The 144,179-nt window shown below is 44.1% G+C and overlaps 2 long non-coding RNA genes and 4 gene segments (V, D, J or C); 4 read left to right on the top strand and 2 right to left on the bottom strand.

Annotated features, from left to right (window-relative positions):
- Window positions 1-24,923: 24,923 nt before the first annotated feature.
- Window positions 24,924-34,865, bottom strand: LOC125345380. Its single transcript, XR_007209723.1, has 3 exons — window positions 34,722-34,865; window positions 28,276-28,278; window positions 24,924-24,934 (listed from the first exon to the last, which is right to left on the bottom strand). It is a non-coding gene; the product is annotated as an uncharacterized LOC125345380 (long non-coding RNA).
- Window positions 34,866-75,512: 40,647 nt separating this feature from the next.
- LOC125345385 lies at window positions 75,513-116,171 on the bottom strand. The gene is made up of 3 exons (XR_007209724.1): window positions 116,078-116,171; window positions 106,929-107,110; window positions 75,513-76,491 (listed from the first exon to the last, which is right to left on the bottom strand). It is a non-coding gene; the product is annotated as an uncharacterized LOC125345385 (long non-coding RNA).
- Window positions 116,172-116,276: 105 nt separating this feature from the next.
- Window positions 116,277-128,611, top strand: LOC125345379. The segment is given in 5 exon segments: window positions 116,277-116,316; window positions 117,537-117,635; window positions 117,740-118,125; window positions 128,428-128,444; window positions 128,569-128,611. Coding segments are annotated over 5 exon segments (585 nt in total).
- Window positions 128,612-132,055: 3,444 nt separating this feature from the next.
- Window positions 132,056-132,773, top strand: LOC125345378. The segment is given in 2 exon segments: window positions 132,056-132,146; window positions 132,250-132,773. Coding segments are annotated over 2 exon segments (570 nt in total).
- A 5,064-nt stretch (window positions 132,774-137,837) lies between these two features.
- LOC125345377 lies at window positions 137,838-139,172 on the top strand. The segment is given in 3 exon segments: window positions 137,838-137,883; window positions 137,987-138,285; window positions 139,062-139,172. Coding segments are annotated over 3 exon segments (456 nt in total).
- A 386-nt stretch (window positions 139,173-139,558) lies between these two features.
- Window positions 139,559-140,062, top strand: LOC125345376. The segment is given in 2 exon segments: window positions 139,559-139,616; window positions 139,713-140,062. Coding segments are annotated over 2 exon segments (396 nt in total).
- Window positions 140,063-144,179: the final 4,117 nt, after the last annotated feature.

Raw genomic sequence — 144,179 nt, 5'->3', positions numbered from 1 at the left:
CTTACTAGACAGTGTTCTGTATCCCTGGAGGTAGGTGGCCTTCTTCTCTCAAGCATGCTTAAGGAGTGTCCAAGTTTACACACACAGATACAAAGCACTGGATCCCCCACCCATAACCTAACATGTGTGGGCATAGCAGGGACATGAACACAGTAAAAGCACAACTGACCATTTACTGAAATCTCCATTGTCAGCCAAACATAGGTACAGCGAGAGCACACCATCAAACATGGTAAGTCAAGCACTCTGATCAAGCAACCCCACAACAGCTGAAGGCCATCGAATTGGCCTAACATTGTGAACCATACACGTTTGGAAGGGAGGATAGGATAAAATGACAGGAAAATAGGAGAAGAGACAATAAAGTTTCCAAATGAAAAGGGGCATAAAATCCCATACTATTTTATTCTATAGGTCTCTTGCTACTAAAACAGAACTAAAGAAATGCCTTTTCAAGAACTAAATTTTAGGTCATAAAATTAAACAAAGTAGGGCAGCTCATTCAGGTAATGTAGACGTGATGTGATGATGTGGCGTGATCTGAGTATGTGAGGTGATATGTTATGTGGTCAGGTGATGGGATGATGTGATCTTTCTGCAGCATAACCAAAAACTTAATTGTAATTCACACCTGAGTATCCTTAACAACACCAAACCTTAACCCTATCCTTAATATCAACAATCCTACACCAAAACACTCATATCAATCATGCCAACCCTGAAAAAAGTAGTCCTAGGAATGCCAACCATTACCTCTAACCCCAGACACTAACCCAAGTACTTAAACTAAAACCAAACCCACTCCATTGCTTAACAGTGTTCTACATCCTTGGATGTAGGTGGCCTTGTTTTGTCAAACATGCTTAATGGGTTTCCAAGTTTACACACAGATACATAGCACTCAATCCCCAAACCATACTCTAACATGTCTATGCAGAGCAGGTGCATGAACACAGTGAAAGCACAGCTGACCATTTATTCAAGTCTCCACTGTCACCCAAAGTTAGGCGCGGCAGGAGCACACCATCAGAAATAGTAAGTCAAAGATTCTGATCAACAACCCCCCCCAAATCCACAAATGCTGATGGCCATCGGATTGGCCTGACACACATTATGAACCACACGGACTTGGAATCATGAATGCAAACATATACCACAAGCATAAAACATCTGGAGAAAAGACAGAAGAGAAGGAGCAGAGGGAAGGAAGAGGATAAGGGGTGAGAGGCGGGGAGGAGAAAATACAGTTTCCAAATGAAAAGGGGAATGAAATCACATTCTATTTTATTCTATAGAATAAACATAGAATGTCCGGAGAAAGTAGAGGAGAGGAGGAGGAGACGGAAGCAGGGGCCGTAGAGGCGGGGGCGGGGAGGAGAGGAGAAGGAGAAGAGGGGAGAATACCTTTCAAATGAAAAGGGAAATGAAATCACATTTTCTTGTATTCTACAGCTAAGTCTCTAACTACTAAAACAGAACTTAAAAAGCGCCTTTTCAAGAACTTTTGAATCACAAATTGAGCAAGGTAGGGTGGCAAATTCAGGTAAGCTCCACAGTTGGTAGGCAGGAAGATTGAGAGTACAGAACCCACCTGGGTCTAATGTAGAAATACAATGTCTAGAGGAAAAAGAAAAGAAAGAGAAAAGAGAAAGCTGAGACAATAGGAGGAAGAGGAGGAATGAAGGAGGAAGAGGAGAATTGAGGAGGGAGAGGAGATGGGGAGAAGAAGGGAGGGGAATTGGAGAGCAGGGGAGGGGAGGAGGGAGCAGAGAGGACAGAGGCAGCTTTCAAGTGACAAGGGGAATGATGTGATGTATTGTGATTTATGTAATGATGTGACCTGTGGGATGGTGTGATATTATGTGACAAGATATGATGATGTGATGTGACGATGTGACGTGATATATTGAGACGTGATGAATTGTGACATGATTTGAGGATGTAATAGTATGATGTGAAGATGTGACTTTATATGAAGATGTGATGTGATGTCATATGATGTGAGCGAGTCCTGTTGCTTGTTGACGTGATGTGATGGTTTGATGTGTTGTGATGGGACGTGATACGATGATGTGTGGGGATGATGTGGAATGATATGATGTAATGTGAGGGTGTGACATGTGATATGAAAAACAATTATGAGAAATGATGTGTTGAAATGATGGAGGATATAAAATGATGTGATGAATTGACATGATATGAGGATATAATCTAATATTCTGCAGCATGAATAAAAATTGTAATTCACACCCTGAGTATCCTAAACATCACCCAACCTTAACCCTATCCTTAATATCGACAATCCTACACCTGAACCCTAATCTCAATCATACTAAACCTGGAAACAGTAGTCCTAAGAACACACCACACACCTAACAACAAAATTCCTTACACTAAAGCCCAATCCACTCCAATGCTTATTAGTGTTCTGCATCCTGGAGGGAGGTGGCCTTGTTTTGTCAAACATGCTTAAGGGGTGTCCAAGTTTACACACAGACACACAGCACTTGATCCCCCACCCATACCCTCAGATGTGTGTGCAGAGCAGGAGCATGAACACAGTGAAAACAAAGATGACTATTTATTCAAGTCTCCATTATCACCCAAACTTAGGCGCAGCGGGAACACACCATCAGATATTGTAGATCAAGGACTCTGATCAAACCACCTCACAACAGCTGAAGGCCATCGGAGTGGCTTTACACACACTCTAAACCATGAATGGTAACATATAACGCAAACATAAAATGTCTGCAGAAAACAAGACAGAGGAGGGGAGGGGAGGAAGTGGAGGAGGTGGGGGTGAAGGGGGCGGGGGCAGATGAGGGGGTAACGGCAGCAGAGAGGAGAGGAGAGAATAAAGTTTTCAAATGAAATGGGGAATGAAATCCCATTCTATTTCCATCTTCTAGTTAAGGCTTGGTACTAAAACAGGACTAAAAAAGCGCATTTTCACTACCTTTTAGAGAATAAAATTGAGCCAGGCAAGGTGGCAAATTCAGGTAAGCCCCAGAGTTGGTAGGCTGGGACAAGAACATTGAGGGGCCTAGTCTAATGTAGAAATACAATGTCTAGAGAAAAGAGAAAAGACAGAAAGGAGAAGGATGGGAAGGGAGGGGGAGAAGGAGGAGAAACGGAGGAGAGGGAGGAGAGGGGTAGAGGAAGGGAGGGGAATGGGAGAGCAGGGGAGGTAGGGAAGGAGCTCACAGGAAAGACGGAGTTTTCAAGTGAAAAGGGGAATGTGATGTGTTATGGTGTCACGTGATGTAAGGATGTGTTGTGAAGATGTGACTTGATATGACGTGATGTGATGTCATGATGATGTGATGGAGTCCTGTGACTTGGTGACAAGACTTGATGATGTGACCTGATCTGGTTATGTGAAGTGATGGTGTGATGTGATAATGTGGTGTGATTATGTGACATGTGTAATTATATGATGTTATAATGTGTTGTGAGGCGATGCGTGTGTGGTGATGTGATGATGTGATGTGAAAATTTAATCTAATTTTCTAAAGCATAGCCAAAAACTGTAATTCCACCGAGTATCCTTAATAACACCCAACCTAAACCCTATCCTTAACATCGACAACCCCATACCTGAACCCTAATCTCAATGATAACAACCCAGAAAACCCCAACCCACTCCATGACTTACTACACAGTGTTCTGTATCCCTGGAGGTAGGTGACCTTCTTCTCTCAAGCATGCTTAAGGAGTGTCCAAGTTTACACACACAGATACAAAGCACTTGATTCCCCCACCCATACCCTAACATGTGTGGGCATAGCAGGTACATGAACACAGTGAAAGCACAGCTAACCATTTACTGAAATCTCCATTGTCAGCCAAAGTTAGGTACAGCGGGAGCACACCATCAAACATGGTAAGTCAAGCACTCTAATCAAACAACCCCACAACAGCTGAAGGCCATTGAAGTGGCCTGACAAACAATGTGAAACATTCTGTTTGTAATCATGAATACTAACATATACCTCAAACATAAAATGTCTGGACAAAACAGAGTAGGAGACGAGAGGGGGAGGGGAGGATAGGAGAAAAGGACAGGAGAAGAGAAGGAAAAGGAGAGAGAATAAAGTTTTCAAATGAAAAGGGGCATGAAATCCCATACTATTTTATTCTATAGGTCTCTTGCAACTAAGAAAGAACTAAAGAACTGCCTTTTCAAGAACTAAATTTTAGATCATAAAATTGAACCAAGTAGGGTAGTACATTTAGGTAAGGTTGACGTGATGTGATGATGTGGCATGATCTGAGGATGTGATGTGATATGAAAATGTTATGTGGTCAGGTGACGGGATGATGTGATCTTTCTGAAGCATAACCAAAAACTTTATTGTAATTCAAACCTCAGTATCCTTAACACCAAACCTTAACCCTATCCTTAATATCAACAACCCTACACCTGATCCCTAATCTCAATCATACCAACCCTGAAAACAGTATGCCTAAGAACTCCAAAACGCTTAAGAGGTTTCCAAGTTTACACACCGATACATAGCACTCAATCCCCCACCCAACCTAAACCCTATCCTTAACATCGACAACCCCATACCTGAACCCTAATCTCAATGATAACAACCCAGAAAACCCCAACCCACTCCATGACTTACTAGACAGTGTTCTGTATCCCTGGAGGTAGGTGACCTTCTTCTCTCAAGCATGCTTAAGGAGTGTCCAAGTTTACACACACAGATACAAACCACTTGATTCCCCCACCCCAACATGTGTGGGCATAGCAGGTACATGAACACAGTGAAAGCACAGCTGACCATTTTTTCAAGTCTACATTGTCACCCAAAGTTAGGCACAGCAGGAGCACACCATCAGGGATGGTACGTCAAAGACTCTGACCAACAACACCCACAAGTCCACAACTGCTGATGGCCATTGGATTGGCCTGACACACATTATGAACCACACGGACTTGGAATCACGAATGCAAACATGTACCACAGCATAAAACATCTGAAGAAAAGAGAGAAGAGAACGAGCAGAGAGGAGGAAGGTGAAAAGGAGTAGAAGGTGGAGAGGAGAGAATACAGTTTCCAAATGAAACGGGGAATGAAATCACATTCTATTTTATTCTATAAGTTTCTTGCTACTGAAACATAACTAAAAAACTGGCTTTTCAAGAACTTTTAAATCAAAATTTGAGCCAGGTAGGGTGGCAAATTCAGGTAAGCTCCACAGTTGGTAGGCAGAGGCAGGAAGATTAATAATTCAGACCCCACCCCCGGTCTAATGTAGAAATGCATCGCATGGAGGAAAAAGAAAATAAAGAGAGAGGATAGAAAAGGATGGGAGAGGAGGAAGAGGAGGAATGGAGAAGGGGGGAGAGGGGAGGAGGGGGGAAGAGGAGAGAGAGGAGACGGGGAGAGGAAGGGAGCTGAATGGGAGAGCAGGGGAGGGGAGGAGGGAGCAGAGAGCACAGAGGCAGTTTGTTTTGTTTTGTTTTGTTTTGTGTTTTTTTTTTGCCAGTCCTGGGCCTTGGACTCAGGGCCTGAGCACCGTCCCTGGCCTCTTCCCCAGCCACACAGAGGCAGTTTTCAAGTGACAAGGGGAATGATGTGATGTATTATGATGATGGAGGATATGATGTGACCTGAAGTGATGGTGTGATGTGAGGTGACAAGATATGATAGTGTGGGCTGGGGATATAGCCTAGTGGCAAGAGTGCCTGCCTCGGATACACGAGGCCCTAGGTTCGATTCCCCAGCACCACATATACAGAAAACGGCCAGAAGCGGCGCTGTGGCTCAAGTGGCGGAGTGCTCGCCTTGAGCAAAAAGAAGCCAGGGACATTGCTCAGGCCCTGAGTCCAAGGCCCAGGACTGGCCAAAATATATATATATATATATATATATATATATATATATATATATATATATATATATGATAGTATATTATGAAGATGTGACGTATTATACTGTTATGTGATGTGTTGTGACATGATTTGAGGATGTGATGTGATAGTGTGATGTTGAGATGTGACATATGACGATGTTATGTGATGTCATATGATGTGAGGGAGTACTGTGGCTTGGGGATGTGATGTGATGATGTGACTTGATCTATTGAAATGAAGTGATGGTGTGACACGATGTGATCTGAGGTGAAATGATGTGATGAGAGGACATGATATCTGATGTAATGTGAGGATGTGACGTGCTGTGATATGAGAAGGTATGATGAGAAGTGATGTGTTGTTGTGATGAGTGGAAGTTGTGAAATGATGTGATGGTGTGACGTGACATATGTAATCTAATTTACAGCAACATGAATAAAAATTGTAATTCACGAGTATCCTTAACAACACGCAACCTTAACACTATCCTTAACATCAACAGCCCTACACCTGAACCCTAATCTCAATCATACCAATCCTGAAAAGAGTAACCCTAAGACCTGAAACCCCTACCTCTAACCCCAGACACCTAACAACCCAATTCCTTACAGAAAACCCCAACCCCAATACACTCCGTGACTTAACAGTGTTCTACATCCTTGTAGGTAGGTGGCCTTCTTTTGTCAAGCATGCTTAAGGTGTGTCAAAATTTACAAATAGAGATAAACAGCACTCGATCCCCCACCCATACCCTCTCGTTTGTAGGCATAGCAGGTGCGTGAACACAGTAAAAGCACAGCTGACAATTTACTCAGGTCTCCATTGTCACCCAAAGTTGTGTACAGCGGGAGCGCAACATCAAACATACTAGGTCAGGCACTCTGATCAAGCAACCCCATAACTGCTGAAGGCCATCGGAGTGGCCTGACACACATTCTAAAACATATGGGTTTGGAATCATTCAAACTAACAAGTACCTCAGACATATAATGTATGGAGAAAACAGAAGAGAGAAAACAGAAGAGAAGGAAAGGAGAGACGGAGGGGAGGGGAAAGGACAAAAGGAAAGGAGAAGAGAAGGAGAAGAAGAGAGAATACAGTTTTCAAATGAAAAGGGGAATTAAATCCAATTCTGTTTCATTATACAGGTAAGTATGTAGCTACTAAAACAGAACTAAAAAGTGCATTTTCAAGAGCTTTTAGATCATAACACTGAGCCAGGTAGGGTGGCACATTCAGATAAGGCTGCGGTGATGTGATGTGATAATGTGACATGATGTGATGACGTGGTGGGGTGATGTGATATATCTTTTGGCAGCATAACTAAAAACTTAATTGTAATTCACACCCTGAGTATCCTAAACAACACACAACTTAACGCTATCCTTAACATCAACAAACATACACCAAAACCCTAATCTCAATCATAACCCTGAAAACAGTAGCTCTAAGAACTCTTAACCCAAGACACCTAAAAAACAAATACCTTAAGAAGACAAAGTTTTCATATGAAAAGGGTAATGAAATCCCAATCGATTTTATTCTTCAGGTGTCTCTAGATACTAAAACAGAACAAAAAAAGTGCTATTTCAAGAACTTTTAGGTCATAAAATTGAGCCAGGTAGGGTTGCAATTTCAGTTAAGCCCCACAGTTAGTAGACTGAGGCAAGAAGATTGAGAGATCAAAACTGGCTGGGTTTAATGTAGAAATACAAATGCAATGACTGGAGAAAAAAGAAAGTAATGAGAAGACACAGAAAACGAGAATGGCAGGAAGCACAGAGGAGGGGGAAGGAGGAAGAGGAGGAGGAGAAGGGGAGGCAGAAGATAGGGGGAGGAGGAAAAGAAGAAATGGAGGAGGGGGCGGGGCGGAGGTGGAGAGAAGTAGAGGAGAAGGAGAGAAAGTTTTCAAATGAAAAGGGGAATGAGGGACTAGGGATATGGCCTAGTGGCAAGAGTGCTTGCCTTGTATACATGAGGCCCTGAGTTCGATTCCCCAGTACCACATATACAGAAAATGGCCAGAAGTGGTGCTGTGGCTCAAGTGGATGAGTGCTAGCCTAGAGCAAAAAGAAGCCAAGGACAGTGCTCAGGCCGAGTTCAAGACCCAGGACTGGCACAAAAAAAATGGGGTGGAGGGAATGAAATCCCATTCTATTTTATTGTTCAGGTAAGTCTGCAGCTAGTACAACAGAACTAAAAATGTGCCTTTTTGAGAACTTTTAGAGCATAAAATTTAGCCAGGTAGGGTGGCACATTAAGGTGAGGTTGGCGTGATGTGAAGGGATGATATAACATGCTGTGATGATGTGATATGGTGTGAGAATGTCATGATGTGGTGCTGTGATGTGATGATGTGATGTTTTTCTGCATCATAACTAAAAATTGTAATTCACACCCTGAGTATCCTTAACAACGCACAACCTTAACCCTATCCTTAATACTGACAACCCTACACCTGAACCCTAATCTCAATCATACCAGCTAAAGCCTGAAAACCCTCCATCTGACACCAGACACCTAACAACCCAATTCCTTAAACTAAACCCCAACCCCAACCCACTCTATGACTTACCAGACAGTGTTCTGCATCCCTGGAGGTAGGTGGCCTTCTATCGTCAAGCATGCTTAAGGGGTGTCCAAGTTTTCACACAGAGACACACAGCACGGGATCTCCCACCCATACCCTCACATGTGTATGCAGAGCAGGTGCATGAACACAGTGAAAGCACAGCTGACCATTTTTTCAAGTCTCCATTGTGACCCAATGTTAAGACCAGAAGGAGCACACCATCACGTATGGAAGGTCAAGGACTCTGATCAACAACCCACAAAACTGCTGAAGGCCATTGGATTGGCATGACACACATTCTAAAACACATGGGTTTGTAATCATGAATGCTAACGTACCGCAAACATAAAACGTCTGGAGAGTACAGAAGGAGCAGAGAAGAGGAAGAGGAGGAAGGGTCTGAGGCGGAGAGGAGAGAATACAGTTGGCAAATTAAAAGGGGAATGAAATCCCATTGTATAGGTAAGTCTCTTGCTACTGAAACAGAATTTAAAAAGTGCCTTTTCAAGAACTTTTAGATCATAAAAGGGTAGGGTGGCAAATTCAGGTAAGGTGGGTGTGAAATAATGCTGTGGTGTGATCTGAGGATGTGATGTGATTTGAGCACATGCCATGATGTGGTGATGTGATGGGATAATGTGATCAATTTTTCTGCAACAAAACTAAAAATTTAGTTATAATTCACACCCTGAGTCTTCTTAACACCCAACCTTAAACCGATCCTTAACATTGACAACCCTACACCTGAACACTAATCTGAATCATACCAATCCTGAAAACAGTAGCCCTAAGAACTCTAACCCTTACCTGTTACCCCAGACACCTAACAACCCAATTCCTTAAACTAAAGCCCACCCAACCCACTCTGTGACTTACCAGACAGTGCTCTGCATCCTTGGAGGTAAGTGGCCTTCTTTTGTCAAGCACGCTTAAGGAGTGTCCAAGTTTACACAGAGATACACAGCACTAGGTCCCCGCCCATACCCTGACATGTGTGTGTGCAACAGGAGCACGCCATCAGGCATGGCAAGGCAAGGACTCTGATCAAACATGCCTACGACTGATGAAGGCGGTAGAAGACATATTCTAAACCACATGGGTTTTTAATCATGAATGCTAACATGTGCCTCAAACATGGAATGTCGGGAGAAAACAGAGAAAAGGAGGAGTGGAGAGGAGGAGGAGGAGGAGGAGATGGAAGCAGGGGCGGTAGAGGCGGGGGCGGGGCAGAGGGGAGAAAGAGAAGAGGGGAGAATACTTTTCAAATGAAAAGGGAAATGAAATCATATTTTGTTGTATTCTACAGCTAAGTCTCTACTAAAACAGAACTAAAAAAGTGTCATTTTAAGAACTTTTAGATCACAAAATTGAGCCAGGTAGGGTGGCAAATTCAGATAAGCCACACAGTTGGTAGGCTGATGAGAGTTCAAAACCGGCCGAGTCTAAAGTAGAAATACAAATGTAATGTCTGGAGAAAAAAGAAAGAAAAGAGAAAAGACAGAAAAGAGGAAGATGGGGGGGGGGGGAAGGAGGAGCGGCGAGGGGAGTGGGGAGGAGAAAGAGGAGGAACAGGAGAGGAGGAGGCAGGGAGGGGGAGGGGGAGGAGGAGAAATGGAGGAGGGGCGGGGCAGAGGTGGAGGAGGGGAGGAGAAAAGGTGAGTAAAACAACTATAAAAGTGCCTTCTCAAGAACTTTCAGATCATAGAATTGCTTATGCTATTCATATGAGGAAATGCTGTATCATGTGCTCCAATCATTAATGGCACTAATCAGTTTGCAAACCCTCCGATCATAATTGGTATAACTATACAGAAAATTATAACAAATGCGTGGGCGGTGACAACTACATTGTAGATTTGATCATCCCCTAATGGAGCTTGGTTGACCAAGTTCAGCTCGGATGAGGATGCATAAACCCGCACCTACTCTTCTTGCTCATTCTCCGAATATAAAGTATAGGGTTCCAATTTCTTTATTTGTTGAAAATAATCAATGATTAATGAACATAATTAGATAGAATGGCTGAGTAAGGCATTAGACTGTATATCTAATTAAAAGGGTAGACCACTTTCTATCACAGTCCTGAGGTGAAATTTCGTATTGAATTACAAATTCAAAGGAGCGGCTTCAATCCTTCCGGGACTTCTCCTGCCTTTTTTCTTGCTGAGAGAAGTAGATTGAAGACACATGATTTAGGGTATTTAGCTGTTAACTAATATTTTGTAGGTTTGATAGCTATCAATCTAGTGAGGATTTAGCTTAAGCGATTGGTTTGCATCCAGAAGATGTACTATTCGTTCTGCAGTCCTTAAAGACGGAAATTAAACTTGAGTGTTTACTTGGGGTCTTTGTTTGGTTAACCTAAATTTCTAGAATACTGAGTACAATAATGGGGATAGGGGGAGTGAAAATGAGGATAGAAAAAGAAGAGTCGGGATGGGTCCTAAGCTTTTGTGATTTAGTCCTCATATGAATTTATTATTTGGAAGGGGAAATAATGTAAGGGCAGATGAATAGATTAGTCGAAGATAAAAGTAAAGGTTTAGTATGGCTGATATGGCTATAAATATACTTGCTATAATATTTTTGTTTGACACTATTTCTTGAATAATAAACCATTTAGGTAGAAATCCTGTTAGTGGGGATAGTCCTCCTAATGATATGTGTGACCAGCATAATTAAAGTAATTAATGGGGTAGAATTTCATGCTATGGTTAGAGATGTAGTGTTATTAGCTGATAGAAAGTCTAAGGAGATAAACATGTTAATTGTACGTATGATGTAAGTAAGTTAAGGGTTATTGCGGTAGGATTATAAGATAGTTATTGCTGCTATCCATCCTACATGAGCGATGCATGAATATGCTAGGCTTTTTCATATTTGAGTCTGATTAAGACCTCCTCAGCCCCCAATAAGAATTGCTGATATAGCTATAAATATTATGTTTGTATTTAGGTTGTTGGCAATTTGGTATATAATTGAGATTGGACCCAGTTTTTGTCATGTTAGTAGGATAATACCAGAGAGTAATTGAATGCCTTGAGTAACTTCTAATACTCAAAGGTGGAATGGGGCTAACCCAAGTTTTATGGCTAGGGCAATTGGTAGTATATATAGGTATAGGTTGTCTTTTAGGTCAACTATGTTTCATTGTCCAGATGAATCAAGGTTATTGAGGATATCATATATAAGGATTATTGATGCTGTTGCTTGTGTTAGGAAATATTTTGTGGCGGCTTCTGTTGAACGTGGGTTACTGTTGTAAATAATTATAGGAATAATTGCTAGTATGCTAATTTCTACTATTCATATGTATATTGAGTGTGAGGTTGTGAGAAATAATATGGATCCTATAAAGACAGTAAATGTAACTAGTGAATATACAACAATATTAATTAGTATGGGAGGGGTTAAAACCAACATTTTCGGAGTATGGGCCCGAGACCTTTAATTACCTGACCTTACTAGAATTTAGTGTAATAGGTAGCACGAAGAATTTTTAGTTATTAGGTTGAGTTTGAGTCCTATAATTCTAGAAATAAAAGGAATATAACCTTTATATTTTACTCTATCAAAATAACTCTTTAGTCAGACATATTTCTATATTAGCGGTGATATGCTCGTTGTACATATAGGTAGAGAAATGTGCCGCATACATAGAGCAGGGTTAGGGGAAGGAAGGTTTTCATAGAAAATGCAGAAGTTGGCCATATCGAAAACGATCCATAGAAACGAAGAAGTTAAAATACTTTTACAACTAGGTTTGAAGTTATCATTTCTGCATTGAGTGTTGAGTAGGTTGGACCAAAAAATAAAATAGCGGTTAATGAATTTATTAGGATAATATTTATATATTCTGCCATAAAGAATAAGGCATTCGGTCCTGTGGCATATTCAACGTTGAAACCTGAAACTACTTCAGATTCACCTTCGGTCAGGTCAAAGCGAGCTCGGTTTGTTTCAGCTACTGTGTAGATAAATCATATTATAGGTAGGGGTCATGATGGGAGAATTATTCAGATATATTCTTGAGACATTGATAGGGATAATATTGAGAATGGTCCAGCTAATAGTATTATTGATAGGAGGATGATTGCTAGGCTTACTTCATATGAAATGGTTTGAGCTATAGCTCGTAATGCTCCAAATATAGCGTATTTTGAATTGGATGCTCAGCCTGATCATAAAATTGAGTATACTGATATGCTTGATGCTGCTAAGATGAATAGGCTCTTTAATGAACAGTTTTATAGCATCTGAGAAGGGTTGAAAAACACCGTATGGACATACAATGTTAAGACCTTTACATAATTGTATATAGCCTAGGATCTTGCGTTCAAGTAGGGTTAAGAAGGTTATTGCTAATAAAATTGGAATAATAAATACAAGTAAATTTAAAATAAACAAGCTGTTAGGAAGAGGAGATGAACCTCTGATAATAAAGTTTTAAATCTTACGCAATATCCAAGCTCTGCCATCCTAACAGTTCCTTATCTTGGAACTTATTTTGGGCATTCTAATTTAATGAACAAATAAATCATTAATTAAGCATTAAGGACCTTTGGGAAAAGTTGGCCTTATTTCTCTGGTCCTTTCGTGCTAAGAAAAATAGTAAATAGATAGAAACTGACATGGATTTCTCTGGTCTGAACTCAGATCACGTAGGACTTTAATCGTTGAACAAACGAACCTCTAATAGCTGCTGCACCATTTGGATGTCCTGATCCAACATCGAGAGGGTAAACCTCATTATCAATATGGACTATTTCATGAGATTGCGCTGTTATCCCTAGGGTAACTTGGTCCATTGATGAGAAATTCTGGATCAAAGGTGACGTAGCTTAACTTTGACTTGTAAGTCCAGGTCTAGGTCTTTCAGAGGATTATTTTTTCTCCGAGGTCACCCCAACCAAAATTTTCTTTCTACCTTGTTACTGTTTACCTCTGCTACAGTGAGTTTAAGTTTTTAATAGAAAGTTAATTTAAGGTCCATAGGGGCTTTCTGTCTTAATTTAATTTCTGCTTCTTCACGGAAAGGTCAATTTCATGGGCTAAATGTAAGACACAGTTAAGCCCTCATTATGACGTTCATACTAGTCCATAATTAAGAAACAAGTGATTATGCTACCTTTGCATGGTTAGGATACCACGGCCATTTAACGTTAGTCACTGGGCAGGCGGTGCCTCTAATACTTGTGATGCTAGAGGTGATGTTTTCGGTACACAGGTGGGGCTTGTGTTTGCGGAGTTCTACTTTTATAATTTTTAAATCTTTCTTTGGTGACATACCTGTGTTGGATTAACATTGGTTTGTATGGGTTTAAGATTCATATGGGGTTTTTTAAATGCTAATTTTAATTATCAGTGACTTATTCGGGCGGATATACACTTATGTCAGGAGAAATTATTCTTATTACTTATACTAACATTAGTGCATCTAATATAATTGGCCCACTGTATTTGTAGGAATTGTTAGAGGTTTTAATAATATTTATATTGAACTCGTGTTGAGCTTGAACGCTTTCGTAATTGGTGGCTGCTTTTAGGCCAATTATATTTATTCACTAGAAAAGGTTGAATCCTAATTCTGAAGAGCTGTACCTCTTTAGATTAACATTAAAATTTACATTTAATTTATTAATATTTTAGGTAAATTTTAAGTTCAACTAAAATTCTTTGGCTGGGCAACCAGCTATCATCAGGCTCAGTAGTCTTTTCACCTCTACCTTTAAATTATCTCACTATTTTGCAACATAGACGAGTTGGCTCTGGTTAGCCATTTAAAGTTAGCGCGTTTGATTTTACGGTGCTTGGGGAAAACACTTTTTTGTCAAATTTATTCTAGTAGGTCCATTATGCAAAAGGTAGAAGGTTTTATCTTTGCTTTGTTATACTTTAATTATATCTTTCATCTTTCCTTTGCGGTACTGTTTCTATAGCTCTAGTAATAAAATTTCTATCTCCTATACTAGTTTAGGGGTGAATGATTTAATTTATACATTAAGAATAATTTAGTTTATGGAAGGCTAGGCTAGCAATAGTTCAAAGCATTCAAGTATTTTGAAGTATTCTGACCGTAAGTCACATGCTTTATTTAAGCTATACTTTTATTAATCCAGTACGCTTAGCTTGTTAAGACTTATCTCCTCTTAATTCTTGTAGTTAAAAGTTATGTACTTATCTGCATCGAATATTGAGGAGGGTGATGGGCGGTGTGTGTGTGTGCTTCATTGCTCTATTCAAGTAAACACTCTATTTTTTGTTTACTGCTAAATAATCCTTTATGTTGTCTATTCCAGACAAGGTTTCCTATGTTCTGGACCAGAAAATGTAGACCATTTCATCCCGAGTTACACCTCGACCTAACTTTTTTATATAATATAATTGGGCTTAATTGAGGGCCTTTTTAGGGTTTTCTGAAGATGTTGGTGTATAGACTGAATTAGCAAGAAATAATGAGGCTTATTTGGGGTTTATTGATTACAGAACAGGCTCCTCTTCATGGATATAAAGCACTACCAACTCCTTTGAGTTTTAAGCTGTGGCTAGTTCTCTGGTGAATATGCTTGTTTTAAACCTATTTATGTTTACAACTATATGTAGTGGGGTATATAATCCCAGTTTGTGTTATAGTTTTAGTGTTTTAATTACATAAAATTTCTTTCCACATTGTTTTTCATAAATGCTAGGATTTCTTACAGCTTAGCTGTACTTTAATTTTAATGGATATTTAATTCAACAATCGTTATGCCCAACTGTATTTATTTGGGTCATTCGTATGACCGCGGTGGCTGTCACGATGTTTACCAACCCTATGTCAGTATAACTTAAGTCAAACTTACGTTCATAGCTTAATTTTTATCCCTGCTGTAGCCCATGGGGATGTGGTTAAACATGGCATTATGAGCTTCAATTGTTATATTGAGAGCTTAAAACCTACTCCTTTTATTCCAACTGAATATTAGGGTAAAACTCACCAGCGTACGGAGATCTGCATGTATAATTTTACTGACAGAAAATAAAAAGGCCTTTGTGTTTATTGAATTAAACAATTACATTAACCCGGTGGCCTTAGGAGTTTTGAGTGTCCACTAAGTTTTTAGTAAGTTCAGATTAGGACTACATTGGTATTTGCATCTTAATGTTTAGGGAAATGGGTATTAACAAAGTGCTAATCTCCTAAGGGGGGAAGAATAAATATTATTTCTGTGTATGCATTAGAGTACTATTTTAGTATAAAATTTTTTCATGTCCTCGAGCATTAATTAATATGTCAATGGCTTGATAATTATGGGGTTGGAGAATGATAGCTAATAAATCCAGCTACAGATCAATTGACTGCATCCATGCCTTCATGGCTTAGCTGAGTCACAGCATGCAGAAAATAAAAAAATACCAGGGTTATAACAGTTAAGTTGGTCAAGGGCTGATTAGTCACTAATCCATCAAGGTGTCTTAAGGGGAACGTGTGGGTGATCTTAATTTTATGGCCCTGAGGTACAAACCAGATGTCAGGTATAGTTTCCCAATAGCTACACCCAAGTTTTATGGGCCCGGAGCAAGAAGGGTAGGCCCAGTAGGCGGGTTGATGGTTTCACGGAGGATGGTAGATTAAGAGACAAGTAGTAGGGGACATCCACGTGTTCAAGGACTAACGAAATTTAATGGACTAATGTGGGTATGGTATTACTGTTTACAAGCATTAACTTATTATACTGTACAATATTCATATTGTGGAGCATTTAATGTGGATATAACAGGATGTAAACGTACTTTATGGGGGGGTTATTACTTGCTTATAAGCATGTATGTATTAATTTAATGTGGCATAAGCATTTTACAGTTTATGAACGATTAATCATAATATGCACGGTAATTTTTTTTGGGGGGGAGAGTTTAAGATTAAGCATGATGAAAAAGTTTATTAAGTCTCCCAAGTACAGGGAATACTTTAATTAAGAATTCCAGCTTTGGGGGTTGGAAGTAGGATTGTATTCTTTCCCTGAATGCTGTAAGAAGATAAAATCTTCGTCTTAGGTTTACAACACCTATATAATCCTTATACTATTAAAGCAATCTTCATTTAAGTATTTTATTATCAATTAATCCGACAATTGAGAGAAAGAGAAGGATAATAGAAAAATAGACAATGGATGCGATTTGTCCAATAATGATAAAGGGTGGTTCTACTGGTTGTCCTCCAATTCAGCTTAGAATGAATAAATCTGAGACTAAAATTCAAAATAGGATTTGGCTAATAGGTCGGAATATTAATCCATATCAGTTAGATGTATGGAGGAGTGGGAATAGGGCAAGGACTAGGATTGATAGGATCAGGGCAATTACTCCTCCTAGATTATTTGGAATGGAGCATAGAATAGCATAGGCGAATAGTAAATATTCTGGTTTAATATGAGCTGTTGTATTCAGTGGGTTAGCTGGCATATAATTATCTGGGTCTCCTAAGGCATCTGTGAAGAATAAAACGATCATAAAGAAGAAGGCTAGCAATGCTACACCTCCTAATAGATCTTTGAATGAGTAGTAAGGATGGAATGGAATTTTATCAAAATGAGACAGGATGCCTACTGGATTATTAGATCCTGTTTCGTGAAGAAATAAAAGATCAACTATGGACATTGCTGCAATAATAAATGGTAGAATGAAATGGAATGCGAAGAAATGAGTTAAAGTAGCTTTATCAACTGAAAACCCCCCTCAAATTCACTCTTACTAGGTCTGAGCCAATATAAGGGATTGCAGATTATACACTGGTAATTACAGTGGCTCCTCAAAATGACATCTGTCCTCATGGAAGTACATATCCTATAAAGGCTGTAGCAATTACTAGAAATAGAAGACTAATTCCAATATGTCAGGTTTCTTTGTAGAGGTATGACCCGTAATAAATACCTAAAGACAAATGAAGAATAATGATGCTCCATTAGAGTGTATACATCGGATTAATCAATTATAGTTAACATCTTGGCAAATATGCGCAACTGAAGAAAATGCTGTGAGTGTATCAAATGTGTAGTGCATAGATAAGAATAGGCCAGTAGAAATTTGGATAATTAAGCATACTCCAAAAAGGGATCCAAAGTTTCATCGTCCTGAAATGTTAGAGGGAGTTGGAAGGTCAATGAAAGCATGGTTTCTATTTTTATGAGAGGATGAGACTTTGATATGATTGTCATTATAAAGAGTTTTTATAGTTCAATTAACGATTTTTCATGTCATTGGTCATGGTTTAAGTACATGTGAAAATCATGACAAATTTACTTTATTTAACTTTAATCTTAATAGTTTTAGGTTTTGTTGGGGCGGCTATTAAAGCTTCACCTATTTTCGCGGGTGTAGAATTGTTAGTGGAGCTGTTGGGTGTGGTCTTAATAATTCCAAATGATAGCTCTTATATTGGTATGATTGTATTTTTTATTTATTTACGAGGGATGTTAGTAGTATTTGGTTATACAAGTGCTATATCAACTGATGAATATCCTGAAACTTGAGGCTCAAATTTATGACTCTGATTTTTACTATTATTAGGAATCTTACTAGAAGTCATTTTAGTAATTACTGTTCTGCATTTTGAGGGATTAGAATGTGTAGGTGGATTATATAATTGAGATAATATTTTAGCATTTAGTGAAGACAATATATTACTAATTCGGGAAGATTCACTTGGGGTGGCGGGCTAAGTACAGTTATGGGAGTTGAATTACAGTACTTGTTGGTTGAACTCTATAGCTGTTTATCTTATTGAAATTACTCATGGCATTTAGCTAATAATAACTAGTAGAAGTAGGATGGATAAGATGAATGATGAATACATTTTTAATAGGCCTTTATGATATGACACGGAGCTAGAAGCAGATGTATTAATGGTAGCTAGGGTTTGAGGTATCATTTTTTCATTTCATGTATAGTCTATAGTTGATGTTGCTAATATTTGACTAAATGTGAGACCTATATTAGGAAGGAGTCTATGTGTGATGGTTGGAAAAATTCATAGCTGGTTAGAGTAGTTGAATGAATATGATTTTGGATTTAATTTTAAATAAGATGATATAATGTTCAGTTCCATGTCGGAAGCTGAGCTAGCAGCTAAATTCTTCCTGACCTCTGGCTGTGTTTTCAAGGACATGCAAGGACGTGGCTTAATGGAAAATCAGAAATGCTTTACTGTGTCTGACAGCAGTCCATTCTTATGTTAACCAACCTCATCCAGTCTTAGCTATCATCGGGTATTGCTAACTCCAAGCCTTTTGTGTTCTGGAATTTTAAGCCTATGCTGTTTCCTGGTTTTCTAACTCCATGTAAGCTGGAAGTTAAGAATAAACATGGCTGCAGTCTTGAGTTTCAATCTCAAGATGCAGACCTCCCGTACCCCATCTTTGCCTCTTGTCTTTTTTCTCTTGTCTTGTATTTTTCCTTTTCCTTAACCCTACCCACCCTCAGTCAGGATTCCCGTTCACTGCCGGCTGGCTCAGCAGGGTTCTATCGCAGTAATAAACCCTATGATAGTTACTGTTATAGTTTGGGTGTTGGTAGGATTAATAAGGTTGAAAAATAGGAAACCTGCGAAGATGCTTCCTATTAGAAGGCGTTTGATCGGATTAATTAGGCTTTATTTTAATTGACGGAATTAATTGGTAAAAATTGTGGATGTCCTTTTAAAACGAAGAAAATAATTTGTGAGCTGTAGATAGCTGTAAAAGATGTTGAAATTAGGGTGATGATTAGGGACCAAGAATTAGTATATGACAGATTTATTGCTTCATTGATTAGGCCTTGAGTAAAATCCTGTAAGGAAGGGTGTGCCAGTTAAAGCTAGGCTACCTACAATTAGAGCAGATGTTTAAATGGTAGACATGGGGTGATTCCTCCTATTTTTTGAATGTCTTGTTCATCGTTTAAGTTGTGGATGATTGAGCCAGAACATATAAGTAACATAGCTTTGAAGAATGCATGTGTACAGATGTGAAGAAATGATAAATAAGGCTGATTGATGCCGAAAGTTACTATTATCAAACGTAGTTGGCTTAAGGTAGACAATGCAATAATTTTTCTAATATCGTTTTGGGTCACGGCACAGATTGCTGTGAATAAGGTTGTAATGGCCCCAATACATAGAATTAGTAATATACTATTTGGGAGATTAGCTATAAAGGGATAAAAATGAATTAGCAGAAAGATTCCTGCTACAACTATAGTACTAGAGTATAGTAGACCAGATACAGGTGTAGGACCTTCTATGGCAGATGGAAGCCATGGCTGTAAGCCAAATTGAGCGGATTTACCAGTAGCTGCTAGAATTAAACCCAGTAAGGGTAAGGCAGTTTCATTACTTATTAAAAAAAAATTTGTTGAAGTTCTCATTAATTACAAGTATTATAAAATCATGCTATAGATAAAATAAAGCCAATGTGTCCAATGTGGTTATAGATAATAGCTTGTAACGCTGGAGTGTTAGCATCTGCTCAACAATACCATCATCCGGTTAATAGAAAGGATATAATTCCTACACCCTCCCATCAATAAAGAGTTGGAAGATATTATTAGCTGTGACTAGGATGATCATAGTGATGAGAAATATAAGGAGGTAGGTCATAAATCAGTTAGGTTTGGATCTGAACTTATGTATCATGTAGAAAATTCTATGATGGACCAAGTGAGGAATAGGGCTATAGATTAAAAAAAAATAACAGCATAAAAATCTAACTTAAAGCTTACGTATAATTCTGTGGAGTGAATAGTTATTCAGTGATAATTAGAGATGACGGTCTCTTTTTTTATATTGATGAATAGGAATAGTGGAATCAGACTAATAATGAAGGCTCATTTTATAGATTTAGTCATTTGATCAGGATACGTTACTGTTGGTTGACCCATTAAAACTTTTGTTAGGGGGCTGGGGATATAGCCTAGTGGCAAGAGTGCCTGCCTCGGATACACGAGGCCCTAGGTTCGATTCCCCAGCACCACATATACAGAAAACGGCCAGAAGCGGCGCTGTGGCTCAAGTGGCAGAGTGCTAGCCTTGAGTGGGAAGAAGCCAGGGACAGTGCTCAGGCCCTGAGTCCAAGGCCCAGGACCGGCCAAAAAAAAAAAAAAACTTTTGTTAGGGGTTTTAGAAGAATACCTAATATGAATATAAATGATAGGGTAAGCATAATAGGTTACTTTATCTTGGATTTGCACCAAATGTTTGGCTCCTTAGGCCACTGGATTACCATTATCCTTAAAAACTTAATTAAAAAGCCATACCTTTATGTATGGGTGGAGGAGTTAGGAGCTCCTCTTTACTTTTTCGGGTAATTAAAAGAACTATAATTCTTTGTTTCTAGATTCACAGACAATTGTTTTGTTTAAACTATAATGTAAACTACAGTTTAAACTATAATTATAGGGCCAAGAATAGGGCTTGGTGAAATTGTAAGAAGAATGATTGGCATTAAGTAAAGAAAAATTAAGGTATGTTCTCATGTTATCAATGGAGAAGAGGAGAGGAGAAGGCGGAGGAGGAAAAGGAGGAGGCAGGGACACAGAGGAGATAAGGAGAAGAGAAGAGGGAGAATAATGTTTTCAAATGAAAAGGGGAACGAAAACCCATTCTATTTTATTCTACAGGTAAGTCTGTTATTAAAAGAGAACTAAAGGAGTTCGGGGGGGGGGGCAGTCTTGGGGCTTGGACTCAGGGACAGAGCACTGTCTCTGGGTTCTTTTTGCTCAAGGCTAACCCTCTGCCACTTGAGCCACAGCACCACCTCTGACCCTTTCTATATATTTCGTGCTGAGGAATCGAACCCATGGCTTCATGTATAAGAGGCAATCACTCTTGCCACTAGGCCATATTCCCTGCCCCTAGAAGAGTCCTTTTTCAGGAAATTTTAGATCATAAAATTGAGCCAGGTAGGGTAGCAAATTCAGGTAAGCCCCACAGTTGGTAGGATGAGGAAGGAAGATTGAGAGTTCAAAATACGCTTGGTCTAATGTACAAATACAATATCTAGGGGACAGAGAAAAGACAGAAAATAGGAGGGGAAGAGGAGAGAGGATGGAGGGGGAGGAGGAAGGGGGGGGAGGATAATATTGAGACTGGTAGGGTGGTAAATGCAGTTAACTCCAACAGTTGGGAGGCTGAGGCAGGAATACTACAAGTTCAAGACCGGCCTGGTCTAATGCAGCAATACAATGTATACAGAAAGATAAAAGAGGAGGGAGGAGAGAAGGAGAAAAGAGAGGGAAGGGGGACAGGAGAGCCACTTAAATGAGCCACTGGGTGGCATAAATGCAGTTTTCTTCAGTATACTAATTCATAAAAGCTGCTCCTCTAGAAGAATCAAACATCAACTGTATTCTGCATGTTTACATTCCAACACTTACTCAAGTAAAGCAAATCCTAGAAATAGCGCACCACCAAAAATGTCCCTAAGAATCACCATCAACACCAGGGATTTGCACATATGAATCAGAAAAACAATAAACAGTCACTTATGCCACTGTTGAAAAATCAATGATATACAACTTATGAAGATTCAACAGTTATTTGCATCTCCTTCCATGTTCACATGTTTGGACAATGTGTCTCTCAGGTCATTCAGTAGTCTGTTCTTTTGTTGTTGTCCATCTAGGGCTGTCCTTGAGCCAGTGCCACTTCTGGTTTTCAGGCAGTAAATTGGAGATAAGGGTCTCAAGGACATTCCTGCCTGGGCTGGCTTTGAGCCATGATCCTCAGATCTCAGCCTGCTGAGTAGCGAGGATTACTGGTATAAGCCACTGGTACCTGGCTCTCTTCTTGATTTATTTATTGACACTGTAATTAGAAATTAATGGGTTCTTTGTCTGACGAGTTTTGCAGCTTACTTTCGAATCTTAGGAGGTTTGTACTGATTTCATTTAAAGGATTTCAATGTATCAGACTTTTCTTTTAATGGCTTGTGGATTTTCTGTCACCCATGATAACACCTACTAGTCTGCAGACTTCAGCCTGATCCAGCCCAAGCATCATGGCGGCCAAAGCATGAGTCTACAGTGCTCAGTGCATACCTGGGACACCCCACTCTCTACCATCACACAACCCTCATGTTGATCAAGTGAAGCCCATGCTTCTGTGGCTTCAAAGGCAACAATGTCTGATCCTCAGACGTGACTAAAGGGTCATCTCAAAACCCAAGACTGGGGCTGAGAATGTGGCTTTGTGGTAGAGTGCTTGCCTAGCATGCATGAAGCCTTGAGTTTGACTCATCAATACCACATAAACAGAAAAGCCCAAAAATGGTGTTGTGGTTAAAGTGGTAGAGTGCTAGCATGAAGCAAAAAAAAGCTCAGGGACAGCTCCCAGGCCAAGTTCAAGTGCCAGGAGTAAACAGCCAGTCCACATGGCATCCTTTATGGCTAAAATATGTGTTTTGCCCTGTCTCATTCTGCATCATGCTTCATAGCAGCAATTGAGGACCCAAGTATCTGTGTGGCTACTTAGGTAGAAATCCTGTCTGAACCTGTGCACTAATGAGCATAAGGGATAGCTCCCATGGTTTGAGAGGACATTTGCCTGGTAACACCATGGCACTACTTCAGCATAGCTTTCAAGTCCCCCCATCGCCCAGTACTAGCTTGGAGCATGGCCAGCCAGGGTCTGGGTGCTTCAGTCCCAGCCACACTGATTGCTGATCTCCTAAATTAAACCCAGTGGCCATCTTTTCATACCAGGTCCTTGTTACTTTCTCCCTGATGCCTCCTCCTATGATTGCTATTCAATGCTTAGAGGGTCTTAGAACTTTGACATAAAGTGATGCCAACTTCAGAATGTTTTTGAATGGGTGTCACTTCAAAGGAGGGGGTGTCATTCAAGCCACTTTTCTACACTGGGCCATACTTCCAGATACTACACTCAAAATTCCAAGTGTATGTACTCCATGCATGTTTTAATCTGATACTAGACACATTTTACCATCAAAGTACTTACAGTCAGAAGAAATCAACAGGCAACAAAGGATGGTCATGCTGAAACTACTCCACAGGGAAGCAGGATCCTATACAGGTGACAGGGGAAGAACAAAACACAAAGTCACACAAAAGCTCCTTACTAGAAAACTTGAATAAAAACAGTCTTAAGGAACTGACTGGGTTATATTAAAGAGGTGAGGTTCAGTGTTGAGTTGCTTGTGGGAGGACCTGAAACAATAAATTTTAAGTTCACCAAAAATAAATTTAAATGCCTTTGTAAACTGAACAAAATGTGTGTAAGACCTATGTAATAAAAATAAAATATTTTGCACACAGCCCCTCAGCCCCTAACCCACAGTCACAGACCAAGACATGACCAAAAGCAGAACTGAATGCATAGCAAAGACTCAGAGGCTTGGGCAGGGTAAGAGGGTCACCTAAATTGTTCTGATCAGCACCAACTTACCAAGCAGAAAAAGATAAGCTGCCCTTCCTCACACATGCCTTCACCTCCTTCTCCATGCCCAAGGATGGATATGAAAATAAAAATGAAAACTTGAACAGAGGCTAGGGGCCTGGGCAAGGAATGAGTTCTCCAGAGCCAGTTCGAATGAGGGCCATCCACACTGTTCTACCTTGGGCTATAGAGCCAGAACCTCTATTCATGATTCCAAGCTTCCAGGCTCTATACATTTTATTCTGACAGTGTGCATTTTCTCTTCAAAATGCCGACAAAGGCTGGAAATCATAAAAACCAAAGGTGGCATAAAACAACCAGGGCTAAGAGCTGAGGTCCTTGCCTAGCTTGTGGAAGACCCTGGAATACAATACTACTGGAACTCACAAAAAAGAAAGTGAAACACTTTTGCATGCCTAATAAAATGTGGCTCACTCCTGTCATGCTACTCAGGAGGCTGAGACAAGAGGATCCAGGTTCAAAGCCAGCTCAGGCAGGAAAGTTCATCAGAATGTTATCTCCAATGACCCACCAGAGCACCAGAAGTGGCACTGTGGCTCAGGTGGTACAGCACTAGGGTTTCTTGAATGCTAGGGGAACACCTACCACTAAGCTACATTCCCACCACCAAAAGTCTTTTTGTGCTGCTCCTGGGGCTTGAACTCAGGCATGAGCACTCTACCACTTGAGACACAGCTCTGCTTCTACAAGAGGTGTTTTTGTTGTTGCTGTTGATTGGTGATAAGGAGCCTCATGGACTTTCCTACCAGGGCTGGATTCGAACTACAATCAAGAGAATTCGGCCTTCTGAGTAGATAGGATTACAGGTATCTGGAAAAGCACATCCCCTCCACCCTAACCTCTGCGCCATATGCAAGACCTGGATTGGGGCCTATGTTCTCCCAACCAATATTTGTTGGAGTCCACTGAGCCCATCCTATGTTGGACTGGACACCTAGATCCACATCTACCATTCCAATCCTCAGCAATTAGGCCTCTCCTCTGTTGAGTGGGATCAGAGCCATGGCTGATGGAAGGAAAAACAGGAAAAGGCCATTTAGACCACACTTTCTGCTCCTGCCTTCTGCAACCTCCATCCAGCTCCTAATGAGACAGATCTCAGGCCAGGCCTGGGGACAGTGATGGCCCACTGAGACCAGCATGGGACACAACTCAGTATAAAGGTGCTTGCCTGGCTCCCAAAGCATGCTCCAAAAACTAGACAAAATTCCTTGGGATACCAGGTAAAATGTGCAATAAACAAGAGAGGCAGGCCGAACTTCTCCACACACTTTCACAAGTACCCCCACAACCATACCCTGAGCCTGCCTAGACTGAAAGCACCATCTAATGTCTTTGCAGTGACTGGGAGCTGGATCCAGAAGCCTGGTTTGGGCATGTTATAATGTAAATTATCAGAGAAACCGCATTTTGAAGGATCCAATCTTGGAGTCTTTATTACAATGCTAGCAGTCTATAGGCAGCCAATTGTTACAAAGGCCTGCTGCCCCCAATATATTTTTCACTGTTAGGAAACAGGCCAGAGAGGAAAGAAAAAACAAAAACTATACTAACAAACCAATTCCGCTCCAAGAGCTGATTTGGGACAGCATGAGGACCAGAGATAAGCCAGGAGACAGTATACCAGATGCAAACCCGGAGATGTGTGGTATGGTGCAATGGCACCAGTGCTTGTCTGGGCCTAAATAAGGTAAAGTCAGGGGACAGGGTAACAGGAAGCTCCTAATACCAAGCATTGGACTGACAGGTTCAGTAACCTACAAGGAAGTGCTCACACCTGTCTCCAGGAATTCAGACACAACCATCAACAGGGGATCCGAATTCCCTCCATCCATCATGAAGAAGAGATGCCAGACCCTACAATTCAACATGTGTGTGGCCAAGATGGCGCCAGACAGACCTAACCTCCTTACTTCAGGGATTAGGCACCCTGAAGCCACTGCAGGAAGGGCACAAATGAACAAACAAGAGAGGAAGGCCGCACTTCTCCACACACAATCACACCCCACACCCATGTTCTGGGCATGAAAGTGCAAGCTAAAAGCTTGACAATGACTGGAGCCAGCTTCAGAGGCCTGGTTTGGAGACTGGCCTCACCCAAGCCACTTTAGGAGAAGCAAACCGTATTTCTCCACACTGTCCCTCACCTGTATCCATGCCCTGGGCCTGCCTAGACTGAAACTGCCAACTAACAGTCAGCTCCAGAAGCCTGGTTTGGGGACTGGCATCACCAAAGCCACTTCAGGAAGGACACAAACACAGAGAGGCAGGCAGGCAGGCAGGCAATAAAAACCAACACCTATGCCATGGGCCTGCCAACACTAAAAGCACTGGCTAAAAGCTCTGCACTGACTGGGAGCAAGCTCCAGAAGACTGGTTTGAGGCCTAGACTCACCAAAGCAAACAGGGAGGCAGGTCTCGCTCCTCCACACACTTTCACAAACACCCCACAACCATGGCCTAGGCCTGCCAAGACTGAAAGTAGCCTTACCAAAGCCACTTGAGGAAGGGCCCAAAGGAGCAAACAGGAGAGGCAGGCCATGCTTCTTCACACACATTCACAAGCAACCCACACCCATGCCATGAGCTCCACCTGCCAGGAACTTGGCTTAGCTCTGCTTGTCTTCTGGAGTTGCCTCAAGGTCAACTTGGTGCACCTGGGTCCAACCTTCTCCACACACAAGCGGCATCTGCACACGCAGTCCTCGAGGCTTCCCCACACAGAAAAGCAGATGATGCCTGATAGGACAGGTATACGACGGTGAGCCTGAGCAGCTTTGTAGGCCTGAACCCAACTAGAGGACCCTCAGAGAAAGGAGCTCTTCCTAGCCTCCTGGCATGTCTGTTTGTTCCAGGCAGAAGGGACCTAAACCAGTCCAGCACCCAAGCCACACCTCTGGACCTCTCACTTCCTCGCCTTGCCCCTCCCCTCTCCTTCCCTGTTGCCCCATAAGCCCAGTGCTTTCACCTCTCATTTCATTGCCCTCACCCCTCCCCTCTCCTGCAGTGATGACCCTCAAGCCTCACCCCTGCACCTCAGGCCCCACTCCTCCACCCACTTTCACAGCCAGCCACAACCATTGCCTGGGCCTGCAAAGACTGAAAACCACAGCTAAAAGGATCGGCACTGAGGAAGCCAGCTCCGGAGGCCTGCTTTGAGGCCTAGCCTCACCAAAGCCACTTCAAGAAGGGCACAAACAATCAAACAGGAGGGAGAGGGCACACTCCTCCACACACTTTCACACCCACCCCACAACCGTGGCCTGGGCCTACCAAGACTAAAAGCACCAACTAAAAGCTCTGCACTATCTCGAAGACGGATCCAGAGGCCTGGTTTGAGGCCTAGCCTCACCGAAGCCATTCAGGAAGGGCACAAACGAGCAAACAGGAGAGGCAGGACACACTCCACTACACACTTTCACAAACACCCCACAACCACGGCCTGGGCCTGCCAAGACTAAAACCACCAGATACAGGATAGGCAGACACTGACTGGAAGCTGGCTCCGGAGGCCTAGCTTGATGCCTAGCCTCAAGGAAGCCACTTCATGAAAGACACAAGAAAACAAGAGGGGCAGGCCATGATTCTCCACACACTCTCACACCCACCCAACAACCATGGCCTGGGCCTGCCAAGACTAAAAGCAACAACAAAAAGCTCTGCACTGACTCGAAGCCGGCTCCAGAGGCCTGGTTGAGGCATAGCCTCACCAAAGACACATCAGGACGGGCACAAACGAGCAAACAGGACAGGCAGGCGCGCCTCTTCACACACTTTCACAGCCAACCCACACCCATGCCCTTGGCCCCACTGCCACTTTGCTCTGCTTGTCTTCCACAGTTGCCTCAAAGTCAGCTTGGTGCACCTGCGTCAGACCTTCTCTACACACAAGCCGCAACTGTGCAGGATCAGCATTCCTCCAGGTTTCCCCACACAATCAAGGGGATGGTGTCTGATGGGACAGGTGTACCGAAGCCAAGACGCACTACAAAACCACAGTGAACCTGACCAGCTTGTAGGCCCAAAGATGGGGGCTACTGTCAGGACTGCCAATCCCAGGCAGAACCAACCAAAACCAGTCCAGTGCCAAGGCCACACCCCTTGACTTCTCACTTCTTCCTGCTTTCTCTGCACCTCTTGTGCTGTAAGGCCCCATAAGGCCCACCCCTGCACCTCTAGCTTCCTTGCCCTTGCCCCTCCCCCTCTCCAGCTGTGATGCACCATAAGCTCCAGGCCTGCACCTCTAGCTTCCTGGCTCTTGCCCCGCCTCTCTTGTGCTCTGAATCCCCATAAGCCTCGCCCCTGCACCTCTAGCTTCCTGAGTCCCCACCCACGGACCTGCTGTCCTGCCTGCCTAGCAGAAGGCCTTTGCTCCAACCCAGGGCCTGATGCAGGACAGACCACAAGCTTTCAGGGTCTGTCCAACACCTAGAACTGTCAAACCCACTGGCACAAACAGGCTTAAGGGGACACCTGCTAGGGACAGCAGCTAGGGGCATCACATGGCCACTTCCATTCATCTCAGATTACTGTCACAATCAGACTTGGCAGATGAGTAGGCAAGGGGAGGGAGAACAGAGAGGAGGACAGACAAGACCAGAGATCAAAACAAAACAAGAATAAGCAGGCTGGGTTTTTGCTGATGTTTACTCATTACTCCGTTTTCCAGGTAGAAGGGGGAAATACCTTTTTTAACACATAGGTCTCTGTTAGACCTTTACAGCAATCTACTTGGTGAAGGATGAATTTAAATTAAAACATTCAATCTTCCCCTAACTTCATATCCAGTATTTCTTTCAAAAATTTAAAACAGGGAGACAGGCAAACAGCCATGGAAAACAATAGCCAGGAATACATAGGCAACAAGCGCTATCTTCACAAAAAGCTTCCATCCAAGATTAGTTTATTTGGAGCTTCATGCTCCCTCATAAACTACAAAAACTAATGAAAAACCTGTACTCTCCCTCTTCCTCCCTGCCTCCTTCCTTCCCTCACTCTGACCTCATCCCTGCTTGCCCAAATAATACTCTAGAAACAGAGTAAGGAGATCTTTAAAGATGAAATTAATTCGTGCTGGAAAACACAGAGACAAAATAACAAATACACACACACACACACACACACACACACACACACACACATACATACACACACACTTAGACAAAATGAAGCCAGAAGATGGGCTTTGCCTCAAGCAGGGCAATACAATCTTAAGTAGAAAAGCTAAAGAACAGCACCCAAGTCCTAAATTCAATCCCTATTAACAGCACACACACAGAGAGAATTAAGGGGGGAAAAACCGCTATTTCACACATTTACATTTCACACCTGTCATTTTCCAAGTAAACAGCAGAGGGCGCCCTAGCACTTGGGACAGCACCATAGAGCCCCACTCTGACTCCCTATGGACAATTTGCACAGGTTCCTCCTGATAATCTTTTGGGTGCCTTCTCATTGAAGCACCGAGGGAGTCACTGAGCATAGGGCAGAGTCCAACAATTGGGGAAATACCTACAGGTAGAACGAATGGGTCACAGCATAAAATATCTGTTTTTAATTCTACAATGGCTTCCCAAATTTTAGACTGAGAATGTGGAAAGGAACTAAATGTAAAAGTCATTCAAGAAGACTTGGCTACCACATGTGAGAGGCCAGGATACAATAGCCAACCATGAAATGTAGTTTAGAATGTAGAAATGGTAGATGAACTCAGAACTACTGTGTACTTTTCTTACTAATGCCTAAAATACACTATGGAGATTCAACAATCAGTTACATTTCTTTCCTTGTTCACATCTTTGGATTGTGATTCTCTCAAGTTTTTCAGTGGTTTATTATAAACTTATTGCATCTCCATACTTAGAAATTAATGGGTGCTTAGTCTCTGGAGAGTTTGGCAGCCTATATGTGTGCTTTGGAGATTTTGGCAGCTTGTCTTGGAAATGTTAGGAGGTTTGTACTGATTTCCTTTGAAGCAGTTCAATTACCGGACTCTTCTTTAATGAATAGTGGATTTTCTGTCACCCACCATAGCAACTACTAATCTCCACGCTTCAACTTTGTCCAGCCCAAACATCACAGTGGCCTTTCCTGATCAAGTCTGTTTAACCTCTGAAGCTTCAGTGATCAGTGTGTACCAGTAGAGGCTAGACACTCATGGATGCCCTTCTGCAGATGTGCTTCAGATGGACAGCATCTCCTTAGAGCCAGATACTGTGAGCCTGTACCTCCATGTCTCCTGGGATGGACATGGCGTGCCTATCTGTACAGATTCAGTCACCCTCCAACACCAGTGGCTTCCCACATGTCTTCATATACCCTAGCAAACCCAAAAGTGAGCAAGACCCCAAAATCAAGTAGCCTCATGCTCTGTTGGTTGGTTGCAGCCATCTGGTGTGCCTTGAAGATCATGAGTTCAAGGCCACACAGTGAAACCTTCCCCCCCAACCCCAACCAAAAAAAAAAAATTGTTCAACATCATCACCCATGAGGGAAATAAGATTCAAAAACACAAGACATCACTTCAGAAACAGAAAAAACATATAAAAATGATCAAGTATTAGAGATAAAAAATAAAGTGGACATTGATCATAGAAATTGGAAAATGTGGCTGGGAATATGGCATAGTGGAAAGAGGGCTTGCCTCCTACAGATGAAGCTCTGGGTTCGATTCCCCAGCACCACATATATGGAAAACGGCCAGAAGGGGCGCTGTGGCTCAGGTGGCAGAGTGCTAGCCTTAAGCGGGAAGAAGCCAGGGACAGTGCTCAGGCCCTGAGTCCAAGGCCCAGGACTGGCAAAAAAAAAAAAGAAATTGGAAAATGTGCGGCGGCTGCAAAAAACAGTTTGGCACATGTGAAACAAAAGCTAACACTTGAATCACCATAGTATCCAACAATTCTATTCGTACATAGACTGACACAAGTGAAAACATTCACACACAAATGTGTGAATGGATAAATGTTTAGCAGCATTATGCACAACAGCGATTCGATGGAAACAAGCCAAGTATCTAGGTCAAATAAACACACAACATGGGCATTGTACATCACTAAAGTGTTCAAGTCCTTCTGTATCATGTGAACTTTAATCTTTGAAAACATGGAGTTCCCAGAATATACTTAGGATGAATTCGCTTCCATTGTTACTCATATCTGACACAAATGAGATTCTTTCTCCCTCTACAAATTATGGAACCAATAACAAAACCAAGAGCTAATGCAGTGATGGAGTGTTTATACTTCAGCCACAAATAGGGAAAATCTGTGGGAGAAACAGAGCCCCCATTTCTCATCTAAAAATGGGGTCCTTCTAAGACTAAGGTCAAAAGAGACATTTTAACTGAGTAGGATCATTCATAACTTTTTTCAGGAAATTAGTAAACAGCCAGTCCACGTGGCACCATTTATGGCTAAAATGCATGTTGCCACATCTTGTTCTGCATCCTGCCTCATGGGAGCAAAGGAGGCCACAGGTGTCTGTGGAGCTGCCTAGGTGGGGATCTTGTCTGAAACAGAGCACTGGCTAACACATGATAACTCCTGAAGTTAAGAAGTCATTTGCCTGGTGACACCATGCTGCCACCTCAAACTAGCTTCCAAGTCCCTCCACAGCCCAGTGCTACCTGGAGCATGGCCAGCCAGAGTCTACCTTTTTGTGTCCCAGAGACATTGTTTACTCAGCTCCTAAAATAAACTCAGTTACCATCTTTTCATACACGGTCCATGTCACCTCCCTAATGCCTCCTCAGATGACTGGGATTACAGTACTCAGTGTCCCTGACCTACAGCAGTGACAACTTCAGAATGGTTTGACGGCTGTCATCTCTCAATAAATGGAATCAGTGTTCTGTCAGAACAAACCATGGGCAAGTGTCCTGCTCAAAAAAATAAAAACGTCACAACCCACTATGTTTGTTTAATTCCACGTGTAGAAAGGAGGAAGATGAAGTCCAGGTGAAGTAACCCCTGATCCTGTAATTGCATAGCCTCTTAGTGCTTCACACTGATTCCCACCCAGGGTAAGAACCAAGAACTACTCAGTGCATCTAACAGTCCTGTGAACATAAGCCCAGGCCAAACGGGATGGGTGGGATCTGTGCCTGGCCCTGAAGTGGCAGATTCTTTGTGAAGCATCTGGAGCCTCACAAGCCATAGCCTCCCAGAGGCTCGGCCCTGGAAGTGGATCCACACTGGTGTTTTACACTTGGTTACACATGAGGATGCCTACTCCTGTCTTCTGCCCATACCTCTCCCACTCTGGATGCTAAAGACCTATTCTGAGCATGCCTTGCTCCCACTGACCAGGATCGGGCCACCGAGGTTCACCAGGAAATTCTGTGGTCTCTGCAGATCACAAGAGCAATTCCTACCTCAGCTAGGAAAGACTTTGGCCTTAGGGAGCCTGTAGCTGCAACTACTTTCTCCCCAGTTCACAGGGAAACTTGAAGCCCCAAGGAGGTATCCCAATGTCTCAGTACCCAGAGACAGACTAGGCTCTGTCTAATCCTACTGCAAACCTTAGTGTCCCCAGCACTCACTGAATTACATCACTGTATCACCCAAGTCCAGTACTCAGGGTCAGCAGGGATCTGCCTAGGGAATGAGCGGTGGGGACCACCAGCAGTGGCATTGTAATGGGTGTGTCCCCAAAATTCATATGAGGAAGTTCTCCAGTACCTATAAATGTGACCATATACAGAAATGGGCTCTTGGCTAGTGTTTTAGGGTCCTCCCTAAACACACTTTTTGTGTTTTCTTGTGTACAGTGTCTTCTGTTCCATCACTTCCACTCTAAACCACTATTATTGTGCCCCTTAAAAGGTGGAAACTGGGGCTGGGAGTACAGCCTAGTGGCAAGAGTGATTGCCTCATATACATGAAGCCCTGAGTTTGATTCCTCAGCACCACATACATAGAAAACAGCAAGAAGTGACTCTGGGGATCAAGTGGCAGAGTGCTAGCCTTGAGCAAAAAGAAGCCAGGGAAAGTGCTTAGGCTCTGAGTTCAAGGCATAACGCTGGGGGAAAAAAAAGGTGGAAACTCAGTCACAGAAATGTACACAAGGGAGTTACTCTACAAACTATGCTATTCCCTCACTGGTTTAGAAACCTGGACAAGACCTGGAACACAACATGCCCTTGCACCTCCCAAGGGAATGTGGCCTATAATACACCTTGCTTCCACACTGCTGGACTTCAGAAATGTGAAAGATCTCCAGAATTCCCAGTGTGCATTGACTTGTCATTGCAACCCTAGGGAAATAACACATAAATGTCCTGTTCTTTCTACACTCTCTCCACACCATGGGTGCCTCCCTCAAGATAACCCAATATGGTTTTGTGGGAAGCAGTGCCCTTCACAGGCCATGGCTACTGCCAGGGGGTCATTTCAGTCTGTCTGCGATCCCTGGCCACAGCTCTCAATCTCAGGGGCAGTGGGAAAATTAAGACAAGAGGTATAACTGTCTGAATCTCGCGAGCCTCTACCCTAGTGATGCTGCGTCAGCAGGACCCAGCACTTGGTCATCTACACTTTGGAAGAAGAGCCAAGACATCCCTTGTAAACTCAGTTGGGAATGTGACTTAGGAAGATGCATGAAAAGGCTGTTGCACCTGGTCATGGCATCTCACCTGTGTCCACAGAGCCCTGGCTGGGCCTTTAAAAGGGGAACATAGAACAGGATGTGTATCCATCCCCTACTCAGAGAGGCATGGGGCAAAACCAGAAGGGGGAAAGGGAGGAAAGAGGCTGGGTGTCAGGATTTTAAGGGTAGGGACCCTTACCCACAGAACAGAGGATTGATGAAGGGCCCCTACTCCATCAACATAAGGGCTCTGTACAGGGTGCAAGTGACCTTCTCAGGAGGCCAAGGCCCACCAACACTCAACAACAGGGGCTTTAATTCACTTTCATCAATGTGGACATGAACCATCTGGCCAGGTCAGAGAGAACCTGCTACCTGCCCAAAATGGGAGACAGCAAAATGCACTTTGAGTCCTAAAGCAGTACGCACCTCTGACTGTGGGTACCTTCCTCACAAGTAGCACTTTGCTGGGTATCTGGGCTCTGCTGTATATAGGAAAGACCACAGGCCTGGAATGGGCCTGGGTTTCACCATGTTTCTGAGGAACACAGACAGATGGAACTCACCACCACACCCCTCTGAGTCTGGAGGAGCCAGCCTGGTGAAAGGATCCAGTCCTCCTGGGGCAGGCAGACAGAGAGCTTCCCTCCTCCCCTGCCCACCCCCATACCTTCCCTCTGCTGCCACCACATCATCCTCTGAGCTCAGGAGCCCCTGGGTGGGCAGACCCAGTGCATTCCTCCACATCCAGGCCAGAGGACTTCCAGGGATGCACTGGCTATAGGTAAGCAGTGTGATGGCCTCCCACGTTCCTGGCAAGGAGTTCCTGGCAGGCTGTAGAAAGGCTCTATCAGCCCCTGCCCAGGCCTGAAGCAGATGACAGGGTGCAGGTAAGGATTCAGACAGCATGCTAGGACCCACTCTGACAACAGCAGCCTGCTCTTCTCTAGGAAGCTCTTTCCATGTCCAAATCTACCACTTAAGTGTCACCAATACCCACAAGACTCTATATCCCTGAAAAGATATCAGCCTGTTCTCAGTCAAGGAACTGGAGTCCCTTCAAGTCCCTCTCTGCTCCCTAGCCCTAGCTCAGTAGTCTGTAGCTGGGTGCAAACGTTTACAGTTACCAAAGACATGGAAGACCTCGGATGAAGAACTGCCCTCGGCCTTCTAAGCAGCAACAGAAAGTGGATACCTATCCCAATATACACACAGGACAGGAAACAATCAGGACACTTCTGTGGAGGCACAAGGGGTCCTGCCACTGTAAGGGCTAATCTGAGAACCTGAGGGACTAAATATGTTTTAGTGTTAAAATTATAACAGCTTCTAAACCCTGGTGATGACTCCATGCTAGAGGGATGGACCCCCACCCATGAGACTAGTTTTTTGTAGTTTGATATTTAAAAATATAGAGAGCCATTGTTCCCCTCTATACCTAGGTAGCAACCATGGTAACAGACAGTTAAAAAAAGATGAGAGTCATAGACTATAGAAATAACTATAATAGTAGTAGAAATGCCATGGTAACTGTTGGGTTAGTTTACTTATGATTGAGTACTGGATTTTTTTAACCCACTCAAGCTTGATTAGTGGTAATGGGAAAACATGGCAGCAAATGTTAAAATAAAGTTGGTACTAGGTCAGCCTGAAAGCAGAATTCTGCTTCTGTAAATGGTTTGTTTAACCCATTTGTGACTTACTCTGCCCCACACATTAACCCCTGCATCAGTGCTATGTGACCCCCTGCTGTCATTTCCTGATATCAAGGCCAGTTTCTGTTAACAAAGCCAAAATAGATAACTGAAAGGGTAAATAGACAATAGAAATAGGAAACACTTGCTTGCTAAATGCCATCCAATCAAGTATCTGCCAGGTTGGAGATACCCTGCCCCTGTTGTAATCACAGTAAAAACCTTGCTTATCTGAGGGTCGGGGCTCTCAATCCAGACCTGCTGTGTCGGTGGCGGTTCAGAGTCCAGGCTTGGGCTTGCAATAAAGACTTGCGTTTGCATCGAAATAGGCTCCTTGGTGGTCTTTGGGAAACTGAAATCTGGGCATAACAGCACAAAGAAGGAAACTGGACTAAATCACTATACTGCTCCTGAGAGGTGTACCAGAGAGAACCAGACCACTCAAGGGTCACCCTAGCAGGTGCCGTATTACCGTAGGGAAGAGTACAGGGCCTTTAAACATAACACAGTCCAGGGGAAAACAAAACCGATCATCATCACAGCTTCATCCTCACTTATCCAGGTTCTTCCGAAGTATTTCTGAGAGTACAGATGGGGTCTGTTCAAAGTTAGGACCCTTGTCTTAAGCTTTAAATTGTATGCTTACACAAAAGTAGACCTTCCAGTGAGAGGAAATGGAATTTTCTACATAATAAGTGGGAGACAAGATGAAGACAAATACAGGGGGAAGACAAACCCTGGGACACCAGAAAGGAGGGCATGGGAAAGAGCAGAGCTAGTAAACCAGGACCCTGGGGAGGATCTTGAGGCCACTCAGACTCTAACCCCTACCCTATCTCCTAACCTATACCAAAACACATGTCCCAGCCATAACCATGACCCTACACTCACATATACCCTAACTGTAATATAGCTTCAACCCAACCCTAACCCTACCCCTACCCCATACCCTAACATGGATGCCCATCTTGCACACTAACTCTAGCCAGTACTCACACCCAATGTGCTCCAACCCAGACACCTTAAGCTACTCACCAACCTTATGCCTCACCCTAAGCCATTCACTAGCCAAAATCCATACAATTGTGTACCTAACACATTCATATTGAACACATTGCCTCTTACCCTAGCCCCTTCCTTAACATTCTTAATCCTTACCTGTTCCATAACTTGTTTTGTAAACCACTCCATAACACATCTCCTAACTCAAACTCATTCCACAAAGTTAATTCTCACCCACTCCCTAACCCTCAACCCTTCCTCAACTCTGATCCTAAAATCTTCCCTAACAGGCTCCCCAACCTCATCCTTTGTCTACCACATTCCCTATCCCCTTCTCTAACACACTCCCTAAGACTGACCCATTTCCTCAACCATCATTTACTGTCTTTCTGTAATAGTGAGCCTAACCCTAACTTAGTTCCTAACACTAACCTGCTGTGTAAGGTTAATGGAAAACCCAACACCTGCCTAATCTATTTCCAAACCATAACTAAATCATTATGCTAACGCCCACTCTGAGTAGACCTACTACCACAAGTCCTTATTGACATCAACAACCGAACCCTAACCCCAGTCATACTGTTAGATATGTGTAAATTATCTGAGAAGCCACATACTGAAGGACGGAATCTTGAAGTGTTTATCAGAGCATTAACAGTCTGCAGGCAGCCAGCTGTTACACAGGCCTGCAGCCCACACAGACCCTCAACACTGTCAGGAAACAGGCCAGAGAGGGAAGAAAGAACAAAAACCATACCAGCAAACCAATTCTCTCTCTCTCCCAGCTTTGAGGACTGGGTTAGGGTTGCTGTGTTGGGCACAGTTATTGTGTGGGTTTAATGAAAAGTTTAAAGTAAGGAATAGGATTCCTGGGGGTCTTAGGGTATGTATTAGGGTTTGGTTACCATAATCAAATGTTAATTCTACCGTTAACACCGAGCCCTACGCCTGAAGCGTCACCTAAATATCGCCTATCTTGACAAAGGTCATTTTCAACAGCATGTGGTTCTAGGCAGTGTGTTGATTCACACCAAAAGCAGACGTCCAGTTCACCCCTTTCCTCGCATTTTCCATCTTCCGAGCTCACAGAGGGCCGGGAGTCCTTCGGGCGCCTCCGCTCCTCCCTGGCGCGGCGCGTGGTTCAGCGGTGCTGCCTTCGGGTCTGCACCGGGACCCCAACCAGGCCAGGGCCAGGGCCGCCTGCTGTGCGGGCTGAAGGGAGAAGAGCTGTGGCCAGCGCTGGAGCCGCAGGAGCGCATCCCCGAACAGGTGTTTTGGGTGGATATGGCCAGCACCCCGAGCCTGCGCCCCGGAACTGGGAGGACCCGGACTCTGTGCAGCGCACACTGTCCGACAGGTCTATGCAAGCGGCTTGGGGCCGCGCAGCTGCTGGGAGCTGGGAGCAGGAAGCAGGGGCTGGAAGCACGGGGAGGGGAGGGCAGATCTCCCCGGGTCCAGGTGGCGATGGGGGCGGCGGAAAACCCTTCCAGACCCGGGTTCCTACGCCCCACCATGCGGCGCCCACAGTGCAAATGCGGGTCATCGGGGTGGCCTGACACACATTCTAAACTATACAGACTTGGAATCATGAATACTAACATGTACCTCAAACATAAAATGTCTGGAGAAAACAGAGGAGAGGAGAGGCAGAGGGGACGGGAGAGGAGAGGCCAAAAGGATAGGACAGGAGAAGAAGAGAATAAACTTTTCAAATGAAAAGGGGAACGAAATCCCATCCTATTTTATTCTTCAGGTAAGTCTGTAGCTACTAAAACAGAACTAAAAAAAATGCCTTTTCAAGAACTTTTAGATCATAAAATTGAGCCAGGTAGGGTGGCACATTCAGGTAAGGTTGGTGAGATCTGGTGATGGGATGGGATAACGTGATGTTTTTCTGCAGCATGACTAAAAACTGAATTGTAATTCAGACCCTGAGTATCCTTAACACCGAACCTTAACTCTATTCTTAACATCGACAACCCTATACCTGAACCCTAATCTCAATCATAACCCTGAAAACAGTAGCCCTAAGACCTGAAACCCCTAACCCAGACACCTAACAACCCGATTCCTTAAACTACAGCCCAACTCCAACCCACTCCGTGACTTATCAGACAGTGATCTGCATCCTTGGAGGTAGGTGGCCTTCTTTTGTCAAACATGCTTAAGGGGTGTCCAAGGTTACACAGAGATACACAGCACTCGGTCCCCGCACATACCCTTACATGTGCGTGCAACGGGAACACACCATCAGGCATGGCAGGGCAAGTACTCTGATCAAACAACGCCCACAGACACATTCTAAACCACACAGGTTTTGAATCATGAATGCTAGCATGTGCCTCAATCATAGAATGTCTGGAGAAAACAGAGGAGAGGAGGAGGGGGCGGAAGTGGTAGAGGCAGGGCGGGGCAGTAGAGGGGGGGAGGTGGGTGGAGGGGGGTGGACCGGTGATGAGAAGAAGAGGGGAGAATAAAGTTTTCAAGTGAAAAGGGGAATGAAATCACATTCATTTTATTCTACAGCTAAATCTCTTGTTACTAAAACAGAACTAAAAGAGTGCCTTTTGTGTGTTTTTTGGCCAGTCCTGGGGCTTGAACTTGGGGCCTGAGCACTGTCCCTGGGTTTTGGTTTTGGTTTTGCTCAGGGCTAGCACTCTACAACTTGAGCCACAGCACCCCATCTGGACTTTTCTATATATAAGGTGCTGAGGAATCGAACCCAGGGCTTCATGTATACAGGCAAGCACTCTTGCACTAGGCCATATTCCCATCTCCTAAAAGAGTGACTTTTCAGGAACTTTTAGATCATAAGATTGAGCCTGGTACACAATACCACTGGAACTCACAAAAAAAGAAAGTGAAATACTTTTGCATGCCTAATAAAATGTGGCTCACTCCTGTCATCCTAGCTACTCAGGAGGCTGAGACCAGAGGATCCAGGTTCAAAGCCAGCTCAGGCAGGAAAGTGAATAAGACTGTTATCTCCAATGACCCACTAGAAAACAGAAGTGGTCCTGTGGCTCAGGTGGCAGAGCACTAGTCTTCAGCTGAAGACCTTGAGGACAGAACCCAGGCACAGAGTTCACAACCCACATTCGGCAAAGAAAAAATTTTTAAATAAATAAAAGTTTAAAAATAAATGTGTGGGCTGGGGATATAGCCTAGTGGCAAGAGTGCCTGCCTCGGATACACGAGGCCCTAGGTTCGATTCCCCAGCACCACATATACAGAAAACGGCCAGAAGCGGCGCTGTGGCTCAAGTGGCGGAGTGCTAGCCTTGAGCGGGAAGAAGCCAGGGACAGTGCTCAGGCCCGGAGTCCAAGGCCCAGGACTGGCCAAAAAAAAAAAAAAAAGTGTAGGGCTGGGAATATGGCCTAATGGCAAGAGTGCTTGCCTTGTATACATGAAGCCCTGGGTTCAATTCCCCAGCACCACATATATAGAAAATGGCCAGAAGTGGTGCTATGGCTCAAGTGGCAGAGTGCTAGCCTTGAGCAAAAGGAAGCCAGGGATAGTGCTCAGGCCCTGAGTCCAAGGCCCAGGGCAAGCCAAAAAAAATAATAATAATAAATAAAATAAAATAAATAAGTGTGTAGGCGCCAGCGACCACCCAGGCAGATAGCGGTACAGAGTCCCAAATCTGTACTATTTTTGTATGTAGGTAACATTTCTGGTCACCCATCACAGAAGCAGTTTTCAGAAAACATGTCGCTGACCAAAATGATTCAGATAATTGGGCCATTGACAGCAGTGTTGTTTCCGACTAGAACGTGGGTCGTGCCCCAGATCCAAGAGCTATGAGCTGCCTAAGAAATCATGACATTAGCACAGCCCATAAGGCAAGACAGGTCACCAAAGACGACTTTGCTACATTGGACTACATGCTGTATATGGATGAAAGCAATCTGAGAGATTTGAAAAGAATAAGTAATCAAGTTAAAAACTGCAAAGCTAAAATTGAACTACTTGGGAGCTATGATCCACAAAAACAACTCATGATTGAAGATCCCTATTATGGAAACGACTCCGACTTCGAGCTGGTCTATCAGCAGTCCCTCCGGTGTTGTAAGGCCTTCCTAGAGAAGGCCCACTAAGTTAGCACTGCCCACAGCCAAGCCAACAACTCACCCACTAGTCCTGTGCCTAAGTGTAGGAGCTTTCCTTAGCCCCAGACCCTGTTGTTTCTTCAGCTGACTTACTCTTAAACATAATTGTAGGTGACAAATTAGTTTTATTTAACCAAGAAGTGAAATGACTTCTCATTTTCTCCTGATTACAAAACAGTGGAACAAGGAAATAGGGAAGAACAAAATACAACCCTGTGAAGTAATAATGATCTGAGCTCAAGAAGACCTGGACAGTGTGGTCTACTTGGCATGTTGCATGACTAGCACTGCCCAGTACACCTGCTTACCTTGTACCTTGCTGACCTGGGCTCTTATAGAGTCACAATAGCTCTACTGATAGCAGCTCCTCTGCTCTCAGAAATGTTTTAACTCAGTTTACTCATAGAGTACACTTGTATGTTTAAGATAGAAGCAAGGAATGGTGGTGCCTGTGAATCCAGCACTAGGGAGGCTGAGGTAGGAGGATCGTTAAGTTCAAGGCCAGCCTGGGATATAACATGCCTCAAATCACAAAAAAAAAAAAAAAAAAAAACACAAAATAAGAGGAAGACTGGTGGAATAAATCTTTAGTATTCTTACTACTTGTTGCTTTGTATTTAGTTTATTTCAAGGGGGTCAGCTTATTTGTTCCAATTTGAGCCACTTTGCCTTTAAGAATTGAATTCTATATTGGAAGTACACTTGTATGCAAGTAACCTTCAGTCAGTGGAGAGAATGTTTTCCATACACATGCAACTCTAGTGTCCAATCAAAATTGACCAGCCATGAAGTTTTAAAAATTGCAGAGTGCCATTAGGTTGGTGTGCAGTAATGATATGTTGTAACTATTCTTTCATCAGCATTTAGTAACTTCCAGGCAAACAGGTAACTTTGGTGTACCATCAATTTGCCCACCTCAAATTATAAGGACATTTCAGAAAATATTATTTTCAAAATAAACAACTATGGAGTTATATAAGATAAAAAATAAATAAACGTATATAAGACATGATAAAAAATGAAAATATTTTTTTTTGCCAATCCTGGAGCTTGAAGTCAGGGTCTAGGCACTGTCCCTAAGCTTCATTTGCTCAAGGGTAGTACTCTACCACTTGAGCCACAGCACCACTTACTGCTTTTTCTGTGTATATGGTACTGAGGAATCAAACGCAGGGTTTCATGAATGATAGGGAGACATCCTACCATTAACCCACATTCCCACCACCAAAAATCTTTCTGTGCTGGTCAGGGGCTTGAACTCAGGCATGAGCACAGGCTGGTGACAGCACGGGTGGCACCTGCAGGGAGGCGTGTGCATCAGCAGCGCCCTGACCCCTACCACGCCAACCTCGCCCCAACCCAATCCAAACGCCATGACCCAATCCAACCCTAACCCCTAACCCAGGCCCCAGGATGGACATGAAAGGAAAAGAGGCCAGGGGCATGGGCAAGGCATGAGTTCTCCAGAGCAGGTTATAATCGGGGCCATCCACAGTGTTCTACCTTGGGCTATAGAGCCAGAACCTCTATTCATGATTCCAAGCTTCCAGGCTCTACACATTTTATCCAGACACTCTGTGCATTTTCTCTTTAAAATGCCTCAAAAGGCTGGAAATCATGAAACCAAAGGAAGCATAAAAACAACCAGGGCTAAGAGCTGAGGTACTTGGCTAGCTTGTGGAAGGCTCTGGAACACAATACCACTGGAACTCACAAAAAATTGAAATACTTTTGTATGCCTAATAAAAATGTGGCTCACTCCTGTCATCCTAGCTACTCAGGAGGCTGAGAGAAGAGGATCCAGGTTCAAAGCCAGCTCAGACAAGAAAGTTCATAACACTTATCTCCAATGACCCACTAGAAAACCAGAAGTGGCGCTGTGGCTCAATTGGTAGAGCACTAGCGTTCTGCTGAGGAGCTCAAGGACAGCAGCAGGCCCAGAGTTCAAGCCCAACAGCCAGCAAAAAAAATTTTTAAATAAACAAAAAATAAATGTGTGTAAGACCTATAAATATGATGATAAAATGAAAATCTTTTCTTGTTGTTGTTGTAGCTGTTTTTGCCAGTCATGGAGCTTGAACTCAGGGTCTGAGTTCCTGAGCTTCTTTTGCTGAAGGCTAATAATACTCTTACCACTAGAGCCACAGCCCTACTTCCTACTTTTTCTGTGTATGTGGTACTGAAGAATGCAAACACGGAGATGTGAGGCATGGTGTAATGGTACCAGTGCTTGTCTGGGCCTAAATAAGGTGAAGTCAGGGGACAGGGTAATAGGAAGCTGCTATTCACAAGCACTGGACTGACAGGTTCAGTAACCTACAAGGGAGTGCTCACACCTGTCTCCAGGAATTCAGACACAACCATCAACAGGGGGTCAGAATTCCCTCCCTCCACCATGAAGAAGAGATGCCAGACCCTACAATTCAACATGTGTGTGGCCAAGATGGCGCCAGCCAGACCTGACCTCCTTACTTCAGGGCTTAGCCACCCTGAAGCCACTGCAGGAAGGGCACAAATGAACAAACAAGAGAGGAAGGCCGCACTTCTCCACACACAACCACAAACACCCCACACCCATGTTTCTGGGCCTGCATAGACTGAAAGTGCCAGCTAAAAGCTTGACAATGGCTGGGAGCCGGCTCCAGAGGCCTGGTTTGGGGACTGGCCTCACCCAAGCCACTTCAGGAGAAGCAGGCCTTATTTCTCCACACTGTCCCTCACCTATATCCATGCCCTGGGCCTGCATAGACTGAAATTGACAGCTAAAAGCCACCTCCAGAAGCCTGGTTTGGGGACTGGCTTCACCAAAGCCACTTCAGGAAGGACACAAACACAGAGGGTCAGGCATGCAATAAAAACCAACACCCATGCCATGGGACTGCCAAGACTGATAGCACTGGCTAAAAGCTCGGCACTGACTGGGAGCCAGCTCCGGAAGACTGGTTTGAGGCAAAGACTCACCGAAGCCAACAGGGTGGCAGGCCGCGCTCCTCCACACACTTTCACAAACACCCTACAACCATGTCTGGGCCTGCCAAGACTGAAAGCCAGCTAAATGCTCGGCACTGACTGGAAGCCGGCTCTGGAGGCCCGGTTTGAGGCTTCAGGCTCACCGAGGCCACTTCAGGGAGGGCCCAAATGAGCAAACACGAGAGGCAGGCCACGCTTCTCCACACTTTCACAGACACCCCACATCTGTGGCCTGGGCCTGCCAAGACTGAAAGCCCCAGCTAAAGGCTGGGCACTAATTGGAAGCTGGATCCAGAGACCTAGTTTGAGGATTAGCCTTACCAGAGCCACAAACAAGCAAACATGAGCGACAGGCCACGCTTCTCCACACACTTTCACAAACACCCCACCATCATGCCCAGGGCCACACCTGGCAGGAAGCTTGGCTAGCTCTGCTTGTCTTCCAGAGTTGCCTCAAGATGAGCCCAGTGAACCTGTGTCTGGCCTTCTTGTACACATGGTCAGCATTCCTCCAGGCTTCCCCACACAGAACAGTTGCTGGTGCCAAATGGGATGGGTGTACAGAAGCCCAGCACAACCACCGGCCACAGTAAGCAAGACCAGCTTTGTACACCCAAAGCCAACGATGGAACTCACAGTGAAAGGAGCTTCTGGCAGGCCTGTTGGTTCCCCCCAGAAGTGACCTAAACCAGTTCGGTGCTCAGGTCACACCCCTTGACTTGTAACTTCCTCTTCCTTGCCCCTTCCCTTTTTTTCTGTGATGCCCCATAAGAACCTCTACCTTCATGGCTCTTTTCCCTGCCTCTCATGCTGGGATGCCCCCATAAGCTTAGCTCCTTGACCTCCTCCACTTTACCCCTCCCCTCTCATACTGTGATGCCCAAATAAGCCCTGCAACTCTACCTTCCTAAATAAGGTAAAGTCAGGGGACAGGGTAATAGGAAGCTGCTATTCCCAAGCCCTGGACTGACAGGTTCAGTCACCTAAAAGGAAAGTGCTCACACCTGTCTCCAGAAACGCAGGCACAACCATCACCTGGGGGTCAGACTTCCCACCCTCCACCATTAAGACTAGATGCCAAGCCCTAAATTTCAACATGTCTGTGACCAAGATGGCGCCGGACAGACTGGACCTCCTTCCTGCGGGGCTTGGGCACCCTGAAGCCACCACAGGAAGGGCGCAAGCAAGCAGGGAGGCGGGCCACGCTCCCCCACACACTGTCACACTTAGCCCACGCCCATGCCCACACCCCGGGCCACAACTGACAGGAGGTTCCACTTCGTTGGCTGCGCTCAGATCATCTCCCGGAGTCGCCTCAAGGGCGGCAGGCGCAGTGCTCCCAGGCTGCTCTCCACGGGCCTCCGCTCCGCAGACCTCGGCTCTTCTCCCGCCCACATGTGGCTCGGCCGCCCATCCTCCATTCTCCACAGGCCCGGGGCTCGGGCCACCTCTGTCCGCAGGCCGCGGCTCACCTCCTGTCCTCTGTCCTCAGGCACAGGACTCGCTCTCCTCCCGCCCGCGGGCCTGCAGGTCGCTCCTGTGGCAGCTCAGCTGCAGGAGGCTCTCCTGGCTGTGGCTTTCCCGAGCCTCTGCTCCCTTTCCCGGAAGTCCCGCCCTCCCAGGGTGGAGGCGGAGGTTCCGGTCCCCTCCACGTGAGGCGGGGCCTCCTCCCATGCTCTGCAGGCCCGCCCCCCTAACCCCCCCCCCCCCCCACGCGTCGAAGGCATATGGCGGGGCTGTGATGCCATGAGGGGCGGGGCCGAGGCAATGGCATGGGGAGGGGTCGTGATGCCACCAGGGGCGGGGCTGTGCAGCCACTGTGGGGCAAGGCTGAGACACTGTCAGGGCAGGGATCTCCCTTTGGGGTTAGGACTTTGGACCCTTGACCAGTGCAAATGCACTTGTCCACGCCATCACCATCGCCATTGCCCTCAGGGCCGCAAGCTTGGGGCCAGCGCTCACCCCGCGGGGCCTCGCCCTCGGGCCGGGCCTGGCACTCAAACTAGGCCTTCACTGTCCCTGCCCCGCCGCTGAGCCACAGCTCTTATCTGGTCTACAGTGCGCCTGCATGCACAGGAAGGTAAGGATGGGACCCGGGGCTCCTGCGTGCATGCGAGGCCGCACTCCACCCCGAGCCAGTGCTCGCTGCTGCTGGCTCGAGTTCAGTGTTCCAGCGTATGTGTGAAGGAAGGGGCTGGTGACGTCATGGGTGGCACGTGCAGGGAGGAGGCATGTGAATCAGTCACATGCCAGCAGTGCCCTGACACAACCCCACCACCCTCCCTGCCACCCAATCCGACCCCAGACCCAGGCCCCAGGATGGACATGAAAGTATAAATGAAAACTTGACAGACTTGAACAGAGGCCAGGGGCCTGGGCAAGGCATGAGTTCACCAGAGCAGGTTCTAATGGGAGCCATCCACTATGTCCTACCTTGAGCTATAGAGCCAGAACCTCTATTCATGATTCCAAGCTTCCAGGCTTTACACATTTTATTCTGACACTCTGTGCACTCTGTGCATTTTCTCTTCAAAATGCCTACAAAGGCTGGAAATCATGGAAACTAAAGGTGGCATAAAAACAACCAGGGCTAAGAGCTGAGGTACTTGCCTAGCTTGTGGAAGGCCCTGGAACACAAAACCACTGGAACTCACAAAAAAGAAAGTGAAATACTTTTGCATGCCTAATAAAATGTGGCTCACTCCTGTCATCCCTAGCTACTCAGGAGGCTGAGACAAGAGGGTCCAGGTTCAAAGCCAGCTAAGGCAGAAAAGTTAATAAGACTTATCTCCAATGACCCACCAAAAAACCACAAGTGGCGCTGTGGCTCAGGTGGTAGAGCACTAGTCTTCAGCTGAAGACCTTGAGGACAGAACCCAGGCACAGAGTTCACGCCCCACATTCAGCAAAGAAAAAAATTTAAATAAATAAAAGTTTAAAAATAAATGTGTGTAAGACCTATATGATAAAAATGAAAATCTTTTTTTGCCAATCCTGGAGCTTGAACTCAGGGTCTAGGCACTGTCCCTGAGCTTCTTTTGCTCAAGGGTAGTATTCTACCACTTGAGCCACAGCACCACTTACTGCTTTTTCTGTGTATGTGGTGCTGAGGAATCAAACGCAGGGTTTCATGAATGCTAGGGGATCACCTTACCCCTAACCCACATTTCCACCCCAAAAACTTTTTGTGCTGGTCCTGGGGCTTGAACTCAGGCATGAGCACTCCACCAATTGAGGCACAGCTCTGCTTCTACTAGAGGTGTTGTTGTTGTTGATTGATGATAAAGAGCCTCATGAACTTTCCTACCAGGCTGGATTCGAACTGCAATCAACAGATTTTGGCCTCCTGAGTACATAGGATTACAGGCATCTGGAAAAAACATTTTCCACACATCCCCTCCACCCTAAACTCTGTGCCCTACCTATGCAAGACCGACACTGGGGTCTATGTTCTCCTAACCAAGATTTCTTGGGGTACCCTGAGGCCATCCTACATTGGACTGGACACCTGGATCCAACACCTACATTACAACGCTCAACACTTAGGCCTCTCGGCTGTTGAGTAGGATCAGAGCCATGCCTGATGGAAGGAAAAACAGGAAAAGGCCATTTAGACCACACTTTCTGCTCCTGCCTTCTGCTACCTCCATCCAGCTCCTAATGAGACAGATCTCAGGCCAGGCCTGGGGGCAGTGATGGTCCACTGAGACCACCATGGGACACGACTCAGAATAAAGGTGCTTGCCTGGCTGGCAAGGAATGCTCCAAAAACTGGAAAAAATACCCTGGTATGCCAAGTAAAATGTGCAATAAACAAGAGAGGCAGGCTGAACTTCACCACACACTTCCACAAATACCCCCACAACCATGCCCTGTGTCTGCCTAGACTGAAAGCACCATCTCAAGTATCTTCAGTGACTGGGAGCTGGATCCAGAAGCCTGGTTTGGGACTGTTGTAATGTAAATTATCAGAGAAACAACATTTTGAAGGATCCAATCTTGGAGTCTTTATTAGAATGCTAGCAGTCTATAGGCAGCCAATTGTTACAATGGCCTGCTGCTGCCGAAAATATATTTATCACTGTTAGGAAACAGGCCAGAGAGGAAAGAAAAATCAAAAACTATACTAACAAACCAATTCATCTCCAAGAGCTGATTTGGGACACCATGTTGACCAGAGATAAGCCAAGAGACAGGACACAGGATGCAAACACGGAGATGTGTGGCATGGTGTAATGGCACCAGTGCTTGTCTGGGCCTAAATATGGTAAAGTCAGGGGACAGGGTAATAGAAAGCTGCTATTCACAAGCACTGGACTGACAGGTTCAGTAACCTACAAGGGAGTGCTCACACCTGTCTCCAGGAATTCAGACACAACCATCACCTGGGGGGCAGAATTCCCTCCCTCCCTCCACCATGAAGACAAGATGCCAGACCCTACAATTCAACATGTGGCCAAGATGGCACCGGAGAGACCTGACCTCCTTACTTCAGGGCTTAGCCACCCTGAAGCCACTACAGGAAGGGCACAAATGAACAAACAAGAGAGGAAGACTGCACTTCTTCACACACAATCACAAACACCCCACACCCATGTTTCTGGGCCTGCATAGACTGAAAGTGCCAGCTAAAAGCTTGACAATGACTGGGAGCTGGCTCTGGAGGCCTGGTTTGGGGACCTGCTTCGCCAAAGCCACTTTAGGAGAAGCAGGCCTTATTTCTCCACACTATCCCTCACCTGTATCCATGCCCTGGGCCTGCCTAGACTGAAAGTGCCAACTAAAAGCCAGCTCCAGAGCCTGGATTGGGGACTGGCATCACCAAAGCCACTTCAGGAAGGACACAAGCCAACACAGAGCGGCAGGCAGACAGGCAATAAAAACCCACACCCATGCCATGGGCCTGCCAAGACTGAAAGCACCGGCTACAAGCTCTGCACTGACTGGGAGCCAGCTCCGGAAGACTGGGTTGAGGCCTAGCTTCACCGAAGCCACTTCAGGAAGGACACAAACGAGCAAACAGAAGAGGCAGGCCACACTCCTCCACACACTTTCACAAACACTCCACAACCATGGCCTGGGCCTGCCAAAACTGAAAGCCCGCTAAATGCTCAGCACTGACTGGAAGCCGGCTCTGGAGGACTTTTTTGAGGCATTAGCCTCACCAAAGCCACTTCACGAAGTATCCAAAGGAGCAAACAGGAGAGGCAGGCCACGCTACTCCACACACATTCACAAGCACCCCACAACCATGCCCTGGGCCACACCTGCCAGGAGGCTCGGCTTAGCTCTGCATGTCTTCTGGAGTTGCCTCAAGGTGAGCTCTGTGCACCTGGGTCCAGCCTTCTCCACAAACAAGCTGCATCTGCGCATGGTTAGCGTTCCTCCAGGCTGCCCCACACAGACAAGCAGCTGCTGCCAGATGGGATGAGTATACGGAAGCCCAGGCCCACCACCAAACCACAGTGAGCCTGACCAGCTTTGTAGGCCCGAATACAACTAGAGGACCCTCAGAGAAAGGAGCTGCTTCTAGCCTTGTGGCAAATCTGCTTGTTCCTGGCAGAACCAACCTAAACCAGTCCAGCACCCAAGCCACACCCCTTGACCTCTCACTTCCTCCCCTTGCCCCTCTGCTCTTGTTCTGTGATGCCCCATAAGCCCTGCTCCTTCACCTCTCACTTCCTGTCTCTTGACCCACCTCTTTCATGTTGATGCCACATAAGCAGCTCTCACTTCCACCCCCTTTCCCGCCCCTCCTTCCCCGGGCTGTGATACCCCATGAGCCTGGCTGTTGGAGAATTAAAGTCCCCGACCAGTGGAAAAACTTAGCCCCAGCAATGTTACTCCGATGCCTCATTAGCACACTAATAGGCCTTTGGGAACACATTCCCAGTAAGGAAGCCACCTTTTGTTGTAAGAATCTCCTTCCCCCATGCATAGCAAGTCTCCCTGAGGAGACTTGCTTGACCAGCTGCCTTTAGTGTTAGGTTCTCACTGTAGATAGGGAAGTCTCCTCACAAGTCTCTTCACAAGTCTTTGGAGAAGTCAAGATCAAAGTTGTCTAGCCTTGAGGAGATAGTAGCTAGAAGATAATTATAGTTCTACCTCGATTGGATATAGTTCCTTGTTTTGATATCAACAATCTTTGTAGTCACTACCTCCTGTAATAGGAAAAGCATTTGTATCAAGTTCCTGCCCTCACAGTAGTATCTTCCTCCACTTTTGTATTTGAGACAAATGTCATGCTGTATTGATCTTTTACCCTGTAGTTGTAAAATTGATTTCTAACCCTATATAAACCCTGGCCCTCTTGGAATAAAGTATGCATTGTTTCACTCGCCTTGCATCCCCCGTGTCCTGACTACGGCTGCAGTTACCCAGGCCCAAAACCTGGCCCCTTTACCTATAGCTTCAAGACTCTTGCCCCGCCTCTCTCATGCTGTGATGCTGCAAAGCCCCACCACCGCATCTGAGGCACCACTCCTCCACGCACTTTCACAGCCACCCAAAAAGTGTGGCCCGGGCCTGCAGAGACTGAAAGCACCGGATAAAAGCTCAGCACTAACTGGAAGCCAGCTCTGGAGGCTCAGGAAGGGCCCAAACGAGCAAACACGAGAGGCGGGCCTCGTTCCTACACACACTTTCACAAGCACCCCAACCATGCCCTGGGCCCCACCTGGCAGGAAGCTCGGCTTAGCTCTGCTTGTCTTCCAGAGTTGCCTCATGGTCAGCTCGGTGCACCTGGGTCCGGCCTTCTCCACAAACAGGCCGCATCTGTGCATGGTCAGCGTTCCTCCAGGCTTCCCCACACATAAAAGCAGCTACTGCCTGATGGGACTGGTGTACGGAAGCCCAGACCCACCACCAAACCACGCTGAGCCTGACCAGCTTTGTAGGCCAAAACCCAAAGATGGGACCTCACAGAAAGGAGCTAAGTGACTAGCTTGTCCCAGGCAGAACTGACATAGTGCCAGGGGCACGCTGCTTGACTGCTCGCTTCCTCCTGGTTTCCCCACCCCTATCATGCTGTGATGCCCAATATGTCCCGCCCCTGTACCTATCACATCCTAGTCCTTGGGCTGGGGATATGACCTAGTGGCAAGAGTGCCTGCCTCATATACATGAGGCCCTGGGTTCGATTCCCCAGCACCACATATACAGAAAATGGCCAGAAGTGGCGCTGTGGCTCAAGTGGCAGAATGCTGGCCTTGAGCAAAAAGAAGTCAGGGACAGTGCTCAGGCCCAGAGTCCAAGCCCAGGACTGGCAAAAAAAAAAAAAAAAAATCCTGGTCCTTGCCCTTCCCCTCTCCGGCATTGAAGCCCAATAAGCCATGCCCCTTCACCTCTACTTTCCTTGCTTTTTCCCCACCTGTCTCCTGATGTGCCCCATAAGCTCAACACCATAAGCCACCCCACAACCATGGCCTGGGACTGCCAAGACTGAAAGCACCAGCTAACAGCTCTTCACTGACTGGAGGCCTGCTTTAGAGGTGTGGTTTGAGGCCTAGCCACACCACCTAAGCCACTTCAGGAAAATCACAAACAAGCAAACAGGAGGGGCAGGCCGCAATTCTCCACACACTTTCACAGCCACCCCAACAACCGTGGCCTGGGCCTGCCAAGACTAAAAGCACCAGCTAAAAGCTCTGTACTGACTCGAAGCGGGCTCCAGAGGCCTAGCCTCACCAAAGCCACATCAGGAAGGGCACAAACAAGCAAACGGGAGAGGCAAGCCGTGCTTCTCCACACACTTTCACAGCCACCCTACACCCAAGCCCTGGGCCACACCTGCCAAGAAGCTCGGCTTAGCTCTGCTTGTCTTCCGGAGTTGCTTCAAAGTCAGCTTGGGGCACCTGGGTCCAGCCTTCTCCACACACAAGCCACATTTGCACACGGGCAGCGTTCCTCCAGACTTCCACACACAGAAAAGCGGATGGTGCCAGATGGAACGGGTGTATGGGAGCCCAGACCCACAACCAAACCACGCTGAGCCTGACCAGCTTTGTAGGCCCAAATCCACAGATGGGGGCTACTGGCAGGACTGCTAATCCCAGGCAGAACTGATCTAAACCAGTCCAGTGACAGGGCCCCACCCCTTGACTTCTCACTTCCTCCCGCTTTCCCCACCCCTATCCTGCTGTGATGACCCATAAGCCCTGCCCCTGCACTTCTCATTTCCTCCCCCTTGCCCCTCCCCTCTCATGCTGTGATGCCCCATAACCCCCACCCCTGTACCACTAGCTTCCTGCCTCTTGCCCCACCACTGTAGTGCCGTGATGCCCCATAAGCCACGCCCATGCACCTCTCACTTCCTTCCCCTTGCCACTCCCCTCTCCTGCTGTGATGCCCAATAGCCGCGCCACTGCACCTCTCACTTCCTGGCCCTTGCCCCAGCCCCCTCCTGCAGTAAAGCCCAAACAGTACCCCTTCACCTCCACTTTCCTTGCTTTTGCCCCACCTGTCTCCTGTTGTGACGCCCCATAAGCTCAACACCATAAGCCACCCCACAACCATGGCCTGGGCCTGCCAAGACTGAAAGCACCAGCTAACAGCTCTACACTGACTGGAAGCCCGCTTTGGAGGCGTGGTTTGAGGCCTAGCCACACCACCTAAGCCACTTCAGGAAGGACACAAACAAGCAAACAGGAGGGGCAGGCGGCGATTCTCCACATGCTCTCACACCCACCCAACAACTGTGGCCTGGGCCTGACAAGACTAAAAGCACCAGATAAAAGCTCAGCACTGACTCGAAGACAGCTCCAGAGGCCTAGTTGGAGGCCTAGCCTCACCAAAGCCACATCAGAAGGCCGTGCTTCTCCACACACTTTCACAGCCACCCCACACCCATGCCCTGGGCCCCACCTGCCAGGAAACACTGCTTAGCTCTGCTTGTCTTCTGGAGTTGCCTCAAAGTCAGCTTGGTGCACCTGGGTCAGGCCTTCACACACAAGCCGCATCTGGGCAGGGTCAGCATTCCTCCAGGCTTCCCCACACAGACAAGTGGATGGTGTCTGATGGGAAGTGTGTACAGAGGCCCAGATCCACCACCAAATCACAGTGAGCCTGACCAGCTTGTAGGCCCAAACCCAAAGATGGGGGATACTGGCAGGACAGCCAGTCCCAGGCAGAACTGACCTATACCAGTCCAGTGCCAAGGCCATACCCCTTGACTTCTCACTTTTTCCTGCTTTCTCTGCACCTCTTGTGCTGTAAGGCCCCATAAGGCCCACCCCTGCACCTCTAGCTTCCTTGCCCTTGCCCCTCCCCCTCTCCAGCTATGATGCACCATAAGCTCCAGGCCTGCACCTCTAGCTTCCTGGCTCTTGCCCCGCCTCTCTTGTGCTCTGAATCCCCATAAGCCTCGCCCCTGCACCTCTAGCTTCCTGAGTCCCCACCCACGGACCTGCTGCCCTGCCTGCCTAGCAGAAGGTCTTTGCTCCAACCCAGGGCCTGGTGCAGGACACTCCACAAGCCTTCAGGGTCTCTCCTGCACCTATAACTATCGAACCCACTGGCACAAGCAGGCTTAAGGGGACACCTGCTAGGGACAGCAGCTAGGGGCATCACATGGCCACTTCCATTTATCCAAGATTACTGTCACAATCAGACTTGGCAGATAAGGGGGCCAGGGGAGGGAGAACAGAGAGGACAGACAAGACCAGAGATCAAAACAAAACAAGAATAAGCAGGCTGGGTTTTTATTGATGTTTACTCATTACTCCGTTTTCCAGGTAGAAGGGGGAAATACCTTTTTTATCACATGGGTCTCTGTTAGACCTTTACAACAATCTACTTGGTGAAGGATGAATTTAAATTAAAACATTCATCTTCTCCTGACTTCATCAACCAATATTTCTTTCAAAAATTTAAAACAGAGAGACAGGTAAACAGCCATGGAAAACAACGGCCAGGAATTCATAGGCAACAAGTGCCATCTTCACAAAAAGCTTCCATCCAAGATTAGTTTATTTGTAGCTTCATGATCCCTCATAAACTACAAAAATGAATGAAAAACCTGGATTCTCCCTCTCCCTCCCCGCCTTCTTCCTTCCCTCACTCTGACCTCATCCCTGCTTGCCCAAATAATACTCTAGAAACAGAGTAAAGAGATCTTTAAAGATGAAATTCATGCTGGAAAACACAGAGACAAAATAACAAATACACAAACACACACACACACACTTAGACAAAATGAAGCCAGAAGACGGGCTGTGGCTCAAGCAGTGCAGCACAATCTTAAGTAGATAAGCTAAAGAACAACACCCAAGACCTAAATTCAATCCCTATTAACAGCACCCACACACAGAAATAAAAAAAAAAAGTTTCACACGTTCACATGTCACACCTGTCATTTCCCAAGTAAACAGCAGAGGGCGTCCTAGCACTTGGGACAGTACCATAGAGCCCCACTGACTGTATGGACAATTTCCAAAGGTTACTACTGATATCTTCTCTTGGGTGCCTTCTCATTACCACAAGCAGTGCAGCACAATCTTAAGTGAAAAAGCTAAAGAACAGCACCCAAGTCATAATTCAATCCCTATCAACAGCACCCACACAGAGAATTAAGAGAAAAAAAAAAAAAACACTCTTCCACACATGTCACACCTGTCATTTCCCAAGTAAACAGCAGAGGGCGCCCTAGCACTTGGAACAGCCCCAGAGAGCCCCACTCTGACTCTGTATGAACAATTTGCACAGGTGCCAACTGATATTCTCTTGGGTGCCTTCTCATTGGAGCACTGAGGGAGTCACTGAGCACAGGGCAGAGTCCAACTATTGGGAAAATACCGAAAGGCAGAACGAATGGATCACAGCATGATATGTTTTAATTCTACAATGGCTTCCCAAATTTTGCACTGAGAATGTGGAAATTAACAAAATATAAAAGTAATTCAAGAAGACTTGGCTAGCACGTGAGTGGCCAGGATTCAATAGCCAACCCAAAAATGTGGTTTAGAATGTAGAAATGGTAGATGAACTCAGAACTACTGTACAGTTTCCATAGTAATGCCTAAAATACACTATGGAGATTCAACAATCAGTTACATTTGTTTCCTTGTTCACATCTTTGGATTGTGTCTCTCAGGTCATTCAGTGGTCAACATTCTTAGGAATTAACGGGTGCTTTGTCTCTGGAGTTTGGCAGCCTATCTTGGGTGCTTTGGAGATTTTGGCAGCTTGTCTTGGAAATCTTAGGAGGTTTGTACTGATTTCCTCTAAAGCAGTTCAACTAATGGGACTTTTCTTTGATGGCTAGTGGATTTTCTGTCACCCACCATAGCACCTACTCATCTCCAGGCTTCAGCTTTGTCCAACCCAAACATCACAGCGACCTTTCCTGACATCTGTTTAGCCTCTGAAGCTTCAGTGCTCAGTAGATACCGGTAGAGGCTAGACGCTCATGGATGCCCTTGTGCAGGTGTGCTCCAGATGGACAGCATCTCCTTAGAGCCAGATACTGTGAGCCTGCACCTCCATGTCTCCTGGGATGGACAGGGTGAACCTCTGCACAGAGTCAGTTGCCCTCCAACATCAGTGGCTTCACACATGCCTTCATATACCCTAGCAACCCCACAGGTGAGCAGGACCACACAATCAAGTTGCCCCATGCTCTGTTGGTTGGTTGCAGCCATCTGGTGTGCCTTGAAGATCATGAGTTAAAGGCCACACAGTGAAACCCTTCCCCAAAAAAACCAAAAGAAAGAACTTGTTCAACATCCATTACCCTCATTACCCATGAGGGAAATAAAATCAAAACCACAAGACAACACTTCAGAAACAGAAAAAACATGTAAAAATGATCAAATATTGGTGACAAAAAATAAAGAAGTGGATATTGTTCATAGAAATGCGAAATTGTGCAGCAGCTGCGGAAAACAGTTTGAAACATGTGAAACAAAAGCTAACACTTGAATTTCCATAGGATCCAACAATTCTATTCCTTCAAATACTGACACAAGTGAAAACATTCACACTGAAATGTGTGAATAGATAAATGTGTAGCAGCATTATGCACAACAGCAATTCGATGGAAACAAGCCAAGTATCTAGAACAAATAGACACACAACATGGGCAGTGTGCATCACTAAAGTGTTCAAGTCCTTCTGTATCAAGTGAACTTTACTTCAATCTTTAAAAAGATTGCATTCCCAAAATACTCTTAGGATGAATTCGCTTCCCATTGTTACTCATACCTGACACAAATGAGATTCTTTCTCCTTCTACAAATTATGGAACCAATAACAAAAGCAAGAGATGGAGAATTTATACTTCAGCCAGAAAATAGGAAAAATCTGTGATAGAAACAGAGCCCCCATTTCTCATCTAAGAAATGGGTCCTTTTAAGACTAAGGTCAAAAGAGACATTTTAACTGAGTAGGATCATTCATAACTTTTTTCAGGAAATGAGTAAACAGCCAGTCCACATGGCATCCTTTATGGCTAAAATGTGTGTTGCCACATCTCCTGCATCCTGCTTCATGGGAGCAAAGGAGGCCACAGTTGTCTGTGTGGCTGCCTAGGTGGGGATCTTGTCAGAAACAGAGCACTGGCTAACACATGATAACTCCTGGAAGTTAAGAAGTCATTTGCCTGAAGACACCATGGCTCCTCCTCAGCATAGCTTCCAAGTCCCTCCACAGCCCAGTGCTACCTGCAGCATGGCCAGCCAGAGTCTGCATTTTTGTGTCCCAGACACCTTGTTTACTCAGCTCCTAACATAAACCCAGTGACCATCTTTTCATGCCAGGTCCTTGTCATCTTCTCCCTGATACCTCCTCAGATGACTGTGATTACAGTGCTCAGTGTCCCTGACCTACAGTGATGCCAACTTCAGAATGGTTTCTGATGGTTGTCATCTCTCAATAAATGGAAATCAGTGTTCTCTCAGCACCAACCATGGGCAAGTGTCCTGCTCAAAATAATGAAAGCCTCACCAACAACCCACTATGTCTGTTTAATCCCACGTGTAGAAAGGAAGATGAAGTCCAGATGAAGTGACCCCTGATCCTGTAATTGCATAGCCTCTTAGTGCTTAACACTCAGATTGCCACCCAGGGTAAGAACCCTAAGAACCACTCAGGGCATCTAACAGTCCACTGAACATAAGCCCAGGCCACATGGGTGGGTGGGGGCACTCCAGCTGTGGGGGAGCACGTGTGTCTGGCCCTGAAGTGGCACAGATTCTATGTGAACCATAAGGAGCCTCACTAGCCAGAGGTTCCCAGAGGCTGGGCCCTGGAAGTGGATCCACACTGGTGTCTTACACTTGGTTACACATGAGGCTGCCTGCTCCTCTCTTCTGACCATACCTCTCCCACTCCGGATGCTAAAGACCTATTCTGGGCATGCCTTGCTCCCACTGACCAGGATCTAGCCACCAAGGTTCACCAGGAAACTCTGTCTTCTCTGCAGATCACAAGAGCAATTCCTACCTCAGCTAGGAAAGGCTTGAGCCTTAGGGAGCCTGTAGCTGCAACTACTTTCTGCTTAGGTCACAGGGAAACTTGAAGCCCCAAGGAGGTATCCCAATGTCTCAGTACCCAGAGACAGACTAGGCTCTGTCTCATCCTGCTCCAAACCTTAGTGCCCCTTAAAAGGTGGAAACTCGGGCTGGGAGTATGGCGTAGTAGCAAGAGTGTTTGCCTCATATACATGAAACCCTGAGTTCGAATCCTCAGCACCACATATACAGAATACGGCCAGAAGTGACACTGTGGATCAACTGGCAGAGTGCTAGCCTTGAGCAAAAAGAAGCCAGGGACAGTGCTCTGGCTCTGAGTTCAAGGCATAAGACTAGAAAAAAAAAAAGGTGGAAACCCAGTCACAGAAATGCGCTATTCCCTCACAGGTTTAGAAACCAGGACAAGACCTGGAACACACCATGCCCTTGCACCTATCAAGGGAATGTGGCCTATAATACACCTTGCTTTCACTGTTGGACCTTGTTCTACCTGTTGGACTTCAGAGCTGTGAAAGAAGATCTCCATAGCTCCCAGTGTGCAGTGCCTTGCCATAGCAACCCTAGGGAAATAACACATAAATGTTTGGTCTACACTCTCTCCAGACCATGGGTGCCTCCCTCAAGGTCACCCAATACGGTTTTATAGGAAGCAGGGCCCTTCACAGGCCATGGCTACTGTCAGGGGGTCATTTCAGTCTGTCCGCCATCCCTGGCCTCAGCTCTCAATCTTAGGGGCAGTTGAAAATTAAGACAAGTAAGAGGTATAACTTTCTGAATCTGGTGGGCCTCTACCCTGATGATGCTGCGTCAGCAGGACCCAGAGCTTGGTCATCTACACTTTGGAAAGAGAAAAGAAATGCCTTGTAAACTCAGTTTGAAATGTGACTCAGGAATATGCATGAAAAGGCTGTTCCACCTGGTCATGGCATCTCACCTGTTTCCACCGAGCACAGGCTGGGCCTTTACACCCTTCTCAGAGAGGCCTGAGGCAAAACCAGAAGGGGGAAAGGGAGGAAAGAGGCTGGGTATCAGGATGTTATGGGTAGGGACCTTTCCCCACAGAACTGAGGATTGATGAAGGGCTTCTGTACAGTGTGCAAGTGACATTCTCAGGAGGCAAAGGCCCACCAACACTCAGCAACAGGGGCATTAATTCACTTTCATCAATGTGGACATGAAGCAGCTGGAGAGGTCTGAGAGAACCTGCTGCCTGCCCAGAATGGGAGAGACCAAAATGTGGTTTGAGTCCTCAAGCAGTCTGCACCTCTGACTGTGGGCAGCTTCCTTACAAGTAGCCCTTTGCTGGGTATCTGGGCTCTGTTGGATATAGGAAAGACCACAGGCCTGGAATGGGCCTGGGTTTCTCCATGTGGAACAAAGACAGATGGAACTCACCACAGCAGCCTAAAGTGCAGTAGTCACTGCTGCCTTCCCTCTGACTCTGGAGGAGCCAGCCTGGTGGCAGAAAGGATCCAGTCATCCTGGGGCAGGCAGAGAGCTTCCCACCTCCCTGCCCCCCCATACCTGCTCTCTGCTGCCAACACATAATCCTCGGAGCTAAGGAACCCCGGGTGGGCAAGCCCAGTGCCTTCCTCTTCATCCAGGCTCGAGGAAGGCCAGGGGTGCACTGGCTATAGGTAAGCAGTGTGATGGCCTCCCATGTTCCTGGCCAGGAGTTCCTGGCAGGCTGTAGAGAGGCTCTATCAGCCCCTGCCCAGGCCTGAAGCAGATGACAGGGTGCAGGTAAGGATTCAGGCAGCATGCTGGGACCCACTCTGACAACAGCAGCCTGCTCTTCTCTAGGAAGCTCTTTCCATGTCCAAATCCACTGCTGAAGTGTCACCAATACACACAAGACTCTATATCCCTCAGAAGATATCAGCCTGTTCTCAGTCAAGGAACTGGAGTCCCTTCAAGTCCCTCTCTGCTCCCTAGCCCTAGCTCAGTAGTCTGTAGCTGGGTGCAAACGTTTACAGGTACCAAAGACATGGAAGACCTCGGATGAAGAACTGCCCTCGGCCTTCTAAGCAGCAACAGAAAGTGGACACCTATCCCAGTATACACACGGGACAGGAAATAGTCAGGATACTTCTATGGAGGCACATGAGGTCCTGCCACTGTAAGGGCTAATCTGAGAACCTGAATGACTAAATATAAGTTTTAGTGTTAAAATTATAACAGCTTCTAAACTCTAGTGATGACTCCATGCTAGAGGGCTGGACCCCCACCCATGAGACTAGTTTTTTGTAGTTGACATTTAAAAATATAGGGAGCTTTTGTTCCACTCTGTACCTAGGTAGCAACCATGGTAAAAGACAGTAAAAAATGATCATAGTCATAGACTATAGAAATAACCATAATAGTAGTAGAAATGCCATGGTAACTGTTGGGTTAGTTTACTTATGATTGAGTACTGGATTGTTTTAGCCCACTCAAGCTTGCTTAGTGGTAATGGGAAAACACAATAGCAATTGTTAAAATAAAGTTGGTACTAGGACAGCCTGACCACAGAATTCTGTTTCTGTAAACGACTTGCATAACCCATTTGTGACTTGCTCTACCCCATGCATTAACCCTGCTATGTGACCACCTGATGTCAGTTCCTGATATCAAGGCCAGTTCGCATTATCAAAGCCAAAATAGGTAACTGAAAGGGTAGATAGCCAATAGAAATAGGACAAGACTTGCTTGCTAAATGCCATCCAATAAAGTATCTGCCAAGTTGGAAATACCCTGCCCCTGTAGTAATCACAATAAAAACTCTGCTTATCTGGTGGGGGGGGGGGGGGGTTGAGTGGGGTCTCAATGCAGATCTGCTGTGTGGGTGGCGGTTTAGAGTCCAGGCTCCAACTTGCTTTGAGTTGCATTTGCATCGGAATCGGCTCCTTGGTGGTCTTTGGGGACCCAAAATCTGGGCATAACACCACAAAAAAAGGAAACTGGTACCTTGGAGTACCAGCAACTCCACCAAATGTTCTCCATAGACTGAACCCTCCATCACTGTACTGTTCGTGAGAGGTGACCCATACAGAACCAGACCACCAAGGGTCTGGGTCACCCTGGCAGGTTCCATATTAGCATAGGGAAGAGTACAGGGCCTTTAAACAGGATGACACAGTCCAGGGGAAACCACAACCTATCCTCACAGCTTCATCCTCACCTATCTAGGTTCTTCAGAGGTATTTCTGAGAGTACAGATGGGCTTTGTTCAAAGCTAGGACCCTAGTCTTAAGCTTTAACTTGTATGCTTACACAAAAGTAGGACTTCCAGTGAGAGGAAATGGACTTTTTTGCATAATAAGTAGGAGACACAATATGAAGGCAAATACAAAGGGAAGATAAACCCTGGGACACCAGAAAGGAGGGCATGGGAAAGAGCAGAGCTAGTAAACCAAGACCCTGGGGAGGATCTTGAGGCCACTCACAGAATCTAACCCCTACCCTGTCTCCTAACCCATACCAAAACACATGTCCTAACCATAACCATAACCCTACACTCACATACCCTAACTGTAATACAACTTCAACCCTACCCCATACCCTAACATGGATGCCCATCTTGCACACTAACTCTAGCCAGTACTCACACCCTAATGTGCTCCAACCAAAACACACACCTTAAGCTACTCACCAACCATATGCCTCACCCTAAGCCATTCACTAGCCAAAATCCATACAATTGTGTACCTAACATATTGAACACATTGCTTCTTACCCTAGCCCCTTCATTAACATTCTTAATCCTTACCTGTTCCATAACTTGTTTTGTAAACCACTCCATAACACATCTCCTAACTCAAACTCATTACACAAAATTAATTCTCACCCACTCCCTAACCCTCAACTATGATCCTAAAATCTTCCCGAACAGGCTCCCCAACCTCATCCTTTGTCTACCACATTCCCTATCCCCTTCTCTAACACACTCCCTAAGACTGACCCATTTCCTCAACCATCATTTACTGTCTTTCTGTAATAGTGAGCCTAACCCTAACTTAGTTCCTAACACTAACCTGCTGTGTAAGGTTAATGGAAAACCCAACACCTGCCTAATCTATTTCCAAACCATAACTAAATCATTATGCTAACGCCCACTCTGAGTAGACCTACTACCACAAGTCCTTATTGACATCAACAACCGAACCCTAACCCCAGTCATACTGTTAGATATGTGTAAATTATCTGAGAAGCCACATACTGAAGGACGGAATCTTGAAGTGTTTATCAGAGCATTAACAGTCTGCAGGCAGCCAGCTGTTACACAGGCCTGCAGCCCACACAGACCCTCAACACTGTCAGGAAACAGGCCAGAGAGGGAGGAAAGAACAAAAACCATACCAGCAAACCAATTCTCTCTCTCTCCCAGCTTTGAGGACTGGGTTAGGGTTGCTGTGTTGGGCACAGTTATTGTGTGGGTTTAATGAAAAGTTTAAAGTAAGGAATAGGATTCCTGGGGGTCTTAGGGTATGTATTAGGGTTTGGTTACCATAATCAAATGTTAATCCTACCGTTAACACCGAGCCCTACGCCTGAAGCGTAACCCAAATATCGCCTATCTTGACAAAGGTCATTTTCAGCAGCATGTGGTTCTAGGCAGCCTGTTGACTCACCAAAAGCAGACGTCCAGTTCACCCCTTTCCTCGCATTTTCCATCTTCCGAGCACACAGAGGGCCGGGAGTCCTTCGGGCGCCTCCGCTCCTCCCTGGCGCGGCGCGTGGTTCAGCGGTGCTGCCTTCGCGTCGGCGCCGGGACCCCAACCAGGCCAGGGCCGCCGGCTGTGCGGGAAGAAGGGAGAAGTGCCACAGCCGGAGCTCGAGACGGAGAAGCGCGGCTCCGGGCTGCGCCGGCCCTGGACTCGGCTCCGGGAGAGCTGGGCGGATGGAAGAGGCGCGCGCGGCACCTGCGGGGCCCAGGGCGGGGAGGGGCGGCGCCCAGAGGCCTCCAGTCCCGGGGCGAAGCGCCCTCGCCCGGAGCCGCCAGTCCCCGAGCAGGGTCGGCACCGTCCGCTCCCGCTGCCCGACTCTCAGGCGGGCGTTTCGGGAGGTCAGGGCCAGCACCCCCGAGCCTGCGCCCCGGAACCGGGAGGACCCGGACTCGGTGCGGCGCGCGCCGTCCCACAGGTCCGTGCCGGCGGCCGGGAGCGGGGGCTGGAAGCTCGGCGAGGGGAGGGCAGATCTCCCCGGGTTCGGGTGGGGATGGGGGCGGGGGCCGCCCTCTCCAGACCCGGGTCCCCGCGCCCCGCCCGGCGGCGCCCGCAGTGCGAAAGAAGCCAGGCCGGCGAGGCTGCCGGTGAACACCCGTGGACTCCGCGGGAGAAGCCGGGGCGACTCCGTGTGGACTTCCCACCTGGAGTTGAGAGCCTGGGTTAAACTAAGTTCACTCCACCTCCCCCAGACACTATCCACCGAAAGTTCAAGACCCCTCTAAGGAGGATGAGAACCTCCGCCTTCCGTCATGGCGCATTCCTTACCTGATGGCTACGGGGTGTGTGGAGCAGGGAGCCGGGAAAGGAGGACGCCATGCGGTCTCGGGCCAGAGAAGAGAGCTCGTTCAGCTGACCGGCGCCCACGCTCACGGCGCAGGCGGCGGAACTGAGAGCGAGCCGCCCCCGGGCGAGGCCTTCTGTAGGGCCCGGATGGGGAGGTGGGGCCCGGATGTGACCTGGGGGCGGGGAGGCAACCGCCCCCTGGTGTGCGGGTCACCTAGGTAACCGGGCGGAGACAGCCAGGAGGGGCTTCTATCAGCATGTAGCCCTGCCCTCCCGGGAAAGACCTTACAGCTGTGAACTGTGCATTGATTACCCCATAGTACCTTCATCCTACCTTTTATGCAAAACAGGTGAAAACAAATATTAATTCTCGGGTGAAGAAGATGGGTTTGTAACACAAAAAGAAATAAGAATCCCCATGGAGCGAAGTCTCTTTCCATGTTCAGTGCCAGCCGAGAAAGCGCGGGGCAGGCATTGCCCTTCCAACTCTAGGAAGGCTTGGCCTTCAGAAGACATTTCTAGTTTAGAAACATATCCACAGCTCTCTCCATGCTGCTCAGTACATTTGTGGTGGGAAATCTTAGGGCGAGGTGTGCGTGTTAATTCTCGAACTGTTAATGGTTTCAAATGATCTTTTCAAGTCTTTCCACAAAACCATCTGAGCTGTAGAAATCCTTTCTCATTGGTAATGTGTATAAGAAGGAAAGACAATTAGGTTACTTCTGTTTAAGAGCTGTCAGCTGAACCTTGCAGTTTTCTACAGTTGTTTTTGTTTTGTTTTACAGTTGTTTACCCAACTCCATACCCTTCAAGACAGCTGCTACTACATAAAATAACATATCACCAGGCACACAACTACATTCCCAAGGTCAATCCCCTTGCACTGAGAGATTCTGTTTCAGGAAAATTACAAGAAGCAGTACTAGAAATTCATTCACAGAACAACTGTGGTAAAGCTGGGAATGATCTTTCCTTTAAATTATCAAGACCCTGCTGCAATAATTTATTCGTATTTTTAATGTTTGAAATGTCTAATGTCAAAAATATTCAAACTTGATAAGCAGTACAAGGTTTCAGAACCAAAACACAAACCTACCAGAATAAACCAGTGCAAAAGAATGCTTACACTGAGAGGACACTTAGTATTACAATGAAAAGCTACAAATAACTGCTCCCTTATGCTATATGTACCAATGGAAACTGTATTTTTATTATTATAAAAGTGATGTGTAGGGCTGGGAATATGGCCTAGTGGCAAGAGTGCTTGCCTCATATACATGAAGCCCTGGGCTGTTTCCTCACCACCACATATATAGGAAACGGCCAGAAGTGGCGCTGTGGATCAAGTGGCAGAGAGCTAGCCTTGAGCAAAAAAGCCAGGGACAGTGCTCAGGCCTTGAGTCCAAGGCCCACAACAGGCAATAAATAAATAAATAAATAGAATTTTTTAAAAGTTGCAGGTTTTGTGTGTGCGAGTGTGTGTGTGATACCAGTTCTGGGACTTGATCCCAGGCCCTGATCAACTGTCCTTGACCTTTTGTACTCAAGGCTAGTATCCTATCACCTGAATCACAGCTCTATATCCAGCTTTTTGGTAGTTTATTTGGTAGTTAAAGGCTCACAAAATTTCCTGTTCTGGATGACTTTGAACCAAGATACTCAAATCTCAGCTTCCTAGTGTTGTGCCAAGTCACAAGACCACCACCAAGAAGACCACCGAGACTCAGACATTCCGAAATGCAAAAGCAAGGCAAGGCTTTATTTAAGCGAGCTGCAACTCGGGCCTCGTCCTACCCACCAACACAGCAGAGGTTAGGAGGGAGCCCCGAGCTGTGATTACACAGGGCTTATAAAGGCAAAGAACAAGGTTACAACAATCAGGTGTGCAAGCAAGATTAGGACACAGGTAGAAATCTGATTGGCTCAGGGTTTAATTCTAAAATGGGGTTCACGTGTCTGGCACTTCATTTCCCCCTTTTTCTTTTTGGTACCTTGGGAGCCAATCATGGCTCCATTCTGTCCATTTCAATGGCTTGCATGTCTAGGGGATGACGTAGAGGTAAGGCATGGGCCAGTAGGGCCCAATGTAGTAACCAAAGGGCTTGTCACAATTTCTTACAAGTACAGTCTCTGTACCTCTGTTTTGCATGCCTCTACTTTATCCTGCCCTCAGCTTCCCAAAAACAACTCTGATCCCTCGGTTTTAAAGGGGGGCTGGTGGGTGAAGATCATCCATCTTCTGTAACTTCTTCAGGCTGACTCAGGGGCGTTGACCTTACCTAGCCAGGAACCTATAACCTTAGTCTACTTTACCAAGGGACTGCAGGATTACTGCAAACTGAAAATTAACTTTCAGCTATACAGACTTACCATTAGCTGTATAGTGTTTAGTATCCAAATGTAAGCAACAAAATAATACATAAACTTCTCAACTGTGCTCTAAGGGTCGGGTGGCTATACCCGTATTCCTGAGCAAGCCCAAAACTACCTAAAATAAGGGGGTCACCTCACTTTGGAGTGAGCTGCCAAAATAACATTAACACTAGCCAGGGTAGTAAGGAAAGAAGGAAAAAAGAAAATTATAACAATATTCAGTCTAACTTTCTTTTCTTGAGGCGAAGGCGAAGCGGCTGAGTTGGGTGCTTGGAGACCTCCTATGTTCCATCACGGTAGTTGTCATCCAGGGCAAAGGGGTCAGCTGGCGTGGTGTGGAAGCAATGAACCCAAGTGGCGATGCCGTCTAGGGTCCCTTCCACCGTGGTTCTAAGGATTTCAGTCCCCTGGTCTGAATAAATGGGGGGTAGGGACAGAAGCAGAATCATATAATGCCTTAAGTTGGGGTCACATTCTTGTACACGAGCTGCAAATAATCGAGTTTACACAAAAATTCAGCATTATCCAAATCAGCAAGCAATTCAGTCTGAAGGCTAGGGATAATGGGCGGGGGGTTCCCGTACATTATTTCAAAAGGAGTAAAGCCAAGCTGATAGGGAGAATTTCTTACTCTAAGCAGAGCAAAAGGAAGGAGTGACACCCAGTCTGCGCCAGTCTCTAAGGCCTATTTAGTTAAGGTCTCTTTTAGAGTCCGATTCATTCTCTCTACCTGTCCTGAACTCTGGGGTCTATAAGCACAATGCAATTTCCAATCCGTCCCCAGTGCAGCGGCTATTCCCTGACTTACTTTTGAGACGAAAGCCCGTCCGTTGTCTGACCCAATGGTGGATGGGAAGCCATACCTGGGTAGGATTTCTTCCAGGATCTTCTTAGCCACTACATTCGCAGTCTCATGCTTTGTTGGATAGGCTTCAACCCATCCTGAAAAGGTGTGTAAAAAACTAGCAAATATTTGTAATTTCTGTGAAATCTACTTCCCAATACACGCCTGGCCTATTCCGACAGAGGCGAGCTCCTTTAGTAATCTGTTGATTGGGGGCATTGGCAAGCTGACAGGTCTTGCAATTTTTAACAATATACCTTTGCAGGCCTTTAACAGATCTCAATAAGGATACAATCTCAGGTCTACAAGCTTTCTTTACTAAACAGATGTATCAGATTAAAATTCTCACTGCCAGTCAGAGCTTTGAGTAAATGCGGGGGGTGAGATTTTAATCTATCCTCTCATTTGACAAACTTACCCTTACTAACCACTATCACAGATGACTGGCAAGTTCCTGCCCAGTAGACAGACATGGGCATTGGAAAGGCATGCTTATGAACTATTCTTCTAGGACTTCCCGGCTTTGATTAACTTTTGAAAGGCCAAACAGTAGTGACTCTAGGATCTGACACCATCTCTGCCATCCAAGCAGTGGCTTACTGCCTCTGGATGCTCCATCACTTTTGTCCCAGGAGGAGTGACTTTCCACTGGACTTGGACTCAGGGCCTGAGTGCTGTCCCTCAGCTCTCCAGCTCAAGACTAGCACCATACCACTTTTGAGCTCCACACCACTCCGTTCCCAGCAGTCTGCTGGCTGATTAGAAACAAGTCTCTCACAGGGACCTTTCTTTGCCCGGGCTGGCTTCGAACAGCAGATTCAGATCAATGAGTCTTATAAGGGGCCACTTTACTCCAATTATAAGCAACAAGGTGGTCCACACAGAAGTAGTTTTTAAGCATGCTCTCTTACCTGGAACTTATTAAGGGTCAGTATTAGATCTTGACAAACTTATAGAAATCACCTGTGCTTCTCTGTGAGTCTGCTGGAAACTGTTACAAAAAACCTACAAAGAAGCTGGAATGGCAATTAAACATTTTGGTAGCCATAATTCTCCTTTTCTCACTTTGCAATAATTATTTAGGACAATTTTACTTCCAAATTTCTTATCTAGAAATGTATTCTTGATTTCCAAAGCCTTTTTAACACTAACACAACACTTTAGCTTTTATCTGCATCGGAAAAACTGAAGCTCACAGGCAATCTGAAACCAGGTGCCGCCCTTTGCTTACGGGCTGCTTGTTTCAAAAGAGCCTCTTTTTTTTTTTTTTCTTCAGTCCCAGTTACTGCATGGCATGAAGACCTTTGAATTTTTCCTTAAACTTAGTTTTGCATCATACTGCAGTCTTGAACATGTCCTGGGCCTTGGATTCAGGGCCTGAGCACTGTCCCTGGATTCTTTTTGCTCAAGGGTAGCACTCTGCCACTTGAGACACAATGCCCCTTCTGGCCATTTTCTATATATGTGGTGCTGGGGAACTGAACCCAGAGCTTCATGTATACATGGCAAGCACTCTTGCCACTAGGCAATATTCCCAGCCCAGTGTCCACCTTTTTTTTTTTTTTTTTTGGCCAGTCCTGGGCCTTGGACTCAGGGCCTGAGCACTGTCCCTGGCTTCTTACCGCTCAAGGCTAGCACTCTGCCACTTGAGCCACAGTGCCGCTTCTGGCCGTTTTCTGTATATGTGGTGCTGGGGAATCGAACCTAGGACCTCGTGTATCCGAGGCAGGCACTCTTGCCACTAGGCTATATCCCCAGCCCCAAAGATTTTATGATTTTTTTTTTTTTTTTTTGGCCAGTCCTGGGGCTTGGACTCAGGGCCTGAGCACTTCTTTTTGCGCAAGGCTAGCACTCTGCCACTTGAGCCACAGTGCCACTTCTGGCCATTTTCTGTATATGTGGTGCTGGGGAATCGAACCCAGGGCCTCATGTATATGAGGCAGGCACTCTTGCCACTAGGCCATATCCCCAGCCCCCAGTGTCCACCTTTTAAGGGGCACAATAATAGTTCTTTAGAGAGTGGGAGTGAGGGAACAGAAGACACTGTAAACAAGAAAGAACAAAAAAAGTAGCTTTAGGATGACCCTAACAACACCTGCCAAGAGCCCATTTCTGCATATGGTCATATTCATAGGTACTCAGTGGTGAGAACTTCCACATATGAATTTAGGGGACACACCTATTACAATGCCACGGCTGGTGGTCCCTACTTCTCTTTCCCTAGGCAGATCCCTGCTGACCCTGACTACTGGACTTTGGATCATACAGTGATAATTCAGTGATTACTGGGGACACTAAAGTTTGGAGCAGGATCAGACAGAGCCTAGTCTGTTTCTGGGCAGAGACATTGGGATACCTTCTTGGGGCTTCAAGTTTCCCTGTGACCTTGGCAGAAAGTAGTTGCAGCTACAGGCTTCCTAAGGCCAAAGCCTTTCCTAGCTGGGGTAGGCATTGCTCTTTTGATCTGCAGAGACAACAGAGTTTTCTGGTGAACCTCAGTGGCCAGATCCTCGTCAGTGGGAGCAGGACATGCCCAGGTCTTTAGCATTGAGTGGGAGAGGTATGGGCAGAAGAGACAAGCAGGCATCTTCATGTGTAACCAAGTGTAAAACACCAGTGTGGATCCACTTCCTGGGCCCAGGCTCTGGGAGCCTCTGGCTAGTGAGGCTCCTGATTCTTCACATAGAATATGTGCCACTTCAGGGCCAGACACATGTGCCCTCTCACAGCTGGAGTGCCCCCACCCACCCCATGTGGGCTGGGCATATGTTCACTGGACTGTTAGATGCCCTGAGTAGTTCTTGGGGTTCTGACCCTGGGTGGGAATCTGAGTGTGAAGCACTAAGAGGCTATGCAACTACAGGATCAGGGGTCACTTCACCTGTACTTAATCTTCCCTTCTACAGGTGGGATTAAACACATGCCCCGGCCCACAGGGTTTTGTCAACAGGAGCCCGAGGGGGAATTGACCTGAATGAGAGACAAACCTGACACAAGGAGGGAGACCAAGACAGGGTTCTGATCAAGGTCTCAAATTTTATTTTTGCATGGCAGCTTATATAGTAATCAGCAAAGGGTAACTCATGTAGACAGGGTCATTAGGTTGCTAGGTTACAGAACCATGGGATGCTCTTTCTCAGGACAGGGACTGGGTAAGTTCACAAGGTTGTTAATTAAAGCTAGACAAGATGTTAGGCTTAACAGGCAAGGTTGTAAAAGCATCAAGTGTTCTTATCAGTTAAGTTTTATAGTTTCTTTATGTTACAACATGACAGCCAGACCCAGATGTCCTTATCAGTTAAGTTTTATGGTTTTGATATGTTATAATATGACAGCCAGCACCAGAGTCCTTATCAGTTAAGTTTTATAATTTCTTTATGTTATATCATGACAGCTTCTTTGTTCCCGGCAAACATACATAGCAGGTTGTTGTGAGGTTTTTATTTTTTTGAGCAGGACACTTGCCCATGGTTGGTGGTGAGAGAACACTGATTTCCATTTATTGAGAGATGACAACCATCAGAAACCATTCTGAAGTTGGCATCACTGTAGGTCAGGGACACTGAGCATGAAGAGCGTAGAGAATAAAATTGTGACCATTATGCCCCTAACAGCTATTTTGCTTCTGCACCTTTGCTTGCTAACCCATGGGGAAGTGGATAGCTACTCTGTAACCACACACCCCCACCCCAACACACACACCCCTTCTGTGAACTCTGTACTACCTGACTGGGCATTATCTGGCGCCCGGAGCCCACTCAAGGTTGGACATAAGTAAGTGTCAGCTCTCAGACCCCAGCCTGGACCTGGACAAAGGAGATAGGAACCGCCTGGCTCCAGGAATGTGGCTACGTGACCACTCCTGGAGGCCCACCCCCAGGGTTAAGGCCATCTGACCCATGTTTTGGCGGGAAGACCCAGGCCAATCCTGAGACAACCTGTAGAGACAAACTGTAAACTAGGGCAAATGTCAACCAATCATGTACTTGTAACCAGGGGTCTTCCTCATCTTCCCTGTACTTGTCTATAAAAGCTGTGCTGGAATTGTGCTCCGGGCCTCTCAGCGTCACTGACAATGAGTGCGCATGGGGGACCGGGTTCGAACTCGTAATAAACAACCCTTGCGGTTTGGCTTTGACTCTGGACTCTGATGGCTGTCTTTGGGGGCCTTAAAATCTGGGCATTACAAGCACTATAATCACAGTTATCTGAGGAGGCATCAGGGAGAATGTGGCAAGGACCTGGTATGAAAAGGTGGTCACTGGGTTTGGGTTAGGAGCTGAGTAAACAAGGTGTCTGGGACACAAAAATGCAGACTCTGGCTGGCCATGCTCCAGGTATCACTGGGCTATGGAGGGACTTGGAAGCTATGCTGAGGAGGCATCATGTTGTGACCAGGAAAATGACTTCTTAACCTCCAGGAGTTATCATGTGTTAGCCAGTGCTCTGTTTCAGACAAGATCCCTACCTAGGCAGCCACACCAATACCTGTGGCCTCCACACATTTTAGCCATAAAGGATGCCATGTGGACTGGCTGTTTACTCATTTCCTGAAAAAAGTTACGAATTATCCTACTCAGTTAAAATATCTCTTTTGACCTTAGTCTTAAAAGGACCCCATCTCTTAGATGAGAAACGGGGCTGTTTCTCCCACAGATTTTCCTTATTTTCTGGCTGAAGTATAAACTCTCCTGTTGGAGAATTAATGTCTCTAACCAGTGGAAAACAGCCTCGGCACAGTTACTCTGATGCCTCATTAGCGCACTAATAGGCCCTTGGGAACACGTTCCCAGTAAAGAGTTCCTTTGTGTTTTTGGGCTTAAGGAAGCCACCTTTTGTTATGAGAATCTCCCTTCCCCCCTGCTTAGAGTCTCTTTGAGGCTGCCTTTAGTGTTAGATTCTCACTGTAGATAGGGAAGTCTCCTCACAAGTCAATGGGGAAGTCAAAGTTATTTAGCCTTGAGTAGATAGTAGGTAGGAGATAATTATAGTTCTGCCTCGACTGGTTATATTCCCTTGTTTTGATATCAACAATCTTTGTAGTAACTACCTCCTTTAATAGAAAAAGCTTTTGTATTAAGTTCCTTCCCTCACAGTAGCAACTTCCTCCACTTTTGTATTTGAGACGGATATCATGCTGTATTAATTTTTACCCTTGTAGTTGTGAAATTGATTTTTTTTTTTTTGGCCAGTCCTGGGCCTTGGACTCAGGGCCTGAGCACTGTCCATGGCTTCTTCCAGCTCAAGGCTAGCACTCTGCCACCTGAGCCACAGCGCATAAATAAATAAATACATACATATATACATACATAAATACATAAATAAATAAATGATAAAGGTGGAAACTGGGGCTGGGAGTATTACCTAGTGGCAACAGTGCTTGCCTCATATACATGAAGCCCTGAGTTTGATTCCTCACCATCACATATATAGAAAACAACCAGAAATGGCACTGTGGCTCAAGTGGCAGAGTGCTAGCCTTGAGCCAAAAGAAGCCAGGGACAGTGCTCAGGCTCTGAGTTCAAGGCCGGACTGGAAACTCAGTCACAGAAGTGCACACAGGGGAGTTACTCTAGAAACTACACTATTCCCTCACAGGTTTAGAAACCAGGACAAGACCTGGAACACACCATGCCCTTGCACTTCACAAGGGAGTGTGGCCTATAATACATCTTGCTTCCACAATGCTGGACTTCAGAGCAGAGCTGTGAAAGATCTCCAGAGTTCCCATTGTGTAGTGTCTTGTCATAGCAACCCTAGGGAAGTAACACAGAAATGTCTTGTTCTTAATACACTCTCTCCAGACCATGGGTGCCTCCCTCAAGATCACCCAATATGGTTTTGTGGGAAGCAGGGCCCTTCACAGGCCATGGCTACTGCCAGGGGGTCGTTTCAGTCTGTCTGCCATCCCTGGACACAGCTCTCAATCTCAGGGCCAGTGGGAAAATTAAGACAAGTAAGAGGTATAACTTGCTGAATCTGGTGATCCTCTACTCTGATGATGCTGTGTCAGCAGGACCCAGAGCTTGGTCATCTAGACTTTGGAAGAGCCAAGACATTCCTTGTAAACTCAGTTGGGAATGTTGACTCAGGAAGATGCATGAAGAGGCTGTTCCACCTGGTCATGGCATCTCACCTTGTCCACCCAGCCTGGGCTGGACCTTTAAAGGGGGGAACATAGAACAGGATGTGTATCTACACTCTCCTCAGAGAGGCCTGGAGCAAAATCAGAAGGGGGAAAGGGAGGAAAAGAGGCTGGGTATCAGGATGTTAGGGGTAAGGACTCTTCCCCATGGAACTGAGGATTGATGAGGGGCTCCTACTCCATCAACATAATAAGGGCTTCTGTACAGTGTACAAGTGACCTTTCTCAGGAGGCCCAGGCCCACCAACACTCAGCAACAGGAGCATTAATCCACCTTCCTCAATGTGGACATGAAGCAGCTGGCCAGGTCAGAGTTCTGGAACCTTCAGGAGAGCCTGCTGCCTGCCCAGAATGGGAGAGAGCAAAATGCCTTTTGAGTCCTCAAGCAGTCTACACCTCTGTGGCCAGCTTCCTCACAAGTAGCCCTTTGCTGGGTGTCTGGGCTCTGCTGAATATAGGAAAGAGCACAGGCCTGGAATGAGCCTGGGGTTCTCCATGTGGAACACAGACAGATGAAACTCACCACCGCACCCTAAAATGCAGTAGTCACTGCTGCCTCCCTCTGACTCTGGAGGAGCCAGCCTGGTGGGAGAAAGGATCCAGTCCTACTGGGGCACGCAGACAGAGAGCTTCCCACCTCCCCCGCACCAACCCATACCTGCCCTCTGCTATCAACACATTATCCTCTGAGCTCAGGAACCCCTGGGTGGGCAGGCACAGTGCCTTCCTCCGCATCCAGGCCCAAGGACTGCCAGGGGTGCACTGGCTATAGGTAAGCAGTGTGATGGCCTCCCAGGTTCTTGGCCAGGTGTCCCTGGTAGGCTGTAGAGAGGCTCTATTAGCCCCTTCCCAGGCCTGAAGCAGATGACAGGGTGCAGGTAAGGGTTCAGACAGCATGCTGGGACCCCCTCTGACAACAGCAGCCTGCTCTTGGGAGATAAGAATATCAGGGGATATTCTTCACCAAGCTGGCTTCCCAAGAAGACCCTCAGATCTCAGCCTATTGAGGAACCAAGATTACAGGCATGAGCCACCAGCACTAGACTTACACTGTAAGTGCAGTATAAGGTACTACATACAAGAGTAATTGCATTTGAATTTTAGCAGCCCTGTACAGTGAACAGAGAGATTATTATTTCTGGTTACAGCTGATGAAACTAGCTCACTCTTTAATTAGACATTAGTCACTCTGATCCTCTTTCTGGGGAATTCATTGCTCTTAAGGATTAACAAGCACAGTGGCTATGATTGTTAAATTATTTGATTTGACACTGATTCCAGTTTTTCTTTCTCTATTTTTCTTTTTTTTTTGTAACTGCACTTGAACTGTTACCAGTTCTGGGACTTGATCCCAGGCCCTGATCAACTGTCCTTGACCTTTTGTGCTCAAGGCTAGTATTCTATCACCTGAATCAAAGCTCTACATCCAGCTTTTTGATAGTTTCTTAGAGATAAACTCACAGACTTTCCTGTTCTGGCTGACTTTGAACCAGGATACTCAGATCTCAGATTCCTAGGAAGCTAAGATTACAAGCATGAGGCACTGGCACCTGGCTTAAAATTGTAGTTTTAAAATGATATTTTGCTGTTTTACAAAGTCATTTATTCACAATTTTTAAAAAATTGTAGTTGTCATACTACATAGTTCATAAAGTACTAGTTCTGTGTTTATAATTAAAGCAATATTAACTAGAGTTTAATGAAACTGCATTTTATGAAGTTTTTGCCATGTGGGTTAAAGGTTTAAATGAACGCAACCTCCTGTGGCACAGTTTATTGCTCATCCCTGGCTTCTGTTGCTATTAAAGATCTCTTGAATCTGCTACAGATGGTTAATATTTATGTCTTATCTCTGGTATATTTTATGTCTGAATTCTATTGTTTCCCTGAGAGTATATTATAATCTGTGGAAATGAGGACCTATGTCTCTTTTGAGCTAAGTGAAACATATGGACTTCAGAAGATGGTGGCTCATTTGTGTAGTAAAAAATAGAAAAGACGACTATATGCCAGTCTAAACATTTTAGTCTTATTGTAATTACCACTTAAGAAATGGATTATTTTATGAAGGCTCTAAGGGGCTCTGCTGCCCCAAGAACTGTCAAAGCCACTGGCACAAGCAGACTTGGAGCTTCGGCGGACACTTTTTAGGGATGGTGGCTAGGGGCATCACATGGCCACTTCCATGCATCCCAGATTACTGTCACCCTCAGGCTTGGCAGATGAGGGGCCAAGGGGAGGGAGAACAGGGAGGAGGACAGAACAGAACAGAGAGCAAAACAAAAGAATAAACTGGCTGGGTTTTTGTTGATGTTTAATGATTATTCCATTTTGCAGGTAGAAGGGGGAAATACCTTTGTTATCACATGGGTCTCTGTTAGACCTTTACAGTAATCTACTTGGTGAAGGATGAATTTAAATTAAAACATTCAATCTTCTCCTGACTTCATCAACCAATATTTCTTTCAAAAATTTAAAACAAGGAGGCAAGCAGTCATGGAAAACAACATCCAGGAATTCATAGACAACAAGCACTCTCTTCACAAACAGCTTCCATCCAAGATTAGTTTATTTGGACCTTCATGCTCCCTCATAAACTACAAAAATGAATGAAAAACCTGGACTTTCCCTCTTCCTCTCCCTCCGTGCCTCCTTCCTTCCCTCACTCTGACCTCATCCCTGCTTGCTCAAATAATACTCTAGAAACACAGTAAGGAGATCTTTAAAGATGAAATTAGTGCTGGAAAACAAAGAGACAAAATACAAAACACACACACACACACACACACACACACAGACAGACAAAATGAAGCAAGAAGACAGGCTGTGCCTCAAGCAGTGCAGCACAATCTTAAGTGGAAAAGCTATGGAACAGCACCAAAGTCCTAAATCCAATCCCTACTAACAGCACACACCCACAAAATTAAGGGGAAATAAAGTGTTCTACACATGTTTTACATGTCACACCTGTCATTTCCCAAGTACACAGCAGAGGGTGCCCTAGCACTTGGGACAGCTCCATAGAGCCCCACTCTGACTCTGTATGGACAATTTCCACAGTTTCCTACTGATATTCTCTTGGGTACCTTCTCATTAGCTCAAGCAGTGCAGCACAACCTTAAGTGGAACAGATAAAGAACAACAGCCAAGTCCTAAATTCAATCCCTATCAACAGCACCCACGTACGGAATTAAGAAAAAAACCACTGTTCCACACATGTTCACATGTCACACCTGTCATTTCTCAGGTGAACAGCAGAGGGCGCCCTAGCATTTGGGACAGCGCCATAGAGCCCCACTCTGACTCTGTATGGACAATTTCCACAGGTTCCTACTGATATTCTCTTGGGTGCCTTCTCATTGAAGCACTGAGGGAGTCACTGAGCACAGAGCAGAGTCCAACTATTGGGGAAATACCTAAAGGTAGAAAAAAATGGGTCACAGCATAAGATATCTATTTTAATTCTACAATGGCTTCCCAAGTTTTGGACTGAGAATTTGGAAATGAACTAAATGTAAAAGTCATTCAAGAAGACTTGGCTAGCACGTGTGAGTGGCCAGGATTCAATAGCCAACCCTGAAATGTAGTTTAGAATGGAGAAATTGTAGATGAACTCAGAAATACTGTGCAGTTTCCTTACTAACACCTAGAATAGGGCTGGGGATATGGCCTAGTGGCAAGAGTGCTTGCCTCGTATACATGAGGCCCTGGGTTCAAATCCCCAGCACCACATATACAGAAAATGGCCAGAAGTGGCACTGTGGCTCAAGTGGCAGAGTACTAGCCTTGAGCAAAAAGAAGCCAGGGACAGTGCTCAGGCCCAGAGTCCAAGCCCCAGGACTGGCCAAAAACAAAACAAAACAAAAAAATACCTAGAATAAACTATGGAGCTTCAACAATTCGTTACATTTCTTTCCTTGTTCACATCTTTGGACTGTGTCTCTCAGATCATTCAGTGGTATGGTGATATCATGGGTCAATGATTTCCCCAGTGTGGCAGGCAAGCATCAGACAAGACATCTTTTTCATCCCCATGATTCAAAATGTGGCAGTGAAAAACACTGCACCAAAAGTGGGAGGGGCGGCATTAAGGAACATTTGATGATCAGAAAATTCTGGGAGACCTACCCACTCTTCATGAGGCAGATTGCCACCAAACTTGGACATAGACAAGCCTTGACTCAGGTTCAACAATTAGAAACCCTAGCTTGCCCCATAAGAGAAACATCATTGCTGGATGGAATTAAAAAAAAAATTAGCCTTCTGGAATGGTCAGATTATAGAGTTATCAGTTTACACTGACTTCTTATGGTGTGATGCCTCCAAGCTGTGATGCCTGACAGGACCTAGGTATCAGGGATCAATGATTCCAAAGGTTGTGGAATATTTTCACTGATGTGCACATATCTCAATATTTATCCTAGTATTATTATATGCCAGTGATTTCTCAGTGAGATGGTTTAAAATACACAGATTTATGAAGTAGCCCAAACAGAAAGACACCCAGACAAACAGGTTATGGGAACCAACCTAGACTTGTGGGAATGATGACATAAAGCTAAACACAATGTTTGCATTGTAAGGTAGTAATTTCAAGACACATCAGATTTCTCTGTGGTGATAACAGGAGAGCTGTTATCAGCTCCCCACTGTTGAGGTTTTCAAATCTTCCCAGAGTCACTGCTTGTGAACATAGTGAAACACTCCATGCTCCTATGTTTGCTGATTTATTTGTCACTCCCCCAGCACACTCATCTGCTATGGTCACTACCTGAGACTTCCACTCCAGAGCTTAATATATAGCAGGAGGACAGGCAAATATCAGCTCCCTCTGCTAATAAATACTCTATTTGGTGTTCAGAACTGAAATCTGGGGAAGAATTATGGAGTTTGTGTTGAGAGAGGCTTTCTTTGCTACAGTTTGCAAGTGTAATTTATGAAAACTAAGAGATTCAGAATGCGGGACTGGGTGTGAGTGAGGAGACAATAATATATGTGACCATTGCTGACCAAGATTCTCTGTATTTGCAAGTGTTCAGTGTGAGGTGCAGCTGGGGGAGTCTGGGGGAGGCTTGATGCAGCCTGGGGGGTCCCTGAGACTCTCCTGTGCAGCCTCTGGATTCACCTTCAGTAATTACTACATGAGCTGGACCCCACAGCCTCTGGGGAAGAAGCCAGAGTGGCTCTCAGATATGAGTGGTGGTAGCAGTAACAAAAACTATGCCGACTCTGTGAAAGGACGATTCACCATCTCCAGAGACAACTCAAGGAGCACACTGTATCTGCAGATGGACAACCTGAGAACAGCGGACACAGCTGTGGACTACTGTGCAGACTCAGTAAGGGGAACTCAGTGTGAGCCCAGACAGAAACCTCCCAGATGGCTGCTCAACACCAGCAAGAGCCCTCACAGCAGCAGGGGACAATCAGTGCCACCAGGGGGTGCTCAGGACACACTGATTTTTCAGGGTCTGCAGGTGCAGAGGGAGGTTAAGCCCTGGCTTCCTGTCAGCATCTGGGGCTTCCTCTCTGTGTAACATTTTCCCATGGGAGCTTCTCATGTCCTGTGTTTGTCCTTGCTGTGGATGTCTCTTTATTAGAAATGTGTTTTTTTTTTTAACACTATGATTTTCATACCCTAATGTTAAGGAAGTTAGGCAAGACTCAGAAATAACAGAATCACATATTTACTCTGGAATTTGGGGAAATAAAAAGGTGAAATGAGAACAGAAGAAAGACTACTAGATAGGGGGAAAGGAACAACAAAGGAGAGCTGGGTGATGGTGTTTCATACCTGTAATCTTAGCTACTGAGATTTAAAGATCGTGGTTCAAAGCTAGAACTTGGACAGGAAAGTTCATGAGACTCTTATCTCCAATTAATCACAGAAAAATCTGGAAGTGGAGCTGTGGCACAAATGGTAGAGTGCTATCATTGAGCAAAAGGAGTTCAGGGACAGCATCCAAGCCGAGTTCAAGCCTCAGGAATGGCAAAATAATTATTTAGAAATAATAATAAGGTGAACACAGGATCCGGGGACTCAACATGACCACAGCTTATTTCACAAATATACATATTGAATTCCATTTTTCTGTATTGTAGTATGCACTTCTAAAATTATTTAAGAGGGAGACATATTCTTACCTGTACAAATGCTCCAGTTTCAGTTATGGTACAGAAGAGAATCTTCTGTTTTCAACAAAATAAGATCCTGAAGATGCTCAAAGGATCCTTGCAAGTCTTCCTGAAATTTCAGGTCTCACTGAAATTTCATATTGGAGCCAAGAGAGATATTAACTCAGTCTCTGTGAACCATAAACATGAATGAAATTTTAAAGCTTGCCCTTCTGTTCATGCATAATTGCACACATGAAATTACATCAGATTCATTTGTCTTTTAAGAAAAACATCCCCAAAATTTATTGATTTAACCTTATGGTTCCTTCTCACATCTATTTTTCTTCCTCTTCCTTAGAATGGAGAATGTAGTGTCCATACTTAAAACAGGGTAATAGTCTTCCTTGAACCTCAGTCATATGAAACCTGAAGAAACCACTCACAACACAGCACTGGGAACTCCCACTATTCTCTCTAGTTCCACATATTTGAAATGTGAACATAAGCTGATAAGGGGTGAGATGCTTTTGCAAAGAGGGATGTGGAGGCAGAACTGGTATTATTCTAATTTAACTGTCACAGAGTCATTCTATCATCTGTCACTTGGGAGCACTGCTACTGGACACCCAGGTCTTCTGTGGCCTCTAGGTGGAGACAGTGGGAAGAGGGAACTCAGAATGTCCAAAGAACATAGGATTACTCATCAGATAGGCCTGGAGGTGCTGTGCAGGAGAAGTTGCTGCAGCCACCACTGAATTCCATCTTTTTCAGATCTGCTCCAAAGAATGAAAACAAAACCTTGGCCTCTAGAGTAATCTTGCTGACTTACAGAGAAGAGGTAGACACAGGGTCTAATACCATGCACTAAATACCTTTCCTGCATACCATGGTTAGTCTTGAGTCCAGTGATATATTCTGCCAAATTTGCACATGAAACATAATGGTACATAACTTTATATTTTGTTTCTGTCAATCAAACAAGATAATATCATCAATACCTTTTAAGAACATTTTGGGGGCTGGGAATGTGGCTTAGTGGTAGAGTGCTTGCCTAGCATGCATGAAGCCCTGGGTTCAATTTCTCAGCACCACATACATGGAAAAGCCAGAAGTAGCACTGTGGCTCAAGTGGTAGCGTGCCAGCCTTGAGTAAAAAGAAGCCAGGGACAGTGCTCAGACCCTGAGTTCAAGGCTCCTGACTGACCCAAAAAATCACATTTTAATACTCAATGTCAAGTGAGAAGAAGACACTGAGTATGGACTAGGTTACACAATATGTGTTTTTAAATTCCTCATGTAAGAGTACATGCACATTGAATTAATTAGTTTGATCTATTGATGAGTTTGATCCAGTGTGCCCACTGGAGAAAGTAAATGTTTGGGTTTCATCCCTTAAGTGCCATGCTTCCTGTTCTTGAGGGGCCTCAAAACCACCAGAGCAGTCAGTCAAGAGCCTGGTGATGGTCTCAATAGGTCTTGGGTGACATGGTCTTTTCACACTCCCTACAAGTAGATCTCAGCACGTAGTTGGGGACACAGACCATGTGCATATTTGGGTAAAAATGCCACACCATAGGAAGGGCACTGTGATTCCAAAGCATTTTTTAGGTCTTGAAAAGTTGCCTATGAATATTAGATAGGGTATAGAATTGAAATTTTTGATGGAGGTAGGGTGAATGTTTGGATGGAATTTGTAATAAATCATAATGATAAATCAGTGTGAGCTAAGAGCAAATCTCTTGGCTGAATTTAGACTGACCCTTCTTACTTATAAGATGAAAGATACATTTAGGGTACAATTATGGTAGGGTCCCAACTTTTTAAATATACATAATCCTGTACTATTTCCCACTGAATATGTGAATTCATTGTATGTGAATTAAATTTAATGCACTGTTATGAAAGTATGTCATATCGTTACTAATAAATTTTAAGCACATAAGTAAATAGAAACACCACATGTCAGAGGCAATGAAGGGTCAATATATGAGTGTCTTCTAGTCAGATCCCAAAGACAGGCATCCCCACCCTGTCCACAGAGGACCTGGGCATGTGAAGCAGCCTCTACCTTGTCGTTACTGAATCAGGGATCCTGAAGAATTCCTGAATCCTGAAGGCCCCTATCAAAGGATGAGCAGTGAGCAACACTCCCACTGTCTTCTCTACATAGATACTGTGGGTCAGTAGAAATGAACATAAGCAGTCAAGAAAATGTGCCATGTTCCAAATGGGATGTAGATTAAGACTAAACTTGTTGTTCTTATTACAGTCATATCCATCACATGTATCTTTGAGGAAACTTTTTTTTTTTTTTTGGCCAGTCCTGGGCCTTGGACTCAGGGCCTGAGCACTGTCCCTGGCTTCTCTTTGCTCAAGGCTAGCACTCTGCCACTTGAGCCACAGCGCCTCTTCTGGCCGTTTTCTAGATATGTGGTGCTGGAGAATCGAACCCAGGGCTTCATGTATACGAGGCGAGCTCTCTTGCCACTAGGCCATATCCCCAGCCCAAAGGAAGGAGGAAACTTTTGATTGTTTGTTTGTTTTTGTTTTTGTTTTTTTGGCAGTCCTGGGGCTTGGACTCAGGGCCTGAGCACTGTCCCTGGCTTCTTTTTGCTCAAGGCTAGCACTCTGCCACTTGAGCCACAGTGCCACTTCTGGACATTTTCTGTATATGTGGTGCTGGGGAATTGAACCCAGGGCTTCATGTATATGGGGCAAACACTCTTGTCACTAGGCCATATCCACACCTTGAGGAAACTTTTGATATCACCAGCTGTGGGGCTCCGGCTATACCTTTAAGGGGCAGTCCCGAGAAACCTGCCTCTTCTCCCGCCCTGGGGCTGTGTGGCTGTTATCCACTCCTACCTTTTCCCTGGGTCCGGAACCAGAAAGGCGGCTCTGACCAGCCCCACCTTCTGCCTCCACCACGTGTGTGTGTCAAAATGGCGCCGGGCCAGGCCCAGGGGCGGTCCTGTGGGATGTGATGACCACCATAGAGGAAGTCCTGTGACGTCACTGTGATGGACAGCTCATAATCAGCTTATCGCCGCCTAGTTAGCCACTCGAAATCCCTCCCCTTCCTGCCGCCATTACTGCTATAAATGTGGCTGTTTTTCCCTGAGGGAACCGGAATTCCAATAAGTCTTCCCCCGAGAAGCCTGCATGTCCTGCGTACTTATTCTTAAGTGTGAGGGGTGGGGGAGGGATGTCTCGCGACCACACACACCCAAGGCTTGCACATGAGACTGCACTCCAGCTATTCCACCTGTGGGACGGGGCAGAACACGTGCGAGGGTGAAAGGGCCCCACATCTGGCGCCGTAATGTGGGGCAAAAAGCCCATGGGGAACGTAGACTGAGCTACCGATAAGCCCTTGGTTCGTGGACGGTTTTCCGGGTGTGTGGTGCCCCCATCGACAGGGAGATGGGGCAGAGCCAAAGTAGATTCATGCTCCAAAATACCAGATTGGACTTTTGGGACACTCAGGCCAAGGGCTGAGGGATTTCAGAACATGCTGCTGGCCTTTTTAAACTGGCTGCTAGGGAGAGGAACAGATTTTCCGCTGCCCGGGAGGGATGAGCTCGTGTGTGGGTCCCGGATGCGCGGCTTCATGGCGGGGCAGGCAATGCAGGTCCCACTGCCGGCGCGGCTGAGAGGTGCTGCGGAGGGGTGGCGGCCGCAGCAGTGCCTGGGGCTGGCACGGCGCACAGGGTGGCAGCGGTGAGCGGGAACCCGACCTGACGCCTGGCCTGGCGGTGGCGGCAAAGGCAGTGATGGTGGCGGTGGTGGCGCTTGGCCCAGCTGTGGCCCAGCGGCACGCGCCGTTTTTCTGGGATAGCCTGCCCCTGCTCCATCCCCTCGCTTCTGAGGCCTACTAATTTGCTGGCCTACCTAACACACTGCTGGCTAATCTGCTTTGAAAGAGAAAAAAAAGGGGGGTTTAGGTTTTTGTTATTGGTGTTCAATAAAATTTGGGAATTTGCTTAAATTAAGAGCTTTTGTTGAACAATGGAAAGAGAGATGTCTTGCTGTGAGCCTGAATCTGTGAAAATTTTTGCTTCCTAGGAAAGGTTTTGGTGTTTGTTTGTTTTTTTTTAACTGACCACATGGTTCTAAAATTATGGGCAAAATAATACCATTTTGCCACTGGAATTACAGACAACTTACATGGCCAATTCAGAGATTTTTCTAAGCGCGCCCAAAGCTTGTGCACAGCCATTTGTCTGCATATATGTGTCTGTCTGCCTTAACTGTTTGTGGGTAAAATATGTAAAATCTAGCATCATGGTTTAAAAGTTACTTGCCTCTTCAACCACTACATTAACTCACTTAAGTTCTGTGTTAAACTTTCCCTTGCAGCCTGTAGGTGGGGTTACAGCAAGGAAAAACCCCAGGTTTTTAACCCAAACGGATTGTTTGGGGGACAAGCAAATGTGTCTAAGAAAAACTCCAAAAGGTTCTAATATACAGCATATGATATAAGTACAATAATGTAAAACCAGTGTGTTACTCCTTATGTTAAAATCAAGTGTACAGCTGTTCATGACAATTCTTTGGTATAGACTAAGATTTTGCTTTTCCATTTTTCTCTCCTGTGCTCTCATAAACTCTTTAAGATCGAGGGATCAGAGTCATTTTATACAAATGTGACTATTAGCCCAGAATTTCCTGACCCAAGATTAACATTTTTTTTTTTATCTTTTTTTTTTTTTTTTTGGCCGGTCCTGGGCCTTGGACTCAGGGCCTGAGCACTGTCCCTGGCTTCTAACCGCTCAAGGCTAGCACTCTGCCACTTGAGCCACAGTGCCGCTTCTGGCCGTTTTCTGCATATGTGGTGCTGGGGAATCGAACCTAGGGCCTCGTGTATCCAAGGCACGCACTCTTGCCACTAGGCTATATCCCCAGCCCCAAGATTAACATTTTGATTCATAGGATACAGGTCAACATATGTGCTAGCTGCGTGGATTGTGGCAGGAAGCCTCCACAGTCTGTTCCCAAACTGCTTGGGTTTCTCAGTCAAAGACCAATAGGACAGGAAAAAAATCAAGGACGGGCCTGTGTGCCTATCCTAAGAAATGAGGGGTGATCCAGCAAAGGTGCAGCTTAGCCAGCCCATGTGGTGGCACAGGCCCTGGAGGGAATTCATGTGGTGGGACAGCCATAAGGGGGGTGTCCATTCATGGTGAAAGAGGACGAGCTGGCACCAAGACAGTTCATCAAGCTCTGAGGAGTAGGATGGAGATAGGCTGTTAGGTAAGACAGGCCAATGGAGGCCTTTCTTTTGTCTCTTGTTTTCAGGCAAACTTTGAAAACCTGGTGGTAAAAATAAATGATCTGACTGGAATCTCTAAAACTGCCCCTTGAGAGATACTGAGAATTGGAAGTTTTTTTCAAATGGTTAAAATGTTTATTTATCTGATGTAATTTGATTCTGGTGCTATTTTTACAATTTGGATGTGTTGAAAAAGCAAAGATGCTGAGACTGGATTTCTTGTGTTTGTAATTCTGGTGAACACTGTTGAAAGTACTTTTGATACAATTGTTTTGGATATCAGTTTAATGATTCAGGTACTAATTCTACATGTATACTGTGTTGTAATAAGTAAGACTCCTAACTACCTTAAGTTACATATAATCAGGCAAGTATTGTAAAGTATATATATTAAACTAATGGGGATAAAAGTAAACTCTCATTAACTCTCTGTACGTAGGAAGAAATGGCAAAATGGGGCTAACATTTCTCACTAATTTATTGGGAAGCTGAATGGATAAGTATTTCTAATTTTGTAATTGTGATTCTTGCATTAAGGAAAAATTGTCATTTGAGTTCAAAGGTCGTGCAGTAGCTGGGACAGGAAAAAACAGGCAGCCAGGAGGCTAGATGCCCCCTGGGTTCTAGAGTTTTTTCGGATGCAAATAAGGCTGAGGCAAAGATGTAAAAGCCTCTACCTTTAAAGGTTTAAAATACATTTCTAGATAAAGGATTTGAGCAGCCAGAGTACTCAGAGCAACCAACCAGGAAATACTGGAGGATTTCAAATGTCTTTAAACAGTCTGTGTAGAATCTTGCAGGAGATGTGACAGCCTGTCCAGAGGACTCTCAGAGATGCTACTACACCTTCGCCCAGATGCAACCCATCTCTCCTGCCTGCCCCCACCACACATGGCTAATGAAGCCTGCTGATCCAGGATGGAAGACACAGCCACTGCTGAAGCTGAGACTTTTACACTGTTTTAACACTTTGCCCTTGATTGTCATTTGTGTTCTCTTCCACTTTCCAGTAAGGTTAAATTATTTAAATCAATGGCACATAGATCTAATTCAGTCTGCTGTTCTCTAAGTGTTATGACAAGCAGTTGTTGGTCAATTCTGAACAAGTTAGAGGTGGGCTCTGTTCCTATTGTTCTCCTTGTTGCTTTAATTGGATATAAAAAGGGCTTTTATGGCTAGAACTCCTCGGATCACAGTTCGAAGCCAGCACGGGCAGAAAATCTCTCTAATTAACAGGCAAAGAGCCAGGCTGGAAGCTTGGCTCAAGAGAACCAGAGAAATGCTGAAAGCGGCACCGTGGCTCAAGTTGTAGAGCACTAGCCTCAAGCAGAAGTACTCAGGGACAGTGCCCAGGCCCTGAGTTTAGACCCTGTGAATGCCGATGGGAGCATGCCATCCCAGTAACAAGCCCTTGGACTCCTGGGACTCAGCCAGTCCAGGAAACAGAGATATGGAGAGGAGTAAGAGGAGAATGATGTCACATCCTAAATGGAGTCACCTTGTCTCGCCCTTTCGAAACTAATCAGAGCCTGGAGATTAGGAGGAACAGTTGTACCCACCTAATGCCCATACCTATCCATCTTCCTCTTCCTGCTAGTTGTATATATGTATGTATATATTTATTTTAGCCTCTGACTGGCTACTCCAAACCGGCCCACCAGCACTAAACACTTCCTTCAGCTATCCCTCCTTCCTTGTAATTGACCACAATTGGATTTATGTTCCAAATGGAACTTTTTTGGCTTATGCCCAGGGTATGCTCTATGTCATTCATGTTAACTAGCCTTGTGAACTTGTCAGCCTTTTGCCTGACCTTTTCAAAAGTCTCTTTTAACAGGATGACATCCCTCACTGAGGTCACCACCTGGGAACTTGCAGTTCAAGGCCATCATCTTTCTACACTGACGTGCCCCATGCAGATCTGGACCCTGGAGGCCCCAGCCCTAGGGACTTCCTGATGTGCCCAAGCTACAGGAGCTGGCCAGAGGAGACTATGACACCCTCTGGCCCTAATAACCATTCTCGTAGTAATGATGAGGACTCTTACCAACCAAACTGGATGGTAACAGGCCATATGACAAATCAGGGGCCCCTGACTACTTCGGCCCCTTTCAGCAGAAAGTAGATCCAGAAGAGATGACCTCCGCCTATATTCCCATCCTGGTGCCCTCCTCTGTCATTAATTAAAACAAAAGGGGGGGGGAACAGCCCCCATGAGCAGTTAAGGACAGCTATGCTTACATTAAATATCTTAAATTTACACACAAAAAAGAAATTTTAAATCTCCCCAAATAAGTGCAGGAAGGAGCCTTGTATGCGCCTTCCCTGATTGGGGAACTAAGCCCAGAGCACTCGCTCTGGAGAAATGTCTTCTCCTTGTTCTCTCTAGGAAAACAGAGACTGTGGTGGATTTCTTCCTGCTCTTCCATGGAAATACAGGAAGCCTGCCTGTGTACATCAGCGGTGGACCAGCGCCGGCCCTGCTTGCTTCCTGGACTGTGCCTTGGCGTCTTTCCGGCACAATGTTTTGCTGTGGCAATATTGCCTGCAGCCTTGCAAAAAACGGGAATGGAGTATTATTACCTTGTCGTTTCCCTTTTGTCTCTCCCCTACTGCTAAACTTAGGGATTCCAGTTGGAGGGAAATAGGAGCTGAGGGTTTAGTACATTGCCTCAATGTTTATGATGAAATGTTTTACTAACCACATGTGTTAAGTTACCAGCACCTTGGCTGCTGTGGACCACCAGAGTCGCCAAAGCTTGAGCCTGCTTCTAACTCACCGCCAGAAGAGGGGAATGCTGTGGGCATTATCTTGAGTGGCACAGAAATGGACTAAGATCTCCAATTATCCGCAGACTGAGCCAAATGGGTGGCCCCTCCACCTGCTCCCCCTTGTGGGAGAGGCCCCACATATGCCTTACATCCATATTTGCTTCATGTCTACATATGCCTTATGTTTACAGTGCCCACTGCTATTTGAAAAAAAAAACCAAAAAACAGAAGGGGGAGATGTGGGGCTCCCGCTATACCTTTAAGGGGCAGTCCCGAGAAACCTGCCTCTTCTCCCGCCGTGGGGCTGCGTGGCTGTTAGCCACTCCTACCTTTTCCCCGGGTCCGGAACCAGAAAGACGGTTCTGACCAGCCCCGCCTTCCACCTCTGCCACATGTGTGTGTCAAAATGGCGCTGGGCCAGGCCCAGGGGGCGGTCCTGTGGGATGTGATGACCAACCATAGAGGAAGTCCTGTGATGTCACTGTGATGGACAGCTCAGCCTATCGCCGTGCCTAGTTAGCCACTCCAAATCCCTCCCCTTCCTGCCGCCATTACTGCTATAAATGTGGCTGTTTTTCCTTGAGGGAACCGGAATTCCAAGAAGTCTTCCCCGAGAAGCCCGCGTGTCCTGCATCCTTATTCTTAAGTGTGAGGGGGGGAGGGGTGTCTCGCGACCACACACACCCAAGGCTTGCACATGAGACCGCACTCCATCTATTCCACCTGCGGGATGGGGTGGAACACGTGCGAGAGTGAAAGGGTCCCACAACCAGCTATTCTATCATGGCATGTTTTGTTCACACCAGAGCAAGCAGTCCTGATGTGGTGAGCAAGGCCTGAAGTTATATCCACTATGAGCTGCAATTATTTCAGATCTGTTCTAAGTGCTTTATGTCTACCCAATTTATCTAGGTCTATCTCCCAGACCTAAAGTGAAGTTCTGACCACCAACTTTAATATTACTTACAAAATGCCTTCATTACAATACATTATTAGTATCACAAGCAATCACTGGAGCCTGTAGCTCCAGAAGTTACTACTTAAGGTGAATCATTATACATTGTTGATTGTATAGTGTGTTTATATACAACCTGATTCATTTAATCAACAACAGTGATGAAGAAGGCCTTCAGGGTGGATTAGTGTTACTTAACGTATGTTTTAGAAAACTCTCATATAAGAAAAATTACTTAGGGACTGCGATTTGGGGGAAATGATCCTAACATAGTGCTCTTGTGGCTACAAGGACAAAGTGTTTAAGACTTTTCTTAAAGGCCATATTCCAGTTCTGTGCCAGTACCACCTCTGGACTCAGTCAAGAGCTGTGACTTGCCAGGTGATGTGTCTTCTGCACATCTGGATGAAAGCTAGGGCTTTGGGATACCACTCTCCTCTACTGAGAGGAAACAGTGAGAGCAAGCAGGAGCAGTGTAGAATCAGACTGAGGGAGTAACATCTTGAGCCTGAGTGGTTGCTGAGCATGAGGCAAGGGACAAGGTAAGGTGAAATGTTTAGAGAAAATAGTTCTTGCTCAGGCAGAAGAGCATTTATCCTTTTAAACAATACCAACTTCCTCCTAGACCCCATGTTATTTTACTACAAGCTCAAAATTCTACTTGAGTTCTAGAACAGAGATACTTGACAAGGCAGAGAAAGTCCAGGAAAATATGATCTTGGTCCCTCCCCATGCATATATAAGAAGAGGATTCTTCACATGCAAATTATCATTCAACATCTAGGTTAAATTCCTATTCTGGATTGTGAGAGTACAGAGCTCACTTAACAGAGAACTCAGGTCCCTGGGGAAAGCAGAGTTTGATCTAGAAGATGAGACTTTTGGGTCTTCTCCTGTGCTTGGTGACAGTTCCTGAAGGTGAGTGTCTCAAATCCTATATTGGTCAATGGGACCTTTATGACTGCAGAGGACTGATGGAAACTCATTTTCTTTATCCCAGGTGTCCTGTCCCAGGTGCAACTTCAGGAGTCCGGGCCTGGCCTGGTGAAGCCCTCACAGACCCTTTCCCTTTCCTGCACTGTCACTGGATTCTCCATCACAGACAGTGGTTACTGCTGGCACTGGATCCGCCAGCTTCCAGAGAAGGGGCTGGAGTAGATGGGATACATTTGTTATGATGGTAACACTGGCTACAGCTCATCCCTCAAGAGCCGCATCTCCATCTCCAGAGACACGTCCAAGAACCAGTACTCCCTGCAGTTGAAGTCTGTGACCATGGAAGATTCAGCCATGTATTACTGTGCAAGAGACACAATGGGGAGTTTCAGTGAGAGGCCCAGGCACAAACCTTTCTGCAGGGTCACTCAGGAGCCACCAGGGGGCACAGGACACAATGAATAAGTTGCCAGTTTCAGCAGCAGGGACCAAGGAGGCTTAACAGTTCTCAGAAGCTGTCATTTCTTGCCCAGACAGCACATTCTCTGACATCTTCATAGATGCTAACTCAACTATTGAGTCAGATCACTCACATGTTCAAAGGTGCCATTCCCTTACTTAAATCTAACTCTATAATGTTTGATTGAAGCCTTTTTCACTCAGGTTCATTGTATATTGTTTCTAGTTAACAAGTGTTTGTAAACATTTGTCAGCATGAGATGGATTTCATGCCTTTCCTCCCCAGTATGCTGTCACCCTTAGTACTTTCAGAACCCTTCTCTTATATTGACCTGGGAAATGTTGTACATGTTGACACCTGTACATACTTGTCACCAGATCTTTCCTCCTGAGTAACTTTGACCAATCTAGATAATTCTCTTTATCCCGGATAAGAAGGGGACTGTACTATTAGTATTTAATTCTTAGAAAACATAAATGCTGTTCAAAATTAGATGAACCTTGATGTTGAGAAAATCTGACATAAAGCCATTGAAACTGGTCATAATCCACAGTAATGAGTATATTTGGAATTTATTTGATATAGATATGCTATTCTCCATAATGTAGTTTATATACAGACTTGCACAAATACAACACGAAATCTTCAAAAGACAGAGTAGCTCAATTTATGTGCGCATGTATCTTGGTATGCGCACAGGGGCCCCTGAGGTTGTAACAGGGGAGTATGGTCAGACTTAGGAAAGACCCAGGATGATGGGGCTCTGAAGGTACTAGAAGTATTTTCTGCTGTGGCTGACCGCAGGGTCATGAAGGTAATATGTAACTACAACTGTCCCAACTGAACATCTGCCTTGAGAGGATTCAGAAAATTAGAAGTCCTAAAAAACATAGCAGTTGGGAAGATGTGGGCTAGATGACTTTCTTGTACATGGAGTCAGGGTTACTAATGATTGCAAATGTGCACACGCTGGACCCTCTGCTCATCCTCTTGTTCAGTGCAAACCATGTCCTGAACAGTAAGGATGAAACCTGGTCAAGACTGTTGGCCAGCTTTCCTTTATTTCTACTTTTGCAATTCTTCTATGCATAAAATTAAGTTTTTGAACTTTTCCAAAACTATGTAGAAAATTGACTGCTTTAACATGACTTTGTGCATCAAATTCAGAAGATGTGAAACTATAATAGTTGATTTTTATAGTAATTTCTTCCACCTTTGTTTATCTCAGTAATAGTTCTCAGTTTTAAGGGAAGAACACTAATTAATTCTGTACTGTTATGTATGTATTTCATATATTGAAAGTGCTGCCTGTGGTGGCATCTTATTTTACTTTTACAATCTCCTTTATTTCCTATTACATGTAAATACAATTTCTCCTCTCATGTCTTTCTGATGAAAACATCTTATTAATAGTTTACTTTATAGAACTGATTTCTCATGATCACAAGGCATCACATCTATATAAGGATGGAGTCTCCATAGTGCTTCAGTTTAATTTCCTTTGTCTTGTTGGAAGTTCTACCCAACTTTGTGGTGGCAGACAAGTGCACCTCATTCCTGATAAGAGATAGACATTTGAACCACTTGCCCTTAAATGTGATGCCATTAATTCAGACTGTCTTTATTTGGTTACTTGAGCCTGTTGCTTATGCTTATACTACTTTTCATTCATTTATGTAAATTATATTAAATAAGGTTTTTGAATATGTTTTAGGTTAGCTGAATAAACAATACAGTGTCACACTTGGTTATCCCTTTATATAATTAGGTTTCAGACCGCCAGTGTTTAGTAGAACATTGTCAGTCCTACCAGATACAAAAGTCTAAAATTTCATCTTTCAACTTTTAGTTGACATAGTATTTAATAGAAAGAATGTATGAGGTTAAACATGTATATGATATGCTGTGATAGATATCTAGGCAAGTAGTATATAGTATATAGTATAACTATCTTTTCAAGCATTTATCATTGTTTTGAGTAGGAAACCTAAAAACTTGTCTGCCTCTATTATCTTAAAATACAAATATGTACTGAGCACCCTAGTTACCCTACTGTGCTACACAATATTGACACTAGCTCCTTATAACTGGGTGTTTATTTCTTGGGCATTTCTGCCCTCACTCCGTCCACCTTTCTCCATATTTCCTAGTCTCTACTGACCACTGTATACTTTCTCAATCTCTGAGATCAAATTTTAAACTTCTGCAAATAAGCAAATTTAAGGGTGTTGGTCTTTCTATGCTTAGCTTATTTCACCTGTTTTCTTTGTGTTTGTGGAGTTTGTATGTGAGGTTCAGCTAGTAGAGCAGGAGAGGTGAAGCATTGTGGGATTTCCTGAGATTGTTCTATAAAGCCAAACTGAAATGTTAGCTGGATATGCTACTGCCAGGGCAGGGGCAGGAGTGTGAGACTGGAATGAATTAGTCAAATGGAAAGGAACTCAAATAAATTACTTTTTGTGTGTGCGCCAGTCTCAAAGTTTGAACTCGTGGCCTGGGAGCTGTCCCTGAGCAGCAGCTTCTTCTTCTTCTTCTTCTTCTTCTTCTTCTTCTTCTTCTTCTTCTTCTTCTTCTTCTTCTTCTTCTTCTTCTTCTTCTCTCCTCCTCCTCCTCCTCCTCCTCCTCCTCCTCCTCCTCCTCCTCCTCCTCTTCTTCTTCTTCTCCTCCTCCTCCTCCTCCTCCTCCTCCTCCTCCTCCTCCTTCCTCCTCCTCCTCCTCCTCCTCCTCCTCCTCCTCCTCCCCTCCTCCTCCTCCTCCTCCTCCTCCTCCTCCTCCTCCTCCTCCTCCTCCTCCTCCTCCTCCTCCTCCTCCTCCTCCTCCTCCTCCTCCTCCTTCTATGTGAGATGGTGGGAAGGCCATGAGTCTTGGTTTATTCAGAGTACTTTTTTCTCAGACTGCCTGAACAATGTGTATGTGTTTTTGTTTGTGTCCACAAGTCACCAGAAGTTTTTCTATATGACCTTTGGCCATGTTGTGCAAGTCTCATTGTCACAATTAATAAAGGAATTGTCCTAATGGCGTCTGATTTCAAGAGAACATTCTTGTTGCCAAGCTTCCTATACAACAGAATAGAATCAACTGGGAATGTGTGTGTGTTGTGTGTGTGTGTGTGTGTGTGTGTGTGTGTGTGAATGTATATTCTTATATATGGGTTATATGTAATATATGTAAGAATATATACAACATTCTTATATATGGATTATAAACCACCCACACAAACACAAATTCACACACACACACACTCACACATATCTGTCTATAGTCACACACTCAAACCCCCCCCCCCCCCCCAAATACTACTCTGGTCTTCAAAGATGGTTTCCTACTCCTTCTTCAGGTCTTAATAAGTACATTCACACTGTGGACCAGAACAGACTTGGTTTGTATGACTCCCGGGATTTCTAATTCTTCTTTGTAGGACTGCTGAGGACCCAAAGATTATAGTCATTATCAGTGCACACTGTGTCCTAAGTGTTGACACTGTGATCTGGTCAAAGTTCTGCATCAGCTTTCAGATTATTTCAATCCCACAAGAGTCCTATACTTGCCTTTTTTACATAAAACTAAATCAAGTTTATGTTTCTAAAATTATGTGAAACATGATTACTATTAGCAATACTTTTGCATCAAATTCAGAGTTGTACATTTTCAGTAGCTGAATTTTAGGGGGTGTGGTACAGGGCTTTGAACTCAGGGTCTTACATGACTAGCAGGTACTCTACCACTAGAGTTATTCCTTAAGTTGTGATGCTGTGTTTTCAAATAAACTTCTACCCCATCCATGGTTCAGTGATGCTTGTAAAACTCAAAATAAGTGAAAGTCCATCCCGCATAGTTAATATAGCTGAAATTTATTTATTTTATTATTATTATTTTTTTTTTTTTTGGCCAGTCCTAGGCTGTGAACTCAGGGCCTGAGCACTGTCCCTGGCTTCTTTTTTGCTCAAGGATAGCACTCTGCCACTTGAGTCACAGTGCCACTTCTGGCCATTTTCTGTATATGTGGTGCTGAGGAATCAAACCCTGGGCCTCATGTATACGAGGCAAGCACTCTTGCCACTAGGCCACATTCCCAGCCCCTATAGCTGAAATTTATATGAATAGTATCTCTTGCTTTTACATTTATTTTATTTTCTTATTAAATATAAACAGATATTTGTACTCTGCTATGTCTACTTCTAAGGGTTCACATAGCTACTTAATAATTATAGATGAGCAAATTAATATTTTTAGTGAGAAATAATAACATATCTAGGTAATGAGTGTTTTCTGACAAAACTCATGTTGATTTCTTTTGACTCAGTAAAAATCATTTCAGAAATTTTGATGGCATATATGTTCATCTCATTCAGAGAATAGAGGAATATTAGATTTTTATCTGAAAATGTGACATCCCTCCTTTCCAGACAGTGTTTCATTTGCTTATTTAAGCCTGGCTTTATGGTTGTAATATTTCTTTTGTTTCTCATTTCATTCGCATTTATAGAATTTCAAATATGTTTTACTTTACCTAAATAAGAGTCCTGTGTTGTATCGTGTTATATTTTAAATGGAAAAGGATTTAGCTTGACGATGTTTCTTAAAATATTGGAATAATTCATTGAAAGGAAATACATGCATTATTTATGTTTTCATTGTGGAAATTGAACTCAAGATGTCATGAAGGCACATGAGCGCCTGCAGACCCCATCCATCCTGGGTCTTTGCCAAAGTTTCATGCTCTTCTATGACCATGCTGAGGTCTCCTCTCAGGTTCACATACTATGTAATACCTGCCTAAAGAGTGGGCATTACGGTCTGTTAACACCTGCATGTAGGCTATGTTGGTTGTGTGTGTGCGCACATGCACGCACCCATGTATCCCTGGTTATGACATTTGTGCCATGACTGAGTTACACTTCCAGACCCATTTTCAAATTGACACATAATGTTGAAAGATACAATCCAAGAAAGTAGCATCACTATCTAATTGAACATCACTTTTGTAATAGAAATCTATGCATCATTTGCTCCACTCATTTTGAAATGAGACTCTATTTGCCCTACTGAATGACTGAATTGTGGGAGTGGTTCTTCCTCAGTGTATTTTTGTTCACACATCGCCCTCTTTCTATAATATTTCTGTACTTTCCCCAGTCTATAGTGATCATTTTCCAACTTCTTCCAATTTTCAATAATATCTGCAGTGACTGCAGGATAGTTGTTATTTAACAATGTATCAGCAATGTGGACAATTTGACAAGAGAAGATTCCCACCTACCTGGGCAGAGAAGGACAAAGTACAAATAAGTAAGCCTCAAGGGCATGGGCAAGGGCAGCAGACTCTATCCATGAGAAATGACATTAACACTCAGAATGATGCTCATGGCTTTCTGCTGAAAGAGTAGGATGCTATCAGCTCAGGAGACATCTTCCTTAGATGCTTTGTAAAAGAAGGGAAGTGCTGTTGTAACATAGGGTCACATCACAGGCAGAAGGAGAAGACACCAGGATAGAGGCCAGTGACCCTAGTGGAAGCTGATAAATAAAATCATGTTTAAACAGAGAGACACATCGTGCTTCCATGAAATTATTGAGTTAAAAGTGCTTGCTTCAGTCCGTTATCCATTTACCAATTGTTCATTTACCAATTTGCCTTGCTTGCAATTAGTGTGTACTTTTTTTTACATGTTTGGACACAGCCCCTTACCTATCTGGCTTTCAAATAAGTTGTCGCTTCAATTTTCAATTATTTCTTTTTTATTTTTTTTTGTGTTTTTTTTTTTTTTGGCCAGTCCTGGGCCTTGGACTCAGGGCCTGAGCACTGTCCCTGGCTTCCTTTTGCTCAAGGCTAGCACTCTGCCACTTGAGCCACAGTGCCACTTCTGGCCGTTTTCTGTATATGTGGTGCTGGGGAATCGAACCCAGGGCTTCATGTATACGAGGCAAGCTCTCTTGCCACTAGGCCATATCCCCAGCCCCAATTTTCAATTATTTCTTTAGCTATGAAGAAGCTTGTTGATGTGATGAAAGCTCATTTATCTATTTTGATTTTTGTAGATTGTTTTTAAGAATCATCAAAAAAATTGTTTTCAGTGGTGAAGGCTGAGGTGTTTCGGAGACCGAGAGAGCAGACAAACATCTCTAGTTATCCCTGTTCTTGTCACACTAGTAGAGTAAATAAGGAGTTGGGAAGAAGTTTTATTACAAAGAAAACCACACACCCATGAGGAAGTGTGCATTTATCAAACTATAAATTTGTTGGTGAAGTTTAATACTAAATCCGGGGAACGTGGTATGAGATCACAGATGTTGTTTTCTTTTTGACTAGCCAAACTTTAAAAAGAACATTTTAATTCTCCATTGTGTCAAGTTGCAGGCTAGACAAGATAATTTCAGACAAAATATCTGAAGATAAATTTAAAGTTGAGTAAGTTCTATAAAATCAAGTTCTGAATTTTCAGCACAGAGGTCTTACTTTTCCTTGTATTGTCCTAGAATTGTATAATATATATATATATATATATATATATATATATATTTTTTTTTTTTGCCTGAGCCCTGTCCCTGGCTTCTTTTGCTCAAGGTTAGCACTCTACCACTTGAGCCACAGCGCCACATCTGCCTTTTTCTTGATATGTGGTGCTGAGGAATCAAACCCAGTGCTTCACATATACAAGGCAAGCACTCTACTGCAAGGCCATATTTCCAGCCCCTAAAATTGTATATTTTTATACAATGTTTTGCTAATGAGGAAAACTCATGCTTTAGGATATCTCCAGTACTTTTCTGTCAACAAATTGTTATTCTGTGTTCAGCACATAATCCTTGGGGACACAAGAAATGTAGTCCTCTGTCTTCTCAGGATCCCTGACACAAGGACCATGAAGTTCATCTGTGGGTTATCCCAGTAGGATACACACACATGTGTAGATACTGATACACCTGCATCTGTCTGCACAGTAAACAAAAATGATCTATCTGTTGTTCTTCTAATGTGCAAACCCCCACCTTCTCTTATCCCAGAGAGGTCATTCAGGAATAGGCTACAGGCACCTAGCTATCAGCATGCTGGAGACAAGGGGAAGTCCATGTTTCTTGCTCTCTCCTCTCAGTCTCTAGACTGAAGCCATAGAAATAAGGAACCATGGATGGCCATCCAGGAAGAAGACCATGAGTGCAGAATGAAGGGTCTCTCAGTCTTCCTGTTTCCAATCACAGTTGTAGACGTATGTCTTTTGTGTCCTGGAACGTTCAGGTGCCTTTCTTGGGGAGGAGATACAGAAGTGCCGTGAGAGCTGAGAACTGAGTCTACCTATCAGTGTCAGGAACTGGGTAAGGAGAATAAAAATGTTTCCCACCTCCACCCACTGCTTTTCAACCACTCCTGACTGAAAAGCCATTATGGGCCCTGGGTAATGTCTGCTGTGCCACTGTTGGCAGGTTTTGTCCCACACTCTTGCCGCTGACCCTGCCTGTGAGTGCTCAAGTCAGGGCTGCTCACTGGTGAAAGTTCTCATGCCTTCATCTGATCTAGCTTCATTTTCTTCTTATACTTTTCCACAAGGGTCCTGTCCCAAGTCACCCTGAAAGAGTGTGGCCCTGGGTTTTTTACCTTCCCAGACCCTCAAGCTTACTTGTTCCTTCTTTGGACTCTCACAGTCCACTACTAGCATAAGTGTGAACTGGATTTATCAGCCCCCAGGAAAAGCTGTCATGCATTCTGGTGGAATGATAATAAGTAGTACAGTCTAGTCCAGACGAGCTCTCCAAGGACAGCTCCGACAGCCAGGTGTTCCTCACACTGGACAGTGTGGACCCTGGGAACCCTGCAGACACAGCCACTGGTTACTGTGCTAGGAGACCATAGAGGCACAGTGCAGGTGCCTCCCATACAAGATCTCAGGCTGGCTTCAGCTTTGCTCGCTGCTCTGTGGAGCAGGAAGTGTGGAGCATGTGTTCTTTCCTGTCAGCCTCTGGGCTTTCCTTTTCCCCCAGGACCTCTTCCTGTCTTCCTGTCACTTTTCTTAATTCTACATCACAGGTCCCTTGTGAGTTGTTTGCAGCACTGTTCACAGTATCCAGGTTCTGAAATCAACCTAAGTGCCCCACAATAGATTAAGTAACAGAAAAGTGATAGATGTGCTCCGACCAATGACAAGGTAAATTATGAGATAATGGACTCAGAGTTGGTCATTCCAATGGTCTGCCCATACACTGGACCATTATCAAATTATGTTCCAGTGACATTTATAGTCATTATATGTACATAAAATATAAAATTAGGGTCTTTTCCAACACATTGAGAAAAACTTGTCTACCTCCTAAGGTGATTCCCACATTGTGAGGATCTCAGGACACTGAAAAGTTTAATTTCAAGGTGGTATTTTCTAACATTCCCAGAGAGCTCTGGATGTCAGCAGTGCCGTGTTTGAGTAAAGGCAAAGCCTTGCACCATTGCTTTTAGTCGTGCCCACAGGCATGAGCTTCAGACACTTGGGTTGATGCTTGTTGTGCCACTAGTGGAAAAACACAAAGTCACACAGCTTTGTACCATCTGAAACAACTGGAGCTTTCATCATGAAATGAATTTAGAACATTAGGAATATATTTATATAACAAGTGAAACCTGCAAGTCTCATGGATTGCCAAAGTAATATGGTTTAGGGGCTGGGGATATGGCCTAGTGGCAAGAGTGCTTGGCTCGTATACATGAGGCCCTGGGTTCAATTCCCCAGCACCACATATATACAGAAAACAGCCAGAAGTGGAGCTGTGGCTCAAGTGGCAGAGTGCTAGCCTTGAGCAAAAAGAAGCCAGGGACAGTGCTCAGGCCCTGAGTTCAAGCCCCAGGACTGGCCAAAAAAAAAAAAAAGTAACATGGTTTAAAGTTCCCTGGAGGGCTGGGGATATGGCCTAGTGGCAAGAGCACTTGCCTCATATACTTGAAGCCCTGGGTTCGATTCCCAAGCACCACATATACAGAAAATGGCCAGAAGTGGCGCTGTGGCTCAAGTGGCAGAGTGCTATCCTTGAGCAAAAAGAAGCCAGGGACAGTGCTCAGGCCCTGAGTCCAAAGCCCAGGACTGGCAATAAATAAATAAATAAATAAATAAATAAATAAAGTTCCCTGGATATTTGATAAATTGCAAGGCTTCCCTGCACAGATCTGAGGCAAAATCCATATCACCGTTTCCTACATTCCAATGTTGATGTCCAATTTCTTCAAAATGGTTCCTTTTCCTGAGCCCCCTCCCACAGAGAGCCAGAACTGCTCTGATCTCCCAGTGCTATAACCTAATCATCTAACACTCTTGCCAGATCCACCCATGCAAATCAACCTCAGCTTCAAGATAAGTATGGGAGGTTTGCAAACTATCTTTCTGTCCTGTCTTTGTAGTCTCTGGAGACTCTGCCTATTTCCACAAACACATAGGTTCTCTCTTTCTCCTGTTCTGCCTGCTGTGTGTTCTCAGTGGTGAGTCACTCATGAGGTTTAAAATGGGACACCGTGGATGAGAGGGCTTGTCAGGGGTGACTTACGTTCATTTTGTGACTTACGGTTATTTTCATCCCCCAGGGGTGCAGACCGAGGAGCACATTGTTCAATGGGGTGAAGGAGTCTTGGTGTCTTCACAGACACTCCATCTTACTTGTGCCACTTATACATTCTCCATATCTAGCTATTCTGTGTCCAGGGTATGACTTCAACCAGGGAAGGGCCTTGAATGGATTGGTGTGATTTTGGCTAAGGGGAGCACCAACTACAGCTCCAACTTGCAATCCAGAGTCATCATATCCAGGGACACAGGCAGGAAACAAGTCTACTTACAGCTAAGCAGTCTGACAGATGAGGACAGTGGCATGTATTACTGTGCCCAAGCACTGTGGTCTTAACCTCATGTGAACCCAGACACAAACCTCCTTAAAGAAAGCTGCTCAGCAGCTTGCTTCCAGCAGGGTTTGCTCAAGAACCCCTTCACTGGTTGAGAGCTGGTTTCCAGCTGGTGAATTTAATCTCCACACCTGAAAAGTGCTTCCTGGAATTCAGTGAGGAATAAAAGAGTCTAACTGTAGAAATACAGATGTTCTTTCTCCTTTTAGTGTAAGGTATCATGAAAATGATCCTGAACTTTCCAAGACCTATCGAGGCATTAATTATAACCCTGATTATCATGTCAAGACCCAAATAATTTAGTACTATGAACTACATTTCATAGAAGAATAAACTAGGCATAAATATGAGTATCATAACTGCTCCAAATGGTCATCATTTAAAAATTTTTTTATTAACATATATTGGTTGCACAGGAGGGTTTTCTAATGTCATTTGCACACACACATACAATACACCCTGGTAAAACTTATCCCTTCCATCTCTCATCCACCTCCACAGTTCTTAAACAAGTTGAACAGGATCCATGTTCTATTTTTATATGTACACATAAAGTGCTTTGTCCATATTCACCCTCTTCCATCCTCTCAGCTCACTCTTTTCCTGCAGTAGTACACAACCACACACTGGACTTGGTCAATTCCTGTAATTCACTTGTAAGTGTATGTTATAGTTCAGAGGATTTTCCCCTGTGTTATTTCACATATAGATGTACTAAACATTAATGAGTTTAGCTACATTTATTGTTCCTTCATTCTCTGCCACCTCATTATTTTATAACCGTTGTAAAGGTTCATGGACTCACTTTTGCTTAAGCCCTATCTGAAATAAGTGAACAAACTCATAAATAATCACTTAAAATAAATATGTAATTAAATGGGAGACAGGGTCTCATGCAGGTATGTCTGATAGCAAGAGAAACTCACCAAACCTTTGCTGTCTCCTCATCCTCAGACAGAGGCCATTGCCCCCAACAGAAAGAATGTTCTTTAAATTATTCTCAAGTAATTTTCTGTGGCATCTTGGGCACGTGAAATCATTTTTAATGTTTTATTGTTATTATAAAGTTGCTGTACAGAGGGGTTACAGTTACATAAGTCAGGTGATGAGTACATTTCTTTTTGGACAGTATCACTCCTTCTCTCACTCCCAGTTTTTCCTTCCTGTCCCCACCTACAAATTGCATAGTTTATTTTCAACAGTGTCTAGTGAGTAGCATGTATAATGTTTGATGTAAACTTCGTGGCAAAGTATTATTGTTTTAAAATAATTTCTGTATCATCTGTGCAATAACTAGATTGAGAAGATTGGGATTTGAGGTCTACATGGGCAAAACATTAGAAAGACATCATCTCAAAAAACTAAAAATGACAATATACTCCCACAATCCCATCTGTCTGAGAGTGAGAGAAATGAGGACCTTAGTTCAAATTTGGTCTCTGGTAAAAATGTGAGACTATATCTGAAAATTAACAAAGAAAAAGGCTGTAGACTTGGCCCAAGTGGTTTACAGGTTAACTAATAAGGAAAGACTCTACGCCAAATTTTAGTATTGACATAACACATACTATACATACATACATATAGACATACAAACACATGTATACACATACAGACATATAATCTATGTATATTTCAATTTTTGTAAACTTTTCTTGTGTTATCTTCTGTGAATATGCTTAGGTACAGTGTGCATTCCCAATATAAAGCTCTAGTATCAAAAATAAGCTTATTCGTGCTTGAGGGAAAATGGCTGTTGTGTGCCTCTTAGGCCAATGTATTATACAGTTCACCGAGTGTCCTGAAGCAAGGACAAATTTGACGTGTCAAAAACATCAATACCTAAGTCCAACACTGCTCTGGGTTTGGCTGATGGAGCAGTTGAGTACTCTGCGAAGGCCTGTAGGTCCAAATAGTAGAGGTTAATTTTTTTCAGATGGGAGCTCTGAGCATATCGCAGAGTCTTTCTCTACTCCTGCTTCCATATGTATGTTTGTGAAATGAAGAGGGAAATGAAATTAATTATTTCTATGTGTATAAACTTTGAGATAACATAATGAGTGTTAAGGAATTTATCAGAGCAGAATCAGGAATTTATCAGAGTTCCAAGCTTGTGACCAGTAAAAGCCAAGAGGCTTTAAGTCTTTCCTCTTCTTGTAAGTTGTACACAAGATGCACAGGAGCAATCCAGGAGAAATTTTCTTTTTCTGCGAATCTATTTCTTTTTCTTTTTGAGTTGGTCCTTGGATTTGAACTCAGAGCCTTGCTGCTGTCCCTGGATTATTTTGCTCAAAGCTAGCACTCTACCATTTGAGTCATATCTCCATTTCCAGGTTTTTGGTGATTAATTGGGGATAAGAGACTCATGGGTTTTCCTGCCAGGGCTACCTTCAAACCACAATACTAGGATCCCAGCCTCCTGAGTAGATAGAATTATAAGTGTGAGCCACCAGCACCCAGATATTTTTAAATGAAACTTTACATTGTTTTACATAATGATTTCACTAATGTACATTCTCACTAATAATGTATAACATTTTTTTTTCAGCACATCCTTACCAGTCCTATTCTCTTTCCATTTTTCATAATAGCCATTCTAACAGGTGTGAGGTGATATCTCACTCTACTACATTTGCCTTTCTCTGATATTTAGTGATGAGAAGAATTCTCATTCACCCTTTGAGCATTTGTATGTCCTCTTTGAACATATATCTATTGCATTCTGTTGCTTATTTTTCATTGAATTATTTCCAGATGGAGTTGTTTGACTTTCTTATATATTCTTTTTATATAAAATTATCTTGTTTTTAATAAAAATATACATAGTGTAAGCAAACATATTAACCAAAGTATGGTATTTTTAGAGGAGAATTCAAATGCTGTAAAATCTCAGAAAAACAAATGGTACAGAGAAGCGGTTCTTGAAAGGTTTGGGGAGGTAAATGAGAGGGGATTAGACAAGTGAGGAGAGGAATGAGGGAGAACACAGTTAGGATACCCAATGTGTATCTAATGAAACTAGAAAATTTGAGGGGAGGGTTGGGCTGGGAGAGATCGGGAGAATGATAAAAAGGGTGAAATCGATCACAGTGAATTATACTTATAAACTGACTTGTTGAATGGTAACTTTCAAAGACAAAAAAATAATTAAAAAAGTTAAGAATCCAGAAGGAGCTGGGTACAGGTGGCTCATGTCTGTAATCCTAGCTACTCAGGATGCTGAGATCTGAAGATCACAGTTTGAAGCCAGCCCAGGCAGAAAAGTCTCTGAGAGACTCTTATCTCCAATAAACTACTAAAAAAAAAAAGCCAGAAGTGGTGCTGTAGCTCTAGTAATAGAGCACTAGTCTTGAGCACAAAGGCTCAAGGAGAGCACCCAGGCCCCAAGTTCAAGCCCTATTACTGACCAAAAAAAAAAAAAAAAAATCAAGAAGAAGGACAAAAATGTATAGAAGGGAAAACAAGGTCATGTGGATGAGCAGGTTTTTTTGTTTTGTTTTGTTTTGTTTTTTGCCAGTCCTGGGGCTTGGACTCAGGGCCTGAGCACTGTCCCTGGCTTCTTTTTGCTCAAGGATAGCACTCTGCCACTTGAGCCACAGCGCCACTTCTGGCCATTTTCTTTATATGTGGTGCTGGGGAATCGAACCCAGGGCCTCATGTATATGAGGCAGGCACTCTTGCCGCTAGGCCATATCCCCAGCCCCAATGAGCAGGTTTTGAACTGACTTGTTTATACAACATTGTCAAGCACTCAATGTAGTATTCCTTTATCACTGATCACAGGCTAGCAAGTATCTCACCATGAATTGCAATCCCTAGCTGGAGGTCTTTTGTTCTATGCAGTTCTAACTCTTGACTAGGAGAGGGGAAGCCCTCTTAGTGTTGACATTCTCAATCCCGCATGCACTAAGGTCTAGGGATCACACTTTGTAGAAGTCAGAAGCTGAAGTTTCAGATATTCAGGTTTGAGGTTTACCACTCTGGGATTTCACCACCAGTCACTCTAAAACTTTCCTGCTAATGTAAACTTCAACTTCCAGCAGCAGCAGCGAAGTGTTTTCCCCTCTGGCCTGGATGGAAATGGCTGCTAGAGTTCAAACACGTTTGAGATGGCAAAAAGGTTAGTGATTAGAATAATCCCTTCTGGAGGGAGAATGCACCTTCATCAAGGTGCTGTAGAGTGGCAGAAGGAGTTGGGCTGCAATGAGTGTACTCTGACCAGCTACCAAATAAGGGATGGCTGGTTGACAGTTGAGGTGGCTAGGAACCGGGAAGAAATGTAATAACTATCTTCTGTTAAGCCAAATTGTGCTGTCTTCAACATTTTAGTTCATTTAAGGGAAAAATAAACAACAAAATGGGTGTTTCCACAAAAGACTCTTATTGATGGTAGCAATGCTTTAATAGTACTTCCTAGTGCTCTAACATTGGTAAATTCCTGCCTCCTTTCCTTGAGGAGTAGATATGTTTGACTTGTCTTTCAGGGGGAAGAGGTTAGTTTCGATAATTCAATGTTTCCTAAACTTCATGAAATCAAATCAGCACAGACAAAAATAATGATTAATAATTCAATGCATTATATTTATTCAAAGGAAGCAGATTATTATATTTCCCCCTCTTATTTTATCATTATAAATAGTCATCTTAGTAAGGAACACAGGATGCACACCTATAATCTTAGCTATTCGAGAAACCGAGGCTGGAGTACTGTAAAACTGAAGACAACCTAGGCAACAACAGAGTAAAATCTTTCTCATAAAAGCATTCCAAATGGGTATTTCCATATTCCCTCCATTTATCTTTTCAGAATGTGCACTTACAAAGCCCACACCTGAGTCAAAGGTCACTTTACTGGTACTACATAAGGAAAGAGATCCCAACTGCCTTCACAGCAACCTGCAGTCCATCTCAACTCTAGCTGCTGTCACCCTGTATGCGCCACTCTTGGCTGGACTCCACCTGGTCCTCCTCGGGCTGCAGGTCAGTGACGTGTCTGCTCCCAGGGAGGCGGAATTTGGATGTCAATGATCACAATAAGGTGAAACCAGTTTTATCTGGAGAAGGTGGTTGACAGAAAAGATTGCCTCTTCCCCTTTGTTCAATGCTTACAGCATTCTGTGGTAATACATGGGACCCTCTCCAACCATTGTGCTTTCTGGTGTGTGTGTGTGTATTAGGTCACAGGAAGGACAAAGGAATGCTGGCCTCAGTCCCTACCCATTTAAAGTTGTGTGGCCTCTACATATACAAATTAATACTCAAGCCCTGGGCTAAATTCCCATCTGGCTCACAGTTTTCTCCTGACACAGGGCTGAGTTCTCTGGAGAAGGCAAGTTGTAGTCTAGAAGATGAGGCTGTTGGATTTTTCCTATGTCTTGTGACAGCTTGACAAGATAAGTGTCACTAATGTCACACATGGGTCCATGGAGAGGGTAGGACTGCAGGTAACTGGTTTTCCTTGTCCCCTTGTACTAGTGTCCCAGTACTAATCCATTCAAAGTCCTTTCCTTGGATGCATCTTGAAAATGAGTACATTGATGTTGGTGCCTGTGTATACTTTATAAAGTTATAGTTTACTAAGGTGTAAAAACATGAGAATTACATGTATATAATTTATATATCTGATTTATAAATATCTTTCTGTACTATGTATATAAAACATTACATAATATGTAAATTATATACTATATACAAACATTATTATATGTAAATAAACACATACACTTACAAATCTGATTAAGGTACATTGTAAACAAATATGGATATGACAAAATGAAAACCAACTGTACCAAATTAAACTTTACTACATGAGCTGATGCAAATTAAATTTTGGAAATTTTTTTTTTTAGTTTTTATTATAAAACTGATGTACAGAGAGGTTACAATTTCATACGTTAGGCATTGGATACATTTCTTGTACTGTTTGTTACCTTGTCCCTCATACACCCCTCCCCCATCCCCCTTACCCTTTCCCTCCCTGAGGTGTTCAGTTCACTTACACCAAACAGTTTTGCAAGTGTTGCTTTTGTGGTTGTTTCTCTTTTTTTACCCTGTGTCTCTCAATTTTGGTATTCCCTTTCAATTTCCTAGTTCTAATACCAGTATACACGGTTTCCAATATACTCAGATAAGATTACAGAGATAGTGTAGATACAATCACAAGAAGGTGATACAAGAACATCATCAATAGTAGAAGCTACAGATACACATGGGATGTTGAAAGTAGTTACAACTGTGATATAACAATCATTTCCATAAAATGGAGTTCATTTCACTTAGCATCATCTTATGTGATCATAAGGGTATAGCTATTGGGCTCTTGTGATCCTCTGCTGTGACTTGCCTAAACCTGTGCTAATTATTCCCCAATAAGGGAGACCATAGAGTCCCTGTTTCTTTGGGTCTGGCTCACTTCACTTAGTATAATTTTTTCCAAGTCCTTCCATTTCCTTACAAATGGGGCAATGTGATTCTTTCTGATAGAGGCATAAAATTCCATTGTGTATATGTACCACATTTTCCTGATCCATTCGTCTACGGAGGGGCATCTGGGTTGGTTCCAGATTCTCGCTATGACAAATTGCGCTGCAATGAACATTGTTGTGATGGTGGCTTTACTGTGATTTTGTTTGTGGTTTTTCAGATAGATACCCAAAAGTGGGGTTGCTGGGTCATAGGGAAGTTCTATATTTAGCCTTCTGAGGAATCTCCATACTGCTTGCCAGAGTGGCCGAACCAGTTTACATTCCCACCAACAATGAAGTAGGGTTCCCTTTTGGCCACATCCCCTCCAACAACTGTTATTGTTAGTTTTCTTGATATATGACATTCTTACTGGGGTGAGATGGAATCTCAATGTTGTTTTGATTTGCATTTATTTTATGGCCAGTGATGTAGAGCACTTTTTCATATGTTTCTTGGCCACTCTCATTTCCTCATCAGAGAAGTCTAAATTCAATGCAATACCCATTAATATCCCAACACCATTTTTTGATGAAATACAGGAAGCAATCCAGAAATTCATATGGAATAATAAAAGACCTAGAATAGCAAAAACAATCCTAAGCAGAAAGAACAGTGCTGGAGGAATTACAATACCCAACTTCAAGTTGTATTATAAAGCTATAGTAATAAAAACAGCTTGGTATTGGCACCGGAACAGTTCTGAAGACCCGGGAATGAACCCACAGAACTACACCTACTTAATCTTTGATAAAGGGGCTAAAACAATAGTTTGGAAGAAAGATAGCCTCTTTAACAAATTGTGCTGGAAAAACTGGCTCAACACATGCAACAAACTAAAACTAGATCCTTATATATCACCCTGCACCAAAATCAATTCCAAATGGATTAAAGACCTTGAAATCAAAACAGACACCCTGAAAACACTAAAGGAAGGAGTAGGAGAAACACTTGGGCTCCTTGGCGCAGGACGGAACTTCCTTAACAAAGACCCAGAAAGGCTACAAATCAAAGAAAGGTTGGACAAATGGGACTGCATCAAACTGCAGAGTTTCTGCACGGCAAAGGACATAGCTCGCAAGATAAACAGAAAGCCCACAGACTGGGAGAAGATCTTTACCGGCCATTCAACGGACAAAGGCCTCATATCTAAAATATATGCAGAACTAAAAAAATTACCTTCTTCCAAAACAAAACCGCAAACAACCAATAGCCCGCTCATCAAGTGGGCTAAAGACTTACAAAGAGACTTCTCTGATGTTGGAAAAATTTTTGAATTGCATTGTGTGCACATATGGAAACTTCACAATGAAACCTCCTCATATCATAAATGTATATTGATGCATTTAAAAAAAGAAAGAAAAAATCCATTGCAGGGATTTTCCTGGCATCTAGATTGCTGTCTGACCCACTAAAGAATGGGAACTTTGCTGGATGCTAGTGGCACGCACCTGTATCCTACCTACTTAGGAAGCTGAGATCTGAGAATTATGGTTCAAAGCCAGCCCAGGCAGGAAAGTATGTGAGAGTTTTTCTCCAATTAACCACCAAAAAACCAGCTTCAGAACCAGTACTAAAAAAATATTGGGAACTTTAAGACCTTGCTCCCTGCATTTTGGTCAGCCACACTGGGTAGAAGAAGGAATAATGAAGCTCTCCATAACCGTGTAGAAAATAAAAGAACATTCTTCTGGGCTACGGAATGTGAGAGGACCTGATTGTCAGAGATACAAGTTTCCACAGGTTGTTGATTATTTTCATGGTGATGATGATGTCAGTGCAGTGCATATATTTCAATACTTACGCAACAAGAAGTTATTATATGCCAACTATTTCTCAATGAATAGTTTTAGAAAGACAGATAGACTGTGGTTGGAGTCAGTTGGTTGAGTGCCAGTCAATGAGCAATAGCATCAGGAATCAAGTTTGAGTCCTGGTCTTAGACAAAATAAGAAACAGGTGGAAGAACATGGCCAGATAAACACATTTGTGGACAGTATCTGCAAGAACCCAGGATATTTACTCTTTTTTAGATGAAGGATGGAATAAGGCTAAACACAATGTTTGCTTTATAAGAAAAGAATTACAAGCCCCAGCAGGCATTCTGGGTCTTTCTAAGCTGTAATCAGGACAGCACTGGATCCTACTGGTGAAAGATGCAGGGCTTATAGAGGGATGAATCTTCCCCAAAGCAGCTTCTTGTAAACAGTGTAAAACACCCCATTGCTCCTGTGGTCACAGATCTGTAAGCTGCCAGACTCCCTCAGCACATGTTCATCTGTTCTGGGCACTGTCCTCTCTGAGACTTCCACTCAAGAGCTTGCTATATAGTGGGAGGTCATGAAAATGGCACCTTGTTCTTCTGATAAACACCAGCCCAGCTATGACCCAGCAGCTCTGGGAGAGGAGCCCAGTACCGAATGCCCAGCTCACTCCATTTGCTGTTCAGGACTGATATCTCACAAATAACCATAGAGTGTGTACTGAAGTGGGCTTTCCTTATGGAGGTATTACAAGGTGATTTAGGAAAACTAAGAGATCTTGAATACGGGACTGGGTGTGAGTGAGGAGACAATGAATATGTGTGACCATTGCTGACTAGGATTCTCTGTATTTGCAGGTGTTCAGTGTGAGGTGCAGCTGGGGGAGTCTGGGGGAGGCTTGATGCAGCCTGGGGGGTCCCTGAGACTCTCCTGTGCAGCCTCTGGATTCACCTTCAGTAATTACTACATGAGCTGGACCCCACAGCCTCCGGGGAAGAAGCCAGAGTGGCTCTCAGATATGAATGGTGGTAGCAGTAACAAAAACTATGCCAACTCTGTGAAAGGACGATTCACCATCTCCAGAGACAACTCAAGGAGCACACTGTATCTGCAGATGGACAACCTGAGAACAGAGGACACAGCTGTGGAGTACTGTGCAGATTCAGTAAGGGGACCTCAGTGTGAGCCCAGACAGAAACCTCCCAGATGGCTGCTCAAGACCAGCAAGAGCCCTCACAGCAGCAGGGGACAATCAGTGCCACCAGGGGGCGCTCAGGACACACTGATTTTCAGGGTCTGCAGGTGCAGAAGGTTAAGCCCTGGCTTCCTGCCAGCATCTGGGGCTTCCTCTCTGTGTAACATTTTCCCATGGGAGCTTCTCATGTCCTGTGTTTGTCCTTGCTGTGGATGTCTCTTTATTAGAAAGGGATTCATTTGCTTTTTTGTTTGTTACAAAACTGGAGCTGAGTGCTGTTCCTTACATTTTTAACTCAAGCCTGGCACTCTACCATTTTAGTCATAACTCAGGCTTGGCTTTTGGCTACTTAAGAGGAGATTAGGTTCTTGGATTTGTCTGCCCAGGGATGGATTCAAACTATGATCCTCAGACCTCACCCTCTTGAGAAGCTAGGGTTACAGGTGTGAGCCACAGACACCCAGCTAGAAAAGCTATTTAAAAAAAAATCTTCATGTTAAGAGAAATAAGTCAGTTTCAGGGGAAAAAAAAGCCTGTTACTCTCAAAAATGGAATTTATGAAAAATGTGTTTAAATAAAGAGCAAGTGAGAGTAGAAAAAAGACTTCCAGAGAAAAGGAAGGGAACAAAGGGAAAAAAGAAAGGGAAGGCGAACACAGCAGTGATTGGGGGACTCAATTTGGTCAAATTATATTTTATAAGTAAAAACCCCACAGCAAACCCCATTATTCTGTATAATAACTGTGTACTAATAAAACATAGGTTTCAATAGGAAGACACATTATCGTCTGCATAAATAGCAGGATCAGAAGAGCAAAACACGTACCTCATAACCTGGGAGAGAAAGACAGGGAAGAGATATGGAGTGAGTGTCATTGCCCACATTAATTCTTTTCCCACAATAGCCTGAGTTACCTCCAATAAATATCACCTCTAAAAGTTCCACTATCCCCCCATAATGCCAGCTACTGACAAAGCCTTTAAAATCTGACACTCTAGGCATAAAAATTGGAATTGAGAAACACATTTCTTACAATATGTTCAGTTAAAGGTTGATTGTGAAAACTAAATTATCAACCATTTCAGGTAAATTGTGCCATATAAATGACAGTGCACAAGTGCAAAAATGATTGCACACACACATACAAACATACACAGTCACACAGCAGTACTTCTTTAGCAGAGGTCAATGATTATGCTCAATACTGCCAATCATAATCAAAATGCAAATCAAGCACACAATGATATATCACCTCACATAAGTTGGCATCCCTGTATACAGAAGACTGAAAACAACAAATGCTGGTAAGGATAGGTGGCAAGAGGAGGAGTTCTCTTAGTGAAAGGATGCACTCCATTATATTTCCTAATCATTCAAATAGCCAGAGTCTGAAATCAACTTAATACCAAACAACAGAGGACTAAGTAAAGGAATGCAAACAGGGAAATGCTGTTTAGCACAAAAAGGAAGAAAGATATCATTTGTGACTACGTGGATGAACCTGGAGGAGCTTAGTCTGAGGGAAATAAGACAAGTTCCACATGATGTCACTCTTAGGTGAAGTAAAAATCAAGTTGATTACATAGAAGGAGAAAGGAGAATAACTATTACCAGAGAATGGATAAGGTTGTAGAGAATGGGGGAGTAGGAGATTTGTCAATCTGTAGAAAAATGCAAGCACATAAGAGGTATATGTTCTTGTGTTCTATAATAAGGGGTATAATAAGGGTGTATAATAAAGGGTTTAGGGCTAACAATAATGTGATATATATATGTATATACATAGAAATATGACTATGAGAGGAGGTTTGATGCTCCCACTAGAGAAAATACAAACTTGAAAATTCACAGTGATGGATAAGTAACTGGAATATGTTCTCCGTGAGTAAGAGTATATACCATTATCTTTCCAAGTTCTTCAGTCCCTGAGGGCCAGGACAGACTCCTCTTCATCTGATTAATTCCTGGTCCCAGAAATACCTGATCAATAACTCTCTCTTCTGTTCATGGATGTTGGCTCTGTATTTTCCTGTCCACTATCCCACATCACATCAGCCTGTTCATCTAAGGTTCTGAGCAGAGGACCAATCTGTGCTGTGTTTTAAGATCAACATTTAAGGAAATGTAAGCATCTTTCCAAAATAATGCTTCTGTCTTACCTTTATTCTCTTGTCTACTTCCTATCTCAACTTCCTCTATAGATGCCTATTTCCTTTACTCACAGAGGCAGATTATTCATCATTTATTGCACTCAATGAATATTCTTAAAGAGTCAGGCTGAAATACATCAATGTCTTTGTTGTGTTCACATAATGACATGGAGAAAATGTTTTCTCAGAGATAGCTGGGTGAAGTTGAGCCAACGTTATGGTGATGACACTGTTCCAAGGGGGGTGACCTACTCAGTCTAGCAGGTATGAGAGGCTGTTAGCCGATAGAGCAGTTGTTTCCGGAGCAATCTGAGGTAAATGGGCATATCATTTCTGTTTCACTTATAATCAGCTAACTGCTACATTGATAGGCAGACAGTAGACAAGCCAGAGGGACTTGAGTGAATCAAAATGTAGCACATGCATGTCTTCTATGTGTATATGCATGTGTGCGCATCTGGCTCTGTGGTCAGTTCCTTCACCACAACTCTGACAGATCAGAGATCTGGGGTGGTGATGATGACAGGGGAGATGGAGCTGAGATCTCTGGGAGACCAGGCAGCAGCATTCTCCCTGTGGTACTCAGTAAATTGGGACCTGTATTCTCCCTGTTATGAATTCTCCTGTGGTATGCACTCCCATGCAAATCCCCAATTACACAATCAGGTGAGAAGCTTCACGTTTATTTAATTCATTTTCTTCTACATTTTGGAAACATTTTGTGTGGCTCATGGTCTCTGATCACATGATCAGAAAGCACAGTAGGGATATGTTCTCCTGCTGGCGTGAACAGGTATGAATATCTCAAGGATTCAGGTAGGATTATGTGGGGATGCTGTGATGAGCTCGAGATTGGTTATCTGTGCCCAAGTGTCTTGGCCCAGCTACCTACGGATGTGGACTGCTAAAGCCATGATGGATCATACCCCTTGCTTCCTCTGTCTCTCATTACTTTATTGCCAGTGTTTACTGCCAGAAGTTGGACACATCATCCATTAGGAAAATTTCAGAAAGGAAAACAGCAAATACAACTCATTTGTCAAGATTACCATGATAGCAGATATCTCCAGAAACCGACTCTCCTTAAGGAAGATTTTCAAATAAATTAATTTTATACTTGATAAAATATGCCAATGATTTTTATTACCTTCACACTGATGTTTAGAGCTAACTTGCATTCCTAAAAATTCACAGGGTAAAGCCCCAAATTACATTATGGTCATTTTCAGGGTGGTATTTAAGAAGGTAGTTACAGGTAACTGTGGTGTTTAAGGACTGGACCCACCACCATAGACCTGTAACCCCATATGGAAAAGAGGCTCTAGCATGAAAGCTTTCTTTCTCTCTCCTTCCATAGCAACCCATAGAAAATTTCATGTGGAAACTTCATCGGTAGTTTGTCACCTGCCTCTCATCAAGACTTGAAAAGAGGGTGACTAGGAAACAAAATCTGCCACTTTGACCTTGGATTCCAGACTCCAGAACTGTGCAAAACCCATTCTGTCAAGCCACCCAGAATGTGATGTCCTGTTTTCAGTCTGAGCATTAAATGTAACCAAGAAAATTTCTGTGCAAATCGCTCAGTCCAGTAGCACACCAGTCCTACCTGGAACTCTTTCACAGGTCCATACCTGTCTCTGGTTGGAAGGGTCATCCCTCTCCATTGCTCCCTCTTAGATATCTGTGTTCCAGAGTGCAGTTGAATCTCTTGTTCCACATGCACATAGGAGGCCTTGTTGGCCTGGGTTTCCCCTTCTCTATTCATCCCTTAGGTTGCCGGAAAAAGAAGGATTCTGAGTGGGCTGAGCACACATATCTCTATTTCCCTATGAAGAAAGCAAAAGAACAAGTAAGACAGGAAAACCCTCAAACCCCTACTGAGTGTATTGTGGGTACAGCCCAGAGAGCACCCTGGATTCTGTGTCCTAAGATGAGTCTCTCTAGCTCACATGGGAATTCTTATGGATAATTAGAACCAGATGATGGATCTTTGTTTCCTGTACATTTGCTCCTGTCTTAAGTATCTCATAGGATCATCTTCTGTTTTCTACAGACTAAATATGACCTTGAGCTATGAATTTATGGGACAAGCACTCTTCTCTCTTCTTCCTCTCATCTCCAGGCACACAAAGGCATTCACAGAAATTTTGGCTATCACTGTACCATTCCCCTATCAATTCCCAGATTCACCTCAGGTGTTTATACTACCATAGACATGCCAGGCATGGAGCTCATGCCCCGCAGAGCCCATGTGCCATGCATACACATGATTCCTGCCACACAACCTCCAATGAATGGCAGGCATACATCAGGTGGAGGCCAGCCAACTGCTGACATCAAGGCTCCTCCCATGTGGCTCACATACCTAAAGTTGGAGTAGAGACAATGGGTCCAGCTGCAGAGCTCCCTGGTAGACAGGACCACCACATGCTGGGTTAAGACAGTGGTCAATGAATGGATGCCTCCATTGGTAATTCCCAGTTCCACCAAAGTCCCCAATGACTAGATGTCCTCCTTATCATAGAGATGGGGTTGAACTCTCAGTTACAGCCAAATATCTGACTTCTCAGTTTTACCTGACTTCAAACTCATGAGCTTTTCAAACTTGCACAGTGTACCCAGCCAACAACATGCAGGTGCATGTGAGACTTCTGAGTAAGCCTGTCATCAAGGTTATCAGCTTCTTGTCAGTGAAATATTACAGCCACACACAAGTGTTTTCAAACAGATAATTCATTTTTGGTATCTTGACATCTCTCTTGGTTCAGTCACTGAAGAGGCAACAATATATTCACTGTGGCCTGGCCTCTATGTCCCCAGGTCTCTGGAGAAGATGAAGGAGCCTGTAATTCAGAGGTTTTGAGTGAGCTAGTGATGTCACATAGTTAATAAAATACATTCAGCATTTGGGAAGTGCTTGCTACAGTTCTAAATGTCATCTCCTTTATCTTTTCAGAGAGCATATTATAAAATAACTTAACACTTTTACTTCATTTTGGGGATTTTTTGTTAAACTAAATTAGTGTAAACAGATGAGGTTTTCTTGTGACATTTGTATTTATGCACATAATGTGTTCTGATCAAATCCTTCCCCTCTGTCATTACTTTCAAACTCCTTCCCTTTTTCAAAACGACTTCAACAGGTTTCATTGTTCTGCTTTCTAATATTCAAATAAAGTACTTTGACCATATTTACCCTTATTAAACTTCTGTACACCCTCACCCTCATTACTCTGACTGATAGCCCCACAACAGAGTCTACCTTAATTTCCTGTCAAATATTTCATATTTTTGTCTGTGTTTATTGCTGCAAGGGAGTTCACTCTGATATTTCAGTTGCTCATATATAGCAACTTCATCCTATTTTTTTTTTGCCAGTCCTGGGCCTTGGACTCAGGGCCTGAGCACTGTCCCTGGCTTCCTTTTTGCTCAAGGCTAGCACTCTGCCACTTGAGCCACAGTGCCACTTCTCGCCGTTTTCTATATATGTGGTGCTGGGGAATCGAACCCAGGGCTTCATGTATACGAGTCAAGCACTCTTGCCACTAGGCCATATTTCCAGTCCCCAACTTCATCCTAATAATAATCTCTCTTGTTTTCTGTATCCACTTCCCTCCATTCATAATTGATCAACAGCCTCCACTGATATCTTCATACATAGCTGCAATGTGTTTCAGTATTATTCACCCTCCATCTTTCTTTTGTCTTCTACTCCCTCTGGTTAATACCCCTAATTAATGCCATAGTTAGAATTATGATCTCTGTATCTTTATGTTTTTATGTCTACATTTATGTACATGTAAGACCTCTATATGTACATATACATATTTATATGTCAATAGTTATGTACATGCTTGTGGAAATGTATGGAATTTTTTTTTTGTTAGACTTCCACACTGAGCAAAAATATGCTGTGTTTGGTCTTTTGTGTCTGGCATATCTTGCTCAAGTTCTATTCATTTTCCTGAAAATGATAAGATTTCAGTTTTCTTTGTGGTTATTTAATATATTCTATGGTATAAGTGTGTGTGCACATAAAATTTCCCTCTACTTGAGTATCTATGTCGAGTCCATACTTTGGCTTTTGTGAACAGTGCTGCACTAACATAGACACACTCTGTGTATACGTTCAACAGTGCCATGCGAGGGAGTCATAGACAGGTCTATTTTGTTTTCTAAGGAAATGTGTATTGATTTCCTTACTGGTTGCACTTATTTACATTCCCACCAGCAGTGTATGAAGGTTTCTTTTGCCTAAATCTTCAGTGCCCCAGGAGACCACACCCTGTATGGTTTATATAAGTGATTGCAATTAATTTATCGAATGTTAGTCATTTTCCATTCACAGTACTGCTAATCTCATAGGTTATGTGCCATCTTAATCACCATGAGAGTACTTATCAATCATGGTAGGGCTAGGAATGTGGCTTAGTGAGAGTGCTTGCCTAGCATACATGAAGCTCTGAGTTCAATTCCTCAGTTCCACATAAACAAAAGAAAGCTGTAAGTAACATTGTGGCTCAAGAAGTAGAGTGCTAGCCTTGAGCCAAGGAAGCTCAGGGATAGTGCACAGGCCCTGAGTTCAAGCCCCAGGACTGCGGGAAAAATCATGGTAAAGACAAATTCACCAATTGAAAATTTAGGTCCAAACACTATCTCTCACTCAGGCCACTTCATCATTCTCAGTCCCAAAACCCAGTGTGCAAACCCTAACATAGAACACACAAGTCCTGGAACAGAGAAGACAGAGGACACTGTGTCACATCCTCGATGACCAGTTGCCAGAGTATTCTCTCCATCCAATGGCAAGCACAGAAAGGACATTGAAATACTTGATGATTTAATGCCCAAGAAGAAGGTTATCATATACATACACAAAACCACGGATACACCTTCTCTACTTGTTTTACTCCACTGCAGATTGAGTTAAATATTTTTCAGCACACTTGTATTTTGATTTCAATGTATGTACCCATTATTCTGTATCTTTGTATTATTATGTTGAGAAATAAACTAAAGGGCTGGGGATATGGCATAGTGGCAAGAGTGCTTGCCTCGTATAAATGAGGCCCTGGGTTCGATTCCCCAGCACTACATATACAGAAAACGGCCAGAAGTGGTGCTGTGGCTCAAGTGGCACAGTGGTAGCCTTGAGAAAAAAGTAGCCAGGGACAGTGCTCAGGCCCTGAGTCCAAGCCTCAGGACTGGCCAAAAAAAAAAAAAAAAGAGAAATAAACTAAAGATATTATATAGGTATATCATTTTTGTATGAATAAAATTTCATGAAAATAAAATTATCATTATGAGTTATCATTTTCTGTGTGTGAAGCAGGTAAGATGAGCACATGGGTGTGTATATATAAAGCACTGCTCCATTCACAAGGAAATGCAAAGACTTGGAAAAAATTATACTAAATGAAGTGAGCCAGACACAAAGAAACATAGACTCTATGCTTTCCCTCATTGGTAATAATTAGTACACATCTAGGATAGTCCTAGCAGAGGATCACAATAGTTCAATAGATATGTACATAAGAACACATAAGATGATGTACATAGATTAATAGCTATGTACGTAAGAACACATAAGATGAACTCCAAGTTATGAAAATAGTGGTTTATCATTGTTGCTGATATGTTTAAAGTACTTGTGAAATTGTGCCATTTTCTTTTGTCTTTCTTCCCCAGGGTTTTACCCCTGATGTCACTGTTACTGATTTTGGTTCTCTGAGATATATATATATATATATATATATATATATATATATATATATATATATATATTTATATTTATATATATATGTTTATTGGAACTAGGGGAATAAATGGGATCATCAAAATGGAGAGACAAAGGGTAAAAGGAAAACCAATGCAACAGCAATCCTTACAAAACTATATGCCATAATCCAACTGTACAACTCATGGGGGGCGGGAGAGAAATGAGGAGTGGGAAGGAGGGAGAAAAATGAGGGAGGTGGTAACAAGTTTGATAAGAAATATACTCACTGCCTTATGGGTGAAAATGTAATCCCTCTGTACATCACTTTGACAATAAATTAATTAATTAAAAACTAATAAAAATGGATGCAGAGCCTTAGTCCCAATCATATAACTAATAATAATTCTATATTGTCTTTACCACCTAATAGCTCTGTCTCATCTCTCTCATCTGCTTGGCACAAAGCACTCTGTGTGAGCTTTCTATATAGCAGGAAGGCATGCAAATCAGGCCTACCGCTGCCCTTGAAAACCAGCCTCTAGTCTTGAACATGTAGCTCTGAGAGGAGCCTGGCCTTGGATTCCCAGTAGTTTGTGATCAGAACTGAACAGAGACCACTCACCATGGAGTTAGGGTTGAGCTGGCTTTTCCTTCTTGCTATTTTTAAAGGTAGTTTGTGACATAGGAGTTGCATGAATGGGTAAGACTGACACAGTAGATGTTGTAACAGCTTTCTAACCAGGATTCTCTGTGTTTGCAGGTGTTCTGTGTGAGGTGCAGCTGGTGGAATCTGGGGGCGGCTTGGTGAAGCCTGGGGAGTCCCTGAGACTCTCTTGTACAGCCTCTGGATTCACCTTCAGTGATTACTGGATGCACTGGGTCCGCCAGGCTCCAGGAAAGGCACTGGAGTGGGTTGGCTTAATTAGACACAAACCTAATAGTTACACAACAGAATATGCTGCATCTGTGAAAGGAAGATTCACCATCTCCCGAGATGATGGCCAGAGCATGCTTTATCTGCAGATGACTAGCCTGAGGGCTGAGGACACAGCCATGTATTATTGTACTACAGACACAGTGAAGAAACTCCAGTGTGAGCCCTGACACAAACATCCCCTCAGGAGCCTTTAGGACCTGCAGGGGGCGGCCAGAGCACACTGAGCAGAGAATCAGCTGTGAGCAGATGCTACAGGAGTCAGGAGCTGGTCTCCTGGTCTGAACCCCATCTCCATCCAACTGTTTTCCCAGGGATTCTCTACTGATTGCTGTGGTCTTTTCTAATCTGTGATGTCTCTGAACATAAAAGTTATAATCTGGCTTTTGTAATTACATATATGACACATCTCACAGAAATAAAATGAAGAATGTAGCTTTCAGGGAGGGGCAGAGCTGACTTCCTGTGGTACCCAGGATCAGAATTGGAGGAAGCTCAGGGAACCCTGGTGATTATTTTTTCAGAAGGCCACTGGCAGGTCTACATGAAGTCCCTGGTGAGGACAGACTTTGGAATTCATGTTGTGACTGTAAAGTACTTAGCCCACCCAGGTCTCATCTGTCATTCCCATAAAAACTTGCAGGCCTCAAATCTCCCCTTATCTTCTTAGAGTCATAAATTTCAGATAAAAATCAGATCCACTTTTATTTTTAACTAACTTTTTTTTTTACTGAATGACCCTTATTCTTATAGCTTCCTTTTCTCTTTGCTCACCAGCATACTGTGTGAAAGTATTAAGGCTTATGTCCTAAATCCCAGAGTTCATCTATCTATCTGGAGGTCAGAGGTGGTGCAGATTGTGAGTCCTATAAGTCTCTGGGAAAGATGATAGGATTTCTCAGTCTCCATTGCCCAGCATCCTCCTGATGGATGAAGTGCTCAGCATCTCTGGCCATAAAAGAAATGCATATCAAGACTACACTAAGATTCCACTACATCCCAGTTACAATGGCTATTTAAAAAAATAATAACAGATAATAACAGATGTTGGCAGGGATGCGGCCAAAAGGGAACGCTATTACACTGTTGGTGTGAGTGTAAACTTGTTCAACCACTCTGGAAAGCAGTATGGAGGATTCTCAAAAGACTAAACATAGAGCTTCCCTATGACCCAGTAATCCTCTAAAACATTAGCACTGTTGCAGGATGAGGTCCAAGTTCTCTTCTGTGTACTCAGTGTCACTGCTGAATTCCTGATTCTCAGGCCCTCTCTGCAGTGCCTTTGCTCAGACTTCCACCCCATAGATGGCTATATAGCAAGAGGACATGCAAATAGGGCCTCCCTCTGCTCATGAAAACCCTGCAGCTCTGGAAGTGAGGCTGGATAACCAAGGATTCCAGTCCTCAACCAATACAGAACACAGACCAGCACCACGCAGGGGCGCTGATCTGGGTTTTCCTTGTCACTGTTTTAAGAGGTAATATGTGGAGAACAAGAGACACTGAGTGTGTGAGTGGAGCTGAGTGGGAAAAATAGTAGATGTGTGTGACCTTTCCTGACCAGGATTCCTTGTGTTTTCAGGTGTCCAGTATGAGGTGCAGCTGGTGGAGTCTGGGGAAGGCTTGGTTCAGCCTGGGGGATCCTTGAGACTCTCCTGTGCAGCCTCCGGATTCATCTTCAGTGGTTCCTGGATGAGCTGGATCCGCCAGCCTCCAGGGAAGAGGCCTGAGTGGCTCTCATACATCAATAGTGGTAGTAGTAACATACAGTATGCAGACTCTGTGAAGGGCCGCTTCACCATCTCCAGAGACAACAGCAAGAACACACTTTACCTGCAGATGAACAGCCTGAGAGAGGAGGACACGGTCCTCTATTATTACTGTGCCAGAGACACAGTGCCAGAAATCCAGTGTGGGCCCAGACACGAACCTCCCTGCAGGGCTGCTCAGGACCAGCAGGGGGCACGTGTAACACACTGATTTTGGGATCAGTCACAGGTGCAGGTACAGAAAAATAGTCAGGGCTGGACTCCTCTGTGAGTGCCCTGCCTCTCTACATGACATAATCTCCCCAGAGATATATCTAGAGTATTACCCTTACTGTTCTTCAATCTCTCAGAATATAAATCTTTCTTCCTTTCATGGCTATGTATTTGTTTTAGTTTATGATGTATTCTTTTTGTTTGGTTTTGTTTGTTTGCCAGTCCAGGGGCTTGAACTCAGGGCCTGAGCACTGTCCCTGGCTTCTTTTTGCTCAAGGCTAGCACTCTGCCACTTGATCCACAGCGACACTTCCAGCTTTTTCTATGTACGTGGTGCTGAGGAACCAACCCCAGGGCTTCATGTATATGAAACGAGCACTTTACCACTAGGCCATATTCCCAGCCCCTACGATGCATTCTTGAATGGACAAGACACCATGCACAATACATAGGTAGGTGTGACTCTGCTGAGATCACTAAGTTTAAATCTGAGGAAGGTCAAGGACCCTGCTCAGTCATTTCCTCTCAGACTCAGGGAGGGACTCAGTGGGACTCCCTGATTAGGTCAGTCTTTAAATCTCAGGTTGGGGACAATAGTGGTGTTTGGCTAAAGCCAAAGAATGCATGACATCTGGTGATTTGCAATCCCACCATTTCTGCTCACACAAAGCAGGCAAGTCCGGCCTGGCTTTGATCCCACTGTCCCCTTTCCACTTGCTGATGACATATGTGGGATGCCATTGATCAGAACTGGAACCTGAACAGGGCCAGGCTGGGAAAGGGGATGCGGCGCCAACAAACTAACAGCCGAAAAGTCACGCCAGGAGCGCAGAGTTCAGACAGCAAGAGCTCCACGTACCCTAGGGGGAAAGCGGACTGATCAAGACCGACAGCGGCAATGGGAAGCATGGGACCGCACAGCCGGGATTGGACCTGAGCGGTGGGGAAACCGGGTGATGCAGAAGGGGAGAGCCGGGGCCAACACCACCAAACGACTGATCGCCACACCCCAGCACACCACCCCTGAAGGGCTAACAGCAGCGCGGACACACACACAATCCAAGACCAGTAAGTTCCCCTTACCCCCTCCCCCAACAGGAGACCAGCTATCAGCGACCCAAACCCTACAAAGAAGCTAGAGCTCCCTCTCTCCCCCTCCCCACCCCAAGGGAACAAAGAAACCCCAAATCAGGCAGCAAAAGGTCCCTTCAGACTCTGGGAGGACACAGGAGCTAGCAGGAGCGGAGCAGCCCCAAGGCAGCAGAGAAGCCTGAACTGGCCACACTGGCCCCGCCCCCTTCCCAACAGAGGCCCAGGGACCGGTAGACATTGGAAGGCCCTCCTGAGGTGCCTGGACCTCGCAGACTTTTTGAACAAAAGTCACAGGCGTGCTGGTGGGCAATACCAGCCCAGCAGGGACACCTGGGCCCGATCACATGCCCCCCTTGCAGCGGAGGTGCAGTCTGTGGGAGCCAACCCGCACCTGGGCACTTGATCCCACTGGGGCCCACACATACTGCCCCCCACAGCAAACTCGCAGGAGGGCACAAGCACACCCCAAAAACCCAGGGCATGCTGTGGTAGGCATACCCCGCACAGGAGGGCAGAGCCCCCCAGCAGCAGTGCCCATTCAGATTGGCAAATTTCACACAAGTGGGTGGACCGCCCCTCAACAACACCGGCCCCGGAGCAATCCACACAGGAGGGCCAACCACCTGAGAGATGAGATCCCCTGACCAAGATACCGAGAGGAAAAAAAAAACCAAAGAAGAGAAAAGCCTCCACGCCACACTGAATCAGCGACCAGCAACCCCCCACCAGGGGCACGCTAGGGTCAGCACAACACAGCGGCAGGACACTATCCCGCAGAGAAAGACACAGAACCTACCCCTCCCCAAGTGCAGTGAGGGTGACCACCTCGGTAACAACCGAGACGGTCACGCTCACCCATTGGGCAGTAAGGTTCAACAGCCAAACTCAAACCCAGAGCCAGGATACAAACAAGTCTCCCACTGATGGACCAGTGGGAACCAACACAAAGCCAAACCAGGGAAGCTACCTGCAGATCTCCAGATGCGCAAATCACAAAGAAATATAACACAGTTCATCAAAGGGCAAGCCAACTCGCCAGCTGCAAAAAGCAGCACGACTGAAGAGGAGATGGACAATAAAAAAACAACTGAGGCTATGTTAGCAGAAATGATGGAAAGCCTCAGAAACGAAATCAGAAAACAAATCCAGGAGTTCAGAGTGGAAGTCTCGAAGGACATCCAGGAAGCCAAGAAAGAAATGGAAGCAAAAATGGATACAGTGCAAACCTCCATCAAAGAAGACCTTAACATCTTGAGAAGTGAAATGCATAAAAAAATAGATTTAAAATGCAACTCTTTAAAGGAAGAAATTTCCATGATCAGAGCTTATCTGGTAACCATAAATAGCTCTCTGACATCCATAAACTCCGCACTTGAATCCACAGCACAAAGAATTGACCATATGGAAGCCAGAGACTCTCTCTTGGACGATGATGCAGCCGATAAGAACCAGAAAATTACCACACTCCAAGAAACGGTAAAGCTTCAGGGCAGACTAATCCAGAAGCTAGTGGACAAAGACAAGAGATATAATCTGTGCATAATTGGAATAGAAAAAGGAGCTGAATACCAGAGCAGAGGGCTTCAAAATATTCTCAATAAAGATTGCAGAAAACTTCCCCAATCTCAAAGGGACATGATCCAGGTAACCAAAGCCTATAGGACACCTGGCAGACCAGATCCTAGAAAAGCCATGCCAAGGCACATAATATTCAAGACTTCAAATCTCAAGAATAAAGAACAAATTTTGAATGCAGCCAAAGCGAAGAAAGAAATTTCTTACAATGGGAAGAGGATCAGAATAACAGCAGACCTCTCCACACAAATCTACCACGTGCAAAGAGAATGGAAGAACACCATCCAAGTTCTAACAAGCCAACAATTTCCAACCTAAAATAAAATATCCAGCGAAGCTGGAGTTCACATTCGAAGGGAAAACCAGATCTTTCCACACCAAAGAGGAGCTAAAGGAGTATGTGAATAAAAAACCAGCCCTACAGCGAATTCTAAGAGGGGAGCCCAACCCAACAGAAATTGTACAGGACACAGACGGAAACAGAAAGAAACTACAATAGCCAGAGCCAAACAGAAAAGCAGCTCACTAAAGACAAGAAAAATAAAGAGGAAAAACAGCCCAACAAGAAAATGGAAGGAGAAAAAAACACTCTTATCCTTGATCTCTTTGAATATAAACGGTATAAACCTTTGAAAAAGAGGAACACACTGGCAGAATGGATCTGCAAACAAAAAGTTGCCATCTGTTGTCTACAAGAGACCCACCTTACAGCAAGGGATAAAAACAGGCTCCGAATGAAAGGATGGAGCAAGGTCTTCCAAGCAAATGCACCTACCAAAACGGCAGGAGTAGCCATCCAGATCTCAGAAAAGCTGGACTTCTCATTAAAATCAACTCAAAAAGACAAAGAAGGTCACTACATTTTAATACAAGGAAAAATCCAGAATCAAGAAATCACGGTGATAAATGTATACTCACCAAACAAAAGAGGCCCTACATATGTCAAGCAAATTCTCACAGAACTACAGAACAAGATAGACCCAAACACAATCATAGTGGGTGACTTTAATACCCCACTCTCTCCAAGAGACAGATCCAACACCCAGAGGATTAGCAAGGGAGCTGAGGACCTAAGTAACACCATATCCCAAATGGATCAGACAGATCTATACAGAATCTTCCACCCTACAGAGACCCAATGCACCTTCTTCTCAGCAGCCCATGGATCCTACTCCAAAATAGACCATGTCATAGCCCACACAAAGAACCTCAGCAAATACAAAAGTATTGACGTCATCCCATGTATTATATCTGACCACAGTGGATTAAAGGTAACCCTCAATAACAACGGTTACCACAGAGGCTATACACATTCTTGGAGGCTAAACCCCACACTGTTATCCAACACGTGGGCAACAGACAAAATTAAAGATGAAATCAACGAATTCATAAGCCACAATGACAATGAAAACACATCACAAAGAAACCTATGGGACACAGCTAAGGCAGTACTGAGGGGCAAGATCATTGCCCTCAGCACTCACATTAAAAGAATGGAAGCAGAGCAGGTGAATAACCTCATGATGAAACTAAAACAACTGGAGAAACAAGAAATGACCGAATCTAAAATGACTAGGAGGAGAGAGATCACAAAGATTAAAGAAGAGATAAATCTGATTGAAAATAGAAAGACCATTCAACAAATAAATAAGACTAAAAGCTGGTTCTTTGAGAAAATAAATAAAATTGACAGACCCCTCGAAAGACTTACAGAAAAAGAAGAGACTCATATAAGTAAAATCAGGGACTCCACCGGAAAAATAACAACATGTACTCACTATATTCAAACAATCATAAGGAAGTATTTCCAGAACCTCTACTCACTAAAAAACAATAATTTTACAGAAATGGATCAATTCTTAGAGAAGTATAAACTGCCCAAACTGAACCAAGAAGAAATAAATCAACTAAATAAACCAATAACTTACAGTGAGATACAGGGGGTAATCAAGAACCTCCCAACAAAGAGAAGCCCAGGCCCAGATGGATTCACCAACGAATTTTATAAAACCTTTAGTGAGGAGCTAATACCAATACTCCTCAAACTCTTCCACAAAATAGAAACAGAGGGAGAAATCCCAAACTCATTCTATGAAGCTAATATCATACTCATTCCCAAACCAGGCAAAGACCCAACAAAAAAGGAGAACTACAGACCAATATCACAAATAAACACAGACGCAAAGCTCCTGAATAAAATATTAGCTAACAGGATCCAGAAACTGATCAAGAAAATTATACATCATGACCAAGTAGGCTTCATCCCACAGTCACAAGGATGGTTCAACATCCATAAATCAATCAATGTAATTCACCACATAAACAGAACTAAATTCAAGAATCACATTGTTATCTTACTCGATGCCCAAAAAGCCTTTGACAAAATACAACATCCATACTTATTAAAAGCTCTGGAGAGAACTGGAATAGATGGAACATTCCTCAAAACAATAAAAGCAATATACAACAGACCAACTGCTAATATCATATTAAATGGAGAGAAACTTAAATCATTCCCCCTAAACTCAGGAACAAGACAAGGATGCCCACTCTCCCCACTTCTGTTCAACATAGTGCTGGAATCCCTAGCTATAGCAATAAGGCAAGAGGAGGATATCAAAGGAATCCACATCGGCAAGGAAGAAATCAAGCTATCCCTATTCGCAGACGACATGATCTTATATCTGAAGGACCCAAAAAACTCAGTCCCCAAACTCCTACACCTAAGAAACCATTTTGGCAAAGTAGCAGGATACAAAATCAATCCACAAAAGTCAGCAGCTTTTCTGTACACCAGCAATGTACAAGCAGAAAAGGAAATTATGGAAACAATTCCATTTACAGTAGCCAAAAAAATAATAAAGTACCTAGGGATCAACCTAACCAAGGACGTGACAGACCTATTTAAGGAGAACTATAAAAATCTAATTAGGGAAATCAAAGAAGACACAGGAGATGGAAGGACCTCCCATGCTCATGGGTAGGCAGAATCAATATAGTGAAAATGGCCATATTGCCCAAATTGTTATACAAATTCAATGCAATACCTATCAAAATCCCATTCACATTCTTCACTGAAATAGAGAAAGCAATCCATAAATTCATATGGAACCACGAAAGACCTAGAATAGCCAAAGCAATTCTAGGCAAAAAAAGCAGTGCAGGAGTTATCACAATACCAGACTTCATGCTCTACTATAGGGCCATTGTAACAAAAACAGACTGGTATTGGTATAAAAACAGACCAAAAGACCAATGGATCAGAATTGAATATCCAGAAATAAAACCACATTCTTACAGTCAACTGATATTCAACAAAGGAGCTAAAGACATACAATGGAATAAACATAGCCTCTTCAACTACTGGTGCTGGGAGAACTGGGCAGCCATATGCAGAAAACTCAAAGTAGACCCAAGCCTATCACCATTCACCAAGATCAACTCTAAATGGATCAAGGACCTCAATATCAGACCTGAATCCTTGAAACTACTGAAGGACAGAGTAGGAAAGATGCTAGAACTTATAGGCACAAGAAGGAACTTCCTGAATATAGTTCCAGGGGCACAACAAATAGGGGAGAGACTCGACACATGGGACTACTACAAAATAAAAAGTTTCTGCACAGCTAAGGACATAGCCACCAAAATAGAAAGACAACCAACCATATGGGAAAGGATCTTTACCAGCACAGCAACAGACGAAGGCCTACTATCTGTCATCTACAGAGAACTCAAAAAACTAAGCCCCTCCAAGCCCAGTAAACCAATTAGGAAATGGGCAAAGGAGCTAAAGAGAGACTTCACAAGAGAAGAGATAAAAATGGCAAAGTAACATATGAGGAAATGTTCAACATCCCTGGTAGTAAAGGAAATGCAAATAAAAACAACCCTGAGATACCACCTCACTCCAGTTAGATTGGCCTATACTCTGAACTCAGGCACCAACAAATGCTGGAGGGGGTGTGGGGAAAGAGGAACCCTTCTCCACTGTTGGTGGGAGTGCAAATTACTACAATCACTTTGGAGAACAGTATGGAGGTTTCTTACAAAGCTCAATATAGACCTACCCTATGACCCAGCCATACCACTCCTAGGCATCTATCCTGAACAACAGGTCTCAGGATATCAAAAAGACATTTGCACTTCCATGTTTATCGCTGCACAATTCACAATCGCCAAAATATGGAATCAACCTAGATGCCTCTCCACAGATGAATGCATCCAAAAAGTATGGTACCCATACACAATGGAATACTACATAGTGATTAGGAATGGCGAAATATTGTTATTCACAGGGAAATGGTCAGAACTTGAACAAATAATATTGAGTGAGACAAGCCTAGAACACAGAAAACAAAGGGGCAGGGTCTCCCTGATATATGACTGTTAAGATGGGGTGACGGAGAGACAGTAGAGACCAGGTCTGTGAAACCAAAAACCGCTTGTCAAATGGTATTTCCACAGGTTTGGGTCAGCGAACCAACATTATGTAACTAAAACCAAACAACTACTCAACATATAAAGGTCAAAAATTGACCTCTCAGTGGAATACAATAGCTCAAAAGCTATGTAGGTACGTTCATATAAGATTACTGTCGACATATTGTCTAATGTTGACATTACATTTAAAGCCCTAGGCGAATTTTCTTTGGCGTAGGCCACGTGGCTACTGTATATGTTCTTGGTACATTGTGTATTGTATATATGTCTACCTGACCTAGGGAAGGGAAAGGAAAACAGTGTGTAAGATATCACAAGAAATGTACACACTGCCCTACTATGTAACTCTACCGTTTTTGTACAACACCTTGTCAAAAAATTTTTCTTTAATTAATAAATAAATTACAAAAAAAGAGAAATGGGGCAAAAAAGAAAAGAACTGGAACCTGCACTGTGACCCACTGAACCACAGCTGAGCTGTGGTTCCCTGCAGAGGCTCAGTGACCAACTCACCATGACCGCACTCTCTGCCCCCATCTCTTTCTACAAAGGTTGTGGATAATGAGATTGGTTGGGATTCTCAGCAACTGTTTTGGATCTCGGTGCCACTCCATTCTAGAATTACTTATGTTTTCTTAATTATCTCTGCGTTGTTTCACATCTCTCTTTTACACTAAATCCTCCAGCATATGTGACCTGTATTCAGTCTCTAGACCCCAGAACCAGTATCTGGACCTAAAGGTCAACGAGTCTGTGGCCCTGGCTCCTACATGCCCTGGGAAGAACCAACTGGTGTCTCCCAGGCTCCGTTCCCTGTATCTTCCTAATGTCCTCTCTATAGATTCTCATGGGAGGTTCAGGGGAATATTTGTAGCTAAGGAGATAATGGATGTGGAGTAAAAACAATTGTCACTTGGGATTTCACCTGTATCGCCCTCATTGTCATGAAGTTGGCCACATATGACTCAGAAACAGCAGAGCCTACAACATCCTGAGCTCTAGAGATGGCTGGGATGGGATGGGTGCTCCTGGGATTGGCCTTCAGGAAGAGATCGAGAATCTCTAGCAGAGCCTGATGCAGATGCTGCCTCTGTGATGGAAAGTCATCCTCTATACTATTCTGACTGAGATCCATCCAGGATTTTTAGGACAATCTCCCTGACATAGAGGGAAATAGTAAGGAACTTAATACCATATACACAATACATTTATAGCAATATTAGACTAGTGCTTCATTCAAAAAGTACAGATCATGGCCCACTCATGAAGATACAGGAAACTTCCCATGCTATTTAATATGTTTATTTGTGAATACAATTGGATAATGTGTGTGTGTGTGTGTGTGTGTGTGTGTGTGTGTGCATGCCCTTGTATGAGCATGTGTCAGAACCTGAACTCAGGCCTGAGTACTGTCCCTTAAGTTTTTAACTGGCACTCTTCACTTGATCCACACCTTCACTTCTGGCTTTTTGCTGGTTCATTTGTGATGGGAAACCATGGACTTTCCTACCTGTGATAGATTTGAACCTCAATTCTCAGATCTCAGATCTGAGCCTCCTGAGCAGTTTAGGATTACAGGCATGATCCTCTGGCATTCAGCTAAGAATCTCATAATAATAAGATCTCATGACAATAAGAATCTCATTCCTATTATCATTAACTCTACTGAAATATTCCATAATGTAGTTCCTTCTGAACTTTCTAAAATTTCACTAAATTTGTATTCTTTTTAATGGAATTATTTTGAGAACAAATGCAGAAAATTTGTTCTCAAACTATTTTGAGAACAAATCTTTAAGTCCAGGATGGGGACCAATGGATTGAAAGAGAGGACGAACTGAGTGTATTCTAATTTTGTTTCTCGAGGAAAACAATTGCTCATCAGTGACTTCTATGTCCCCTGGTCCCAGATCTGCCATAGAGGTACTCCTGAGATTGATTGATCAGGTGAATCTCTGTTGCTGGAGATTTGCGAATCTTCTCTCAAAAAATCATTAGAAATGAGAATGGATGCATGTGTGTTTGAAATACAGGCCAGAATGTAGTGAAACCTTTTCCTCATAAACAGAAGGAAACCAGCCCTGAGAGACCAGGACTCCCTTTGCAGGAAGGGAGAGGCGGGCCTTCATGGCACCGTGGGCAACTAAGGGCAGCCATCCTCCTGCCTGAAGGAATTCAGACACTCAGCAGCGCTTGACGCTGAGGCAGAGGCTGGAGATCTCTCGGTGTTCAAGTGTCCTCCGCTGATGGAGCAGCCCAAGGGGAGAAACTGGATCAAATGGCAAGAATCATGTCTGCTTCTGTTCACCATCTGAGATTCCCAGACTTTCTCCCCACTTTCAGTCACATACTAAACACCTGAAGGCCCAAGGTGAGGGTGAGTGATCTCAGCAGAAGCAGCCTTCAGATCCATAAGGTATCCTAGGCAGCAGTTTTCACAGCCTCAGTCAGAGGTGTTCACAGCAAAGCTCGTGGGAAGACCCACTATAACTGTGTGTTCTCCAGAAACTGTGGACTTCAAGTCAGCTGAGAGCAAGTGAAGTTCTACAGCCACTTCTACTGATAGTTCCCTTCAGGAAAACAAACCAAGATGATAACTTCACAACACAGCAGCTGGTAGCTTGGTGCAGATGCTTGATGACACCTAGAGTCACATGTATAGAAAGTTTATTTTCAGGGTAACACACTGTGCCTTTTGATTTAGAAGAAAGATGTCATATTTTCTTAGAAGCCAGACAGAGGCATATATGATGTCTGAAGTAATCATAATTTCCATATTCACCAAGGTGATATTATCTGTGCATGTCCTGCTCAGTGCTGCCTTTCTCACTAGGAACTTTGTGTTGAGTGAGGACTCTACTCCCCACTTCCACTGCCCTGCCAGACACAGGAGGCCTGAGCTTCAGGGGTGGGAGGAGCCACCAGAGACTTCCTGTCTGGTTCCTTGATGTTCTCTCCTCCCCAAGGGACAATAGCCCAGTACCCCATTGGTCCCTCTGGACAACTCCTAAGTACCACATTGATCCCTCTGGACATCTCTCCCTTCATTTTGTTTCCTCCTCCTCACATCTTCACTGTGGCAGTATGGGAAGAAATGACTTTCTCTATTTATGGGTGAGATGAGATCAGTCATCAGCTTAGTCCAGAGCTTACTGCCTCTTTGTGTGTCCTTCCTCCATAGGTCATCACCTGTGACAGGTGAGCAGGGTTTCCCCACTCTCTTCCCTCAGTGGCAATGCTGCCCAACTCTGTGGACCCCCCTGCTTGACAAGCACGTGGCGCTCTTGATGGCTGGCGTTTCCCCTCTCTGTTCATCCCTCAGGATGGAGGATGATGGAGCAATCCCCAGCTCTCCATCCCCATGAGGGAGGCAGAAACGCAAGTGCAGAGATTAACACCCTCACATCCTGCTGGGCAGAGCTCTGGTGTGTATCTGAAAGCAGTCCTGTGACCCTGTCCTAAGATGGGACCCTCAGCTTCCAAGGGGGGAGAATCCATGTGAATAGTGAATCCCACTGGCCGGCTTTCTGCACTCTCTTCTGCATCACCATCCAGGTATCTGCCTCTGCAAAAAAACAAATACTCTCTCAAAAATAAACAACATAAAAATAGTGCTGCGGGTCTGATTCTGCAGAAGATCATTTTTTGTGTGTGAAATTGAATTTGCATCATCAACATTCCTTAGAATTTTGGCACATTTCCTGAGGTACACACAGGTCACAATTCCAATGTTTTAAGATTTATAATTTTGTTTTAATATTATTTTTAAGTACGTGTAGAAGGAAGTTCTCATTCAAGAAAAAGGTGTAATCAACATGTCTTGATCAATGTCACACTTTTCAACATTTTCACCCATTCCACTTCAATTTTCATTCCTCTTAGGAACTGAACACAAATCTCAGTAATGTTGAGTACATGCTCTACAACAAAGCTGCATGAATTTACTTTCTAATTGACACATCTCATTTAGGAGAGAGATGATAGTAATTTGATATGCTCACTTAATGTGGAGTGACAAAATCCAGGCAAGTAGCATATCCATCTAATCAGTGTTAAATCATCACAGCACATAGTGCCATAGTTCCAGCTCCCAAAGTTGAGGTTCTCACAGGAGATCAGTCTCAGCCTCCCAAGTCCCTGGGGTGACAGAGAGGTCCTCAGCTTGTTTGTGAGAACATCTGAGATCACCTGCTGACTTCTCAGTTCTTTTTCCACAGCAGGGAGAGCTGCACACCAGATTATAATTCAGCGTCACAATTTCTCCAGCCCTGAAGAAGACACAAGTAATTTCTCAGACACACTGTGTTCAAGAATAATAATAAATATTACTGGAATCCTTTCCATGCACACCAGAGCAATCTACACACTCATTTTGCTCCTATAATAATGAGAAAATCATTTTTACTAAAATAAAAAATGACTACATTTGTGTGGAAACAGAACAGATCCCTAAATATCAAACCAGTCTTGGTCAAAAGAGGAAAACTTTAGGTGAACCATCACTCACACACAAAATGTTTCACAGAGTTCCAATATCTATACCATACAGCAGGCCAATAACATATATAGATAGGTATAGCCAGGGTACAGAATAGAGATCCTGAGAGTAAATCCACTCACTTCAAGGCAGATATATTAAACGAGGGAGAAAAGAACTCCCATTTATACAATGACCCTCTTCAAAAAAAGTGTTGCTAGGGAAGCAGGATGCTCACATATGGAACTATGTCTGTAGACCTCAATTCGTTGCCATTTTGAAAACTCAGGCAAAAACAGATTAAAGAAACAAAGGAAAGCCAAAAGCTATCAACTACTAGCAGAAAACAGAAGGACAATGATCCATGTTATTGTTGTATGCAGAAGTTTTTTTTTGTTTGTTTGTTTGTTTGTTTTTGCCAGTCCTGGGCCTTGGACTCAGGGCCTGAGCACTGTCCCTGGCTTCTTCCCGCTCAAGGCTAGCACTCTGCCACTTGAGCCACAGCGCCGCTTCTGGCCGTTTTCCATATATGTGGTACTGGGGAATCGAACCTAGGGCCTCGTGTATCCGAGGCAGGCACTCTTGCCGCTAGGCTATATCCCCAGCCTGTTTGTTTGTTTTTGTTGTTGTTTTTTTTACCAGTCCTGGGGCTTGGACTCAGGGCCTGAGCACTGTCCCTGGCTTCTTTTTGCTCAAGGCTAGCACTCTGCCACTTGAGCCACAGCGCCATTTCTGGCCATTTTCTGTATATGTGGTGCTGGAGAATCGAACCCAGGGTTTCATGTATATGAGGCGAGCTCTCTTGCCACTAGGCCATATTCCCAGCCCCTGTATGCAGAAGTTTTTAGGAAAGGCAATGTAAAGATAAAGTAAGCAAAATAAAAATAGGAATGTAGGATAATAAATTAAAATCTGCATAATAAAATCTGCACAGAAATAATGGACAAGGTACATAAGAAAAGTATATGCCAGGATAATATTTTCACAAACAGACTAATATCCACAGTATATAAGAAATTTCAGTAGGCTCAGAACAAAAGAATAAATAATCCGATTTTTAAAAGAATTAAAACTGAATATGCATTTTCTTTCCTCAAAATGATACACTAAAGGCAACAAGAACACTGAAAGTCTTCAACATAGTTCATTATCAGAGAAATGGAACTTCTAACCATGGGAAGATAACAAGTCACACCACTGGGAATGGCAGCTGTAAACACTATAAAAAGCTGATAAATGCTGGTGAGGATGTGATAGAGGTGACCCCTTAGACCTGGCTAGTGAGGGTATTAGTAAAACCCCCAAAGAAAACTGTGTGACTTTCCAGGCCATAAAGGAAATGCAAATTAAATCAACTCTGAGATTCCATCTCACCCTAGTTAGATTGGCCAACATTGTGAATTCAAACAACAGATGCTGGTGGGGATGTGAGGGAAAAGGATGTGAGGGAAAAGATGCTGGTGGGGATGTAAACTAGTGCAGCCACACTGGACAGCAGTCTGCAAGTTCTTCAAAAAACTAAACATAGACCTTACCTACAACACATCCATACAACTCCTAGACATCTACCCAGAACAACACAAACCAGGATACCATAAAGACATGTTCACCTCCATGTTCATTGCTGCACTATCCACAATAACCAATTTGTGGAAACAGCCCAGATGCCTTACAATGGATGAGTGGATCCAAAAAACGTTGTGCCTTTACACAATGAATTTTACAGAGACATTAGAAAGAATACAGTTATGACATTTGTAGAGAAATGGATGGACCCAGAACAACTCATATTAAATGAGGTAAGCCAAGCTCGGAGAGACAAATGGAAGATGTTTGTAGAAGTTAGATCTAAAATACAGTGGGACATGATAAGTTGTACAGCACTCTAGGCATTCACACACAGTGAGTCCAAAGGAGGATATTCTTAGAAGAGGAATGGAAAGGCACAATGCCTGTGCCTCTGATCATATAACAATATTTATTAAAATAATTTGAGCAAATGGAAGCAAGAGGTTTTTGTTCATTGTTGTTTATGTTTTCTGTTTTCTGTTTATACAGTCTTTGGAAGTATAAGGAAGGCACAAGAAGGGACAAATGGCAAACAAAGGTAGCAGTGGTACTTGCTAGACACCATATTGAAAATGTAATATGCAACTTGTGGGTGGGGAAATATCAGGAAAAAGGTCTTTTTCTTGAAGATGACTATTGTCACCAAACTCCTCCAGCACAGTTACATCTGCTCTGGGAGCTCAATCTCTGAGCTTTATAGCAGAGGACATGCAAATCGGACGTCCCTCTGCTCATGAAAACCAGACCATCCCTACCCTGAAGCTCTGTGAGCTGGATCCCATCCAGTGATTGACACAGACCACTCACCATGGAGCTGGGGCTGTGCTGGGTTTTCCTGGTTGCTATTTTAAAAGGTAATTTATGTGGAGCAGCAGATATTGAGTCTTCAAATGGGCACAAGTGGGAAGGATGGGGATATGTGTGATGTTTTCTGACCAGGATTCCTTGTGTTTGCAGGTGTCCAGTGTGAGGTGCAGCTGGTGGAGTCTGGGGGAGGCTTGGTGCAGCCTGGGGGGTCCCTGAGACTCTCCTGTGCCGCCTCCGGATTCACCTTCAGTAATTACTACATGAGCTGGATCCGCCAGCCTCCAGGGAAGAGGCCTGAGTGGCTCTCATACATCAGTGGCAGTAGCAGTGACATAAACTATGCAGGCTCCGTGAAGGGCCGCTTCACCATCTCCAGAGACAACAGCAAGAACACACTTTACCTGCAGATGAACAGCCTGAGAGAGGAGGACACGGCCCTCTATTACTGTGCTAGAGACACAGTGCAGGAAATCCAGTGTGGGCCCAGACACGAACCTCCCTGCAGGGCCGCTCAGGACCAGCAGGGGGCGCGCGGCACAGCTTGCAGCCGGGTCAGCCTGGGGAGCAGCTGCAGACAGGAGCCCAGGGCTGGTCTCCTGGTGTCTGAGCTGCCTCTGTGCCCAGCAGCTTTGACAGAATTCCTCCCTGAGTTTATGACCTGCACTCCTCCGTGAGGTCTCTAATATTTTGCTATGACTATTAAAAATGAAACAGAGATCACTTTGGAAGCAAAATTGGCACTGCGGTGGTAACCAGTATTGGATCCTAAAAAGAATCTGAGGACCCTGGTGATTCATGAGACTCAGAGCAAAGATTCCAGGATTCACAGACTTTGGAATTCACTCTGTGAACCAGAGGGAAAGGCCTGCCATGGTGACTCATGCCTGTTATCCTAGCTACTGGAGAGGAAGAGAGCAAAATGATTGTTTGTGGAGGCCAGATGGGGTAAAACCCTAATGAGAACCTATTTCAATCAGGAAGTTGGATGTGGTGGCTGTTTCCTGTGATTCCAGCTGCATAGGAGACAAGTGTAAAATCACTGTCTGGAACCTGCCCCAGGTAAAAACGCAGCACATTACCAGAAAAATAAATAAATCAGAAGAGGTGAAGGAATGGCTAAAGTAGCAGGTGTGTGCCTAACAAAAAAGGCCCTCAGTGCAAAACAGTACAGAGAGAGATACAGAGACAGAGACAGAGAGAGACAGAGAGATAGAGAGACCGAGAGCATACAGGGGTTCAGAATTGACCTAGCAGAATTATTGCCATGAATTTATGTCAATTCATTTCCTTACTCAGTGGCTCTCATTCTCATAAACTCCCTTTTTGTTTGTCCAATCACAAAATGTAATTTGGGACCCACAAATTATAAAACACGAGGGTCAGACATACACCAAGAACTCAGAGTATGGCACCTTGGGAACGCTGTTGGGACTTGTCAGTCTCTATTGAGCAGGACCTCTTGCTGTCCTCCATGGGGATATAGAAGTGGACACTAGGGGTCTGGAGCATGACTGCCACATACACTTTGCACTTAGGACTGATCTTGCTGTGCCCTCTGTCCTGGAGTTTCCTTTATCAGTGACAGCTGTGGGAGTCCTGCAGATGGAACCTCTGGGGATGATGGCCAGGTCCTTGGGGATCCATCATGAGGACAGTCACTGTGCAAGAGAATCATGGTGCATGAGGGGCTGGGTCCAGGTGGTGCTCCACGCAATCTGGCATCCTCCCCTGAATCACTGACTTCCCCTCATTTGTTCCCAAACTAGTCCTTGTATATTTCTCTCATTACATCATGATAGAAAAGAACAAGTTTCATTTACTGAACAAGAACTAGTATATAAACTATATAGACTTTAGGAAGACAACTTCCAGGTTTTGAGATTTTCCCATAGACAATATTGATGGATAATGAGACAAATCAATCACCTCACTAGGAGATATCCATCCTGTGTCCTCATTTGAAGGAGAAAACTCCTGCTCAGGAGGCTCTGGTTTCTGTAGCACAGGGTAGTGATGTAGAGGACACTTCTGTATTAATCATGGTAAAAGAATGAAGAAAGGAATGGGAAGATTTTTACCAAAAAGAAATCATCAACAGTTTAGAATATAAATCTACTTACCCTACTAAACATTTAGCAATGTATATGTGCATTGAGTATTCTATACTACCCTGTTGATATATATCCATTATAATGAATGAATTACCAAATTATTTAATTGGTAAACAAATAAGTTAAGACATATATCTGCAGGTAAGGTATGTTTAGACCGCAGAGTTCAGGTAATGGTGCCACACTGTGCATCATGGGTAAGGGGGACAGGGAAGGATAATCTTAGGACAAGTGATATTATGATATTTGTGCTGACTTTGGTTTCCTGAAAACATTTTTCAAAATTTCTTCAGACTCAAACATGTTTTCCTCCTCTTCTGATGCAAAATTAATAATTAAATTTATATGTGTTTAGATTAGCAGCATTTCCAAATTTTTATTCTTATTATAATTGTCATGTACAGAGGGATTACAGTTGTATAAGTTACATAGGAGTACTTTTCTTTTTGGACAATGTCAACCCTTCCCTAGCTCCCTCCAGTTTCTCCCTTTCATCCCCACTCATAAGTTGTATGTGTCATTGTCAACATAGTGTTTAGTGAGTAACACTGCTGCATTTGTTCACCCTTTGTCCTTCCACTTTTGTGTAGCACCATGTTTCCTTGTGTATAGTTCTGTGAAACCATCATCTACACCAAGCTAATTCACAGAGCACCACCTCACACGGACCATGCTGATGGAGAGGTGATATCATTTCAGCCTTCTGAATTTCTGAGGCTTGTCCTGAGGCTGCTGTAGGATCAATCATGGAGGACGGGCCCAGTGTTGACAAGATGTGTTCTGTAGCCTTTACATTAAATGTTCAGCAAACACATGTTAGATCCTTTAAAATGTAGTCTCCTAGCTGGGTACCTGTCCATAATGCTTGTAATCTTCATACCTCAGGGGGATAACATCTGAGGATCACAGTTCTAAGCTAGCCTGGGCAGGAAAGTCCATAAGACTCTAATCTCTAATTAACTACCAAAGTGCTAGGAAAGAAGTGTGACTCAAGTGGGAGAGCCGAGCCTTGAGCACAAAAGCTCAGAGACAGCACCCAGGTTGGCCTGGACCAAAAATAAAAACATAATCATCTATCACATTCAGTTTTAGCTCACGTACTTCATCTGCACCCAGAATGAGCAACAGCTTGTTATATAACAAGCAACAGCATGCTGACTCGTGCTTCTCCAGAATGAAGGCAGAAGGTCAAGAAGCCGCCTCTAGTAAATGTTTCCTGTGACATCACTACATGACAGAAAGAGGGCTGGAATCTCCCTTTTGTAAGAGCATTTGGTGTTACATTTGGTGTTCCCCTCTCAACACAATTAAATAATAGTAATATTCATATATTAAGACAGGACAGAAAGTCAAACCCCACCAAAAAAAGTGAAGACAGGAAAGCAGGTAGCTGCTGGAGAAACTTAGAGAGAAAGAAAGAGGGGGATATCTACCCATTGTTTCCAGGTTTTTGTCTCTGTCAGAAAGAATTCAGAGATGGACTAAATAAGGAATTGGAAGAAGTTTTTTAACCAGTTCATCGGTTTTAGGCACTGTTCCTGAGTCTCTTTGCTCTCAAGGCTAGCACTCTACCACATTAGGCACAGAGACAGTACTATATTGAGTAGTATATTGGAGATAAGAGTCTCACAGGATTTTCTGCCTGGTGTGGTTTCAAATTCCAATTCTGGGATCTCAGAATCCTGAGTAGTTAGGATTATAGACATGAGCCACCACCTGGAAGGAAATTGTATTAAAGAAAAGTACACGCTCATGAAAAGACCTGGCTTTTGAAAAGAGTGGTGAACTTTTCAGACTTTCTCAGTGAGATTTATGCTAAAGCTAGGATATTTGAAGAAGAAAAAGCATAGGTTATTTTGATGGTAGCACAACTTGATAGAATATTTGTTTCTTGACATGGTACAGTTTGAAAGTCAGATAAGATGCATGCAGATGAAGCTGCTTTTGCTTGAAAGTGAGTATGTTCCATAAAATCAAAGAGTCCAGAATTTTCTGCTTATAAATATTACAATATCCTTTTCTTTCTGTAAAACTATCCAATTCATATTGTTTTATCTGTTGTTGTGAAGGAAATCCCCACACTCTTGCTGTCTACCACTTATACCTCTGATCACATCCCAAATCTACCTTGTCATAGACAGAGGAGTGAGAGGTCAGAGGAACAGGCTGTCTCCTTAGGATGACTGGTTATTTATCTATGAACTACTCATGTCAGATACATACAGACACATGTGCAGAAACTGAAACTCATGCACCTGTTCACATGGAGCCCCTTCCCTGTTGGTTCTAGCACCGTTGCACCTTAGTGCAGCAGCAAAAAGTTATAGGGGAGCAAACTCTAGGGTTACCAAGTAATCACATTTCATGACAGGGAACAGAGAATAGGGATAGGAGAGAAAAACAGAGAGATCAAGGGACGGGGTAACACTGTCCAAAAAGAGATGTACTTTTGGCCAGGAGCTGATGTCTCATGTCTATAATCCTAGCTGCCCAAGAGGCTGAGATATGAGGACCTAAGTTTGAAGCTATCTCAGGCAGGAAGTTCTTGAGACTCTTATCTTCAATTAGCCACCAGAAAACTGGAAATGGAGCTGTGACTCAAAGTGGTAGAGTGCTAGACTTGAGCACAAAAGCTCAGGGAGAGTGCCCAGGCTGTGGTCAAGTCCTATGACTGCCAAAAGAGAGAAAGAAACAAAAAAGGAAAGAGAGAAGAATGGAGGGAGGGAGGCATGGAGGGAGGGAAAAAAGAAGGAGGGAGGAAAGAAGGAAGAAAGAAAAGAAAGAAGAAAGAGAGAGAGGAAAGAAGGAAGGAAGAAGAAAGGCAATAAAGAAATGGAGGCAGGGAAGAAGGAAGTGAGGAAGAAAGGAAGAGGGGAGGAAAGAAAAAGAGATAAGGAAAAGGGAAAGAAGGAAAGAAAGAAAAAAAGAAGAAAAGAAAGACACAAAGAGAAAGAGAAGGAAAGGAAAAAGAAAGAAAGAAAGAAAGAATGAAACAAAGGAAACAAAGAAACAAAGGAAGTGGGAAGAAGGAAGTAAGAAAAGAAAGGCAGACAGACAGGAAAGAATGAAGGAAGGAAGACTTTACTGACAAATAACGGTGACCCCTCTGTATATCATGTTTACTAACAATAAAAAGATGTTATAAAGAGGGAACAGAGGGAGAAAGGGGGAGCTAGCTGAAAGCAGCCCTGAGGAAGCAAATCCAAAACCTGATTGGATGAGGAATGAAGATTGTGGAAACACAACGCAGAGAAAGGATTGGGCTTGGGAAGGAGGGATCAACCTCTTAAATATTTCCAACATCTCACTGCTGAGAACATGTGTTCTCTCACCTCATACCTGAACACAACTAGAATGCAGAGGGGGTAAAACAACTAATACAGAGCAATTCTGAATATTTGGTTTTCTTATCTGTACATTTATGTAGACTTCTGTGCAAATAGCAATAGTTTCAGGCCAAGTATGGCAGCTTTGCTTCATTCACTCAGAAGACTTCCACCCCACAGCTTGCTTTATAGCCAATGACATGCAAATAGGACGTCCCTCTGCTCATGAAAACCAGACCATCCCTACCCTGAAGCTCTGTGAGCTGGATCCCATCCACTGACTGAAAACAGACCACTCACCATGGAGCTGGGGCTGTGCTGGGTTTTCCTTGTTGCTTTTCTAAAAGGTAATTTATGAGGAGGAACAGATAATGAGTGTGTGAGTGGAGCTGAGTGGGCGGAACAGTGGATATGTGTGACATTTCCTGACAGGATTCTCTGTGTTCACAGGTGTCCAGTGTGAGGTGCAGCTGGTAGGGTCTGGGGGAGGCCTGGTGCAGCCTGGGGGGTCCCTGAGACTCTCCTGTGCAGCCTCCGGATTCACCTTCAGTAGCTATGACATGCACTGGATCCGCCAGGCCCCAGGGAAGGGGCTGGAGTGGGTGGCAGTTATATGGTCGGATGGAAGTCAACAAAAATATTCAGAGTCTGTGAAGGGCTGCTTCACCATCTCCAGAGACAACTCCAAGAACATGCTGTACCTGCAAATGAGCAGCCTGAAAGCAGAGGACACAGCCGTGTATTACTGTGCAAGACACAGTGAATGGACTTCAGTGCCAGCCCAGACACAAACCTGCCTGCAAATGTATTCTGGCCTGCAGGGGGCAATCAGGACATACAGGGCTCAGGCTCAGACCCAGGAACTGGAGCAGAGGGTTACTTCCAGCTGTGCTCCTCTGTGTCCACCCTGCCTCTGCTCCTCCTCTACCAGTTCTCCTCTCTGTGTTTCCTCTCTGTGTCTACCCTGCGTCTACACTCATATACACCAGTGACAGATCAGGTCTTCTGTGAAGGCACAGGAAAATGGTGACTTCTATGTGGACCTTGGAGCACATGGAATAGTCAACCAATAATTTCGATCTTGTATCAGGATCAATTAAAAATGTAAGTTGGAACTCAACAAATTTTGACATTTTATTTTCTGCTCAAGTGACAATCAAATAAGTAAGTGACCAGCTTTCAAACAGAAGAAATATTGGCAAATCACATACCCAACTACATTTGTGCATCCAGAATGTGAGAGGAATCCCCAACACTCACCTGTTGGAAAATCCACTGATGAATTGGGCAAAGACTTGTACAGACATTGTGTAATTTTCCATATATTAATGCACACCAAATGCACACTTTGTAACTGTGAGGTACAACTTAAGTATTTGTCCTCAGTTAAGTATTTATCCTCCTTGTTAGCAATGAGCAGTAGAGCTGATTAGAGGAAGTGACAGGCATGTAGATAATGACATGAGAAATGCAGACGTGTCAGCATGTGTCGGCGTGAACCTGGATTCTCTATGTCTTCTCTCAGCAAACACTGCAGTGCGTCACACCTCACCTGCTCCCATTAGAGGAAGGGGGTCCTGGACACAGCAACAGCCAGGTTCACTCTGCACAAGATATGAAACTAAGGGCACTGTGATAGAGTAATAAATGATAAAACATGAAATCTTCTATCCAGGTCATGCTAATGTGTGGGAATCTTCTTACACATTCACATCTACAGAAGGGAGGTAGTTGTAATATATAGATCAAAGTAGTATGACACCGTATAACAAGGCACATGGATGCAATTAGATATATATTTTCTGGGAGATCATCTTTGCAGCAATGTCCCTCAGGACTCTCACATCTGCTCTTGGCACTACCCATGCTGAAACTTCCAGCCCAGGTTTTACTATATAGTAGAAGACATGCAAATAGGGCCTTGTTCTACTCAGTAAAACCAGCCAGCCCTGAGCCTGAAGGTCTGAGAGAGGCGTCAGCCCTGGATTCCAGGTGAACCCATTCAGTGATCAGGCTGAACACAGGCCATTCACCATGGAGCTGGGACTGCACTGGGTTTTCCTTGTTGCTCTTTTAAAAGGTAATTAACGGGGAACAAAAGATACTGTGTGAAAATAGACACGAGTGGGAGGAAGAGCATGTGGCCATTCCTGACCAGGATTCCTTGTGTTTGCAGGTGTCCAGTGTGAGGTGCAGCTGGTGGAGTCTGGGGGAGGCTTGGTGCAGCCTGGAGGGTCCCTGAGACTCTCCTGTGCAGCCTCTGGATTCACCTTCAGTGATTACTGGATGGACTGGATCCGACAAGCTCCAGGGAAAGGCCTGGAGTGGATTGCACGAATTAATCCAAACGGTGGTAGCACATACTACACAGAGTCTGTGAAGGGAAGATTCACCATCTCCAGAGACAACAATAAAAACATGCTGAATCTGCAAATGAACAGCCTGAGAACCGAGGACACCGCTGTGTATTACTGTGCAAGAGACACAGTGCAAGGAGCTCAGTGTGAGCCCAGACACAAACTCTAAGCAGGGACTCTGGGCCAGCAGGGGGCGCTGGGCCCTGGGTCAGCTGCAGGGCAGAGGGAGGAGATGTCTCCTGGTGCCTGGCTCCCTCCCCATCTCATAGTGTTCCCAGGAGCCTCTAGACTTGTGTCTCTGCTGACCCAGGATGCCACTGAATGCAAAAGGCTGGGCTTGCCTTCTTTGAAAAGAAAGATAAGATACCTTACCATAGGAGTAAAGCACAGGGTCACCTTCAGGGCAGAAATGACTCTGCCACAGTCACCACAATCAGGACCTGAAAGAGCTCAGGGTTCTTCAGTGGGTTCTCTCCCAGCACGTTCAGGACAGAGACTCAGAGGGTTTCCCTGATGAGGACAGGCTTTGGGATTCGTGCTGTGAGAAGTAGCAGGGGAGACCAGACTCAGGGATGCATAGAACCTGACAGGTCCCAGGCCACCCTCCTCTTCCACAGGGACCAGGACCTCGGACTCAGGCCTGATCCACCTGTGTACCAGCAGCAGCAGATTTATCTTCTTGCTGGATAATACTAATGTTCACACCTCCCTTTCCTGTGTTTTCAACCAGAAAATGCTGCTTGTGTCCCTGTGGACTAAAGCACACTACCTGACACATCTTCCTGAGGATCAAGTGTGGCTCATCATCTGGAGAAATTTGATGGGACTGCATGGGCTCCATTGTCCACAACCTCCAGTTGCCCTCTGCAAGGATGGGTTAGGAAATGAAAATGGACATTATGGACTTGTGGGTAAGATTGACAGGACAGAATGTGATGTGGAGTGAGAGCTGACCTTGCTCTGCACAGACTGCCATGGAGTCACCCAGCGGGAAGATGGGCCACATCTTTGTGCTGTCAAGTCTGTGGAGAGTGGCCAGGTGACTGTGAGCCATGTCCTTGAGGATGCATCATGGTGAATCACCCTGAAAATGAGTCCTGGTACACGAAGGTCGTTACCCAGGTGACCCTCTGTCCCAGAGCCCCAGGTCCTCTCTTCTCTCACTACTGATGGTTCTCTGCCACCCTCTCCTCCCTTTTCTAAAAGTTAGAATTCCTACTTACTTCCATCCTCATCTCATTAGTAAGTGTTTCCTGCCATGCACACATTTTCATGTTCATCACATTTGACTCAACAGGTCTTCTCTCTCACTCCATGCCAGATTCATCATTGTATTGTCAAGGATTCTCTGGTAAATGAAGCAAATGCTCAACCCATGGAGACTTTTCCATTCTTGATGACTCTCCTGGCTATTTGAAGAGAAGATGCAGTTCTCATTTCTAGCAGGAAACTCTTTAGGAACGATGTGTGAGGCTCTTCTGTCTTCTGAAGACCCTGCAGATTGGATGAGTTTTGACTGTAGGGTCCAGGATGCTGGAGCTGCACTGAGCATGATGTTGACAGAGGCAAGAGAGGCAGCCATGGCCACTGCTTCATAGAAATGTTTGATTTACTTGGAGGTTTGTAGAGATGCTCTCCTACAAGTTTCTGTAGTTCTAATGCTGGCTTAAATTTTACCTTAATAAAATAAACTTAAAGTTAAAATATTCTGTGTTTAGGATTACAGAACAATGTTTCAGTAAACATATAAACTTTGTGAGGCAATTGCCAAAATAAAACTAATGAATATAAACTAAAGCTAATAAGTTATATAACCTATATGAATCATCCTCTTACAAGGTTCAATTATATATAGACACATATAGAGAGTTGTGTGTATTCATGTGTATATATTATTTACACAATATACAATATATTATATATATAGGTAAATAATGAGCTAACATAGATATTTCACTGGTACAAATTCTACAGAGATTCTCATCCCAGCTCTGTGGAACTCTTCTTAGTGTGCAGGGAGCTCTATTGAACTCCTCTCACTGTGCCAGAAGCTCATGTAACCCTGCAGAGATGAGAGGATGGGGTACTTAACATTGTAAGACAAGCATTGACAAGTTAAAAGCAGAACTGGTCATCCTCTCTGGAAAAATAGGGAATCGGTGGTCACTGCCTGAATTCTCCATGCTAGGGAGTGTAGATCAAGGTTGGTGCATGAAACATATCTTCTATACCCAGTGTGATGCTTGATACTTTGTCCTGCTTAGTAATACACAAGTCGGCTGGGGAGCTGCCTACCTCAGACCATTATGACAGGAAAGGGCTATCACACTATGGAGATGCACCACAGTGAAAGAGATGTACAGGAATAGGGCAGTATTCAGGAACCAGTTGCTCTTGCAGGATCTTCTGGAAAACTCTTATTTCTTCTAGTATGGCAACGATCTCAAAGCTTCACGAATATGTTAACATAACTAACATGACTGTGTTGATTTATTATCTTGAAGTTCAGTCACAAACAGGTGCAATCCAGGTCCACATTGAATTTTCTCTTCAGAATATGGTCAGTATTTCACATTTAATATTTCATATAAGTTAAATGGCAATTAATACAGTGTTAGTATATCATGAAATCAATCATTTATGTACACCTTTAGGGATGAATGCATCAAGCTAGTTAGTACCAAGTCTATCTCAATTCCTTTATTACTATTTCATTTTGATCATTAAATATCTACTGATTAAACAAATTTTCCATCTGAACTACATCATTTCTAACTGTGGCCAGTTTTCTGTATAGCAGGTCATCCTGTGAAAATAAGAGTCAGCACTCTTTTTAAATTAACATCTCTCGTTTTCCCCATAGTCTTTATATACACCTAGTCTACTCTCTACCTCTAGAATGCACACTTTTCCACATTCCACATGTAAGTAAACAATGCAGACCTTTACCGGCTCTGTGTTGTCCCATGTAGCTAATGTCCTGAGTGTCATCCATGTGTTGCAAAGAGCATCATTTCTTTATATTCAAGGTCATCTAAATATTCCATGGTATGAATGAACCACGCCACCTTATACGTGTCTTCCTACATGAGCACTTTGGTTATAACTACCTCGACTCCACTGGTGTCGGTGGCATTTCTGATTACTTTAATTTCTTTTTCTTCAGGATTCTTCATACAGGATTCCACGATGACTGTTCTTATTTCTACTCTGTCCAACAGCGAATACGAGTTACCCTTCTGCACATCCTCACCATCACTTGTCATCTCTTGTTTTTGCTATAATAGCTATTCTAATTGGTCTTTTTTTTAAGTTTTGTTGTTAGACTAGATTTTAAATTTTGTTACCTTGCTTGTGCTGAGTTGGCACCAAAAATCTAGAGACACACCTCCAGTTTTGTGATTTCCTGGTTATTATGGAGGTGGAGTCTAGCAAAATTTTATGCCTGGGCTTATCATAAACTTTAATCCTCCAGACTTAAGCTTCATGAGTATCTATCTAAGATTACAGACACGGACCACTGCACTTGGCTTCTTGTTCTTGGTTTAATTTATACCAGTGATAAAGAGCTCAAGCATTGTCCATATATCATTTGGCCACCTGTATTCTTTGGGAAATAGCTATTGATGTTTTCTGGCCATTTTTATTTTGTTTTCTTTAGATTGAGTTGAGTTCCTTCTATATCTGGATAAATCCTCCTAACCAGACTCATGATTTGTAAATGCTGTCTCTGAATCTGTGTGGTGTCTCTTCACTTCATTCCTTCTCATCTTGGCTATGCAATTTGTGAGTTGATGCACTCTCATTTGTGTAATCTGGCTTTCTTCCTTGCACCTTTGGAGTTCTGGAACTGAATTTCTTGCCTCAAATACTATCAAGATCACTTCCACTGTGTTTTGCTCTATTAGTTTTATTAATTCAACTTTTGTATCTAAGTCACTCATATATTTCAAGTTCAGTTTTCATAAATATTATGAGAATGGAGTCCAAATTTCCTTCACTAGAATCCATGAGGGCAGAACTTGCTTGAGATAAGGAGCTCTTAAAGGTCACTGTGACAAGGTAGAAAGATAACAAACATGGGAAAACTGGGACTGGGACTGGGGCTTTACCTCGTGACTGGGTTCTAAGTTTTGAGAAGTAGATCAGGGGAACTTTTAGATGTGTGAGCAGAGGTTAGTGGTGACTCCTCCACAGTTTTAGAAGACCATGACATTGATAGGAAGGTGGGGAGTAAGACTATGATGAAGGGTTCTCATAGCAGTGGTGATTCCACGGGGAATTGG

The sequence above is a fragment of the Perognathus longimembris genome, unplaced genomic scaffold (genome assembly GCF_023159225.1).
Source record: "Perognathus longimembris pacificus isolate PPM17 unplaced genomic scaffold, ASM2315922v1 HiC_scaffold_5537, whole genome shotgun sequence".
Lineage (NCBI taxonomy): Eukaryota > Metazoa > Chordata > Mammalia > Rodentia > Heteromyidae > Perognathus > Perognathus longimembris.
Note: the sequence above shows the minus strand (reverse complement) of the source record. Positions and strands in the feature narration are given on the sequence as shown.